The 144,179-nt window shown below is 35.7% G+C and overlaps 1 protein-coding gene across 1 annotated transcript; it reads right to left on the bottom strand.

The window, feature by feature from the left end:
- Positions 1-73,192: 73,192 nt before the first annotated feature.
- Pcdh20 (protocadherin 20) lies at positions 73,193-77,099 on the bottom strand. Its single transcript, XM_038310712.1, has 2 exons — positions 76,974-77,099; positions 73,193-75,919 (listed from the first exon to the last, which is right to left on the bottom strand). The coding sequence occupies exons 1-2, from the start codon at positions 77,097-77,099 to the stop codon at positions 73,193-73,195; spliced, it is 2,853 nt and encodes a 950-aa protein (XP_038166640.1).
- Positions 77,100-144,179: the final 67,080 nt, after the last annotated feature.

Raw genomic sequence — 144,179 nt, 5'->3', positions numbered from 1 at the left:
AATGATTGCACATTTTTACCATCCACTGCTGTTTGTGATACTTAGGCATGTGTTTAAAAAAATCTTTTTCGAGGGGCTTTATAATTGTCTTATTCTTGACTCTTTTATCAGTTCTTATCTTTCAATGTTTATTTATTAATTGCACTATGGAAAACTTCATATTCATGATTCTGATCACAACACAGGGTGAACAGAATGAGATTCTTCAAATATTGAACAGAGACCAAATATAGCCCAGACTCCCAAAGAATGCTGAGAATAATGAATTCTGGCACACCATTGGGAATGTAAATTAGAACGGTGGAAATGGGAAACAGTATGGGCACTTCAGGACCTTTCATTTGCACTATACAAAAGAATGCATTCTTAGGCTCAGAGTTTTGAAGGGGAAGGTATGTAGACAGTAGAGTGATTTTGGAGAACACCAGCTTCACCTGAGTAAATTGGTTGTAGGGTTGGCAGTAGAAGGTCAATAAGTCAGATAAAAACTGCATGGGGTATTATGGATTTAGCTTCATATCATAAGCAAATATCAGAATACATTGTTCAACTAGACATCCATGATCGCTGATGGTTAAACATTTATAACAACTTTATAAGCTATTTGTTCTTGGTGTTTGGTGTTTTTTTTCTAGACAGGGTCTTTCTGTGTAGCCCAGGCTGTACTGGAATGCTCTTTGTAGACTAGATTGTCCTGAACTCAGAGATCTGCCTCCTTAGTGCTGGGATTCAAAGAGTACAACCACTGCAAGCCTAACTTTATAAGTTATATCATTCATGATGAGTATATCTTTAAAAATTCATGGATGATTATGATTTACTCTAGTTTGTTTTTTTCTATTTCACAAATAAATGATAATAATAATAATAACTTCTGTTTCATTTGAAGGATTAAGCTTTAAAGTCTTATATTCCATTTACAGAGAAATTAGGAAATTATCTCATTTTTTCCCTTACACTAGGCATGATGAACAAAATCTCCTCAAACCATTACACTGAATAGTCTAATAAAAATATGATTGACAATTATCCTTGGTAGTAAAGTACTACTCTTAGCTAAGCTTGATTACATTTTACATAAGCAATTGCTAAATCCAAGATGTATTATAAATTTGCTCCATTCTAAATGACCTAGTCATAAATTATTAAAAGAATAGAAAGCACTTAAAGATACAAATGTTTAAACAGTTCCATATTCTAATAGGCACCTTATCCTAGACTGCCTAAGTGAATAGACTTCCTGTCACATTTTAATATATTTATTTTCTCTTTTCTTTAAAGAAGTGATCTTTTAACAGCAAATGTCGAGTCCCCAAACTGGGACACTTTCTTGAAATTGTTCAGTATTGGGGTTCATGGAGAGTATTTCCTTTAAAAAAAACCCTGGGGGGATTTGAGAACTATCTATTCCCATAACTAACTCGGAAATAGACTTGAGACCCATGAATATAGAACAGTGGTTCTCAGCCTTCCTATTGCTGAGTGCCTATAAAACAGTTCCACATGTTGTGGTGACCCTAAGTATAAAGTTATTTTCTTTGCTACTTCAGAACTGTAGCTTTGCTACTGCTATGAACCATGAGATAAATCTCTGATATACAGGAGATCTGATACGTGACTCCTGTGAGAGGGTCATTGGACCCCCAAAGGGATAGAGGCCCACAGGTTGAGACTTGCTGCTCTGGAGCTTTCTTATGTTTCCGCTTAGTTTTGTTTCATTTAATTCTTTGTTGTGTCACATGTCTGTGATAATCCCCAAAACCACTATGAGTTGAAGTTTTGATGCATTTCTTCATGCCTTGCTTGCTCTCATTTGGATTTGAGGGTGTTTGAAAGGTAGAAATCATATTAACTCCTGATTGGATATTCAGCACTTGCCAATCACTGGACTGAATCACAATTTTTGAGCTTCAAAGGATGCAATGAATGGATGTCTATGAGAGCTCATTGGTGAGGAGTGGGGTTAGTGCTGAGACAGTCTCATACACTGCTTCAGCTTCTATCTTTAGGTAGATAGGCACTGTCTTGATTTTACTAGTGATGCATTTGGTTTTTAACTTAGTCAAATTTGCCACAGAGAAATCAGGACAACAGCCTTATCATTTATTCTTCATGTAGCATTGAGATTATGTCATTATTTCGAATCTTTCCTTACTCAGAAAGAGTTAATAGGCATTCAGGTAAAGAGCTCACTTTGTCCTCTCAATTAACTGCTATTATTAGAAAAATAATTTTCAAAAGGGATTAGTTGATAAGCTTTATACTCTCGTCTATTCTCAGAATAACTGCAATGTAATTGAAGACCAATGAAATAAAATCATAATCCTAAACAGAGAAGACTCTTTGATGCCTCTCAAAGAGCTGCCATAAATGATTTACTCCTGGTCTTGTCCTAGTGGAAAAGGTCTCTGAGGATCAGAACAGTTAAGAAGTAATGATGACTCTCTTACTATGAGTGACTGATGAAGGGGTAGCATCAAAACTATAAATCTATCTCCTTATTACATATTTTATTTTTCTTTTTCAGGAACTGAAAATACACATCTTACTACTGTGTTAGATATGCATAAGTCTCAAGACATTAGACCAAAATAATAAATAAAAGGTGAGTCACAGGAAATCAGCATATCTATGGTGTTCTCTGTTATGCTTCCATGCCTTATGAAAAATAATATAAAAATTGAAAAAGGAATCTGAAAGCAATACAATATAACATTCATGTGTGCCTAAGGCATGTAGTCTTTGTTTACTGAGGTATGAAGGATAAAATGAAATACAGAACTTAGGTGATGATATCCCTTACAATATCTTATCAAGAGTAGGTGATCTGTATGACTCACTAGTTGAGCTCCAGGTTGAAGTCAGTAAGATAATTATTAAAAACAGATGAATTCAATATCGACTCAAAAGTACCATTATTGCAATGCACTTTTGGAAGTCTGTAAATTGTGGAGTGACAGAGATAAACTATTTCTCTTTAACATTGGTATCAACAGGCATTGTTATCTCGAAAACAAAACAAAACAAAACATGTACTTTAAATTCTAGAGCAAAACACAGTACATATGAAGCACCCAAAAGGCTGGTCCTATGAAGAATAGTGGGACTCTACACATGAATCAGAATCTTTATAGTACAGGCCATTGAGATAGTTCAGGAAGTAGAGAACTTTATACCAACCTGATAATCTGAGTTTAATTCCTGGAAGTCACACTGTAGAAAGAGAGAACTGAGTACCATGAGTTGTCCTGTGACCTCCACATATATTCACTGGTTTGCACACACACACACACACACACACACACACACACACACACACACATCCTATTAAATAAAATGCAGCAAGTCTCTTTATCAGTGGAACTTGGCAGTCCACATTTGAGCAACTCCCACTGTACTATTCATCAATATTGAAAGCTATCCTACTAACTATAATAGGGTACTCAATAAAATTTTAGAACAGTAAGTAGAAGGTGTGGATTTTCATATCCAGGTCTAATTCATCCCATAAATAAATTCCTTGTAATGCAAATTCTGTCACAATTGTTTGTTACTTCTACTCATTACTTGCAAAGAGTATTTAGCAAAGTTAGCTTAAGTTAGCCAAACATTTGCTATACTGATTACTACTTAGATGTTCTTTTTCGGAGTTAAATGATTTCCACGAATCTTTCAGTTATAACATATCATGGTCCTAGCTCTTTCTACATAGAAAGAGTAGATTTTAATATCAGTAATAACAGGAACAGTCTCTTGGCTCTGATGTTGTGAAAGCCCTTAGACTAATGCTGGAGAGTTTTCAATATGTTCCTCAAAGCTCACAGAATTGGAGGAAAGCTTCATTAGACTCACAACTACAAAGTTAATGAGTAAAGACAAATGATTTAAAGATGACCCAATAGATGGTGGTACTTACCTGCACCTCCAACGTGCAGTGAGAGAAAGAACGCATAAAGATTACTTTTGCTTCTAGTGGAATAGATAACCTAGTTCAGATGATGGATAATAACTGTGATTCATAAGTAAAACAAATTAGCCTTCAGACTCCTAACAAACCAAAAACAGCTGAATTAAGCCACTTTAATTACACGTATCAAGTAAAATTTACCTGGCCCTTCCAATCTTTTTGATATGGAAGTTCAGAAGTAGGGTAGGTAAGAAAGAATAAAGCTATCATATTGCTCATTCTCTCAGGCACTGGTCTAAAACAGATTCAGTCACAGAAGAAAAGATTTGCCTAATGAAGTTAGAAAATTTGAATATTATGTGGAAGTGGAGGTTTTAGTTACTGCATTTGATTGCTTTAGGGATTAAAAAGACTAGAGAATTGATTATATGTTTTAAACCACTTAAAGGAGAAAAATGAAAAATTTCTGAGTGAACTGAATAGTGATAAAGAAAAGTAATCATGATTGTTCTTAAAGGGCTACTACTTTATAGTCTGAATTCTGCATTGTAGTATAATTGCATGCTGGTCTGGGAGGTCCTTCTGTCCATGTGCAGCTTTCATTGGCTAATGAATGAAGAAACTACCTCAGCCTGTTGATCGGGCAGAACTTAGGTAGGTGGGGAAGAAGGAACTGAATTCTGGGAGGAAGAAAGCAGAGTGGTGGAGATGCCATGGATCCTCTGCCAGAGTAGGACATGTTGCCAAAACTTAGCCGGTAAGCCACTGCCACGTGGTGATACACAGATTAACAGAAATGGGTTAAACTAAGATATAAGTGTTAGCCAATAAGAAGTTAGAGCTAACGGACCAAGCAGTGATTTAATTAATACAGTTTCTGTGTGGTTATTTTGGGGCTAAGCTAGCCGGGCAGCCAGGATGAACAAGCAGGCCCTCCTCCTACAGCATGTTATATGTGTTGCACATTAACATATGAAGATAGTTTAGGGACTTGTAAATTATAAAATATATGTGGCAGTTTCTCAAATTTTGGTGAGGTTCCTTCCTTTATTTTCAGTACTGCTATTATCCATAGGATCAATCAGTAATTAATCAGCCTCATTGCACAAGGACAGCCCACCAGATCTAGTAAGGGAAAGCACAAGTTTCTTATTAGCACTTGGCTCAACCATAAAAAGTACACGATAATCTTGCAGAGAACTAGAGTTTAGGTTTTAGCATCCACAGCTAGTGGCTCATAAGCACATAAAATATTATCTCCAGGGGATTCAAAGCACCCTTCTAGTGTCTTTGGACACCTTCACATACATAAATATAGATACACACACATATACAGAAATTACTTTTTTAATTAATAATTTTAATTTTTTTAACAATATATGGGGTACACACTGTTAATCTAGAATGTAAACTTGCATGAATGTTTTCATTAAAATAGGTTTTAATTATATCTTTATTAAAATTTTGATCAATGTATTTTGATGATTTCTCCTTTCATCAACTACTGTCAGATACTTCCTATCTCCCTACCCACTTAATTTTATGGTCTCTATATATCTCTCGGTAAAAAATGAAAGCAAAATGAAACAAAAAAAATCCCAAAATTAAAAATCAAAACCAACAAACAAGACAAAAATTTCTAAAACAAAACAAAATAAAATAAAATGTCTACAAAATAAACCATGAAGTTTGTTTTTTGGTCAATTTCACCTGGTCAAGAAGCTTGCCCTTCATTAAGTATTTTTTTTATTTAATCCAATAGTTATGTGCTCCATAATGTGTCACACTCTTCTGCTATCCTTGTTTTTCCTTTGTGTTTATTTGAACTTGCAGAATCTTATACCAAGATTGCTAAGGACTCCTAAAATGAAGTCAAAACAAGGATATTGGGAATGTATTTTTAAGAACTCCAAAGTTTCTCTTTTATCTTCATTTTCTATCAGGGACAAGTAATTTTTCTTTATCTTTTTCAAGCTATTATTTATGTGTAGAAAATTTACAAAACATCTGGCAAGGATGAAGCCATAAGTTGAAAATACAGTCTACCTAATATATGTGGCCTAGTTTTTGCCCAATAAATGACATATATGAATATGGGGTGCTTCATAAAAACTTCTTCCAATGATGTATCAATAGGCTCATATAGCAGAAGTCAAAAGAAGAATTAAAATAGATATAAACTGTAAAAAAATGAAAGATTCCACACATATATCCATGTTTACATATTATTGAGCATATGTTCCTTTGCAGTGTGTCCCCTTTTACACTATATATGAGAAAATTTATAAAAAGTTATATCATTCATCCTTTCATAAAAATAATCTACTAGCATTCTCTATTAATATCATTTAAATTTATTTTATTTTATTTTTTTTATTTTTTTTTCCTCATGGTTTATTTTTTTTATATTTAAAAAATTTCCATCTCCTTCCCTCCTCCTCCCCCCTCCCTCCCCTCCTCCTCCCCCTTCCCTCCCCTCCTTCTCCCCCTTCCCTCCCCTTCCCTCCACCCATACCTCCCCTCCCTCCCTCTCAAGGCCAAGGAGCCATCAGGGTTCCCCACTCTATGCTAAGACCAAGGTCCTCCCAACTCCCCCCAGGTCCAGGAAGGTGATCGACCAAGCTGAGAAGGCTCCCACAGAGCCCGTCCATGAAGAACAATCAGAGCCCAGAGCCATTGTCCTTTGCTTCTCAGTCAGCCCCCGCTGTTGGCCACATTCAGAGAGACGGGTTTGGTCGCATGATCCATCAGTCCCATTCCAACTGGAGTTGGTGATCTCCCATTAGTTCTGTCCCACCGTCTCCATGAGTGAACGCACTCCTCTCGTTCCTGACTTTCTCCCTCATGTTCTCGCTCCTTCTGCTCCTCATCAGGACCTTGGGAGCTCAGTCCAGTGCTCCAATGTGGGGCTCAGTCACCTTCCCCATCTGTCGCCAGCTGGAGGTTCCCTCACGGTCCTGACTTTCTTTCTCATGTTCTCTCTCCTTCTGCTCCTCATCAGGACCTTGGGAGCTCAGTCCGGTGCTCCAATGTGGGGCTCTGTCATTTTCTTCATCTATCATCAGGTGGAGGTTCTATGGAGCCATACTGATGAATTTCTTTAATATCATTTAAATTTAAAACTTATCTCCTCCTGTCACCCTTCACCACTCCTTTAATGTTTCCATATAGACTTTGATTAAAGATATCTCACTTTGGCTTCTTAAATATACAGCTTTAAAAATTTTTGTACATCAATATTTGAATAGAAATCTTTTCTTACAAGAAGAAAGCACTACAATACAGAATGTTTAGAATTCTACTAGGGAATGCAATTGCTAAGATTTAAAGAGAATGCACATCTGTTTAAATATTTGTTTTTACTTTTGTGTATGTGAATGTTTGTCATGTTTATGAAAGTTCCCAAGAAGGTACAAAGGCAGCATCAAATATTCCTCATTCTGGAGATACAGGTGACTGTAGCATTCACATGTGGGGACTGGAACCTGAACTCTGGTTCTCTGGAAACTGAAGACAAACAACATATTAAGACCCAACAAGAAATTAGATTCTATATTTGAATAAGAATGTCATTTGCAGTTAATCTGACTTTACTGAAAATAATGGACGTTATCAATGATCATGATCATACTTGAAACAATCTCAAGGGAATACCTGAGAGATAATGCTCTTTGGAAAACAGCATCAGAAGGTAGGTTAAGTATCCTGAAGGCTGAGATGTTCATGGTTCTGTCAAATTCTTAGTACTTGCCTTTTTTCTTTAATATATATTAAATATAAATTATATATATATATAATATAAATTATATATATATATATAATTTCCAACAATATACCAGCCAAGCAAATTAATTGTTGTGCACATATATGCATTTTTTAGCTCTACACATTAGATTTTTTTTCATTCGTATTTAAACTCAACTCTCAGTTTGTTACTACAATGTCACTATTTTCTGTCTTGTTCTCTGTCATGGGTAGTGGATGCAATAAATAGACACAAGTATCTAATAAACTGAAATAAGTAATTAGTAAGTAGCTTGGAAAATTCCATGAATTTATTGAGTAGGGCATGGTGGAAATCTGTGTAAAATGTTTTTCTCAGTAGAATAGTTATGAAAAGGAATGCGATGAGCAAGAGCTCTGTAAAGTCAGGTTTGATATAACTTTTTAAGGACTGAAGTTTAACTGAATAGATAAAGTATTTAAACTACATATTTATCTTTTAATATATATTTTAAAGAAAATCTGAGTATTGCTTTATTTAAGGATGAATAAAGAAAGGACTGATTTTTCATACCATTCCCACTTGGAATTACTAGATTTTAGACTTTTTCCCTATTTAAATATTGATTATAATATACTTTTAAATTTAGCTTTATTTATAACAATAAGGAGAAAAATCAAAGAATAGAAATATGTTCAAACGAGAAACTGTCTGCTGATGTCATGTTACTAAAGCACATTTCATTTAGAATGACTTTCATTTACATACATTATCCATTTTACTGTTTTAAAAGTCATTATATTTTGTTATTATTAAGATTGTTTTCTAAATTCTACATAAAGGAAACATTAAATTGAAATTTTTGTAGTTAAAAATTATATATTTGTGCATGAAGAAAACATTCAACACATTTTAAAATAATATTTAGATAATAGTTTTTATTCAAGGTAAATTACATCTTTTTCTATTTATGTTTTTAGAAAACCTCTTATTATACATTATAGCACAACAAATTGCAGGCATTAAACTGATAGAAAATGAAACTTTAATTAAAATACAAGGTAGATAAATAAGCAAAAAATACCGCTCATATAGTTTTTAAAATATTTTTATACAGGGTTCAAGAGCACAATTTTCTCAAATGTCAAATTTTTCAAGCACAACGTTGTAGTCTGGGTATAAGAAGATAAGTTTAGACTTATATTAAATTTGCAAAGCTATTAATATGAATATTTTAGGTATGTAGTTTGCATGAAAATTTATTCTTTTCTGCTCAGGTGACCACAGTTATAGCAAAGTTTACCTCTGGTTTGTTAAAACCCTGAAGCTCTCAATCTTTTGCAGGACTGCGCTGATGTATCACTAAATTTAATGCTGATGTAGAATAAACATAGGGATAAGAATGCTGTTAACAACCACGTTTATAAGTCACCTCCTGTTTTGTTTTGCTTCATTGCCAAGTAGTAGGCTATACTATCGGCTATTTGGGTACATATAGTTTAACATACAATAACTGTGATGGTCTCAAATTTTCATGTACGATTGTGAAATTTACTATTAGCTACATTTATTCTCTCTATCCATATTTAGTAATTTTTGAAGTAGATATTTTAGGTAAAGAAGAAAATACTAGGACAGCAGACTGTCTCGTATTGGTTACATTCAAGTTGGTGAAAACTGCTGAGTGATGACGTGATGCTTTAACACTGAGAGACCTTGGTATCCTAAATTTCCCAGTGCTCGGGCAGTTACACACAGGGATGCTTTAACACTGAGAGACCTTGGTATCCTAAATTTCCCAGTGCTCGGGCAGTTACACACAGGGATGCTTTAACACTGAGAGACCTTGGTATCCTAAATTTCCCAGTGCTCGGGCAGTTACACACAGGGATGCTTTAACACTGAGAGACCTTGGTATCCTAAATTTCCCAGTGCTCGGGCAGTTACACACAGGGATGCTTTAACACTGAGAGACCTTGGTATCCTAAATTTCCCAGTGCTCGGGCAGTTACACACAGGGATGCTTTAACACTGAGAGACCTTGGTATCCTAAATTTCCCAGTGCTCGGGCAGTTACACACAGGGATGCTTTAACACTGAGAGACCTTGGTATCCTAAATTTTCCAGTGCTCGGGCAGTTACACACAGGGATGCTTTAACACTGAGAGACCTTGGTATCCTAAATTTCCCAGTGCTCGGGCAGTTACACACAGGGATGCTTTAACACTGAGAGACCTTGGTATCCTAAATTTCCCAGTGCTCGGGCAGTTACACACAGGGATGCTTTAACACTGAGAGACCTTGGTATCCTAAATTTTCCAGTGCTCGGGCAGTTACACACAGGGATGCTTTAACACTGAGAGACCTTGGTATCCTAAATTTCCCAGTGCTCGGGCAGTTACACACAGGGATGCTTTAACACTGAGAGACCTTGGTATCCTAAATTTCCCAGTGCTCGGGCAGTTACACACAGGGATGCTTTAACACTGAGAGACCTTGGTATCCTAAATTTCCCAGTGCTCGGGCTGTTACACACAGGGATGCTTTAACACTGAGAGACCTTGGTATCCTAAATTTTCCAGTGCTCGGGCAGTTACACACAGGGATGCTTTAACACTGAGAGACCTTGGTATCCTAAATTTTCCAGTGCTCGGGCAGTTACACACATATACTCTGTTGGGATGTATCTATAAATTGCATATGGTAAGATACAGCTGACATTTTGAGAAGGATTTTTTGACATCCACAGAAGAATGGCATTTCACTTAGTGTGGTACGTAGATCAGCACATATTTCTTCACTGTTACACGTCCTGAGTTCTGTCTCTATATGATCTTGTACAAGGTTTTTTTTTTTTTAAATTATTTCTCTTTTCATTTACTCCTTCTAAATGGCTGCCAGTGTAACTTGTGGTTCCCCTGATTTCTAGTCAAGTCAAATGCAATTCTTGATCTGCAGTTCATAGTAGAATATAGTGTCACAAATGTGAGTTCTGAGTTTCCAGTAAATTACTTATTTTGATGCAATAATAAGTTATATTCTATGCCTGGACCTCTCTTTTGTATGTGTGTGTGCATGTGGGCTTGTGAGTGTTTGTTGTGTGTGTTAGATAAAAAGGTTTTCCTCATGTTTAATGCTAACTGTTCACAAGCTACTCCTCTTCCTCTGCTCCATATGTCATTTCATTTCTGAGTCCAGATTACAGGAGAAGCTCCCATCTGGGATTGCCATTTGCATGGCATACAAAAGAGGAAGAGGCTTGGCAGAACCACACAATGGCTCCCCATGCCTTGACTTGGATGACGATCATTCATTTCCTCTTGTCAGAGCAAGTTACATGGCTTGACACTACATCAATTAGGCATGGATTTTCACTTGTCCAGTAGAAGTTGCAGCCAGCGACATCACAAAGAACCAGCAATGCATTATTAGTTCACAGGATGGTACATATTTATTTTAGAATAAATATTTGTTAACCATACACACTTTAGATGCTGGAGCTTTAATTCATTTTACATTAAATGTCTGTGTATCCCAGGTGAAGAATTTTCAGTGCATCAAACAGATAAATTTAAAAACAACTCTGTAAAAGAAGATGCAGATTACATTCAGAATCTCCAAAAGAACTACAGGGGAAATGAACTTTAAGCAGTATAATAGAAGACATTTGCCAAACGCAAGCAATGAATCTAAGCATTAAGGTAAACCACGGAAAATAACACAAGGTGTGCATAGAGGACGATATCAGCTGCTCATTTTATTTATGTCAGGTTAATGAGGATTAGGCTTTAAAACCAGGAATATTATATTATACTAGTTTCACCTGCCTTTACTCACCCTGAGTTTACTTTCATGGGAGATGACAGTTTTCTTCACTCTTTAGATTCTCATCACCTGTCCAGACACAAAGAACTTTATTCATTTTTCTCACATTACACATTACTTGGTCCCTATTCTAAACTCTGTGGATTTTCCTTTACTTTTTATTATGTAAGCAGGCTATTAATCCACCCTCTGAATTTCCTTCCTTTTCATTCATATCTTTTGTCTTAGCAGTTATCACTCTTGGTTTTGTATTCTGTATTTTCATATCATCAACTCTAGTCCACAGAAGAGCGCTTTATATAGGGCTAATAAAACAGTTTAGTGGGTAAAAACAACTACCATGAAGGAAAAAAAAACTGAATTTTGTCCAGGTGACAAACTAGAAGTTAGAACTAGAAGTTCACTCCATGAACTGCCTGGAAGATTCCGGAGTTTGGAAATTGAATCTCTGTCGACAATATGCCAATCTTTTATTGCTCCAGAAGTAGGGGCTTACTATACAAGTTCTTAACTAATTTTCCTAAGGTGATTTACTATAAAAGAAAGATTATCCATAAAAAATAAGTAAAGCAAGCAAGGAAGCAAGCAAGCAAGCAAGCAAACAAGCAAGCAAGAAAGAAAGAGAAATTGATGCCTTGGTTATGAAACCTATGAAAAAATTTCCACAGAGAGCTTATCTCCTTTTAATTCTAGGAGACTACATATCATTCCATGATGCAAAATTAAGTATTTGTGCCTCAGAACATATACTTAGAATAGGATAAAATAAAGTATTTGGAATATTTTGTCATATTTATTACTACTCTCACTAAGATGGGAATTATTATCCTACAGACAAAATAATAAATTTCCATCTCACATTCAGATCTATTGTCTGGATGCAAAAGTATAAGTTACCTAACCATGAAGTTTTATAACTCAAAAAAAATGACCAACTAGACAGTTTGTAGTAACTTTAACATGGATGATGTTAAAGGTGAGGACATTGAAGGAGAATCATCTTCAGTTTTAAAGAGTAACATCTTGCCAGGCTACATTTTGTAGTTCAATGTGAGTTTTCTGTTCTGAGTTCATTTCTTCTAATTGGAAAAGGTCACCATGTCAATAGCTGTGCTTTCATAAAGCTGCCCTTGTTGAAAATTGATCTCTCTCAATGGTCACTAGACATTTTATTAAATGAACACATAGAATTTTTTTCAATTTATTTTTATTGTTGTTGTAAAGATGCCGAGTGTGTGGAATTATTCATTAAGTCTAACTTTTCCCTCCTCCAATTTTATGAGTGGTACTGACAAAGGTTTTAGTACTAGCTCACCAGTGAGTCTGGAAATACAAAATCTGACCTTCATCCTAATGTGATCAGCATGTGCTGTCATCATTCATGATATGACATAACAGCTGTTTTATAACTGACTGCAATCAATCTTTTGCACTTGCCTGATTCAGCAGGCTGATCGCTTTGAGGTATTTCGATCAGAGACAATTGATTGCATTCTGGGAACTGATAGGTAATGGTTGTCTTATGCTGTATCACCTTTTGGGATTCAGGCAGAATTGCTAATAATGCAAAATAATGTATATTCAAGCCTTATTTAAATATATGCATCCTCAAAAATATATTCTAAAAGAAAATTAAAATTGAAGGATTTGGTATTAGCTACTTACCATAAACTGTTTAGCTGGCAAGGGGCTCATACTTATTAACATGCTCTCATATTACTGAGGCAGTAGGATAGTGAGTTAGAGGCTAACTTGGGCTACATAGTATGTTCTGTGCCTGACTAACAAAATAAGATTCTTTGGGGAAAAAAGAGGGAAAAAGAAAAAATCAGTAATGTATAAGCTAGAAGTACAGAGAATAAAATAATGTCATTTTGCACACTTATTTAGATTCAAATATTGGTCTTATTAAGCATATATTAAAATTGAATAACAGTAGGAAATAATGTTTCCTAAGACATGAAATTACAGCAAAGATTTGTATGGTATTGTTTGAGTTCATTTAATTTTCTTTGCCTTTGGCTCTAGAGACAATAATGTAGAGTAGTATGACACTCTCACATTTAATTATGCCATTGACAAATGTTTTATGCACTTGGAAAATAGAAATACAGATATCAAAATGATAATTTTGCATTAATGACAGTACCAATGTAAAGTTTTTGGTCAGTGAACACCCATAAAGTAGGATTGTGGTCCAGACAGGTACTTACTCATAGCTAAGTCAGATGTTTGTCTGAAAGCCTCCAAGAACCATTTCTACCCAGGTCCAAACATAGATATGTTGAGCAGTCCACTAGGTGGTGCCATAAATGGCTTGCATATCTTAAATAGAAACCATCGAAATATTTTATGAATGATCTTATTAATAAATTTTGTTCTTTGACATTTCACACATGTGTTGTTATAAGGCCACTTTTTTGCTACCTGACCGCCTGGCAGCTCCAAAATAATCACATAGAAATCACATTATTTAAATCACTGCTTGGTCCATTAGCTCTAGCTTCTTGTTGGCTAACACTTACATCTTAGTTTAACCCATTTCTATTAATCTGTATATCACCACATGGCTATGGCTTTCTGGCTAAAGTTCCAGCGTCTGTCTCTGGAGGGGATACATAGCTTCTCCTTGACCCTGTCCTTCTTTCTACCAGCACTTAGTTTAGTTTTCTCCACCTAGCTCCGTTCTACCCTATCAGGCCAAGTCAGTTTTCTTTGTTCATTAATTGTATTCACAGCATACAGAGGGGAATTCCATATCACTTTCCCTTTTCTGTTTATATAAAAATGAGGGTTTTAACTTTAACACAGAACAATTACATATAACAAAACAGGCATCAAGCAAGAATTATAATTACAATATTTATAACTACTTTATCTTTTATCATAAATATGGAAAACTATAACTATCAATTCTTCAACTCCATCAAAGACTCCAGAAGAATATAACATTACCTAAGTAAACAGGAAGTGCATATAAGCAACTTCCAAAACAATAGAAATGATAGAGATATCTCACTGCCTGGACAGTCACCCAAAATTTTCCTGTATATTTGGGGCATCCATCTTCAGCCTACAGACCCATAGTATCCAGCAGACTTTTCCACTAAGCAGGAAATTTCAAAGACAGCTCTGCCTATATTGACAGTTTGTCAGTTACTTTCTTCTGTGTCATGAAGAATGTCTGGCAGACTATTTCATGAAGCAGGAACCCCGAAGGACTGTCTCATCTTCTGGCAACTTCAGCAGTCAGTTTACCATGAGTCCTGCATGTTCTGTTCACACAGCATAACATCAAGCAGTTCAGGAAAGAGCAGTTTCTTACCCAAATGGCTAACAAACACCATAAGGAACCTTGTCAATGCCCATCTTCCTCTTAAGTAGATTGGTGCTGCCAGGAACAGATGAGTCTTATTGTCATGAAAAGTCCTAACTCCTTAAACATTTTAAGTACTATATTCTGAAGGTTTCTGAAATATTTGAAGAATACCTAACTGAAATATATTTCTATAAATATAGAAAACTTAATTAACATGTCTATAAGCTTACTATTATAGACGATTATCTATTAACTTATATTTTATATTAACTTATATTTATATATTAACTTATATTTCTTAATTATATATTACATTTTTTTCTTTTTTTATCTTTTTTTATTAAAAATTTCTGCTTCCTCCCCACCTCCCATTTACCTCCCCCTCCTCCTCCACTCCCCCTCCCTTTCCTGTCCGAAGAGTAGTCAGGGTTCCCTGCTCTGTGAGAAGTCCACGGTCCTCCCCCCTCCATCCAGGTCTAGGAAGGTGAGCATCCAAACAGGCTAGGCCCCACCAAAGCCAGTATGTGGAGTAGGATCCAAATCCAGTGCCATTGTCCTTGGCTTCTCAACAGCCCTCATTGCCTCATTGTCTGCCATGTTCAGGGAGTCCGGTTTTATCCCGTGCTTTTTCAGTCCCAGTCCAGCTGGCCTTCGTGAACTCCGATTAGATCAGCCGTTAAAGGCTAGGCTCACAGCCAAAAATATACATTACATTTTTAAATGAGCTGCAAGAACACAATACCTTAATCAAGAGTGAATATATATATATATATATATATATATATATATATATCATATCCACTTTTAAATGTAAAGAAACATTTATAAACAATATTTTGAAATAGAGGAACCAGGAAATTAGTGGAATTGGAGTGCATGATATGAAATTCCTAAATAATCGACAAATTTATGATTATTTTAATTGTAATTAAACAAAAGTGACTGTGTACTCAAAATTCAGGCCAGTAGAACTTTGTAAGATGTCATATTGATAGTCATAAATTATTGTGCTTTTTCCATTTTATTGACTAGGAATTCTATCACCATTTACCCTTTAGTACTATACCCGGACAACAAATTTTCTCCGAAGGATACATGCAGTTAGTTTCTCTTTAATTCTCAGGTTCAGGCTAATTTCTGTTACCAAATATCAAATTTCAATGTTGACACTGTTCTGTGCACGTTGTAACTTTTATTGTAATGTGACTCAGAGGATGTCTTAGAGAAGAAACAAAAAATATTTTCCATTCCTTCCCTATCAGTGTAAATTAAATAGTGTCAGTGTGTTCTCTGGAAAGCAGAGGCAAGGGTTAATTTATTTGTACTTAGTTTAACCTCTTCAGGCTGTTATCACTAGAACTGGCTAATCACAAACTGTTAAGAACTATTAAATTCTCATTAGTGGTGCCTCTAGGTTACAGCCATGTGGCACAAGTCATCATTTAGTAGTAAATATTAAAGAATATTTATGAAAAGAAGAGAAAGTCAGCCTGCATTATTCAGGAGAAAATACAAGGTTAGAACTTAATTGGTATCAAAAGCAGGTCAGGGACTAATTATGATTTCAGTTCATTGTAACTTTACCTTCTCAATTTGAGACCTCTAATTGTTTCTGGCAATGCCATGGATAGGAGCATAAAGTGTTTCCAGAAATGTGAGCAGCTCAGACTCATTATTAAACTCAGGCTGTCTACACAATTAATAATTTAGTGTAATTTTATCTGCAGTGGTTTTCAGAAGAGTTTGTTATGAGATAAGGAATATTAATCTATCTGCAAGGGACAGTCTATATAAAAGAATCAAACGTATATATCAATCAGTTCTAATTTGGAAGTCTATATATGAACTTAAGTGTGACATTCCAGTTATTTATGATTTAATTTCTGTGTTTTATGCCATTTATACTTTAAAGAATAAGAAAATAAGGATAACAGCACAAATTGGTCCCATTGCAAAGCTCTCTCAACTTTTATGCAAAAAGTTGTTTCTAACTCAATATATCAGGACAGGCTTCATGAGACTAGCATGATTCCTTATGAATTTTTGTATTTATATATTAAAATTTTTAAAAGGAACAGATAATTTTATTGTATCACTAAAACTGTCAATAGCATAGGTCAACATTAAATAGCCTTTTGTTCCACTTATGACCTAGCTCAATTTTGTTAGCTGTCTCTCTTATTTTTTGTCTTACAGAAATTATTTGCTTAGACTTCTAAAACAAAATTAATTTATTACTTTTAAGTTTGACATTTGTCTTTTATTTGTATGAAAATCTTTTTTAAATTTTTGCTCATGCCTGGCTTATATGTGAAGGGATCATATCTTATTCTGTGAAGGGGTCATAATTATTATATATTATGTATAAGTTACTATAATTTATATACAGGCATATAAGCATATATATATATATACATCTATGCCCAACTAAATAGCTATTCAAGAACTGAAAAATTGGAACAAATGCTGAAGAATTTAAAGCTGTGATGATCAAAGTAAATTTTCAGAATTTTTATTAGCATCACAATTGTTTTGGGAAAGAATGGATTTACAAACTGTTTAGACATTAGTTTAAAAAAATAGATTTGATATTAGTTTTTAAACTGTTTTGTGTCCATTTGTATAACAATATATCTACATATTTTAATCTCATCACCAGTAAAGTCTACTTCACTGGTCTGTACTAATGATAAAACCAGTGCATTATTGTGAAGTGCCCCGTCTTGGTATTAAAACATTAAAATCCTACTAACATCAGAAGAGCCACATATTTTTCTTGATTATTTTTCTTCACCATAAAGTATATTGAGACAGTTAAACTTTGCCAAGAAAATGGCACACAGGAGGCGTTCAGCTCGTGAATTTATTACTTTTTATCTTCTTATGTGGGGCTATATAGGAGGAATTTGTGAGATTGATAATCATTATGATGCTCAATGCACACTGCTTTTGACAAACACATTATAAAAACTAAATTATGAACATATTTATAAGAAAGCATATAATTAACCTATATCTATTAAATCAAACTGATGAATGAAATTAAACTTTAAGATTAAAGATTACTCTTTCAATCTTTTGACCTATGTCAATATCCTCATTTTGTGAGTGAATTTCTAGTACCTATACTAGAAATTGATATCTTTTTTCTCCCTCAGAGTTCTATAATTCGTAAACATAAACTTCTCCATGTCATTTTTTGTGAGCATATTAAGAATATTCAGACCCCACATGTCTAAAATCTCAATTTGAAATAGTAATTCCACATATAATCCTTGAATATCCTGAACCTAAGCATCAGCAGACCTCTGCCTCCAGCTCCAGTGCTGTTTGAGCGCTGAACAAAGCAGTGTACAGAGCTCGAGGGACTGGGAGGGTCCTTACTCCAACAGGAGGCAGAGAGTTTTATTCTGGAAATGTACAGCTTAATGAACAAAAAACATTAAGAGCAAGGCTATCTAGTAAATACTCCAAACATGGAAACAGATATCCAATATTTGATGGTAAATCTAAGATGTCTGTGTATGTAGTCTTCCAGCTTGTTAATTGTATACTAGATGAGCATGTGGAATAATGCATGTTATTCTTCATGTATGTCATTATAGTAAAAGTTATAGAATCTCAGATTTAGGAGATACAGTAGTAGTTTTTACTTTCACCACTGCCCACTTTCAAATATCACAAAGCCGATTTATTGCGTGAATCTTCCTGGGCTGAAATAAGGAATTCAATGTTGATAGTTCTTTTGCTTGTTTATTGATTCCATGTTTTCAAATACGACATGAATATATATGTATTCTTTGAATCATTTGGTTCAATTTAGATTGACAGTTTATAAGAGCAACTGTGTAGGACACATGACAGCTGGCTTTCTGGCAACACCCCAATTAACAAATGAATGATTGGCAACCTGTGCTCTGCTCATTGTTAAAATAATAATTAATAATAACACTTTGTTTCATCCTATTTCTGATTTATTCACATATATTTAATATTTAGATGCCTTTGTTTAAAACATACCATTAGAATACACCATAAGGATAAAAATGGAGACCAAATCTAAAATCTTATTTTTCTTAAATGTTCTCTCGGGATATTTTTGTATTAAGCACAAAGTGACAGCAGACAGATTTTGGAAGGTAAAAGGGATTAATTTTCTCTGTGTCTCTTTACCAGAGGAAACAACAATAACCACCATGTGGGTTTTAAAAGAATTTCAATAATTCCTATTGTTTTTAGAGTCTATGATGTCTTTATCCAAAAATTTTAAAAAGAAATACTCAATAGACTTGAATTGCAAATTTCCCAATTGTCTAAGGTGAGAAACAGACAATAAGATGATGATCATGCCTCTGTATTTTCTTTCAATAATAAAAAAACAATAAATTTTGATTTTGGTTTTGTCTATTTTCTTTGGATGTTTTTCATATAATTTTAAGGTATTTTTAAAGGCATAGATTATCAATGATAGACAATACTTATTTAAGGTTGAAGGACCCAAAAAGGAATTCCTTCAGGGAACTTTGACTGTTCTAAACTTTAATGATAACATTGTCTTGAGACATTACTGTAGATTTAACTAAATGTAAAAATAATATTGTCATATAATAGCAGACACTTTTTAAATGTTGCAGATTACAATATTTAATTTACTGGAATTATTAGCAAGAATTCATGTCCATATACACTTTTCCATATGCAGAAGGTGGTTTGAAGGAGGAATGTTAACCGCAGGCTGATATACTTGAACGACTGGTCCATAGTTGATGGTGTCATTTGGAAGAAGATATGAGATTTTCAAACTATGAAACTCTGCAGGAGACTTTATTTCTAGGTGAGGGTTTTGAGAGATCCACTTCCAGTCACAATTTGTTTTCTGAAAATGGTTGATCTCTCTGTTCCTACTTCAGGAACCCCTATGTACTCCTCTGTAATCTTAAGCCCAAATAAACTCTTTCTTCATAAATCACATTTAATCATGTGCTGTGCAAAATAGAATGGAGAAAGGGCAGACCCACAGATGTAGGCATGGTAAAACTGGTAGTCTGCTAACACCACACCTTGAATATCATAGTTTTTATTAGATACAGCACAGGGGAAGTGGTTAGATAGTCTTGGTAGGATGTCTCTGTAGTCAAGCATTGTAAGACTGAGAAGGTTCCAGAGAAGGAAGCTGCACTTGCTACTCTTTGCACACACTAACAAATCATTCATAAACACTCACACCAAGACCCTCCACCCCAGAAAGCTTTTCCACACCTCTTGAGTCTAGCCCATAATGGGGAAACTGAGAGACAATGGCCTTGCAAATTTTCCATGGGTTCAAGACCTTGATCTCTTTGACATGGCCATTCCCATGCTAGCAATACCCATTAGCTCAGGAATTAAATCATGTGGGCTTTCTCTCTTCCCTATCATTGTGGTATTTGTTTCACAGTAAGAAAAAAATAAATAGCTAATAAAATACAAAAAATATCTATGTACACTTGATACACAAAATCTGGATATTTAAAGTCAACACCTCTTTTTCAAGGAGGTTGTTATTAGATGTCTTCAGATTTTGGTCGTTTGGGGATGTGGACATTTTCTATATACAGAATGAGTTATATTGAGGGTATTGTTCAAGTAAAAGGAGAAAGATTTATGCTATCTGAGGAGAAACCAGAGTATGATACAGTATAAAATTCACTTGCATTTTATGTATACCTCATGTACACATTGAGGGAGAATCCCAACACTCAATATATTAAATACCATCAGTTTTTTTCCACTGTTTCAGTCTTCAACTTTCCATAATTTCCCCAATTACAAACTCCACAATAACAGTTGTTTAGATCATATTGGCAACCAAGATTATCTCTGAAATCCTTCTTTATGGTAAAATTTGTCATTATATAACCCATTCTACATGACAGACCATATATTCCTAACCAAACCAGAATGGCACAATTTTCAAGGAATCAAGAGAAATTCATTTTGTAGGAAACATTATTGAAAAACAAATTGTTTAAAAATTTAAACACACACATATACATATATACAAACCTGTATAGATGTACCTATATGTGTGAATATATGTTCATACATGTGTTTATGGATAATTTGACTCAACTATGTAGTAGATGGATCCATAAAAATATGATAATTATGCTTTTTAATGCCTAGGAACTTGGCTCTGATTTTAACTAGTATTCTGGATTCTTCATTCGGTTTTAAGAGATCCCATTAGTTTAAATTTATTTATTTATTTTACATCCTTGCTTATTCATCTCCATCCTCTTCTCCCAGTGCCTCCCCCTCCACTGTGTCCTTTGTTCTTATTCAATAATCAACTCCTTCTCCATTTCTGTTTAGAAAAGGACAGGTCTCCCATGACTATAAACAAAACATGACCTATCAAGTTGCAGTAAGACTAAACACTTCCCCATGTATCGATGCTGAATAAGGTGAGCCAGTATAAGGTGTAGGGTCTCCAAAGCTAGGAAAAGAGTCAGACACAGATTCTGTTCCCAGCAGTTCCATAAGAGGACCAACTCTACAACTGTAGTATATATGCAGAGTGCCTAGGTCAGTCTCATGCAGGCACCTTAGTTGTCAGTTCAGTCTCTCTGAGACCCTCTGAGCCCTGGTAAGTTGATTATGTGAGCCTTCCCATGATGTTCTTGAACCTGCTGTTTCGTACATTCTTTTCTCCCCATCTTCTGTAGGATTCTCTGAACTCAACTTATGGTTTGACTGTGGGTCTGCATCTGTTTCCACCATTTCTGGATAAAGCCTCTCTGATGATAATTGGGCTAGGCACATATATGGCCATAGTAGATGACCAGTTCCATTCAGGAACTGTCTATATTAGTGCTTGCACTATCGGTGTTCTATTAAGAAAGTTGTCAGTTATCTTCTTTGTTAATGCATTCAAGGCTACTGTCCATTTTCTCTTCTATCAGGTTCAAAATATTAGGGTATCTGGTGTGTGTGTGTGTGCGTGTGTGTGTGTGTGTGTGTGTGTGTAGGGGTGCATTTTTGTACATAACATTTTTTCTCAGTTTTTAAAACATTTTTAATTTAATTCATTTACTTTTTATTCTAACAGCAATTTCTCCTCCCTTCTCTCCTCCATTCCATCCCTACCAATCCATTCTTCCCACTTTCTTTTCAGAAAGGGGCAGGCTTCCCACGGGTAGCATGGCGTATCAAGTTGCAGTAAAACTAAGCATTGCCCACTTTTTATTCAGGCTGGGCAAGGCAATCCAGTATGAGAAATAGTTTTCCAAAAGCAAGCCAAAGTATCAGGGTCAGTGTTTAGGTCTTTGATCCACTTTGACTTTAGTTTTGTACAGGGATGATAGATATGGCTCTATTTGTATTCTTCTACAATCTAACAATCCAGTAGACCAGCACCATTTGTTGAAGATGGTTTCTTTTTTGCATTGTATGATTCTGGCTTTTTTTTAAATCAAAAATAAGGTGAACACAGGTGGGTGTATTTATATTTGGGTATTTGATTTGATTCCATGGATCAACCTGTCTGTTTTTAATGACAAAAAACAAGTCATTTTTATTATTATACCTCTGTAGTAGAGCTTGATATGAGGGATGGTGATTCCTCTGTAAGTTCTTTTATCTTACAGGATAATTTTAACTACACTGGATTTTTTTCCACATGAAGTTTAGTATTGTTCAGGCAAAGGACACCATCAATAGGACAAAATAACAGCCAACGAAATGAGAAAAGATTTTCACCAACTCCCCTTCTGACAGAAACCTGATTTCCAAAATATAAAATGAGATCAAGAAACTAGATATCATGGGTGGTGATGTGGGGAGTTAGGTAGAGGGAAGGGGATGAAGTGGGGAGTGGAAACTGGGATTGGTAAGTAAAATAAAAAAGGATTGTTTTCTTTTTAAAATAAAGAAAAAACTAGTCATCAACAAATCAAATAATCCAATTAAAAATGAGGTACAGATCTAAACAGAGAATTCTCAGAAAAAGAATCTCAAATGGTGGGGAAACATTTAAAGAAATGTTCAACATCCTTATCAAGGACAGAAATGCAAATTGAAATGTCCCTGAGGTTCCATCTTACAACTGTCAAAATGGCTAAGAGTAAAAACACAAGTGACAGCCCATGTTAGCAAGGATGTGGAGCAAAGAGAACAGGATGTGGAGCAAAGAGAACCCTCCTCCATTGCCTGTGGGAATGCAGACTTGTACAGCCACTATGGAAATCAATGTGGTGCTTCCTCAGAAAATTGCAAGTCTACCCACTTCAAGAACCAACTTTACCACTCCTAGGCATATACCCAAAGGATGCTCAATCATAGCACAAAGACACTTGGTCAACTTTATTCATAATATCCAGAAACTAGGAACAATCTAGATGTCCCTCAAGAAAAGAATGGATGAAGAAATATGTTACCTTTATGCAATGGTTTATTTCTCAGCTGCTAAGAAAAATCATAAAATTTACAGATAAATAGATGGAATCCATGAGAGGAATCCTAGGGAAAACTCCTAGTAATAGGAGCCTATATTTGTCATTTTCTGAAACCAGACAAGTTTTTCAGTAGAGGATTTGAACAACAGAGCAATAAAACCTTACACCTACAATTTGTTCTGCCCACAAGATGTGCTGGAATAAATGTGGCACAGATCTTGTGGAAATGGCCAGACAATGACTAATTCAACCAGAAACCCATGCCATGAGAGGAAGCTCAAGGATGACATTGCCTGGAGGCCAGGAACCTGAGTATGGATAGCCTAGGATAGACTCAAATATGGCTGGGGAACAAAACAATCATGAAATGATTCTTAATGGTACTATGCTATGCTCTTAGACTTGAGTCTAGCATATTTTTCATCAGAGAGGCTTCATCTGGCAGTTGATGTGAACCCATGCATAAATTCACAGCCAACAATTGGATGGAGCTCAGGGAATCCTGCAGAAAAGGGTCAAGAACACCACAAACAAATGGTCCACGGAATTACTAACCAAGACTCATATAAAGGATCAAAGAAACTGAACATGAGGAATCCTTCATCAGTCTGTAGTAGGTTCTGTGCATATATGATATGATTGTGAAGCACTGTGTTCTTGTGGTACTCCTAAAAGTGGGAGCAGAGGCTGTCTCTATTTTGTCTGCTCTTGGGACTGTCTTCTTTCTACTGGGTTGCCATGTTCGACCAGACCATAGAAGTGGGGATGTGCCTAGTCTTATTATAACTTGATATGCCATGTTTAGTTGATATCAGTAGGAAATCTGTCCTTTTCTGATGGGAATTCAGGAAGAGTGGATCTGGGTGAGAGGGGATCTGGGTGAGAGGGGAGATGGGGAAGAGGGATTGGGAAGAGAGGAGAGAGTTGAAATTGCTGGTGGGATGTACTATATGAGAGAAGAATAAATTTTAAAAAAAGAAAAGAAAGAAGAAATGTTTTCAAATTGAGTGCATCAAGAGGCCATGATTCAATCCTATCCGTACCGTAAATCTGGGTATAGAAACTATTTGGCAATGCAGACATAGGACTTACTCATAATGGAAAATAACAATCATACCTTTTCTCAGCAGAATATTCCAAGAATTCGAGGTCAATGTTATTCTTCATAATTTTTTAATGATTTCTGCAGTACACCATTATCCCAGTTTCCATTGCAACAGGGACTCCTTTCCATTGCCCTAGTTCTATGCTCTTCCTATTTAAATTGCTTTGTTTTGCTATTTAAGTTTATAAGCTAAATAAAACTATTGCCAATAAATAATTTTGTATTTGACTGTGAGAATACTTAAGGATGATATTTCATATGTGCCTGATTATTATTCTATATATAGTAATCAACCTTTGGTATACAATAATGCTTCAAGATTTTGAAATGATTAAACCAGTCACAGCAAAAAACTATTTTGTTTTAGAAATCTCTGTTAAATTTATATAAATTTATTAATAATCATTAAAGTATGTTCAACCCTAACTTTTCATGGTTTTAATAATTTTTATATTTTTGAAATAATACTATTTATGATGGCTATAACAGTGAGGATCAGGATAATTTTAATTATCCTTTAATATTTGAAAACCATCAAGACAAATATCCATTTACCAACATATTCTAAGGAGTAATAATTTTGTGGATGGTCAAAGTCAAGGATGAATGAAATTTCACCAATGTATTAACTGATTGTTTTTTAAAAAACTTTTATTTATCTAATTTTGATCTTTGCTTCTTATTGTCTTACATTGTGATTCTCATGGGAGCACTTTTCATTCATGTAAGCCTTTCAATCACTATTTTAATGCATTAATTATCAAGCTATCATGAAATATTGGAATATGTGATTATAATAAAATATTTGTATACCAAGGTACCTCTAGTAGTTCATCATAAAATATTGGAGTTACAATTGATGTATATCCTATTATTGTTTTTCAAAAATTAAAAATATGAGCATATGATTTGTTTTATGTATAAATATTTTTTCTTTATAATAAATGTCAAATATTTGTAAAGTGGTGATAATTAAGAATAACATCCTAAACCTCGTTTTAAGAGAATTAAAAATGCAAAACAAAGTATCATAATCTAAGATTCTAAAACAGTCATTTCTTTTTTTCTTCTTCTCCTCCTTCTCCTCCTTCTCCTCCTCCTCCTCCTCCTCCTCCTCCTCCTCCTCCTCCTTCTTCTTCTTCTTCTTCTTCTAACAAAATAGTAACTTGAACTGACCAGAGATGATTAAATAACATGCTACATAAGATAATTTTGGTTGGGTCTTATTTCTGAAAAGATTATAGTCAGCTCAGGGAATAAATATAATAATACTTTCTCTACAAAATACACATGCACAGAATCCACAGAGTTTACGTGGTTCTTTTTTATTTTATTGTATTATAATAACATTGATAGCTTACTTTAAAATTCATATTTCCTCAGAGCTAAAACATATTGTTTAACTTTCTTTAGAATTAACCATAGTTCCAGAGATACATTGTAAACATGACAGCAGGACCATATTTGTTTCTTAGAAAGTGTTAGAGATGAAACTTTCTGAATGTCTTTTTAGGACTATAATTTCCATGTTTAATTGCTTAATTGGTTCTAAATATACTGTTGTTTAGATATATCAAAATTATCTAAAATTTATTTTTAAAACCTGGAGAATTGACATTTCAAAAATGTCAAATATTCAAAAAATGTTCTTACTATAATCTAACAAATATCCTCCCATAGTTTCACAGATGGAGTATAGAGAGGGAGATACAAGATTTTTGGCTCACAAATAAAGATTTGTTTACTGCTGACAACAATGAAAAGAGAGAGGACTTTTATCATTTTCCAAAACTGCAATTCCCATAGAACAAGAAGAAAACACCAAAGGACACAAGGACATGAATTTCTTGTGCTACAAACAAGTAACTATAAACTCAGGCACTAAATCTAAGCCTGCTCTACAATGTGGGGTACTATGCCAAGTAGGACTCCATAAAAGTGAACCCAACACTGTATGTAAATATACAAGGAGGTACTTTCTGTGGTAATTGGCTTCCCTGATCAAGATGACTCCATGTAAATTGCCTACAATCTCCAGAATAAAGTTGATGATGTCAGTAAAAGCTCAAAAGTCTCAGACATGCACAGCTGCTGCTGTAAATCCAAGACTCAAGCACCAAAAGTTTTTATGTATGGACAGAGAGCCAAGTGTCCTAGCTAAAAGGAGAGGGAATATTTTGCTACATTGGAACCCTCAAGTGTTTAGAGAATGCTTACTGACATTGGTAAAATGGGGTCATCTGAGTTAACAAAATTAAGTTAATTTCTCAGGCAGCACTCATACAGATAACTAGAAATATTGCTTTGGGAGATATTTGGGAATACTTTGGCAGGCCAAGCTGACTCATAAAACTGAGTATCAAAGTAATATTACTGATATTACTCTGAATAATAAATGTGACCTTCCTGTACTTTGGAAAAAAGGAAATTTTATCTTACAAAGCATTTTGGTTTTCTGAGTAGAGATTTATGTTCTAATTTATTAACATATTTTCATGTGTCTGTGTGTTACACATCTGTGTGTAAGTGTTTGTGCAGGACTGAATTGGGTATCAAATTCCCTGGAGCTGAAATTATAGAAAGTCATGAGCTGCCAGATAGACATTGTTGCTGGCAAACAAAGTTGGTACTCTGAAAAATAGTAAATGTTGACAGTGGTTTCTGTTCCCCCTGGTCCCACAGCTGTTCAGTCACAAAGAAAGGAACAGAGGTTTACATTAATTATAAACTGGTTGGCTTCTTAGCTCAGGATTATTAACTTTTACATCTTAAATTAGCCCATCATTCTTGTCTGTGTTAGCCACATGGCTTGGTACCTTTTATCAGTGAGGCATTCTCATCTTGCCTCCTCTGAGTCTGGGTGATGACTGCAGACTGTGTCTTTCCTTTTCCCAGAATTCTCCTGTTTTCATTGCCCCGCCTATATTTCCTACCTGGCTACTGGCCAATCAGCATTTTATTAAAATGCAAGCAACAAATCTTTACAGGGTACCATACCATTGTCCCACAGTGGGAAATATCCATTTTGTTTTTGCCTTTAACTTCTTTCTTTCCTCTCAAACCCTCCCCAACTCCCACTTTGTTCCCAACGCCAATCCATTCCTCCTCTATTTCTGTTCAGAAATAGACAGGCCTACCGTGGATGTCAATAGAATGTGTCATGTCAAATTCAAATAAGACTAAGCTCTACCCCTTGTATTAAGACTGTGCAAAGCAATTCACTATGAAGAATAGGTTTACAAAAGCAAGCTAAAGAAATCAGGATCACACCTGCTCCTATTGTTAGGTGTTTCACAGAAGGCCCTGTTACACAACTGTTCATAGTTTTATTTGTAATAACCAGAACATGGAAATAACCTAAATGCCCCTCAACTGAAGAATGGATAAAGAAAGTGTGGTACAATGTTGTATTATTACTAGGCTGTTGAAAACAATGGCATATTGAAATTTGAAGGCAAATGGATGGAACTAGAAAAAGATCATCCTTGTATGAGGCAATTCTGGCCCAGAAAGACAAATACGTAATATACTCACTTATAAGTGGATATAACAGATAACATATACCATACTACAATCAGACAACCATTCTACAATCCACAAACGCAGACAGGAAGTATTTTTAACTTCTGAATTCTCTCTCCAGCCCATATATAAGACTTCAAACCAAGACTACCTTTACCAAAGAAAGAGAAATTTTTCTTCCCATTAGTGTTCTTTCTCTTACAGACATCTATAGGCTGATAATATAAAGCCAAAATGAATAAGTAGGTCCTTACTAAATTATATGCATAAATATACATATCAACAGAAAATTGAATCTCAGAAGTTTATTTCACAAACTAAGTCTGCCAAACAAGTGCAAGATAGAAATAAATATCAGTGTTATAGAAAAGTTAATGTTCATTCATAATGCTTCAACTGATTTACAAAGCATGAAATTCCTTTTAAAGATTCTTGGCTACAAGACTTAAATCATAAGGATTAGGTAAACAATATAGTAGTTTTAATTTTTTTACAGAGTTGAAAACCTGAGTACTGTGTGTCTCATTGTTTGTTTAGGCTTGGTGTTACAGAAATAACAAAAATTTACATTCTTTGAAATTCTTCAGTTTCTCTGGGGAAAATATAAGATCTCCATAAACAACTAGAGAAAAGCTGATGAGAGTATAAATTGAAAAGCTGAATGAGTTTAAAATCAATACCCTGTTTTTCTAGTTATAAGCCATTTTAATGTCCATTGCTTTGTTTTGTGTGTGTGCCTCATTTATAATACACTATTCTACTGATTTTACAATTTAAAAATCTTATCACTGATATAGCCATGGCTCTTAACAGGTGATAGTGTATTAGAGGTAAAATATGATGTGATATTACACTATTAATCATACCAAATATTTCATTTTCATTGGAGAAGAAAATAAAGCTCAAAAATGTGCAGTTTGTTTCCCAGGACAAGAAACTCAGGCATTGTTCATGTAAAAGTTAAGCTTATATTTCTAAGCTCTGTTCTAGCAGGCTGTATTCTAGTTGCAAATGCTTTCTGCCTTATGACTTAGCACACCTCACTCCTCTATTACTGAGGAACTGGAGAGATTCAAAAGAAGCAGCACTCACTCAGATTGCTTCCTGAGAAGAGGACCATTTGTTTTGTTCCCAGGAACAATTCTTTCCAGAAGTTAAAATGTTAAATGTAATACAAGTAATTGAAAAAAGTAAAGCAAAATATTGTTTTTCTCTGTACCTTCTGGCATACCATTTAAAATACATGTTCTTTCTGTACCAATCATTCATTGTTAGTTATCAAAATATTTTTCAGTTTGTAGCTTGTCTTTTGATTTTAAATTTTTTCACTGAGAGGAAAAAAAATATTTTCCAAATTTTAGATTGTCTGAAATGACTACAAAACATGTTTGTTATTGTGTATACGTTTCTTCTATCTAAATTTTATTTTTATTATTGATCCTGATCTTTTGTTACTTGTTTCTCTTTTTGTTCATTTACTCTAATTAGACTGTGTTTTTTTTTTCACCCACAATTCTTGGATGATCTATTAGTCTGGCTAACCTAGAAGAAACCATAAACTGGATGGCCTATGGATAGACTATAGCACAATTCAGTAGAGAACTCATGGATTAATTGAACTCAGCCAGGGCAGTTGCTTGAAAATTTACAGGTCATTATTGGAAATAAAAAATTTTTTGAAATGAAACATTAGAATCTAAGGATATCTTGCATTGCCAGGACCTGGTCCTTTCTTCTTCCTCTTGCACATGCTCTTAATTTTGTCATTAACTGTGCATGCAGAGATAGGACTAGCTTGAAAGAAAATTCGTCATTAACATTCGTAAGTGGAAACTGAGGCAGCTATTTCCCTACATTGCCTGCACCTTATGCACAAATTCTACATCACTGCAATGAGTAATTATACATATAGTGCTTACAAATCTCATACTGCTAGAGATTTTTATCTCTGCCACATTAGTGTTCTTCCACAGTAGAATGCCATGGAGAAGTTAATTACAGGCTTCTACTTAGAGAAACATCTCTGAGTATAAACAAATCAAAGATATGCTGCCTATTTTTGGATTTCCTGGGGCCTGATGACTCATCAGAGTAAAGAGGTACATTTTATTTCTCTGGCTTCCCAGGTAACTCACAGTACATTTGCTTTTCTAAATAGAAACTAATTGAAATTCTATTTTTGTACCATTAGGTACTAAAACCTAGAGATTTTAACATTATTTTTTTGGTTTTTATATTTTATTTTTAATTTGTTTGTCTAACTTTTTGTTTTGTTAGAAAAACAGAACTCAATTTATATCATCTGCATACTACGTTTAAAAATACACACTATCTTTCCCTTTACTTTAATCACTCCTTCACAGCATTGTCTGAGGTGAATCCATGGCTTTTTCTATCTCCCAAAAGGCAACAAATGTTCTTTGGATGTGTAAACTTCATGCTACTATGTGGGTTTGTTTTAATAATAGAGTATGAAATAAAAAGACAACATTCTTGGACTACCTAATTGTAAGTTCACATATAGATAGAATTGCACAGGGCATTTATTAAAAGACCTGAAGCAGATTGTGAAGCATCCAGGGAAATAGAAAGTATAGGCTACCTAGTTATATTAGGTTTTATATTAGTGCCATTGCTGGTCTCAAAATCAAACTATTAAAATAACGTATTTTCTAATATTAAAAATATTTTTCTCAACAGCCATATTTATAGCAATTCCAATATTTATTTATTATCATTACTTATTTTTATTAGCAAAACATTTTACATTCTCAAGAGAGTGTTGAAGTAACTTCTAGAGAAAGGGGGAGTGGCAGAAGGCTCTGGATTGTTCTTGGCTTGACCCATTTGGGGAGATGGCTCAGTGGGGAAGGTGCTTGTTCTGGAGGTATGGGAAACTGGGATCAGATCCCTAGCCAGGAGTGGTAATAAAGACCTGTAATCCCCAGTGCTAGGGACAAGAAGGGCTTTAAGATCTTCAGGAAGTACACAACCAGTGAATCTAGCTGAGTCAGTGAGCTTCATGTTCAGACTGTTAAGAGGCAATGAGGTTGCCTCTCATCCCCCTCTGCTTTTACATTCACAGGCATTCCCATACCACACAGACCATAAGCAATCTATCAATAAGCATCTCCTCTCTAAAACACTGCTGGAGCAATGCACCTGTTCTCATTACATTCTGTTTCTCTGACAAAAGATTGACCAAGTCAGGCAGTGGTGGTGCACGCCTTTAATCCCAATACCCAGGAGGCAGAGACAGGTGGATCCCTGTGAGTTCAAGGCCAGCCTGGTCTACTCTACAGTGTGAATTCCAAAAAAAGCCAAGGCAGTTACCCAATGAAACACTGTTTCAAAAAGAAATAAAAGGGTAGGAACCAATGAAGAAACCAATAAGGATTCATGCTTTCCTGGTTCACTCTCGGGCTTGCTTCCTGACTCATGCTTGACTTGCTTTCTTACACTGCACAGGCCCACCTCCCTAAGGATGGTGTCATGCACAGTAACCTGGACCTTTCTTATCAATCATCAATCAAGACAGCATTTCTCAGACGTTGCCAGGGCCCAATCTAGTCAAATTAAATCTTCAACTGAGGTTCCCTCTTTCCAGAAAACTTTTAAGTCACATCTAGTTGACAATAAAAGTAACCAGGTGAGTAGAGATCTTGGATTATTAATACGAATTTTACCAAGAAATATTTTAATGTTTTTGTGTATATGGTTTCAGTTATGACCATTTTGTACTGAAAGGCCAGTTTGAGGGCTTTTCCCTGAGACGGGCTAATTATTCCTCTCTCAATAGTCATATTTTACCTATAAATCTACATCCAGAGGTACTATACTATGAGGCTTTCCTCTTCTTTGTTTGCATGTTTCTTTTTTTACCATTGTTCTTACCTTTTAATGCAAATAAATAACAAAAACATACTCAGATATCTTACTTGTATATTTATGCACAGATAAATATATATGTAACAATAATAAAGAACAAGAGTCATTCAACTTGTGTGCAGAAGGACATGACAAGGCTTGAAGGAAGGGGACTTTGGAGGAGCTGCTGGATGGAAAGGGAGCTCGGAATGGATATAGTTATATTTTATTTAAAACGTTTAAAAATGTAAAACACGAATAAAGTTTCTTAAATACCAGTACAAGAGCAGTGATGATATTACAAAGTGTTAACCAAAGAATTTTTGTGTTGTGTTGTGTTGTGTTTCTTTTTTGTTTTGAAGACAGAGTTTCTCCGTGTAGCTTTGGAGACTGTCCTAGAACTCACTTTGTAGACCAGGTTGGCCTCAAACTCACAGAGATCCACCTGCTTCTGCCTTCCAAGTGCTGGGAATGAAGGAGGTACCACCACCGCCTGGCTAAACAGTGAATTTTTAAAAACCGAAAGTTATTACTATGTTTGAAATTTATCATACTATTTACACAACTATTGGGGAATTGCTTTATAGTTTGGAAGTTGGGCCTTATGGTTGAGGTTTTTTTTCCCATCAACTTGACACAAAGTAGAGCTATCTGGAGGGAAGAGAAATCTCATGTCAGAAAATGTCTCCATCTGTTTGGCCAGTAAGGCAGTTTGTGAGCCATTTTCTTCCTTAGTGGTTGATTAAGCATGGTTAATAGAATCTTAGAGAGACAAACTGGGATTCAACCTGAAGGTCAGAAAAGCAAAATAGTCAGTCATCGGCTCTTATCTCGGCCTCAGTCCAAAAATGACTCCAGGAAACCTCACAATGAGACTCAAACTGAGAGATGTTTCCTCCTATTTAATAATCCTCTCTAGGGTTGGGATTAATGGCGTGCACTATTGGGATTAAAGGCATGCACCACCCGGTTTCTATAGCAAACTACGGTGACTACTGGGAATAAAGGTGTGTATTACTATTGCCTTGTCTGTAAGACTGACCAGTGGGGCTGCTTTACTGTTTGATCTTCAGGCAAGCTTTATTAAAATACAAAAGAAATGCCACTAAAGGTTGATATGGGATGGCCCACTCACTATGGGCAGTTCCACCCCTGGGTAGGTGTTACTGCATAGCCTAGGAAAGCAGGCTGAGCATTCGTGTAAAATCCAGTAAGCAGCATCACTCCATTGCTTATGCTTCAGTTCCTGCCTCCAGATTCTTTTCTTGAGTTCTGGGTTTGGCTTCACTTGATGATGAACTGTAGTCCATAAGCAAAATATATTCTTTTCTTCCCCAAGTTTCTTTTGGTCATTGTGCTTTTCACAGAAGACTAACTAGAAGAAATAATGAGTTTGTCACATTAAAATAACCTCACAATATCGTGCTGGTCTTCAAATGTGCCGTAACTTTCAGCGGTACTCATATATGTGAAACTGCATTTTTGTACTCACTTCCCTGCTTTTATGAATAGATTAGCTAAGCTTGTTTCCATAACCAGATGAGGACGGTTGTCCTGCTTTTGTTATTTTGGGTGATAACATTAACATTATCTTTTATATACGAGATTTTTTATATATTTTTTATTTCAAAATTCTTGCGTTCAAGTTAGAACCTAACAATATATCATATCTCTCCTAGCATTCTCCCTAGTTACAGTGGTTTGAATAATCATCAGTTTTTATTATATTTATTTCTGTACCCTGTGAACACGTGTATTACTTCCACAGCCTGCAATGGAAGGTTGAGATCAGTTTCCCTGGGTGACTCTAACCTTCTGCCTTGTTGTGATAGGATCCCTCTTGTTTTGCTGAGCCTAGTAGTCTAGCCTAGCTGGCCTGCCAACTCCCAAATGTTTCTCTTGTTTTGCCTGCTTTCACCATATATGAGGTCTAGGATTATAGTTTTTTGGGGTCTGTATATTTTTGTATGCGTTAAAAAAGAAGGGGAAAAGAATTTCATTTTCATCGCTCATATTCTCACTCCTCCCACTCTTCACCTGGAATTTGGAAGCTCAGTCCAGTGCTTGGATGCAGGTCCCTGCCCCTGTTTCTATCAGTTGCCAGATGAAGATTCTATGGTGATATTTAAGACATTCAGCAGTCTGACTACAGGGCAAAGCCAGTTCATGTACCCTCTCCTATATTACATAGGGTCTTACCTGGGGTCATTCTTGTGGTTTCTTGGGAATTTCCCTAGAGCCAGGTTTCTTGCTAGCCCCATAATGACTCCCTCAATCAAGATATCTCTTTCCTTGCTCTCATCTCTGTCTTTCCTCCATCTTGACTATGGGTATACCCATTGAAACAGTGTACCTGAGCAAATGGGTACTCACCAACTCCAGCTGGAATGGGATGGAACAAGCATAAGGCCAAACTAGTCCCTCTGAATGTGGTTGACAGTTGCATGGCCACTAGCAGTGTCACCAGGATTTATCCCTACTGCTTGTACTGGCTTTTTGGGAATCTATTGTCTTTCGATAGATATCTTTCTCAGCTTAGATATAGTAGGAAGGGCCTTGGATCTTCTCCAAAGCAGTGTGCCTTACCCTCTCTGAGGAGTGGATGGGGAGTGGGGGTGGGGGTAAGTGAAGGAAATGGCAGGAGAGGAGGGAGTGAGAACTTGGATTGGTATGTATAATGAAAAAAGATAGCTTGTTTTCTTTTTAAAAACTAAAAATTAAAAAATTGTTCATACAAATTTTTGGCAGGTTTAGAGATTAATCTTTTGGCCTAGTGTATGACAGGCAAGTCATTTACATTCCAAGTACAGTAGTCTTGATAATAAGCTCTATGTTTATACAGTTTTCTTTAGCCTGTTCACTTACTTTTCTCCCAGCATCTTAAGGCTTTTATCTCTTACTTTCAACTGTATCCATCTGGAATTTATTTTGGAATAATTAATTTTTGGCCTCCTAATCCTAGACTTGAACATAACAAAAATATGTTTAAAACAGTCACCATTATACTCACACAAAGAATTTGGTTCTTGTTCCTACACAGCTTGTACTTTTACTGAATGATCCACCATCCTTGCCCTGGATCATCTTTATGCCAATCAGCTCATTTAAAAACAAAATTTTATTGTTTAGTAAAAGCAAGAAAAGAAAGGAAAGGGAAAAGATGTAAAGGAAGAAAAATAACATAGGAGATGAATAAATATAAAGAAAAATCCTACTTTTTGACTTGCAATGAGGAATGGCATTTCCAAAACTTATTATGTGACCATTTGTAATTGCCTAAGTCTTCATAGGGCCAACACTCTGGGACCTGTGTAGGCTCAGAGGTTGCTCTATGAACAATGCTTAGTTCATACTAAGGAGAGCATGTTTCTTTACACAATGGGTTAAACAGTTGCTCAAAAGTAACACAATGCATTGGCCAAAGAAATCTGCAGAGTGTCAGTGTCATGATGTATCAAATGATCTGTGAGGCTATCAAATATAACAGTTCCCTTTGATCTCCCTCACCCACAGCTCTCAGTGCTTTGTCAATACTATTCTACTTAATTTTTCTTTTTGAGTACTTATACTGTTTGATCTTTGTGCTACAATTTTATAATAATATAATATATAATATAATATAATAATTGATTTGTTTTCCTTTTTCCTTTTTCAACTTTTTTTTTTTGGTTTTTCGAGACAGGGTTTCTCTGTAGCTTTGGAGCCTGTCCTGGAACTAGCTCTTGTAGACCAGGCTGGTCTCGAACTCACAGAGATCCGCCTGCCTCTGCCTCCCGAGTGCTGGGATTAAAAGCGTGTGCCACAACCACCCGGCCCCTTTTTTAACTTTTTGAGACAGATTCTTATTCCATTAAGTATCAACATTCTCATTTTCAACTTGTACATATAATGATAGATTTCCATTTTTATATATTACTTGTTATTAATATGCTCTACATATATTAACATTATTTTCATGAACATTTACAAAACATTTTAAGCTTTGTGATGAGTTCTTAATCATTGGTTTACTAATTTCAGAGTTGCATAAAGATTTTTAAACAATATGAAGTCTTGATTAATTGATACTAAAACATTTTGCATTATTTATTTCCAATGAAATCTTGTGCCAAACATAGACAAGTGGTAAATGTTTGTTAATATAATAAGGTATATTTTACTTAGTAGTGGCGGCTATAAACTCTTATTGCTTACTCTTCAATTTACTAATCTTTTAGGTATTTCTCACTGTATTTAGCAACTAAAACTGTCTTTTCTGGAAAAGTGGAGACTTTCTCACTTCTGAGGTAATCGTATCCTAGTAGTCATAAGTCGAAGTCAGCCAAATTGACCAAATGTACACCATAAGTCAGCATACAGTTGAAATCTGGGATTTTTACTCTCAGGAACCAGGTAGATTAAATTCTGCGGCACAATTTTCGCTACAAGTTTATTCATATGTCTGATATGGCATCAGATCTGAGTACAGAAATCACTGCGGTTTCATTTATGATGAGATGCTTGTAATTTTCTTTCAGACTCTCCTAATATTTGCTTTAAAACTGTGTAGCTATGAGCTCTAAAGTGTTATATGCAGAATTGATTGTTTTATACTATGTAACCTTTATTCTTCATCTCTAGTGATACATTGTGCTTTGATGTCTCCTTTGAAATGACAATTATAGAAGAATTTAGTTGCTTATGTTAGAGCATTTATGGAAGAAACCTTTTCATCTGTGTCTCCACCCACTTATACATTCATCTTGTAAATAAAATCTAATTAAAGATTTATCCAAACAACTCTATTATTATCATTGAAAAATTTAATTTGTTTGCATCTGAAAATATTACACATATCTGTTATAAATTGATTTCCTTAGTTTAATATTCACTCTCATTCCTTCTCTGTGTGTCATCTAGTATATCATATTGTTCATCTTTTTCTTTTATTCTAAATGTTTTCTTTAATATTCATTCTCAAGAATACTAGTATAAACACAATCATTTGCTGATATGACAAGAATAGTGGAGGACCTACAAATAAAACCTGGATAATGATGTTTACATCATGTCTTACAGTTTATAGTTTAAAATTTTAACTGAGAACTTCATAGTGTCCTTAGGCCAATTTCAATTTATTGTTGTTTATTTGGTTTCTAATTTTGAATTTTGATAATACATCTATTCAAATTTTTATTTCTTTTTATTTTCTAAAGAAATCTTTTTTTGCTGTGACCTGGTAAATTTTTCGAAGGACACTATTTGTTCTTCTTTGCCAGTCCTCAGTCCCAGTTATCAATGGCGGATTGTAAACTGATTTGAAATTGAACTAATTCGCTTTCATTTCTTGTACATATTTATTCCTAATACGCATGAATTAATAGTTAAACTAAAAACAAGAAGTCTATCTTGCTTTTACAGATACAGAGTCTCCTCAGAGTTTACCCATTCACTCTTTTTTAATTTATGTTTTTTTTTAATTTTTTTATATTAGCCCCAGTTTCTTCTCCCTCTTTATTCTCTCCCTCCCCTAACCAACCATCCACTTCTCAGAGGGGCATGAACTGGCTTTCTGGAGCCTTTCCCAAACATGGGATACTTTGCTCAGCCTTGATAGAGGGGGTAGGGCTTGGTCCTGCCTCAACTTGCTATTCCATTCACGCTTAAGATTGGTACCCTGTGAAGATATCCCTTAGTGTTAGAGCATTGCATCTTATTAGAATAGAGTGCAAATACTTCTTTCATTTGAAGAATCTTTCTGTCTATATTCTTTTGAAATCAATCTTGAACAGACATTATACAAAAATCAATTATTTCAATTTTATTATGAAATAGTTAAGGCATGGGATCTAAAGAAAAAAAGATTTTTTTCACATATTCCATTAAGATGGACAACTGCAGAGAAACTTAACAATTTCAGATCTTTCTAAATTCCATTCATACTTAAGACATGGAAATGTTGTGAACCTTAAATTACACTGATTTTGTCCTTGTTGTTTTGCTTTGGTGTTTTAATAATATTTTTGTATTTATTATTGTATGAACAAGTATACTATTATGCTTAACACTATACTTGGATACATGACAATTTATCATAAAATAGTTTCTAACCTCCCAGAAAAAATATTAAGTTATAACAAGATTTAAATCTTTAAGAAATAGCTTTCATTGAATAATACATTTACAATCTAAATAAAAGCAGAGATATGCAGGATAAATTGTTGATAATGGACTTCAGGGAGAGTAATGATGGGGATGTGAGCAAAATTACCCTTGTGTGGGAAGAAGGCAAGCAGACCATTGTAGCTCAGCTAAGTATACGCCTTCAAGGCACTAACTGATTCCTTTTACTCCTTTCTAATAGCATGGATCACAATCCCAGCTACAAAATAAAGTGAGTGAAAAGACCTTTGATTCTATCCACCAGATGGTTGCCTTTAACATTATTAAAGGGGATATCAGATGGCTTAACTGGTAATGTGCTGTCAGCTCATGCACAAGGACCTGAGTTGGGATCACCAGTGCCCATGTAAAAAGGGAGGTGTGACTGTGTGAGCCAGTAATCATGGCACTGAGAGATTCCACAGGAGTGAAATTTTGGAGGCTCACTGGCCAGCCAATAGGAACTCCATGTCCACAGAGCTGCCTTTTCTCAAACCATAAACAGGGAGCAACAGACGAGAAGATAACCAATGATAACTCTGGCCTCCAAACACTAGTGCACAACCTGCATGCTTGCACACACAAATATCCACAAAATGAAATGTTAATAGAAGAACAGTGTGCATTCTCAAGATGCCTGTCTCATTAAGAGAGAAGTGCTTGGCATATAACACAAACGTGACAAATTTTTGCCAAAATAAATGTGACTGAGTCGAAGTGGACCTCATTAATAGACAATGCCCATTCTTCTCCACGGCTCTTCTGTTATAACTGGAATTCTTCAACATATGTTTTGGCATTAATAATGTTTTATCACGAAAATCTGTATAAAAATAGCTTCAATTTCTTACATAAAGTGACTAGATATCTGCTTATATAAAGTACAATACGAAAACATGTTCATATTGATTTATAAGAACATATTTCCTTTGAAAGTATATGACAAAGATTGACATTTTAATGTAGCTGAGGGTAAAATTTACTTTCCAGCAATAAGAAAAGTACGTTTTGCAATTTTATCAACTTTTGGATCCAATTTGGCGCACGCTGCCCACCAAAGGTCTTTTCTTTTTCTTCACAATATGCATTCTCATAACTCCGGAGTAGAACTCTACTTATCTGCATAGCAGATGTTTATCTGAATTAAATCAAGAAATATATCTGCTCCTGTCTAAAAGTCAAACAACAGAAAACCAAACAAAACAAAACATAAAAAACCTGTGTGGTGACTGAACCTAATCTGGGTGGACTCAAAAGGCTGTATATACAACCAACTTATATGGCTTGGAAAACACTACACATACCTACACATACCTCAAACAATCAGTTGAAAGTAGGCACATAAAGGAAAAAGATGCATGGTCTGAATCTCTGTGAAGGTCATTCATCTTGTAGAACATGACACGTTCCTCCCGATAATATGACTGGTTATGCCAGTTTCCATGAATTTATCCTGTCATATTTTATTTGAGAAAATTCACTAATAAAACAGTCCTAGGTGGTGGCGCACGCCTTTAATCCCAGCACTCGGGAGGCAGAGGCAGGCGGATCTCTGTGAGTTCGAGACCAGCCTGGTCTACAAGAGCTAGCTCCAGAACAGGCTCTAAAGCCGCAGAGAAACCCTGTCTCGAAAAAACAAAAACAAAAACAAAAAACAAAAAACAAAAAAACAAAAAAAAAAAAAACAAAACAAAAAAAAAAAACAGTCCTAGGGAAGACATCTCTGATAGGAGAAATAAGAAGTCACCTTGTCATTTGTTTCCCTTACTCTGGGATCTGTCCTGTTTCTTACAGGGAACCTGACATGGTTGTCAAACTGATATTACAAAGATTACAAGGAGTGGTCTCTTGGGGCTGGGAAATATAACCACATACTAGTTATGTAGTGTGAGAGAAGCTAGGGGAATTGCTGCTTTTGATCCAATTCCATAAAGAAGGTAATTGCCAAGTTGCCTGTGTTGTGCTGTTATAGAAATGTCAGTACAGTGTTAAGGTTTTATACAGCCCATGGGTTTTACACTTCAATTGGATCCTGCAAGAATAGAAAAGATTTAAAGTCAACCCTGGAAACAGTCATTTAGTGTGGTAATCAAGAAGAATTTTTCTAAAACCAGCAGTCTGAAAAACGCTTCTGTCATTTCCACTTTAGTGACTAACCAATAACTCACAGAAGGAACCTACTAAAATTAAATACATTATACACTTAATGGAATTTTTTTCCTGAATATTCTGATGGATGGTGGGTTTTACTCTTCTTGCTGATTTTTACATTCTCAACACAGGGTATTTGAGATTTTTATGGTCAAGGTAGGAATTGCATACAATGGCCAAGATTGCTCTGTGGTTGACCTAAACATATATTAACCTGTTTTCCTTTCTAATGAGAAAACTCATGTATAACTCACACTGCATATGTAAAAACTGTGTCAAGAAGAAGAAATAATTATTAATACTTAGCAATTAAAACTCAGTACTTGGGCTGATGAACTAGCTCAGTGAAGTGCTTCCATAGCATGAGGCTCTGGGCTTAATCTGCAGCATCAAAATAAACTCAAAGAACAAATCAGAATTCTATTTGAATACTACACTTATGCTCTGTGTGTATGCATCATGTTAGAATTTGAGGAGATAGGCTAATTCAATATAGTTTATCATTTATTTTATTACACATTTTCTTAATCAAGGTGCATGGATATGAGTTGATTTATAACCATATGGACCTCAGAACACTGAGCACAGTTTCTTTTAATTCACAACTTTTTGGCTGTTTAAGGAGACACTGCCCCTCCCCATGTAGCCAGCTGATAATCTGTAGGGTAATGTTATCCTTAAATTATTACACAGCAGTTTCCAAAGAAAAGGGTGAAAAAGTACCATTGCATAGGATCACTCTTTTTTAATCTTTCTTTTTTCCTAATTCCTTCCTTTTTTTCCTTTCTTCCTTCCTTTTTTTCTCTTCTTTTGCTCTGGATCATTTATATTTAACTTGTAAAGAAAACACATTATATGCCTATAGAAATTAACTCCATATAATTAAGGCATCGTCAACTAAAAGTCAACGGTGATCATAAACAGACTGTGTCACCATTGAGCCTTCTGCTTTGTTCACCATAAAGGTCTGATTTGTGGGAAAGGTTCATTCATTTGAATGAAGCATAGTATAATGACTATAGGGATAAAAATAATTTTTAATTTTAACATTATATGTATTTCCGTGAAAACCTTGAGAGTTGGCAAACAGTAAAGATCAGGGCACAGTTTACACAAACTATAGCAATTATGAGAACTTTGAAAATTCAACAGTGCTCAAGTACCTGAATGAAAAGTCCCAGGGAGGCCTGAGCACCAGTCTTTTTCAAATTCTCAGCTGACTGATTTACAGAGCGTTGGGGATTACTCTGAAACTATTTCGATGAACAATACTTAATTATATCATTCAAGCAGTACTGCATTCAAGTGTAATTTTACTTAATTTATTCTGACAGACTCACAATTCCTTCATTCATTATTCATTAACTATGCATTTATAGAATGCCTGCTGACAGGTGAGTGGTATGTATATTGTTGACAATTTCTGATAAATGTTTTAGTTTTATCCTCCAAAACCTTAGAGACATAAAAGTAAAAAGATTATTCTACTTGGATTCAATTATTCACAGATTGTTGCATAAGTACTTATGAGAGAAAAGCAATATCCTTTTAATTCTTTGTGGTTTGATATATTTGATTTTTTTCTCTCTTAATGACTCTGAAGATGCTTTTCCTTATAATTTTCTTTGTTCATTTTATCCAACTGCCAAACACTTTGCATACTTTTGTCATGATCTCTAAATAGCTAAATTCAAGTGGAGTGGAATCCTAACTTAGGTAATTCTATTCTCTTCAATTGCCTAACCCCCAAAGCTATTTAAGTACTTGGTAGACTTCAGAAATTCTACTATAACTATCTGGTAAATAGCTTTTAAATTATATACCAGATTGAAATTGTAAAAGAGCTTAACTGTGTTCTAAACATCAATATACAAAAATCAATTGAGCTTCTTTTCATGGACAATGAATAATATAACAGAGAAATTAATAAAGCAATTCCCAATAAATAATACTAACGTGATGAACTATTTCAGTCTTAATTTAAAAATAAGGTTAAAAAAAACTATACACTTCCTAAAATAAATATTTTGGAATAAAAGAAGACACAAATAAATGAAAGGACATCATGTATTTAAGAATCCAAATGTGGTGATTTAAAGACTACTATTTACTTAGAGCCAACTGAATTCTTTGCAGAAATTAACTACTAGAAACAGTATAAAAATTTAAAGGGTCTAAAGTAGTCAATCTTTAAAAAGATCACAGTTCTACAAATCAAACTTCTGTATTTGAAATCGTACTCTAAATTATAGTTGTTCAGTCACTAATTCATGAGACCCAGGTTATCTATGAATGCATGCAACCAGATATGGGAACTTTTCTTAGTGAAGCTTTTTTTTATTAAATAACTATATAATTCTAGCTGTAGATAATAATAGTATATCATTATGAATCAGATAATAAACATATCCAATCTCTCTGTTTGTATCACATGAGTTTCGCGGTGCTGTGAGACCAGTCACAAATAGTCAAACTTACACCGTCAGATATTAAAAAGTACTTTGACAAAAAAAAAACACAACAATATCAGTAGTATTTTAACTCAACATTGCAGATACAGGCTTTTAAAGTTTAGAGGATAACTAAGTGTACCATATGTGTACCCTATTTTGCCAATATATTCACACGCATATAGATTAATATATCATAGATTAAGTGTTATATAATAATAGTAATTAATGATACAATAAAGAGATACATAGTATTATTATATTCTTATAACATTTGTAACGTAGCGCTTATCTTGTTTGTTTCTTTTTGCTATGATAAAACACACTGACCAAAACAACTTAAAGGGGAAAATAGATTAATTAGTTTATAGTTCTTCTCCAAGTTAGTCTATTGTTATAAAAAAAAATAAAGGCGATAAAAAGTTGAAGCAGCCAGTCACACCCACAGTCAATATTAGTACTAATGAATGTGTGTTTGTATTTATCCCACTTTTTCCACTTTTATAAAGTTCAGAGTCATCCTTCTAGGGAATGATGCCACTAACTGGTGTGGGACAATGACCTGTATTCTGTCAATTATATTTTAAATAAATGCTGATTGGCCAGTAGCCAGGCAGGAAGTATAGGCTGGAAAACCAGACAGGAAGTAGAGGTGGGTCAATGAGAACAGGAGAATTCTTGGAAGAATGAAGTTCTATTCTGAAGTTCTGACCCAGACACAGAGCAATCAGGATATAACTGCCTCACTGAAAAAGGTACCAAGCCACATAGCTAACATAGACAAGAATAATGGGCTAATGTAAGTTATAAGGATTAATAAGAAGCCTGAGCTAATGGGCCAAACAGTTTATAGTTAATGTAGACTGCTGTATGAATTCTTTTGGACTTAAAGATTGCAGGAACCAGGCAGGACAGAAACCCGAGCAACAACTGACAGTGGTGGATCTTGCTTCTTCAATTACTGTAATCAAGATACACTGCTATAGATGTGCCTACAGATGAACCTGATAGAGACAACCCCTTTTTAGGACTCTTTATCTGGGTGACTCAGGATTGTATCAGGTTGAAAATTAAAACTAAAGACTACAAGGCCATTATTAAATAATAGATATTTGAAATGAGCCCTGTAATATAGAGACTTGTTAAGAAACTAGCAACTTCATAGACCGATGTCTATATAATGTAAATACATAAAACAAATAAATGCTCTTCAATGCTAATGGAATTTCATGCAATTTGAATTTATTGCTTGTTTCTGGAGTTTCCCACTTAATATGTTCAGATTGTGCTGACTATAAATGACACAAAACAGCCAGAAAACTACAAGGAAGAGCTGTTTTTAAAAAATACATTTTCATTATTCAGATATTCTTCATTTCCTTTTCCTACTGAATATAATTATAGCTAGTAACTTTCATATTAAATTGCATTATTTATAACCATACTTATAATAAAGACTAAAATCTTATCATGGCTTGTATTACCCTGGTTCATCCAACTAGTGTGAGCTTCAAAAGTTATCATGCTGTTTTTTTTTCTTTTTGTCTTCACAACCATCATTTCTTCAGGACGCTGGGTTTAGATGCAATAATGTTCTAAGACCTTAGAGCCTTCCAAGCTTTCAGTGTGTTTATTTTATTTTATTCTTGGAGAATTTGATTCCTGTATAAAGCGAAATAAGGTAGTTTTCCACCTTCTTTTCCCCTCCAGCTCCTACTCAAACACACCAACACCAGCTTCATGTCTTCATCTTCATCTTCTCTAACTTTTCTTTAATTTTGTAAAAGTCAACCTGGTAAATTCAATTAATGTTGCTAAATTGTGCATGAGTATGGGTTTATCCTTGGAGCATGGAAAAATATCTGCCAGTGGCCACACCCTCAAATAAGAATGATTATCGCATTCCCAGAAGTTCTCAACTGCCTATGGCAAGGTGTAAGTTTAATAAGGAGTGCTATAGTAAGGGGTGAACAATGGAGAACACTTCTCCATCTATGGGGGAAGTTTGTAAGCTTGAATGACTTGGTCTTATGCAAGTAAGGAAAGGTACTGTGAACTTACGTGTTGTGAGCCACAACATGTTAAAAAAATAACCAGATTTTAAAGACAACACTTATGTCCATCCTCCAAATTCTACATTATGTCTCAAATCTTCTCCCACAATGGTCCCTGAGCTCTGGCAGGTTGGGTAGGTAATAAAAATGTCACATTTATGGATAAGCATTCACAGTCTCTTATTCTCAGCACCTAGACCTGTTTGTTATATGCCTCTGCATTGACTGTTGACCAATAGAAGAAGAAACTTCGCTGAAAAAGTTTGAGAGCAGTGCAGGTGTATGGGTATAAAGATGTATATTTGAAAAATAGTTTGACAGTGTGACCATTTAACCTAACATTAATAATAGGTTTTACCCTAAAGCCAAAATCAATGGACTGTTGACAAGAATTAGACTATCAGCCATGGAATTCCCTTTTGTAGAATAGGCTGCAAATGTAAAATAATGCAGCTAGTAACACCCTAACAATTATGTCACTATTATGCCAGTGGACAAAGCTTACAACGCAGGTTAGTATTGTAGCATACAAGATCAAGTACACACAACCATCTATAATTTCAGTTCTAGGAGATCCATTGCCTTCTTATGGTCTCAGAAGCACCAAGCATGCATGTAGTACATGTTTATGAGCAGGCAATGCACTCAAAGACATTTTTAAAAAGATAAATCTATTTTAAAGCCAACTCTAGTAAATGTCGCTCTCACAGAACCCCACTTCTTTTACATATTGAGTAACTATTTCACTTCCTTTCAGTGGACAGAAGTGCATGTCACAATCTTAATTGTTTAACAACTTAAATTTTTTGTCATATATCTTTAAGAAATACATTTAATATTCACAACATTTCCAGTTTAATAATAACAACGAATTCACTTTAGTGTTTATTTTACTTTTCTTTTATATATTTTTCACAACTAGTTTTAGAATAGGTGAGCTGAAGCTGCTAATGCCATAATTTGGTACCTAACAAACAGAAAAGCAGAAAGCCGTCCACTTTACAGTACAAGGTTTTCACAAGATACCTAACTCTTAAAGCAGTCACCAATATGGGCTTAATGGTCAATTTTCATAAACCCATTTGCATAAATTCCTAAATATGATTTACTTTTATTGCCAACAGAGCTGTACTTCCTCTATGATACGTTTTTTTTTTTAAATACGGCATATGTTGCTTTTTATGTTCAGTCTTAAGAAAGAATACATGGATAAGTCTCTAACTTAATTTTATTTACCAAGTACCAGATGCCCAGTAAAAGCGATTTCTCTGTTATTTAAATATTTTAATTAATTTCTATTTCACTCTTCATGATTCATGTTTACTTTCTATGTTACTTAACAATCCAGAAAAATTAGCTAGGCATAAATTTTTAAGTAGAGACTTATTCTCACAAAATAATAATAAACTGTATTCTTTAAGGAGTGAACAGAATTAACCATTCATTTCATTTTGGATATGAGTCTCAATAAGTTGGACCAGCTAATCTCAAAATTCACATATTAAACACCATGTGCTCTGAGCCTCACCTGAATTTTTTTTAGGCAGTTGTAAAAATGAGGAAAAAGGCTTCATATCTGTTAAGTCATAGTATGAGAAAGACAAGGATAAAGCTGAAATCCAAATTTCAGAAATTATCAAAAGATAGAGTGGTTTCAACAATGGACATAGAGAGCTAATTTGTAAAGGTAATTATAAAAATGTAGATTATTAAAGGTTTCTTGTTTTATTATATGTCATTATCTAACTCAAGTACTTATTGTAAGACTGTGTTATAAATACTGAGAGACACTGTTTCAAATATGTTCGATGTCACTTACTGACCCTCAGTCCTGATACGGAGATTTTCAAAGTGCTTTCAAAAACAAACACTTTAAGCCATGAAGATATTCTTTGCCATCGAGATACTCTGTTGCTTTTCCTGCCAGGAACACAAAGTACTAAAGAGGCTCAGAGGAAATGAACAATGTTTACCTTGAACACAAACTGCTGTTTCTATGAAAACGTTTGATTGTGCCTTTTCCAGGAAAATACCTCCACATTTTAAAGCTAAAGTGGAAATTCCTGAAATATTTATCTATTATTTAAATCTTTTGTCAAGTGACTCTTTTATTGAAGATTAAAGTAAATGACTAGTTACTTGAAGATTGATGTGATAAATGGTACTAGAATAATTAAAATATACATTTCTGAAATGGTCAAATTAAGCATTAAGTATGAATATAATAGTTTAATAACAAGTCATAGTTATAAGTATACAAACTTGAAACAATTTGATATTATCTAGACTTCCTGCCATTTCATTTAGACAAATTACATAATCATTAGTAAAATATTTTCATCAGTTTTGTATAGAAAATATTATGCTACTGTAAAAAAAGAAATTGGAATGATCTCACCGAATGTGCAATCTATGATTATTGGGAGAGAGGTAAGGAAATGCACAGTGACCTCAGTGTGATGTAAATTGAGTTACAGAGTGTGGAGATTTCTCTCTAGACTTTGCTGGGGGTAGAAGAAATGCTAAGTCGGCCTGTGGACCTAGGTCTGGGGCACCTTTATTTCAGGGAGACATCAGGCCCCTAAATATGTTGAAGCAAAATCCTTCTGTGTACACAGCCCAGGTAGATAATAGACAAACATCCTACTTGGTCATCTGCCTGCATAGCACGCACATCTTCTGTGTGAAGAGACTGTAAAGAGAACTTCTATAAAATAACCTTTGATAATCCAGACGGGGAGCCTACTGAGGAATTGTTCTAGAGAATCAAATCAGTCTTTCAAGGAGCATAAGCCAACCGCAACGCTGTGATACTGAACAAGCATAGATTTCCTTCAGAGAACATGAACGGCAGCGAGCACGTCTTTATAAAAGCATGTGGCGGTTACAACATGTGTGGCAACCGATTCTCCGGAGACTCAGCAGCATTCTTCTTCAAAATAAAATCACCGCAGCGTAGAAGAAACACCATGAGCTTTCATCACCGTGTGATCGAGGAAAGCAAGTCATTCACACTGGGAGATTCCTTGGAACAGCCTGTGCAGCTTTATTTTATTTCAATTTAAATTTTTATGCTACTTAGTTGCTGCCAGGTACTTTTGGTAAGCAGGGGATGCTTAGTTAGGTATGAGAATAAGCCTTGGAAGAAATGACTGTTTTTAGTCCATTTTCTACATCTTATAATCAAAAGAGGCATATTGAGCAATTGTAGAATCAGTGATTGGGGCAGGACCAAGTCCCTCCCCACTGCGTTAAGGCTAATCATAGCATTCCATCATAGGGAATAGGTTCCAATAAGCTCATGCACCAGGGATAAATCCTGGTTCTACTGCCAGGTTCACCTCAGATAGCCCAAGCTTTACCACTGCCTCCCACATATAGAGGGTCTAGTTCGGGCCAGTGGAGGCTTCCCAGCTGTTGGTCTAGAGTTCATGAGTTTCCTTGAACTTGGTTCAACTGTCCTTGTAGACTTTTCCATCATAATCTTGGCCTCTCTTGTTCATATATTCCCTCCTCTCACTGGATTCCTGGAGCTTGGCCTGGTGCTTGACTGTGGATCTCTGCATCTGGTTCCATCAGTTATTGGATGAAGGCTCTGTGATGATAGCAGGGTATCCACTAATCTGATTACAGGGGAAGGCCAGTTCCAGCACCCTTTCCTCTATTGCTAGGAATTTTAGCGAAGGTCATTCTTATGGATTCCTATGATATTTCCCTAGATCCCACTTTCTCCATAACCCCATAGTGGCTTTCTCTCTCAAGATATCTTTGTCATTCCTCTCCCATTCTTTCCCTCTCCTCTCAACCATTCCTGTGCTAGACTTTGTTGACTCCCCTTTGAGGACCTTTCCCATTGGGAGGAGAGGATGGAAGGTGGACCGAAGGGGGTAGAGGCAAGGAATCAGCAGAGGTGTGAGGGGGAGCTATGGTTGGAATGTGAAAATGAAATTTAAAGAATAGTAAATAAAATTTTTAAAAAATGAGTGATTGTGATGATTGGGATGATTCAAATTGGTTGTCAGCTCAGAAGTATCTATAATTACCAAGAGAGTATATGTGATGGATTATCTAGATTGGCATTATGGAGGAATGTGTGCCAAGTCTACTAATATGCCACACCATTGGCTGGGATCATGTAACGCAGAAAGTGAGCTGAGCAATAGCCTTCTCTTCCCACTCTTCCTGACTGCAGATATGATGTATCATCTACTTCAAGCTCCTCAGTCATCAATCTGCTACATTGATGGCCATGCACTGGGGCTGGGAGGCATAATCCTTGCTTCCTTAAGTTGCTTTAGTAAGGGTGTTTTGTGAAAACAACAATAGAAATAACAAATACAGGAGGTTGGCACCAGAAAGTGGGGTACTATTTTGATAAATTGAACCATGTAGTTCTTAGTCTTTGGAAGACATTTTCTTTTTTCTTTTTTTTTTTCTTTCTCATGGTTTATTTTTTTTTATATTTAAAAATTTCCATCTCCTTCCCTCCTCCTCCCCCTCCCTCCGCTCCTCCTCCCCCTTCCCGCCCCTCCTTTTCCCCCTTCCCTCCCCTTCCCTCCACCCATACCTCCCCTCCCTCCCTCTCAAGGCCAAGGAGCCATCAGGGTTCCCCACTCTATGCTAAGTCCAAGGTCCTCCCAACTCCCCCCAGGTCCAGGAAGGTGATCGACCAAGCTGAGAAGGCTCCCACAGAGCCCGTCCATGCAGAAGAGTCAGAGCCCAGCGCCAATGTCCTTTGCTTCTCAGTCACCCCCCGCTGTTGGCCACATTCAGAGAGACGGGTTTGGTCGCATGATCCATCAGTCCCATTCCAACTGGAGTTGGTGATCTCCCTTTAGTTCTGTCCCACCGTCTCCATGAGTGAGGGGTGCGTTCACTCATGGAGACGGTGGGACAGAACTAAATGGAAGACATTTTCTGAAGGAATGTGTAAAAGTTTAGAATTTTGTGTTAGAAAAATTCTTGAATACTGCAAACAGAAGTTAGCGAGCCATTATCTGGCAGCTTGGAAGATGCAGTGGAAACTTTAAAAACAAAAGCACTAAAAAGATAAAATGAAAAGTACAGAAAGTGGATTCCTGACTCATAAAGATTAAAAGGATTCAAAAACTTCACTGGGAATTGGACTTGGACCCATTCATATGATATGCTGGCAAAACAAAAAACAAAAAAAAAATAACCTTGCATTCGGTCTTTCTGCTGAAACTTGAGAACTAGGTAAATGTAAGGGCAATGGACTAATTTATTTCACATTAGAAATTTCAAGATAGGATACCATTTAGGCTGTGTTATAGCTACTACTAAAGTTCTCATCTAGACCTAAAATAAGACAGATAAACAGATGGCATACACATGTATAGAAAATGTGCATGTTTATGGAGAATAAAGAGCTTGATGAAGACCAGAGTCATGGTAAAATGCTGAAAAAGTGAACACAATTGATAAAGCAAACGCTCCTGGTTTTCACTGAGGCAAGAAAAGGGATCTGTTATTATGGAACTGTTCATAATTTCCTGTCTATCAAAGGCCCCAACTTGTGATATGCAAATTTATTTGAAACGAGAGCACCTAAATGGAGGATGCTACTACGGAGGGTTCCATGGTCCCCAATACTGGCCCAGGGCTCAGCATAGAGAAGTTGCTGCAACTGTTGTCCAAGGGGACAAGGTTCATTCCAAGACATTAGTAAAAGATGGTGGCGTCATCCATAAGGTGGTGGTTTTGTATATATGACAAATGTAAGTTTGAAGGAGTCATGGAATATTGAACCAAAGATCTACCAAAGTCAAGCAATGTGTTGGGATCCCTACAAAGAGGGCAAATTTTGTTATTGTTTAAAATTCTAGCCAATTTTAACTAAAATTGTCATGCTAATACTAAAGTGTTATGTATGAGGTATATGCTGCTTCATTTAATATTAACAACATTTTAACATAGTGAAAATTTTGTTTGAGTCAAGATTGGCATATGCCTTTTAAGGCTGACTATTCGCATACAGACTTTTGTAAGCATGTCATCTTTCATGGACACATGCAGATCTGTGTCTAGGAAACCTGGGGTTTGAAGACTGGAAAGAACGGGACAAACTACAGTCTAATGTTATATGCAGCCTTACCATGGTTTCAGTGTACTTTTGTAGCAAATGTAAGAAAAAAGCAATGATCCAAAGAAGGTTGAGTTAAGAAAAACACGATCAGAAAACATGTAAATAAATGTCAGTAAGTACGGAATAAATATTAACAGAGCAGCCCTTTCCCAGAACTTCCTCAAGACAGACAAATTTAAACACAATTGAATGGCACATACAATAGACTGTATGTAGGAAAGCATTAAAGCAAGGCAGAAGGCCATATCCAGATTCAGGGTACACTGACCAGCTTGGGTTTGATAGCTGTGTTCTGACATCCAACAAGAATAAACATGTCTTCTAAATTTAATGTAAATGTTTGTTACAGAAGGTATGAAATCATGTCCAAGAACAACCTAGGGAACAAAACATTAGAAGAAATGGGATTCCCAGAAAAGGTGACACCTCAGGTAAAACTTTAAGAAATGCAAACACTTTTCAGAGAAATAAGAGAAAACAGTGCTAAGTGAACAGGTAAGCAAGGACAACCTGCAGAGACTGGGATGTCATGGAGAGTGTGGGAATCCAGAACCTGCTTTAATGAAGCACAAGTTAAAACTTCTAAAAAATATAGTCAACAGGGAAGCTGTTTTTAAATTCTTGGGAGGGAATGAAACAGTTTGGAGAAATAAGGACAGCAGGGTGCGTTGACTGTCCCAGTGGTGCAGCATGCCTGGGAGGCAGCTCTCAGCACAGATGGAGCTGGTGGTTTCAAAGATGTTGTGAGTTCTGTTTTGATTCTGTCTCCTTCCTATTTCCCAATCCCTCTTCCTTCTTCCTCTTTTCTTCCTTTCTTTATTCCACATTTTTCTTTGTGTTTCGTGTGACGCACAGACAGGTGCTTACTGTAAAGGAATAATGATAGAACGTAACAGACCTAGGCCAAGTGCAACTAACATGGCTAGATTTTATATCTGCATAGATTTTAGAATAAAACCTACATAATATTCAAAATGTTTGATTATATGCAATTTATTCACCTATCTGAAGCTAGTTTGTTCTAGATTGATGGGGCATATTTCTCAGAGGTATAAGTTAATGTGAAATAAATAAGAGAGCATATTGTTACAGAAGTAATACAGAGCAGTGAGAAGTTGTTAGGTGTGTTGTGATTTGGATATGGTATTTAAAGTCAGAGAAGATTTTTCTATAGTTTATTTTGTGAACGTACATTAATTTACTCAACCAATTATGAATTGCTGGAAATTGAATAAGCTTTTTTCATTACTCATCAGTCTGCAGGAAGCTTATATAGACAAGTCAGATATTTCTTATATTTTCATTATTCGTGTTTTATCTCTCACTTTAGAAGTGGAAGTGCAAAAGTAGAGGATTATGTCTGCTTTTAAATGTAAATACACTGATTAAAGAAATTTAATCTAATTTTGATTTATCTGCTTTTATATTAATTATGTAGCAGCTTGGGCTCTCTGAAATTATGGATCGGTATAATGTTCAAGGTAGTTGTAAACGTCTATTAGAAGATGTCTTTACTTACATTTTCACAAGATGGGATCTATCCATACTTGATTTTTGTGTCCATTGCCAGGTTTTCACTATCTTAAAATTATTTTTCTGCGTCATAAACATTTACGAGTCTACCTGAAGCAGTTTGACAGGTGTGAGACTTAATGGATAAATCCTATAGTTTTGCAAATCTCAATAGGTTAGCAGTACAAATAAGAAAGGGAGAAGCCAGAATGAAGATGGCATGGTTTGCTGGCAGTACTCCTCAAATGAAATGGCCAGGAAAACAAATGAGGGAGCCATTTGGATGTAATTAGAGAGCAGGAGGCAGAGAAAAGAAAAGAAAAGTCTGGGAAATAAGGCACAGATGATGCTTCTGTCCTCCCTTGTCCCCAGACCTCTCAGTCTGCATTTCCTGTCTGTTCTTCGGTGACAATACATGTGGACACCCACTGAAATGTACTCAGCCTTGAGATTATTAATAATTTCAAAATTGAAAGCAGCTGCACACAAAATATTGTAAACCAAATGCTCGAATCAATTCTCGTGGTTCTATTCATCTCCTATTAATACAGTTATCTCACGAAGCTGCAGTTTTATTGCAGTGTCCTTAAGTAAACTGTGAAGGCCAAGAAGTTGTTTCACTTGTGTATTTTAAACACAACTCTCTGTGGGGCAGTTGCAAATTAATTAAATTATGAATTGATTTCATATCTTGATGCAGTGTTTTGCATGTCTACTAAAAACAAATGACACCTGAAATAATACTCATTGCCTGTATTTATTCACTCAATAAACATTTGGTGCTAACTTCTTATATGTTTGGTTGTGAGCCTAGCCCTTAATGGATGAACCATCCCTCCAAGCCTTGATGCTAACTTCTTAAGGTACAAAACATAAGGCCTTGGAATGTCTATGCTCCTGAGGACTTTACTCTCTGTCTTTAAGTGTAGGATAGAACAGACAAAAGAGAAATTAAAAGGTGACTGATATTTATATGATATGAGCATAAATTACTGCGCTTTTAAACAGCATTTTATATACTGCTGGATATTTTCCCAGACTCATCCTTTGTGGAAATTTGGGAGAAATGGAGAAATGTGGCTAATAGATAATTGTGAAGAATTTTTCAAATTTTCATACCAGCATTCATAAGATTTAGCTTGTGAACACAGACTTGTTTTCCTTGATGGTTAGGCCCAATCATTTCCTTTTATTTTTAATTACTGCTATTGTAGTGTGTGTGTGTGTGTGTGTGTGTGCCCAAGTGCAACTGTGTATGTATATCATGTACCACAGGATGTATTTGGATGTCAGAGATCAACTCTGTGAAGTAACTTACATCCTTCCATTTTTCCCGTGTACCAGGATCAAACTCAGGTCACCTGGTTGTGTAACAGGTGCCCTCAATCCAGTGAAACACCTCACAGACCCAATGAGTTCAGTCTTCATCAAGTTGAGCAGAAATTTTCATTTAAGTTATGTAAAATAAATCATGTAAGTAGTAAGATTCTTAATAGTTATAATGATTCTTTGATAGTAATTCTATTTTAGTTTACTTCAGGCTTATGCCTAGAATTCATTATTTTACATCATTTTATCTATTTAAATATTATTTTATTATTAGTAGTAATACTAGAAAGATGAATAAAATTGTATTTATTATTTTATTTTTTCCTTCTTTTTATTTTTGTTTCTTTTTTGTATTTTATTTTTTCTATTAAAAAACTATCTTTTTTTCAATTTTCATACCAATCTCAGGTCCCACTCCCTCCCCTTCCTTGTTCCCTCCACCTTTCCCTCCCCATAACCCATCCCCCATCCACTTCTCAGAGAGTGTAAGGCACATTGCTTTGAGGAAAGACCAAAGCCCTCCTTACTATGTCTAGGCTGAGCAAGATATCCCTCCAAAGATAATGGGTTCCAAAAAGCCAGTGCATGCAGTAGGGGTAAATCCTGGTCCCACTGCCAGTGTCCTTGGAGTCTGCCCCAGCCATACAACTGTCACCCAAGTTTCAAGGGCCTAATTTAGTCTTATGCTGAACACCTTATCCCCTCTCCCTCCCCTTCCACTCTCCCTTTTTCCCCCACCCCCATGCTCCCAATTTTCTCAGGAGAGCTTGTCTATTTCCACTTTCCAGGAAGATCTATTTGTACTTCTCTTAGTGTTCTCTTTGTTATATAACTTCTCTGGAGTCATGGTCTGTAGGCTTATTATACTTTGCTTTACTGCTAGTATCCACTTATGAGTGAATACTTATCATAGTCATCTTTCTGGGTCTTGGTTAACTCACACAGGATGTTTTTTTTTCTAGTTCCATCCATTTGTATGCAAATTTCAAGATGTCATTTTTTATCTACTGAGTTGTACTCCATTATGTAAATGTACCACATTTTCTTTATCCATTCCTCAGTTGAGGGGCATCTAGGTTGTTTCCAGGTTCTGGCTATTACACATAATGATGCTTTGAACATAGTTGAACAAATGTCCTTGTAGTATGATTAAGTACCCTTTGGGTATATGCCCAAGAGAGTTATTGCTGGGTCCTGAGGTAGGTTGATTTTCAATTTTCTGATATAATACCATACTGATTTCGAGAGTGGTTGTACAAGTGTGTATTCTAACCAACAATGGATGAGTGTTCCCCTTACTCCACATCCTCTCCAGCATAAGCTATCATTGGTGTTTCTGATCTTAGCCATTCTGACAGGTGTGAGATGGCATTTCAGAATCAGTCAGTTCGATTTGCATTTCCATGATGGGTAAGGATGTTGAACATTTCTTTACATGTCTTTCAATCATTTGAGATTCTTCTGTTGAGAATTTTCTGTGTAGATCTGTACTCCAATTTTTAATTGGATTATTTCATATTTTGGTGTCTAATTTCTTGAGTTTTTTATATATTTTGAAGATCAGGCTTCTCTGTCTGATCTGGGTGTTGGTGTTGGTGTCTTTCACATCATGTGTCTCTATCCCATTTATTTCTCCATCCCATAGTATTCACCTTCTGCCCTAGCAACCTCCTCCACAAAATAAAATAAAAGTTAGGAGAAAAAAGAAGAAAATAATAGAGAAGTAAAAAACAAATCTCTTCATGGAAGCTGTAGTGTGACACTGTGAGTCATGCTGTAAACCCTTTTATCCATATATCTTTGCTTAAAGGTGTTCATTGCAGAGTCATTAGTCTGGCTTGAGGACTATGGTTTCTGTTATGGTAACAGTGTAGGCTATCACTGTAACTCCTGTTTGTTATTACCCTATTGCTCTGTGTTGTTAATATTCTGCATCTTTGAGTTTTCAAGACGGATCCCTTGACATGCTCCAGCAGATCACAGATGTGGTAGATGTTGGCGTGAGGCAACACATATCCCTGGTTCTCTGCCTGAGTGGTTCTAGAATTGGTCAGCATGCTAGCTCTCACTGGTGTGGGAGGTCCTTCTGACTATGTGTTGTTTTTATTGGTTAATGCATAAATGAACTTCCTTGGCCTGTAAATTGGGCACAGTAGAGCTAGGCATGGTGCGGGGAGGGAACTAAAGTAAATGCTGGGAGAAAGAAGGTGGAGTCAGGATAAGCCATGTAGCCCCCACTGGAGACAGACACTGGATGGAATTTTGTTCAGTAAGCCACAGCCACGTGGCAATACACAGATTAATGGAGATGGGTTAGTTTAGGATATGAGTTAGCCAGAAATATGCTTAAGCTATTGGCCAAACAGTATTGCAAATAATATGGTTTTAGTGTGATTATTTGGGTCTAGGCAGCCAAAAACAAATGAGTAGCCTCCTACTACATCTCTCCACCAAAATGAGCTCCCTTGCATTGCTCTGGCAAGTTGACTCCTTACAGTGATGAAAAGGGCCAGGACCAGTTCTTGTGCTTTCATGTCCTCAGAGTCAGATTTCTCATACCTACACCTTCAGAGTCAGCTCTACTCTGTTGCCCAGGCATGATCTTGGGGCTACTCTCCCAAAGGCTGCAGCTAATGAAGGGCAGGACCAGTTCTCCTGCTCTAATGACCTCAGGGCTAATTCTCCCACCTCCCTCAAGTAAAGATAGGTGGGAGGGTGGTGGTGGGGGGCGACTTTCCTCCATCCATGCTGCCACATAACAGATGGCTAATTGGAAAGTTCTCTTATGCGCACAACTTTGGAACTGGCTCACCCACACCTCTGCCAATGGGGTTGGCTCTATTGTGTTTGTCCAGGAGCAGTGCAGGGTAAGTGTTGCAGCTGGTGGCACGTATGGGCAGCTCTCCCACCATTCTGACCTCGGGGTCAGTGCTTCCACCTGACTCAGGCATTGATGGGCAGGGAGGCATCTCTCCCCGACCCGTCCCATCATACAATAATGGGGACCGCTATCCCATGTTCACAACTTTAGAGCTGTCTCACCCACATCTCTGTCAATGGGGTTGGATCTATTGTGCTGATCATGTGAGGTGCAGGACCTGCTCTGCAGGATGTTGCAGCTGGTGTCAGGCAGGGGCAGCTCTCCTGTCTTTCTGACCTCAGGGCCAGGTCTCCCACCTGCCTCAGGCATTGATGCCAGAGGAGGCATCTGTCCCCAAACCATTCTGCAAGTTTATGCCTAGAATTAAATTTTACATTGTTTTAAAATAATACTTTCTTCTTCCTTTATTTTATATTTTATATTCTTCTTTGCCAGACAATTCAGTTGGTAAGTGAAATAGTTTACAACTGTGGAAAATTACAGCCTCCTAAAAGTTCTATCCTTTGCTTCTGGAGCTACAAGTGTGACTTGTCTGCCTCTCACTTGTACCTCTGGCCTATGTCTTGTTCTCTACTGTAATACTAAACATATATTAAATTTATTAAATGACAACACAGGTCCAACCTATTCTTACTGTAGATCTTCCTCAGAATAGCATGTGCAGATTCAGTGCCCAGCTACTGTGACATTTCCTTCAAAGGTCAAGACACCAGAGTTATATATTACACAACCACTCTAGTTTATGAGTTAGAACTCTCTGCTACTTCCCTAATTACTCATTTGTTCCACATGTAGTTCTCTTGTATTTACTTTGTGATTCAGACACTATGCCAGGTTTCTGAGATTACTGCAATAAGGAGAAGAAGGTAGAGACAATGTGGAGAATTGAAGAAGGAGCCAGTTGGAGTGGAAAGAAGACAATAGAATTATGATGCTTGCTGGGCTTACATTTCAGCATATCTCTGTCCTAGCAGAAAATATCCAGATTATAGGAACAGATATTGTAGTTAGTATGTTTACTCTTCATGATGGTTACACTAACATTGTGGTAATGATGGTGGTGGTGGTGGTAGTGGTAACCAGTGACATGAAATATATATATATGTATATATATATGTATATATATGTATATATATAATATATGTATATATATGTTATATATATATATAATTAATGCTAACTGCTTTAAGACACTTCATAGTCTTTTTTTGGTGTTCTGTTTCATAATAAATTTGTTGTGCATGTCAGATTAGCTACACATTACCATACTGAGAAAAATGACCAAGTATGAGAGCAAGACTATAAACTACAAAGTCTCAAAGCTTTCTGTGTATTAAATCACCTTGGGAGCTTTTTAAAATCTCTGATGAATGGGCTGGAGAGATTTCTCAGTGGTTGAGAGCAATGCTGTTCTTTCATAGGATCTCAGTTCAGTTTCAGAACCGCTATCTATCCAGTGGCTTACAGTTGTAACTCCAGTTCCAGGGAATTTGATGCCCTCTTTGGCCTCCACTAGCATTGTATGAACATGGTGCACCTGAAGACATTTAGGGATATATATATATATATATATATATATATATATATATATGCATGAAATAAATAAGGAAACACATTTTAAAAAATAACCTGATTCTCATTTTTCATATCACATGAATGAAATGGAAACTCTGGGAGAATCCAGGCATTATTTTGTTGTTCTTTATTTCTCTTAAAATTGCTCTGAGTTATTTTACATACAAACTTGAGAATCTATGTTACAACCATGTTTATTTTCTTAACTTGAGTTAAGTGTCTGGAGAAATCATCCAAGAATATTGCTAAGTTCCTAATTCAGAAAGTCTGGGGATGACTGTAGATTGTTGATGTTGAAAATGTTTCTAGGTGATATATCCGCTGATATGTATGTCACATATTGTGAAACAAGGTGCTAACCAACATTTATCTCCTTGTCAAGATGCTTTAAAACTCTAGTGCTTTTAAAGTGGCGGTTCACTGTCAGACCAATTCAGAATTGTGAAACTCATCAGTGCTCCAATCCCAGGAAGCTTGAAAGCATTCAGAGAAGAGATTCTAATGTTCTTGTTTGCTCAATTTGCAAACTCTCCATTCTTTGGTGTAAAGATTTCTTTCCTATAAACATACATGTTTCATTCTTTCAGGTAGTAAGAGCTTTGGGAAAGTGATGCTGTTCCGGAAACAGAACTGTCACAGTTGAGGCTAGTATTCATTCTCACACATGAGGACCCAGCTGGAAGGAAGCATGTATGAGAAAGCAGGGCCCTAGCATTCTGAAACTAGGAGCATGTGCTCTTCCACTTCTTGCTTTCAGATCTGTAAGAAGCAAGTTTTCTTATTCTTTAACCATCTAATTGATGGCGTAGCTAAGACTCATTCCTATTCCAATATGACTTCCAGAGCATGCACACCTAGGGAAACTGGTCTTTACATCCATCAGGAGGCACTATCAGCACATTCCTCACTCATGCAAAATCAACACTTAAACCTCACAGGAAAGAAAAGGCTAGAGGTAGCAGAGTTTTATAAAATATAGCATCTTCATAGCCTAAACTCTTTTTTATAAGAAAGTATTCTCACAAGACCTTGTTCCTCTGTCTAGTGATTAATACACAGATTATGAGAAAGGCTTACTCCATTTGTCTCTGTCTTTATCTGTTTCTGTGCCTGTCCCTCTGTCCTTCTGTCTCTCCTTGCGTCTGTCTCTGTGTATGTATCTGTCTCCCTCTGTCTGTCTCTGTCTTTCTGTATCTGTGTGTATTAGTGTGTGTGTATGTATGAAAGAGAAAGAGAGAGAGAGACAGAGAGAGAGAAATTAGAATTCAATTATTTAGCTCCAGAGATAATTATCCAATTTATTTTTGAAATGTGTCAAAACTATCTCTTAGGTCCTCTCTGCTTCCCTGTCCCAGTTCTTCCTTTTTTCACTCTGTAGGCATTTTATTCTTGAAATATATTTTCTTCAGTATGCATTTTATATTTATCTGAACCAGTGTCCCCATTTTTGCTCTATATCAAGATTTATGAAAAAGCGCCTTTCAGTTATCAAAAATGACAAAGGAAATGAGAAAGAATATGCAAGTTTAAGAAAGAATTCTGCATTCCTCTTAAATGAGGAAAAAACTACTGATTTGTGTTTAGTTTTTCAGGGAAAAGAAGTCTCATCTCATTCCAGATGCATTGGCCTATATTTGTTGTGTGATATCATTTATTAGCACAGAATATGTTGTGTAATACGTGTTAGGTTTGTGAAGAGTGGCAATAAATGTCTTCTATACACTACTTGCAATCTAAAACAATGAACTAATAATAATAATAATAAATAATAATAATAAACTAATGAACTTCATCTTCTATTCATGTATTGTATATAATGTGGAACATTTCAATTGGAAATAGGACAGATAAAAAGTGGAGTAAAAAGTCTTTTGGAGAAAATATTCCAAGACGATTGGGTATTTTTTTGTAATTAGAGATTATAAATTATTTTTCACAGTTAAGCAGACTCATTTGCTAGAATAGAGACAGGTATCTTTTTGCAATGGTATAAAAAGACACACATTTAACATACAGCTTTTCCTTAATTCCAGCAGTTTCTTATATGTGCAATCTCTTCATGCCCACCCATCTTATCTCGATTACAAACATTAGACATTGAGTTTATCTCATTCTAATTGTGTTTGAGCTGGATTCTCAAACCCAATGTTATTCATGTCAGGTCTAATTAACTAGCAAGAACTTTCACACACACAAAACAAAACAAAACAAAAAATCTGCAGTTCTCTATGTAATCCTGTGACTTCATTAACTAATGTGAATATGTTTATCCATCAGTGCTACTATTCTCTATTTCCCATCTCTGTTTGTGTACTTATTCTAAGATTTGTTTAATTTTCTGCACTTAGCAAATAATTCAGCATGTATTTAATGCTTTTATTTTAGAGAGAACATTTCAAATATCTACTGTAATGTTTATTCAGATATAAAGCTTTGGGTTTCTATATGAGTCAGCTAAACTTTCTCATTTATAGACTGTTCTTGTACTTTTTGCCGGATAATGTATTATTTTCGGTGAGCACTGTCTCTACAACTAGCCATAGTGTTTTATTGAAGCAACAGAAAGGAATAGCTGGAACAGTTGTTATCACTGCTAGGAAATTTTTTGCGCTACATATAGCAGAAAAATCTTTCTCTATCAATTGTATTGTGATGTAAATCTACTTTTTAAATGTACTTTGTCATATAATACAGCATATTTTAGGATACATGGATTAAGGCATCTGCAACTTTGTGGGAATAGTCTACTTACTGATTAGAAAAATAAATAGGTTATTAGATATTTTTCTTACTGTGAGGAATAACAGCATGATATCTGAGTACTCTCAAGAAAGCTCAAAGTGGAAAAAATAAAATGCAATATATTTTAGAATTCCTCCTGGCTCTAAGAAACAGTTTGCATATTTTTTGAGATTTTACCATTTTTCCATTATATAAATTCATTAGTATAGTTTTTTTTTAGAAATCCTCTTCAATTGAGCTGATGGATTCTTCCACAGATATTTTCAGTATAAACTTTGATATGCCATAGAAATTTGAAGAGCAATTCCTGAGTCAAACAAAGAAAAATAAAGGTTACTTCACCCAAGTTCTATTAGACTAATATTCAAAGGTATTATATAGGCCAACTTATTCAGCTATTCTTGACAGAAATTTGTTCAGTCGGACATGGAGTACATTGATAAAAGACATGGGTATATACTACAGTTCATTTTGTGGGGAAATAGTCTTTTGAAAGATCAGTTTGAGAAATCAAGCATATGCAGGATACTTGCTTTTGCTCAGTTTGAGCTCATCATCCAATGTAAATATTTTAGAAAAGGTCAAATACAGGTTACAGAGGTCTTGCACTGAATATTTCAACTGCTACCTATAAGAAAAATCTACAAAATTAAAATTTTACTTATTTTTTTCATACAATATATTTTGATGTTTTCCCTTCCTGATCTCCTGTATACCTCCCTACCTATCCAACTTCTCCCCTCCACTGATAAAACAAAAAACGCTTCATTAACAAAACAGGCAAACTTAAGAAAATAATAAACAAAAAAGTACCCAAGCAAGGAAACAAAAACAAAATAATAAGTGCAGGAAAATATGGAGTTCATTCTATGTTGATCAACCACTACATGGCAAATAATTTCTCTGGAATCGCATTGATATATCCAGTGGCACTCAGTTGGAGAAAATGGACCTTCTTTATCCCAACTATAAATAACTTCTTAATTAGAATTGAGACTTCACTGGGTAATCTGAAGAGAGTGCGTAACTTTGGAGCACTCGGTTTAAAATTGGGATATATTCATCAAACCACTCCCATCAAGGCTCAGGGATCTATGGAAAAGAGGTAAGGAAGGATTATTATAATTTTTTTATTTTTAAACCAGGGGTGGAATATATCTCCAAAGAAAGTGTGTCTTCCGCACACAACAGGATGGATGTGGATGGATGCAGATGTGTATAAGAACTCGTAGAGACTGGCAATACATACAAGAACTACACTGGTTCAAACCAGAAAAAAAAATCCCAACATGGAGAAGGGGAGGTGGACATAACATAGAACTTCTAAACTGATTCAAACAAAAGACTCAAAGCGTGATAAATGAAGACCTGTTTGAGACAATGTCTTCTACATAGCCCTGCCTAGTCTGTGCCTATGTACATCAAGCTGACCTTGAATCTGTGGTAAATTTGTTGTCTCTGCCTCCAGGGTACTGGGCTTAGAGGTCTCCACTACCACCATAGCCATACTTGAGTTGCTATCAGCACATGGCTTAGAATTAGTGCTGTCAGCATTTGAGTTTGAAAACTTTAAAAGTCTATAATTCTAAGGAAATAGCATTAGAGAAACTAAGTCCCCATATATAAAGCAGTGGATTAAGGAAATAACATGGATAGATCATTTTCTAAGAGGAAAAGAGCATTAGATATTGTATCCATTTTCAGAATTCAGTTTTTGACAGTAATAATGGTTAAACCCAAGGTCCCAGACATGCTAGGCAAATGTTCTACATTAGCTAAAGTCACAGCTCTTCCATTTATAATTTTAAAGCTTGTATTCAATGATTGTCTTCCTGGGCTTATTTTACTTTTCATTTAGTTTCAGTACTTTTTCTTTGCCTTATCTATAGTTGTTTCCTCTGCAGAAATTTTTGTTTAGAGTGAATGCAAATGCAATGATTGTATTAATTATTATTATCAATATTATTAATTGCATTATTATTAATATTTCTCATCATATTTCACCAGATACATTAGCATTAGAATAATATTATATAGCATTATTTCAAAGACTTTACACAACAGTTCCCAAGGTCTGTTTTATACTTCAGTAAATTAGAAGCTCACATTGCCAGGAAAACACATTAAGAAAACACAAAGTCTAACTTGCAATGAAAAAAAGTATATTTGCACAATGTAAATCAGTACGTTCACCTTGGATCATAGAGCTGGGTTAATTTTTACACAGCCTAGGCCATTTACCATAATACTTGTATTTTACTTTTGCCGAAATACAGATTAAAATCTTCCTGAGAAGATTGTCTGGTTCACAGTATCCAGGACATATATTTGTTACTTATTTAAGAAAGATTGGTCTTAGAAATTATAAAGAATTCAGTTTTCCTAAAGAACACCAGAAATTAACATTATAAAATATTTAAAATTTTTATGTCCATGGAAAGTACGCACTATTTATTTTGTAATTCATATATTACAAATACTGTACAATTAAATAATTTTTTAATGTGTAGTACCTACCTCTTGATAGCATCCTATCTGCCAGGTAGTCTTTACCTGTTTGGAGTAGAGGTTTTCATAGAGTCACGGTGGAAAGTGGTTACAAGAGTTGCAAATTCCACCTTATGTGCAAAGAGTTTAACTGTTTTTTTTTTAACTAAAGAATAATTCTTAAGAAAATGGAAAGGAGTTTACTTCTATGCTCAGCAAAACAGTCTATTTTTAAAGGCACAGACTGAACACATTGGCTACATTAATGACTAATGTGTAATATATATCACATTTAGCTTTGTTAAAGTATTGTACTCTAAACTGCAAAGAGAAAAATTGTGACCCTTCACCTGATATCCCCAAAACTTTATCTGTTTGCTTTTTATATTATTATTATTTATAGGTGATTTTTATTTCTTATGTAATAAATAAGTTGACAATAACAAATCAATTCCTTTTTTCTTTCTGCTCTTTTGCTTCTATTCCTTTGACTAAAATGTCAACCTTTTCATTTTAAAATTAATTTAAAAAATTACAGTGTTATCACCCTATAACTACACTTTTATAAATCTGATATGCAATATTTGAAGTACAATATTTACCCTTTATTACAAGTCAATTTTATTACTTCTAGTTTTTTTCAGGGCTTACAAGGCTTTGCTTGATTATACTCACTTGTTCTTTAGTTGAATCTTTTGTTATAGTTTGCTGACAATAAGTTCGCCAAACACTTGATTTTATATTTCCCATATATTTATTTCTATTTAAAAAGTACAAGAAGTTTCATTTTTTAAATTATGACATCTCATTTAATAATTTATATTGATTGACTAATTAGATGACATTTTGTCTCTGAGAATTTAACACCAAGTCTATTGTCTTTGTAAGCATCATAATGGTTACCTTAACAATGAGGGCAAAATCAGAGGGGTCATCTTACAACACTGAAAACAGAAGTCATCAACAGCATTGAAAGGACATCTACGTTAACCTTTCCTTTTCAATTTCTAAAAAAATATCTTGACAGTTTTATACAGTTACATAATGACTGCTAGTATTCAGTCAGCTGCCAATAGTCCCTCAGGGAGGAGTCTCGTCTCATGTACCTCTCTTGGAGCCATGAAGTGTTTACAGTCCCAGCCTTGTACAGTGCTGGTGCAAATATTCACAGTTGCTGTGAGCTCATGAATATACCATCTATGTCTTGTATTGAGGGAATATTTTTTTCTATATACCCCCTCATCCACTTTTGCATTTTATTTCCTCTCCAGCTTATGTATGGGCTGTATACCTAATCCATTTAGATTACACCAAAACTTAGTCTTTGAACTTTGACTAGTGATGAGTTTTTGCATTAACTGTTTACTGACTGTTACAATAATAAGCTCCTCCTCTGATGCCTATATGCAACACTAATCTATGCATATAAGCATGAGTATTGGATGGCAGTTTGACACCATGAGGATTTAGCAAAACAATAATAGTATTTTTATTCCTAGGATCATGACCTCCCTAGCAACGCATTCTTGACCAGGTTTTTGGAACAAAATATGGATTCTATAATATTCTATAATAGTTGCCCCAAATCCAATCCAAAGTTTATGATAATTGTGGTGGTTCAGGAGAATGGCCCATGGGATCATGTATTTGAATGCCTGGTTCCCCAGATAGTTGAATTGTTTGGGAAGGAATGGGGTGTGTGGCCTTGTTCGAGGTGGTATCTCATTAGGGGCAGGCTTTGAAGTATGAAAAGCTCACATTCTTCTGAGTTACTCCCTTCCTCTCTTCTCTCTGCCACCTCCCTGTGGATCACAGTGTAAGCACTCAGCTACTACTGTTCCAGTGCCCTGCTTGCCTGCCTTCTGCCATGCTCCACCAAGATGATCACGGACCCAAACCCTCTTGAACCTGAAGTCAAAATAAACTCTATTTTAAGTTGCCTTGGTCACGGTCCTGGTATCTCTTTTAAATTCAGGATTATTGTCCTCTCATTAATATCCTCAGCTTTCTCTTAGTTATTTTTCTATTACCCCAACAAAACACCATGACCAAGGCAATTTATAAAAGACAGAGAATAATTTGGTGCTCACAGTTCCGTATGATTCCATGAGCATCATAGTGAGGAAAATGGCAGGAAATAGTCGGACATGATGCTGGAGCAATAGCTGAGAGCTTCCATCCTGGTTTACAACAGGAAACAGAGAAAGACACTGAGAATGGTGTTGACTTTTAAATCTTCAAAGCCAAAGCCCTTCCCCAGTGACACATCTGATCCAAAGAGCTACACTACTTAATCCTTCTTGAACAATCTTATTAACCTAGGGCCAAGAATTCAAACATATATGCCTCTGGGGCCATTCTTCTTCAAACTACCACATTTTACTCCCCAGTATCTATAGGCAACAGGCCTTATATCAAGCAAAATAAATTGAGTTCAACTGCAAAGTTTGCCACAGTCTTTCAGTCGCAATTCAGGGTAAAAGTCAGAACTTCTCAGAAACAAGGCAATGTCTTAATTGTAACCCAGGTAAAATTAAAAGCAAAATTATGTACATACAATGTACACAGAATATATGTTACCAACATAAAATAGGACAGAATATGTTTTGCCTTTCCAAAATATAAAAGAGGATTTAGATAGGAAATGTGACACCAAAGCGAAAAGCAAAGCCAGCAGGGGAATTTCCAAATGCTGTCACTCTATGTCGGATACCAAGGGGTTCAGATGACTCTGTCCTAACTTTGCTGACTAAAGCACACTTCTCTTCTGGTCTGGCTCCACTCTCCACACATAATTCTTCTTCAAAAATATTCCCCAGACTATGGTTATGCTTAAGTTACTGGTCCCCAAATGAATTCACAGAAGCCAGGTTTCTGATGCAAATTACATGACTGTCTTTAATATACAAACATGAGTTTGAACCACACTTCCAGCGCAACAATTTAGTGGATGTGAAACGTGCGGCGGTGAGCCTGGGGAGCAGAGAACTTTATAAGAGAAACACCATAATCAGGGCAGTTCATGCCCTGTTGTCTTGGGATTGGGTAAGGAGGGCATAGGGCTAGGTAGTTTCTAAAACTACTGATCAGTTTTTGGGCACGAAAACTAACCAAAAGTCGTTAATAACTGACAAGGTATCTTCAAGGACAGCATGTCACCTAGGAACAGCTGGACCTTGTTAAATTGTATGGCCCTCCTCCCTAGTTACTTAATTGACTATTTTCAGGATATCCGTTCAAATGTTCAGCTGCTTATTTCTGGAGCTGAGATCAGAAAACTGGATTAAGATGAAAACCCCTCCTTAAAATGTAGTTTGCAAAGTCTGGTCCTCACACTGTCACCTCTAACATTTGGGAAACTCCAACACAATTCATGCTTTGATTTCACAGCCCTTCTCAATGGTATTTGAAAACTTCTATGAAGGAATCCCCAGTCACAGGCTAGGTCTTAGCGGCTTTCCTTAACCAGAGAGGAAGTTTCTACAGGCTCTTTAATCCAGGATCCTTCATTACCCTGAAGCCAGAGCTAAGTTTCTAATGCTACCAAGTCTGGCTACCTGCTGGGGCGGTATTTGGCCACCCCTTTAATCAAATTTTCACAACCTTTGACTTTTTTGTTGCTCTTTAGGACAGACAATTTTTTAGGCCTTTTCACAAGATGCATGGTTAGCTGGGTGGATTCTTGATCTGAGGGCACCACTCCCTTCATTCCGTTACATTTTAGGCCTCTATTTTCTCTTTCAACAAAAGCCTTGAGTTAAATTTCCTGGTGCTCATTTTTCTCTCCAAACTGTACATTTTGTCTTTCTTTTTTTGTCTTGCTTGCTTTTTTCATTGAAACTTGCTGAAAAATAATTGCTAATAACAATGTGACAACTTAGTATTAGGATCTCTTGAAATATTTTCTGCCAATGACATTGTTATTCTAAAATTCCTTAACTAATCTCAGACAGGTTTTATAGGACTAATGCAAAAAGCAGCCACATTCTTTACCAAAATATCACAAGTATGGTCTCTAGTCCAGTTGCTAATATTGTTAGCTTCCAAAACCTCTTGAACCCCCATAGTTCACATTGTTCTCAGCACCATTGGCTTCCAAATTCTTACTTGAATGGCCCAACAAGCGCCACTTATAGCATTCAATGCATTTCAAAGTCAAAGACACAAAATTTTGTTTAATTTCAAAATGGCCTGGAGAGGGAGGGGCGGTATGGGTAGAGGGGAGGGGAGGGAAGGGGGAGGAGGAGGGGAGGAGATGGAAATTTTTAAATATAAAAAAAAAAGCTGCAGAGAAACCCTGTCTCGAAAAAACAAAACAAAAAAACAAACAAAAAAAAAACAAAAACAAAAACAAAACAAAACAAAAAAAAGAGAGTGGGGAATTTTTGATACTGTTTCCTGGGTGTCTAGAAGTTGTAAATAAAATTAAATTCGTCTTCAGAATAAAAAAAACGGCTTCCAAATTAAGCCACAGTCGTGCCTTTCATAGCCATAGTCTTCTCCCTGGTGCCCACTTCCGACTGCTTTGGTGAAACACCATGCACCATGGCCAAAGCAACTTATAAAAGAAAGGGTTTAAGTTTGGGCTTATGTTTCCAGAGGATTAGAGTACATGTCCTTCTTGACAGGGAACATGGCAGCTAGCCGTCAGGCATGTCGTAGAAGCAGTAGCTGCATGCTTACATCCAGATTCACAAACAAAAAGCAAAGAGAGGGACCCTGGGTCTGGTTCTGCCTTTGAAACCTCAAAGCCCCACACCTAGTGAAGCACCTCCTCAACAAGACCACACGTACTTTACTTCATGGCACACTTTTAATTTCAATAACAACAATAACTAATATCATAGAATACTTCATTTGTGGAAAATAATAGTTACAAAATATCTCATTAAATTTTCAAAGTCCTACTTATTATAAGATATGTTAATAATTTTCACATAGGAGGATATTAGAAATTGAAATTATATGGGAAGAAGCCAGGACTGTATATGATATTGGTTTGAATCAAATGCATCCTTGCTCAACTGTGTTTAGAGGACTTGTTACTGACTATTAAGTACAGATAAATAGTTCAAAATAAAACAACAAAACAACATAGAGAATAGCATGGCTAAATTATTTATGTTATTGAAAATAGATATTGAATCCCAGAGCCTGGATCCCTTAGGCTCTTATTTCCTAGTTTTTGAGGTCATGTTTTCTAGATTTTTCCCTAAATTACTAAATTTATCATAGTTCTTTTTTGTTTTCAGAACAACACTGGCTAGTATATTTATCCTGAATATTATCTATTTTCCTCTTACTACATTTTCCCAGTTTTTCAGCATGAAAATTTGTCTATGTGCATTTTTATAGTTTTTGAAACAAAATAGAGTAGCAAATGCTTAGCATAAAACATATTTGGTGACGTTACACTCATAATGAAATATCTACCACATGGACACACAATAACATTTGCTAAATTAAATAGAATTGACAGTCATAAAGATAAAATGAACTGGGTAAATTAGTGCCTTTGTAATTCCATCTGTCATAAAACTGAACATTAGAGATGGAAGTTATTGCCTCAAATCACTCATTGCTGGTTTACTCTAAATATGATCACTTTTTATTTTTAAAATATGTGGAAAGAATAGGCTCAAAACAAATTATAGAAACTATTTTCTTGCTGTTTTTATATGCAAATGATTATAGTATCACTAGTTTTGCCCATTATACTTTATTTATATCTTATATAAAATCCTATATGTTCCATATGCATAGTATAAGACTCTTACTAAGTTAAATTGTCACTAAAACTTTTATTCAATCTGTATTTACTCCTCAATCAAATTCATAGACATGGTCATGGTGGTTTCTTAAATACAGATATTTCTTGATTAAAAAATTAAGAGAACACTATCTTTCCTCCCAAAACTACTTTTTAATTTCATTTTATTGTGGCAGCCGGGAAGACCTGGAAGGCTGGTAGTTCTGCAAGCACACATGCTCACAATTTTGTACCTTGCATATAATCCTCTCATTTTCAGATACCTTTATCTCCTTGTATAACTCTTTGCCTCAGGTTTTTCCTTTGGATGCTATTAGAAATCTTTGAGGGTAGCACAGAATAGAAATTAATTCCATTGTGAGGGGTTTTAGGAGTTTCTAGGATCAAAGTACGTTCTGTTTCCATGACATACATGAAATAGCTCTTCTTATCATGCAGAGCATTTTGAATTTTGTTTCCCTATTGACCTTCCACACCATATTACAAATTTGTAAGGAACCCTGTCTTCCTGACTGATAATTTTGCATAGAAAATATATGTAAAATGAGAAGCTGAATGTGTTTAATTAGCACAATGTTCTTACTTTGTGCATTGTTAGGTTTCCATGATGCTCGTTTACTTTGTGTGATGTCCTTAAGGGAGGGCAATTCCGGGACTGGTGAGGTGGCTCAGTGGATAAAGGAGCTTGATGCCAAGTCTCACAACCTGAGTTTTATCACTGGAACTGACTGCTCCAAGTTGTCCTCTGACTTGTAGACATAGGTACACTGTGGCCCCACTAAAAATTACCTAAAGTAAATGTACAGGAAAACATTTCCAGTTTAAAAGTAATAATTTAAAATATTATATGTAAATAAGAGACATTTGAAGATTATTAAGGATTTTAAGGATGTGTATTTCTATCTGAAAATTTACATGGTAATTTCTTATCTGATATAATAATTAGGAAATAGAGGATGGGTCTCCATTGAACAGTAATTAGGAACGGATTGAATTAATAATTTTTTATGCTTTTTTGGACAACTGTTGGCTGTTTTTGTCAATATCAATTACTACTTCTATGTAAGCACACCGTGACAAGCAGGGTATGTATGTCAGGAATATGGAATTTTGTGACAGCAAGCTGCTTTACTCTTGAGTGTGCATATCCAGCTTGGAGTGAAACCGTCTCAGAATCTGTGTTTCATGTCTCTAGGAACTGAGGCTTCCCCATGGAGCTGAAGACCACCCCTTTTGCACTGCTGCATTTTGACGACATTTTTCCCTTTGCTGCCAAAGATCAATATTTTGAAATGTGTCTTCACGGAGAATTGCTTGATTTCTCCGTTTACAGTTTTCAATTTAGGCATCTTCTAGTAATGCAAATTAGGATCTTTGTGAGACTTCTTCATGCAATCAAGCCAACTTCACACACCATCCTTACTGCTTCTTTTACTGATGTTACTTCATAGTACAATCAAGCCTGCTATTTTCAAAAACACTAGTACAGCCTTCAAAACATTAGGGATTAGGGTTTTCTAATGTACCAATTCTTCAGGATTGTTTTAAAAGAAGTGTGTGTGTGTGTGTGTGTGTGTGTGTGTTACTTTTGAACTCTTCTTGATAAAAGTGCATCTGCCAGAAAAAAAAAATAGCTTTGAAAAAACTATATTCTGTAATCAGATAATGAGAAAAATAATGTAAGGTATTTCCCCCCTCTAGCAGAAATTACTATATTGGTATTGTATTTCCCAGTTTCAAATTAATGTACCCTTTTCTCTAGGATCTATTTGGCAGGACAAATATCAGAGCCATCCCTTCATCATTAAATTGTGCAAAGGGAGCTCACTGGTTCTCAAACTGTTAAATGGATATTAGAGCTTTTAATGAATGGGACAGTTATCTTTGTGCCAGCTTAACTAACCACACTGACATGATTAGCATACATTTTGGCAACTGTTCTAGCACAGGGTCTTAGGAAAAAGAAGCTTTTATCTTTAAGCTTAACTTAGTTTAGCTTCCTCTTAGCTTTCTGTTTTTAATCTGAATAAAATACTGTGTAAAGGAAATCCTCCAACAAAAATATTTAAAATGCACAATTTTATTAAGGTTATAGATACTTCTCATGCAAGAAATGAAGTGCAATAGCCATCCCACAACACATGAGCCATGTTCAAACTCAGAAATAAAGAAAATATTTATTTTTATCTTTATGATGATGGCAAAAGTCATGGAGCTGGTGGAGAACTTATTTTTTATTAGTGTTGCTACTTGTCTTTATGTAGTTCTTCCTTTGATAAAAGAAACTAAGTAAAATATGACTAGAATGGATGTTTTCCTCTTTTGTTACATAAGAGTTGTGAATGAACAGTTTACGAGCTTAAATGGCCTCATAAGTCTCTGAATACAAGTGCCTAACATAAAGAAGAAACTTTCATGAAAATATAGTGATTTTTGTCTCAAACTCTGATGCTTTACATACTTATTTATCCAGATTACCAAGGAGAAGGAAACAATACGTAATTGATATAAATCTGATAAGCCCTGTGTTTGTGTTTAAGTTTTTTCTTCATGTTGTGTTATTACCTTAAAAAGCATGGCACACTAATGATACACAGCAAATAAGAAGTTTGTGGAAATGTGAGAAAAAGTTATACTGATAGTAAATCTGTAATTAGTTAATATGAATATACACATGCATGGGTGCAAGTTATCATAAGAACTTAAACATACAGGCATAGTCTCTTCTATATATGCTGCAATTATACACACCCTTAATAATTTACCCAATGCTTAATTAAGTCATGAATTAGTTTAATATAAACTTTAGCATAGCAGAATACTACAATTTCTCACATTTAATCCTAAAAACAAACAGACACCAATAGCAGGCACTTCAGTGAAAGAACAAGCCCATGTTCAGATATAAAATGGTAAAAACAATCAGGAAATTATGAAAATATATACCTTTAATTTGCAGACATATAAACAATTTGGTACGATACAGAACATGATGCTGATAAGTAAGTAAAGTGACCCATTTGAAGCTAACACATTTCTTGTTTACACTGACAGCTTTGCTATAGTTCTTACATAAAATGAAATTCCCATCTCATGCAAAGACAGAAAAGTTAGAAATCACTGTCAAACCAGGTTTCTTCATTGCAAAAGAGTCAGTCAAAACTAAATTATCAAAGGAATCTGTTTACAAATAAACTGTTGGAGGTTTTCCAAAACCAAATAAAGAAGCCAGAATGGTAGCCAATGGAGCTAAACAACTAGAAAAATGTATAACTTTCACATAAAATGCCAACTAAAACAATCACTAGTGTACACCAGCTTTTAGAGGAGTTCAATTTGAATGTGACCTTTCTTTGTCTCATGTGGCAGATGAATAGAATTATACACAACTTAACACATAACCAAGAACAAACCGCTGCTCACAAGCTGAGAACACGCGGACACCGTAAACACCAAGCAAGCAAGTTGAGATTGAGATATGGATACGCTTGCTCTTACTGAGTGCAATGTCTAGTTACATTTCACAAAAGGAAGAATACACAGATGATGCCCACCTCCTCTATTTCTAGCAAGTAAGCACACTTGCAAAGCATACAGACAGCAGGTGGACCTGCAAAAAGTAGTGCACTCTTGAGCAGATCAAATGTGGAACACATTGCAGTGTTTTGACGTTTGCCCAACGTGAATTGCACTTCTTTTTAAATGCCTTCTCTTTCAAACTATAATTGATGTACTCATGAGGTAATGAATTTTGTTTACAAGTGGATTTCTCTTCATTCTTATTATATACTTAAGTAGGCAAATTCAATTTACTTTAATTTTATATTTAATGTGAAAAACAATATATTTAAAATATATTCTCTCAATTTCATGTACAACAACTAGCATGTACAATACTGCAGTTCCCTGCAAAGGGGCAGCTGGTGCCCTCTTGTGGTGAAAAGACATTTTAGAACAACAAAAACGTACTTTTCTTACCTTAGTCTTGAGATTTTTCAGTCATCTGCTTGGTGTATGAGAGCTGCCAACTATGTCCAGAGTTTTATATATATACTTTATATATAAATAACAATGATATAGATGTTAGTACTAATTTTCATTTAAAAATTCTGTACACATTTTATAACCTCTGAATTTGAATTAAAAACCTGTAAACAAGTATTTACAATATGTTACAAGTTATAAATTAGTTGTCTTTCAGTGGACCCTCCTTAGCACAGCATTGTTTGCGTTGACAAAGACTACTCATGGCAGTTAAAAGATCCCTCTGTGTTATTCCACAATGAAACATCAAATATTAGAAATATCCACTGGTTTTCTCTCTCTCATACACAAGTCAATTTTTCCTTTCAGTGGAATTTGTACTTCCAAATTTTCATCTTCCCTGTGATGATTTTTACCTTTCCGTAAGCAGATATATATTCCCATCCCTGTTACTAGTGTGATGGAACCCAAGCTTATGACAGACAGAGCAACTAATGTGGGCATACAGGACGCAGATTCTACCTTCCTATGAGTTGGTTCTATTGAGATTTGTGGTTCTTTCTCTTCTATATTAATTTCTGGTTCTTTTCTTAAAAGGCTCTCAATATAGCTCTCGTTACTGACAGTGTCATTGACAAATAAGTTCACCATAACAGTGGAATGGAGCGGTTCAGGGTAGCCATGGTCACTCACTTTCACCAGCAAGCGATGCAGTCCATAATCTGTCTGCAGCAAAGCTTCTTCCAGAGTTATGTTGCCAGTTTTCGGGTCAATCCTGAAGGACTCGGGCCTGGGACCTCTTCTCCCTATGATACTATAAGCTATGACAGCGTTCATGCCCGTGTCTTTGTCAACAGCGTAGACCTCTGTAATTGGTGAGCCAGGGAGAGTGGAGGGTAGGACCAACAAATAAGACATATTAGATTGAGGAAATAAGACAAGAGGAGGGTTATCATTGATGTCCAGAAGTAGAATTGTGATTTTTGTGGTGGAAGAAAGGGCCGGCTCACCCCCATCAACAGCTTCGACCCACAGAGTATAAGAGCTTTGTTGCTCTCTGTCTAAAGAGACCTTAGCTCTCAGCATGCCCTTGCCTGTGTCTATGACAAAAATGTCAGTCTGGTTTACCACCGAGAGGGCTACCCATCCATTCTTCCCAGCATCGGCATCCGTTACACTAATAACTCCAATTTCGCCATATCCTGGAAAGTTTTCTGGAACAAAGAAGCTGAAGTCCTTGTTGATGAACCTAGGACTGTTGTCATTTTTATCCAACACAGTGAGTGCCACTGTAGCCACTGATTCCCTGGGTGGCTTCCCACAGTCCACAGCACGGACAGTGTACCTGTACTTTTCTTTCTCTTCTCTGTCCAGCTGAGTAGAAACAGTCAGAATCCCCGTGACACTGTCTAAGGAAAAATACGATGGTGCATCTGGTCCCAGGAAATAGGACACTTGCCCCCTCTCTCCACTGTCAGCATCGGTAGCAGAGAGCTTCGTCAGAAAGGCGTTGGGTGCATTGTTTTCTTCAATGGTCAGTTCTATCAAAGGTTGAGGGAAAACAGGAGCATTGTCATTGTCATCTAAAAGCTGCACTTTTATGACCCTCTTGGCATGAAACCCTTCTGAGTTCCAGGCCACTACAGCTATTTCGTAGAACTGCTGCAGCTCATAGTCCATAGGTTTTGTGGTCTCCAACAAATATTCGTTGTTGTACGGCTTGTAGGGTACTAGCCTAAATGGCCCTTCACCATTCAGGTAGCAGTTAATCTTGTATTTGCCTTCTGGATCTCTAATGGTGAAAAATGCAATGGGAGTGTTCACAGGCTCCAGTTCTTTCAGATACACAACCCCATCCACTTCATTGGCAATATAACGTGGGACAATTTCTGGGGGTCTGAAAATAACTTTGATGATGGACACAAGAGCAGTGATCACTGCAGGGATACAGCCGGGCCCATTAGCAAGGATGGTGAGCTTGTGTGTCTGTAGAACACTCCCATCAATCTTATTGAAAAGTTTAATGACTCCAGTCGTCTCATCCAGGTGGAACAAATCCTTGGATTCTTGTGGAACTTTCTGGCTGTAACTGTAAGTGATCTGTGCATTGGTCCCCAAGTCTCTATCGACAGCCTCGACAGCTGCAATGGGGGTGCCTACTGTAGCATTTCCATAAACGGTGACATTAAGTTGTGAGTCTATAAAGAGAGGGCAATTGTCATTAATGTCACTTATGCCAATGGTGAGGGTGGCACTGCCCAGTAGTGGTGGAGACCCACCATCCTCAGCTATGATGATGCTCACATACTGGTCCTGGGTTTCTCTGTCCAAAGCACCCATGACAATCAAGTAAGGGGTTCGCTCCCCATTCTCATTCTCCTCCACGTCGAGGGTAAACATGCCATGGTAGTCCAGTAAGCGATAGGTTTGCACTCCATTAATGCCTACATCAGGGTCCACAGCTGGGTGCTCTATTGCCAATCGGGTGTTTACAGGTGAATTTTCTGGGACCCAAACAGAGATTTCAGAAAGTGGGAACTGTGGAGCATTGTCATTGATATCCCTGATGGCAATTTTCACCTTCACAAACCTAAAATATTCCTGAGGCAGGACCAGCACATCCAGAAGCAAAAGGCAAGAGTCAGAGGAAGGAGAGGAGGCAATGGAGGTGCTGCCGCCCCAGGCAGCCCCTCCGCCCCCTTCGAGACACAGTGCTTCTCTGTCGATCTCCTGTGCCGAAGTGTGCAGCTCTCCGGAGCGGTTGTCTAGGGTCACATACTGGCCACTCAGTCCTCCAGAGGCCAAGCTGAAAGAGAGAGGGGGGCTCCCTTCAGTTCCAGTGCGCTCTGGATGCAGCAACTGCTGGTTCTGCCTCCCGGAGGTCCGGGGTAGCAGCCTTAGGTCTTCAGCCAGGCTGCCTATGAGCACCCCTGCCGGCAGCCCCTCGTTTAGGCTGTACAGAAGCTCGGTGGCACGGCTGTAACTCGCGAGGCAGTTGAAGGGTCCCACGAAGAGAAAAAGCAGAAAAACATGCTGGAGTGAAGTGAGGGGAGAAAGTGGTTACACACTTCCGGAAGCAGAGATGGGAGTTAGTAAAGAGTGACCCCCGCCCGGGGCAATGCTTATCCTCATTCCTACTTCACAAACAAAACCTCTCATCTCGAGCGAAGTACAAACTTGCTGCCAGGCTGGGAGGTCTGTGGAGCAAAGGTGTCTCTGAAACTTACTCCTTTCTCTTCATCTTATATTCTCCCCACTCCCACCCGGTACGGTCACTAGCCTCGTTTAGCTAACAGTTAGAATCCCAAATTGTCAGACACTGGATCCCTACAAACCCAGAACAGAGAAGGCTTCCTCTCAAAAAGGCTGCGCAACGCGACAGGAAACCTGCTTAGGTTATGGGGAAAGAAGAGGATGGTGGCGGAAAGCATTGAGCGGTGGACGATTTACTTCTCATTGAAATGATTCTGCCATTAAGGTCCCAGAACATCTAATGTGTTACATCCGTTTTCTCTGAAGCCACTGTAAACAATAGCATCCACACTTATAATAATAACAGCAGTAATATGAAAAATAGAGCCATACTCCCTACCTACTCCCCACCCCCCTTAGATTAAAGGGGGTAAAGTGAATTTTTCCCCCATTTTTGTTCGTACATCAAATCAAACGATCTGGGTCGCTGCCTCTTATGCGCTCTACCTCCTGCCAAGCCTAGTATCCAGTAAAGTAAACGCAGATAATTATTATGCAAAAGCATTTGTCAGTTGCAAGCATTTGTCAGTTGCAGTAGACAGACAGTTCCAAGCTGACATCGGCTACAGGAATTAATCTTTTCACCCCTGAATATAAAGCAGATTGAGGACACCTTTGGCCCTCAACCTCGTCCAACATTTCTGCTTCAGAAACTTCCTTTCTCGACCTGGGGGACGAAGCTATCTGCTAAATACCATAGGCACTGTATCCAAAACTCCCTTTTCCCCCCTCCCATCATCTTGGGAAGTTTGCATTATGGGAAAACACTGTCAAGGAGTAGGAACATCTGGAGAGCATTGCAACTTCTGGGGGACCGGGATTCCTGCATCCTTACCGGCAGGTTTCTGGTGCTGCTCCTGGGACGATGTAGATGCCCCATATCCAGGCACGGGTGCCAGGTCGCCGGGCGCAAGCTCACTGCCTGGACCAGCGAGCTGCGCGCGTTCCCTCGGCCGCGCATTCCCTAGGAGGCTGCAGTCAGCGCGCTCCAGAAGGGAGGGCGGCGGAGGACACTCCCTCCCAGTTCATGCAAATCGCTGGGGACCTTCAGCCAATAGTCACTGGCCTGTCAATTAACAACAGGAACTCGGATGGTCTGAAAAGCCCTGGGCCAAAAGGGGACATTTGCAGTGTCCACTCTTGGACATGATATGTCCACAGCCCGCCAAAGAAGCCAGAATGAGGTCTGGTTCTCCAAGGCTGCTAGGGGATGTCACCAGGTCCGGCACCAGAGCGCCTGTCAACCAGCCCTGTTCTTTACGGCACCAGTTAAATCCCAAGTCCACAGGTTGCTAGCAAGAGAGGGAGAATTAAAATAAATATAAACAAGAACACACTGGTATCCGAATGCACAAAAGCGGTCCCACAAAATCCTGCTTTGCCAATCCGTTCCTCCTAGTCATACGGACCCAGCAGTGCTTTCTACAGAGCAAGAAAATACACTTTTCTCAAATAACAGTAGTCTCAACTTCTTTGTGCCAAGATGAGAGCCAGAAAAGCAAATCTGTGAAATCCATAAATGTTCCCGATGTCTTCATTTTAAGCTTCGCTGTTGGTGATGGCAAAGATGATAGTTTTCAGGGCGCAAGTGTCTCTGGGTGTCTGGTGGAGGTTTGATTTTAGAGACAGCCGCAGTTTCTAGCTGAAAGACTGAAAGGAAGTGCTCTCTCTCTCTCTCTCTCTCTCTCTCTCTCTCTCTCTCTCTCTCTCTCTCTCTCTCTCTCTCTCTCTCTCTCTCTGTGTGTGTGTGTGTGTGTGTGCACTGCAAGCAGTATCACCTGTCTTCCTGGAAGAGGAACATTTAAAGGAGAGAGGGCAGTTTCCAAAGCTTAAATAAAACACTGGTTACTTTTCAAATCACTGTTTTCTCGTCTCTTTTTACTCGGCTATTCTAAATGCCTATTGGAGAAATGCTCCCTTAGAAACAGGTCTGGGAGCAGGGTCCGAAATGTTTTGCTATTTTTTTTTTTTTTACTCCGATTCTCAACAGTTTGTGACCTGTAATCTTTGATGAAATCAGAGCTGGTGGGAAAATCCGGTGCGTTCAGCCTGTGAAGCTGCCTGATCTGGAGGATGTCACATAAGCAATGGCCTAGGCCATTTAGCCTCACTTCTAGTCTAGACTCTCTGCACGAGGCTTCCAAATTTCCCCTTTCCTGGCCTAAACAAAATGTCTTATTTGCTGTGGGATCAGTGACTGAGTTTAGCGCAGAAAAATCTCTTCTTCTGGCAACAGGAATAGCAATTTTCTGTGCTTTCCAAAGGAAAGTTAATTTAGTTTCTTTCTACCTTGTACTAACTAACATAGAAATTGTTTGTCTAGGCTAATTGTTCAGCTTATGGCTGTATTTTCCCCTCGTTTTCAGCAATCCTAGGTCCACAGTAAACATTGACCAAGTGCCCACTAGAACATCTGGTCTGCGGCAGCTTGTCAGTACAGAAGCGGTGCTGTCCATACAACAGACACAACCCTCTATACAACCTGTCTGACTTATAATATGATCATAGCTCTTTACAGTGCTATGGGGGAGTAGATGAAGCGGCAAACCCATGCCCATGGTGCCCATGGACACACATCTGGCCATGTTCTTCTGGTAGAGGATATTATACATCTGGAAAGCAGACCACATCCAGGGAGGCATGTTTGCCTCTTCTGTCTTACTACTTCATCTGCTGGTTCTGGTCATCAGCTGAACTTTTACCATCTTGGGTAAATATTTATCTTGGAGTCTTTAGTTAACATGCTAGCAGATTCTAAAAATCAGCACCACGATCCATCTAAGTTGTGTTTATGTCTTCATGCAATATCTTTGGGCTCATGAAGTCAGGAGAGATGCCTAGAGTTAGACAATCTTCCAATGGTCATAAAACCCAGAAAATGCAGTAATTCGATTGCCACTTAGATCGTAAATGTGTTGGACTGTATATGCTGACACATTTCATGCCCTCTTCTTTTGATTAAGGTCTTGGTCCCCCCCACCCCGTCTTTCTGTGTAGGTGTGTGTTTCTTTAACTTTTATTTGTTTACAAGAACATTGCCGTGGAATTGTTTATAAATGCAATCTAACTGGAGAACAGCTCTTCATGGTTATACTCACAACTGGCTTTCCTTTCCTCTGGCATCTTTCCCTTCTTTACTATAAATCTACTTTTTAAAGGTATCCCTACCACCCCATCACAGCAAACATTTTTTTACCCCACTATATTATCCAACTGTTTTTATAGAAAACTATGAGTGTTCGAAATCTTTGTTAAGCCGAATGGAAATTCAATCTTCCTTTTAGACTATAATTTGTCTACCGTGTTTCTAAAAAGATTGGATATGAGACTATAGCAAAATCCATTCAAGTGTGGAAAGACAGGCATTGAACAGGGTCTGAAGTACTATTTGTACTTTATATGAAACAGTTTTGTTTTTACGTTACTATGGCAGTTGTTGAGTCTCTCCCTGAATAGTTATTTGTCATAAAAACTTGGAGCCTTGGCAAAAAACTAGGTGGCATGTTATATGTCACAAGCATAGTGTCAAAAGAACTAAATGAACTATCTGTTATCATCTCTCTTTGAGGATCTAAGCAGAGGTTTCATGCAGAGTTTTGTTTTTCAATTGGGTTTTTAAAAAGGCAAAACCAAATGAGCTTCCACAATTCTATGCACCATTTTTCTGGGCATTGTAAAAACATCCTCAGACTCTTGTTCCTTCTGGAGAGAGCCTTGTGACCTACCATCTGGTGCCACAGATTTCTTTTTAAAAATGATTTAGAGAGCTTCCACGCTATTAGTCCCTTGAAAATAATACTCATGAGCTTCTCAGATGTCTCAATCGCTCTGGGCCTGCTTCCCAGGTGTTTTGTAAAAATTGGTCTAGAAGAATAGCTAGATTATATGCCTCCCGAGCCTATTTCTGCTGTAGACAAAGGAGCAGCATGAACTAATGGCTGGTATTTGGAACCGAGCTGGGGATTTGGATTCTAGTTTCTGGTTGTTCCTTATATCCTGTGTGACTCGTTACACCTCTGCTTCGGTTTCCGTCTGAACATCTTCATATACCACACGTACATATATGCATGAACTGGCTTAATTGTTTCTGTCAGCAACAGATACTACCAGATAAAACACAGATTGGTAGATTATTCACTCAGTTATATAACTAAATGGTAGTGATGGTTTTCAGTTGCTACATGCCTTCTCTCCCTACTGGTTTTCCTTTTTTTAATGGAGCGAGCATATTTCTGTGTCTACCAAGAGACCAGCTTTAAAAATTGTACGTTAATAAGCACATTTTTGAAATATTTCAATTCTTAAAATACTATGTAAGTTATTGCTTATGTCTGTAATTACTTATTTTAAATTTAAAAGTTATTTTAATAGTAGCATGTTATTCAAAAAGGTTCTCTTAATTAACCCATTAATATTACTCTTTAATGTATTTTGAAATACAGCCCAATGTTTGTTACATATAATTCAAAACTGTAAAATAATAAGAATTATATTACCTTATTTTAAGATAGTTTGCTTATATTATTAGTATCTTATAAAACTTTAAGTATGTTTATTTAGAATCTATGTTAAGTATAAGTGTATGCAGTATATTAATATATAAGATTATTTATAGTATAATCCACGTGTTATGCAATACAAAAGTTTTCTAATTGATTAAAGAATGTTAATGGTTGTTGCATTTATAGAATAAAGAAAATTTTTGAAATGTTAATATAATTTACCAGTATTTATTGTCTGAACATGAAGTCAGTTAAGTTGTTTGTTATTTTATTAACCATTGTGATGGTTTTATAATACAATTTATAAGATAAAAATTTTACATTGTTACATGTTATCTGATGTGCTTATTGGACTCTGATCTGTGACATAAACTATATATGATTTTCTCTTCTAGTATACCCTTCTTCCATGAATTGATGGATCAAATCATCAATTAATTAATCAATCAATTTACCTACCTATCATCTAAATGTGGTAAATTCAGCCAACATACTGATTACCGCAGGAACATTGTTAGAGACATGTATTTGTGACAGTACTAGTTTTTAAAACTTCTTTAACCCTTTACTACTGTCCATACACACAGCTTAACTCTCTAATTTGTAGACTTCAAATAAATTGCATATATATATTTAGAAACATAAATAATCTTCTTTCAATATGTGTGTACGTGATTTGTGTGTGGAGGGGGCATGTATGTCATGGATCAAATATGGAGGTTAGAGTAAAATTTTGTTGAGTCAGTACTCTCTTTCCACCTTCTTGCTCTCAGGGTTTAAAGCAAATTGCCTGTCTTATGGGGCAAGTATGTTACAGGCTAAGCCATATCAATAGCCTTTAAGTAATTTTTTTTTTTATGTTTTGCTTTTTGTTGTTTGCTTTTTGAGACAGGGTTTTTCTGTGTAGCTTTGGTGCCTGTCTTGGAAATACCTCTAGTAGATCAAGCTGGCCATAAACTCAAAGAGATTTGCCTGCCTCTGCCTCCCAATTGCTGAGATTAACGGCATACACCACCATTGCCCGGCGACTCTTAAGTAATCTTAAGAACCACAGGATCACATAGTGGTTTTTGCTTGTTTGTCTTACTTATTAACTGAAAGTGGGAGAGACAAATGAGCAATTAAAATTCTCAAAATTCTCTCATTTTTGAAAAATTCACTAGATTTTAATATCAAGATTTTCTAATATTAGAAGATAACTTAAGAAGAGAGTATCCTTACTTATGTTCTAATTTTATGATCAAATCCTGATTTCAAGTATCACACTAAGCCTTGATTCCTTTCTTTTAAATTATTTATTAGTTTTCAAATATGCAATTTTTAAAAGAAGCTAGTCATTTTGTTAACATACAAGTGTAGTAGGAAAGCTAAAATATACTGTTTTATTTTTTCTAATACTTTAGAAATTAAAATATGAGGTCAGTAGGGAATCAGCATAGTTGTTCTTTGTTGAAAAGCTAGATATTTAATCTAATACATTAAAGTACATTTATATGTTTATATCAAGAACATGTAGACAGCCTAAATTATTATAATAACAATTTCTATTCTAAAACATGTTCTGGCATTCTGTGCAATTCATAAATAGGAGTCTTGTGGATATTATTCTTAACCAATTAGTATCTTTTATAGTTCATAAAATGTTGTGCAAATATGTTTTACATATCTTATTATATATTGGAAGAAGAAAGGTAATCGGATTGTATGGTCTTTTTCTTTTCAGAACTTGATATTACTTAACAAAGATAAATATAGCTGGGTAAAGTCACTAGAAAAGCCCAGGATTAATTATATCTAACATTTTCAACTTTCTCTCCTTACACTCAAAATAAATTTTAAAAGCCATTTTCGACTCATTTGAATTTCACATTCTCCCTTCTCACTTCTGGCAGAGGTGATAATGAGCAGAAAGAGCATCAGAAGAAAGGTGGGGGGACTGAGGAAGAAAAGAAACGAAGGGTACAAAGAGTCCACAACATGAACCAGCAACTGCTGACTGGAAAGGGGTTTACAGAATGCAATTTACTGGTGATGCATGTGTCTCACTCCTAGGAGTCGATACCTCGGAGTCTTGAAAGAGGGAGACATACAGGCTGTGCGCAGAATAAAGCAGTTGCAAACCCTATAAATTAGCATAGAAATTAGGTCATGGCCATAACAAATCTTTTGGAGGACGGAAAGAATTTTAAGTTCATCTTAAGGTGTAGATCCTTTCTTTCTTCTGATGTCTATTCTTCTTTCTCGCAAACTGAAGTGTTTCATGTAGAAAAAATTAATGAAAATTTGTGTTAAAGCAGATCTAAACCTAGCTTGATAAAATCTCTTTCTATTTGTACAAATCTAAGGTGAGGTGCTAAACACTGTAAAGCATTTCTGACCTGTGTGTGTGGTGCATAAAAGCAGCAAAGCAGTATCGTAGGGTCAGTGATAACCACGATACGTTGTCCACATTTTCATGTTGGGATGGGATTATGAGCTACCTCTTCTTGGGATCTCTTTTTTGGTAGAATTACAGGCTTTTGATGTTGACTTCATTTACTGCTAAAGCTGTATAACTTATTAGGGCTATCCTGAAAGGATATTGTCAGTAAATGTTTTGAATCATATTTCATTTAAACATTTGCTTGATTAAAAGCAAAGTTCACACTGATGATAGGTCTGTATCACACAATCCTAACAATTCTTAATCCTAGATATATTAGAAATCATAAAAATGATATTAACATTACTAAATATGCAGCAATGATTATATTTTATGGCTATTCACTACTGTGAGTAATAGCAATTTATATTTAATTTAAAGGTAGTTGATGTCTACTGGCAAAACCTTATTACTTTATTTATTTAAATAGTTTGTTTTGTTTCAGAATTTTAAATTAGTCAAATAAACAGATAAATATTATAAAGTAACATATGTTACTGACATTTATTTAAATATTGTATAATTCAACACATGTAAACAAACTGAAAAAGCAAGCTAAAAACATTTTTTGTGTTTTCTCATTTGTTATTTTATTTTATTTTGCTTTGCTTTTTATTTTGTTCTGGTCTGTTTTCTTTGTTTCCTTATTTTTTTCTAAAGAGAGAAAATTTGGAGTTCAGTGAGTACGAGTGAGACAAGGAGGATCTGGGAGATTTGGGAAATTAAACTATTCAGAATATATCTATAAAGCAATTAGGTTCAAAATAAGAGAGAGGTTTATAAAAGAAAATTAAGAAAGAAGATTGGAAACTGTTCGAGGCAGTATTTCCATGGGATTTTTTGTCAAGTGGAAAGAATTAAAATTCCTTGAGTAATATATTTACTGTAGGGTGGGGAAGAATCTGGGAGGAATTGGAGAAGTGGAAAACCATGAAAAAATTATTTTCAATAAAAAAGTTTAAAGGAAAAAAACCACCATATCTTTAAAGAAAACCTTACAATTCAAAATATAAATGCATAGAACATATTTTTTAAGTACAGAGAAAATATTAAAGCTCATTTGCTGATTTCTGTATTCCAATACCTCTTGTGAAGAATGGAAAAAGGAAATTTTTCAACTCTATCAAAAGATGGCTAGAGCGTGTTGATCCATTTAGCAATGACCATAAAAGGTGTTTTACTTATAGCATATGCCATTCATAAATCCCTACTGCCTGTCTGCTAGAGCTCTGTGGGGTTGCTGGATAAAGTCTGATTTCAGATAATGTATTCACACCCATTATCTAGTACATGTAGATATTTTGTTTGCTTTATCATCAAATGCTTTAGAAGGTGTGATGGTTTGAATGAAAATGGGCCACATAGGATTATAGGAAATGGCATTATTTGAAATGACCTTCTCAGAGTAGGAGTGGCCTTGTTGGAAGTGGGCTTTGAGGTTTCAGATGCTCAAGCCAGGCCCAGTATCTTTCTTCCTGCGGATTCACATTTAGATCTCTGGTGTCTCTGCATTACAATGTCTGTCAACTTGTCAACATGCTTCCCATTGTGATGACAATGGACAAAACCTCTGAACTTGTAGTCCAGCCACAAAATAAATGCTTTTTTTTTTGTAATTAAGAGTTGTGGTCTACATGGTGCCTCTTCACAACCATAGAAACCCTAAAGCAGGAGGAGATAACAAACAGCCTACATTTAACTTCCTGAATAACATAGTCAAATCATCAAGATAATAATTTAGTATTTAAATAAAATATTAGCTACCCAGAATGACATTTATATATTTCTTTCAGTTAAATGCGACATTGATAGTAATTTTCAGAAGGTGAAGAAAGCTAGTAACCACAGTGATTTCCAGGTCCGTGGTGTTTGTGGCTTTTCTTATGAGTCCTTTACACACACATAATCTACTTACCCGCCTGCTGTGACATCACATTTAATGGAATCTGTTAACTTTTTATTTTTTCTCTATTTTGCCTTTCCTGGATAATTCTTTTTCCTGTTTTCAGCTTTTAATTGTAGTTCATCCCAAAGGACTCCTGTTTACTCTCTGGAGAGCACTTCTATTATATAATCCTAGATTCTATTTCCAGACAAAGGCCTTGCAAATCCCCTCCTTTAGGTCTTTAACTTCTATGTAGCTTCCATTTTCTTGTGATTATGCAATGCCAGAAACTCATAAGTGGATATTAAATATAAAGTAAAGGATAACCAGCCTACAGTCCATGACCCCAGAGAAGCTAGGTAACAAGGAAACACTAAGAGAAGCATTCATGCAACCCCTTGGAAGGGTAAATAGATGCAAGATCTCCTGAAAAAAATTGGGAGCATGAGGGGGTAGAGGGAAAAAAAACGCAGAATAGTAGAACTGAAAAAGGCAAGGGGGGGATCATGAGGGAACAGGATGGTGAAGATGGAGAAATCACAGGGAGGGAGAGCAAGGAAAGAGATACCTTGATTAAGGGAGCCATTATAGAGCTAGTGAGAAATATGCACTAAGGAAATTCCCAGGAATCCACAAGGATGACAGCAGCTAAAACCCTAAACGATAGTGAAAGGGATGCCTGAACTGGCCTTCCCCTGTAATCAGATTGATGACTACCTTAATTGTCATCACAGAACCTTCATCCAGCAACTGATGGAAGCAGATGCAGAGATCCACAGTGAATCACTGGGCTGAGCTCCCAAAGTCTGGCAAAAGAGAGGGAGGAGCAAGGAGGTCAAGACCATGATGGAGACACCCACTGAAAGCTTGGCTGAGTTCAATGACTCCAAAGTGACAGAGGGGGAACCCACATAGGACCAAAGTAGGTCCACTGATTGTGTGTGATGGTTGTATGATTGGAGCAGTCTGTGGAGACCACTGGCAATGGGACCAGGATTGATCCCTACTGCTTGAACAGACATTTTGGAGCCCATTCTCTTTGGCAGGATACCTTGCTCAGCCTAGATATAGGGGAGGGGACTTGGTCCTGCCTCAAAGTGATGTGCCAGACTTTGTTGACTTCACCTGGAAGGCTTACCCTCTCTGAGGAGTAAATAGGGAGTGGGGTGGGGGAAGGTGGAGGGAGTAGAAGGAGGGGAGAGAGTGGGAACTGGGATTGGCATGTAAAACAAGAAAACAGATTGTTTCTAAAAATCAAATACTTTTATTTTTTTTAAGAAAAGAGTTTTCTTCTCAGGAGATGCTTAAAATGAAGGAGTTTGTCTGTTCCCTTCCAGACAACCCACACACGGAAGTGTGTCTCTTACAAGACAAAAACACTGATACTCACAAGCACATTGTCTGTTAAAATGTAGTTCATCAGGATTATTCTAACATTCATTTATGAATGTAACTGATTGTGCCATCTGTTGGTGGAAGGCTGAATTGAGGTTCATGGCTTTGGTCTTCCTATATTAATACACACAAAACTGCCTGTTCTAAGAACAAACATAAAGCTGGTAAAATTTTGATGAAAACACAAGGTGGAATAGGGCATTGCTATGTAGGGAAAGTCAGTTACCCACCTCATAAAAGTCTCAGAGAGTGGCATTAAATAGATTGATCAGAAAATAGCAACAATTAGCATGTAGTGAGCATTTGTAAGGCTAGCCTGTATGCCTATGTGCTTGTGTGTGTGTGTGCATGTGAGCACGCATGTGCACATGCATGTGTGTGTGGTGTGTGTGCATGTGTGTGTGTGTGTGTGTGTGTGTGTGTGTGTGTGTGTAATTCCCCACAGTAGCCCTACCAGGCAATTTTTCCCGTTTTGAAATAATTATTTTAAAATTTAAAATTCCATAGTTTTACTGCTACAATTTAAATCACACAGTACAGTTATTCTGATGTTATTACCCAGAGTACACTTGGCTATAAGGTCCAACAGGCTGAAGAGTATATTTTGGAAAAAGAAAGAATGAAGAGTCTCAAACCCCAGGTTTTAGCTCATTCTCCTTGCCTAATGAGGACACACTGATTTTCTAGGACAATCTGTTTTAACTTGCTTTCTTATGACATTAATAATTCTCTATTACATATGTAATATATAGTCTTTCAGATAATAAATATGTTAATAAATATATTAAGCACATTTAGAATTTTGATGCATATAATCAACACATAATAAAAGATAATAAATGATATTAAGAGTCATATAATAGAAGATAAGCCAAGTACAGATTTCCACACTCATGTGGCATATAAATGCATTTTTTTTCCTTTCTGATGGTGGAAATGGAAAGTAAAAGAGGAACTGGGGGCATCAAACTCTAAAATGAGCTAAGTGTTTATTTACAATGACTGAACCTGTTACGATCTACCCCATAGAATCCCTAATAGATTTTTGACTCTCATTCCTTTTGTATTTCTCTGTGCTTCACAAATCACCCCTCTGAGATGGTATTTTTATATTAACACTGGCCAGTTCCTATGCAGGAGCACATAATTTTCTTCAAAGCAAAGGACCTGGGGATGTCCTGGGACCATTCTCTTTTATCAAAGCACACTTTCATGATAGTATATCAAATGAGGCACAGGAAGTGTCCCCTTTCTTCCAGCAAAACACATGGCATTTCAATGTCAACTGCAAGAACAGATGGACAAAGAAAGACATCTTGATTATGAGACTAGATACTGGATTAAAAGACAATCTAGATTCGAATCCTTATGCTTCACTAGTGAGACTGTCTCGAATTCATTACTTAGAATCTTGACTCTGTATTTCCATTCCATAGAGGGACCTGAAAATTTTCAGCATTTATTTTCCAAACCACATGCATCATACTTATTTTAAAATGTAACTTTTATAACAATCATATGAGCTGGGAACAGTTATCATCATTATTTTTAATATGACACATTAAGGAAGCTATGTAGCTTGTAATAGATGACCAAGTCGGTCATGGGGAAACCAGAGATAGGAAGTGAGGCATCTGCCTTCAGCTCCCTCTCTTATTCATTACCCTGTATTTGTCCTGTAAAACAGGATGATGAGTAAGAAACCATCTTGTGATGTATTGATGCATACTTAAGAAAATTTGTTTAAATTGCTTGCAACAATTTCTGAACACAGTAAAGCTCAACAAATGGCACCTATAATAAAATCATTTCAATTCTCATTCTTCCTTTCCTCCTATCTTTTTATTTCTGTATAATTATTACTATTTTTCATACTTCCCAGCACATTTTTTCTTTTTTATATACCAGATGATATAGAATTGACTTTATTATTTATTGTTACAAAATAAAATTAGAAATAAATATCATCACACATACATAGCACACATTGAATCCCATATGGGCCTGAGAGTTCCTCTAGCCCAAAGTAATATAGAAATTGATCAATTATTGATTGAAAATGTGCTGAACACCTCAGAATTTCATAGAAAACATCCTGTCAAATGGCAAAGGTTTTAAAAAAGATTTTTAACATCTTGTGGAAGCAAGCCAAGGAAATATTAAGGATAAGTCTTAATTACTCTTTTATGTTATTTTTGTTTTGGTTTTATTTTTGTCTATTTCTTTAAATATTTTTTTAAAGAGAAAACAATCTTTTTTCATTATACATACCAATTCAAGTTCCTACTCCCTCCCTTTTACCATTTCCTCCACATACTTCCCCACCCCCACCCCATTCACTCTCAGGGCAAACAAAGCACATTGCTTTGGGGAAGGTCGAAGGCCCTCCCTACTATATCCAGGCTGAGCAAGGTATCCATCCAAAAACAATAGGTTCCCCGAAACAGTACAAGCAGTAGAGGTGATTCCTGGTGCCACTGCCAGTGGCTCCTCAGTCTGCCCCAGATATGCAGCTGTCACCCACATTCAGAGGGACTAGTGTGGACCTATGCTTGTTCCTTCCTGGTCTGGTTGGGGCTGGTGAGCTCCCATTAGCTCAGGTAGACTGTTTCAGTGGGTGTACCCATCATGGTCTTGACCTCTTTGCTCTTATTCTCATTTCTTCTAATCTTCAAATGGACTTTGGAAGCGCAGTCCAGTGCTCTGATGTGGGTCTGTGCCTCTGTTTCCATCAGTTGCTATATGAAGGTTTCATGGTGATGTTTAAGATATTCTTCAGTAAGATTACAGGGCAAGGCCAGTTTGGGCACCCTCTCCTATATTGCTTAGGGTCTTAGCTGGGGTATTCCTTGTGGATTCTTGGAAATTTCTCTAGAGCCAAGTTTCTTGCTAACCCATAATGGTTCCCTCATTCAAGATATCTCTTTCCTTGCTCTCATCTCTGTCCTTCTTCCATCAGGACTATCCCATTCCATCAAGTTCTCCTCACCCCTCCTCTTCTCCCCTCTTTTTTCCCTTCTACCCTCCCTTCTCCCCCTACCCCTATATTGCCAATTTTGTCAGGTGATCTTGTTTATTTTGACATTCCAGGTGGAGATATATATATATATATATATATATATATATATATATATATATATATATATATATATTCTTAGGGTTCACCTTGTTACTTAGCTTCTCTAGGATTATGAACTATAGGATCAATATCCTTTGTTTATGACTAGTATTCACATATGAGTAAATACATACCATATTCATATTTTTGGATCTGTGTTATCTCACTCAGGATGGTGTTTTCTAGTTCCATCCATGCAAAATTCAAGATGTCGTTGCTTTTAGTGCTGAGTAGTACTCTAATGTGTAAATGTGCTACATTATCTTTATCCATTCTTCAGTTGAGGGGCATCTAGGTTGTTTCCATGTTCTGGATATTACAAATAATGCTGCCTTGAACATAGTTGAACAAATGTCCTTGTTGTATGACTGAACATTCTTTGGATATATGCCCCAAAGTGGTATTTCTGGGTCCTGAATTTGGTTGATTCCCAATTTCTGAGAAACCACCATACTTATTTCCAAAGTGGTTGTACAAGTTAGCATTCCCACCAGTAATGAAGGAGAGTTCCCCTTACTACACATCCTCTCCAGCATAAACTATTATTGCTGCTTTTGATCTTAGCCATTCTGACATGTGTAAGATGGTATCTCAGAGTTGCTTGATTTGCATTTTCTTGATGGCTAAGGATATTGAACATTTCCGTAAGTATCTTTTGGCCATTTGAGATTCTCCTGTTGAGAATTTTCTGTTTAGTTCAGTATACCATTTTATTTGGGTTATTTGAAATTTTGATGTCTAATTTCTTGAGTTCTTTACATATTTTGGAGATCAGTCCTTTGCTGTGGGGTTGGGGAAGATCTTTTTCTATTCAGTAGGCTGCCTTTTTGTCTTATTGACTGTGTCCTTTCCATTGCAGAAGCTTCTCAGTTTCAGGAGGTCCCATTTATTTATTGTTGCTTTCAGTGTCTGTGTTACTGGGGTTATATTTAGGAAGTGGTCTCCTCTGCCCATGCATTGAAGGTTACTTTGCACTTTCTCTTCTATCAGGTTCAGTGTGGTTGAATTGATATTGAGGTCTTTAATCCAGTTGGACTTGAGTTTTGTACATGGGGATAGATATGGTTCTATTTTCATTCATCTACATTTTTCCATTAACTTTTTTTTTATTAAATTATATAATTTTACAAATTTTCACCTCCTCCCCTCCTCCCATTTCCCTTCCCCTCCCTCCGTCCCCCCTTCCCCTCCCTCTCCAGTCCAAGGAGCAGTCAGGGTTCCCTGCCCTGTGGGAAGTCCAAGTTCCTCCCCCATATTCATCTACATTTTGACATCCAGCACTATTTGTTGAAAATACTTTCTTTTTCCATTGTAAAATTTTATCTTCTTTGTCAAAAATCAGGTGTTCATAGATGTGTGGATTAATATCCAGTTCTTCAGTTTGATTCCATTGATCAACCTCTTTGTTTTTATGCCAGTTCTAAGCTGTTTTAATTACTGCAGCTCTGTAATATAGTTTGATGTCAAGGATGGTAATGCCTCTGGAAGTTACTTTATTGTACCAGATTGTATTGGCTATCACAGGCTTTCTGTTTTTCCATATGAAGTTGATTATTGTTCTTTCAATGGCTGTTAAGAATTGTGTTGGGATTGTGATGAGGATTGCATTGAATCTATAGATCGCTTTTTGGTAGGGTTGCTATTTTTATTACGTTGATCCTACCTATCTAAGAGCATGGGAGATCTTTCCATTTTCTAGTATCTTCTTCAATTTCTTTCTTCAAAGACCTAAAGTTCTTGTTGAATATGTCTTTCACATCTTTGGTTAGTGTTACCCCAAGATATTTTATGTTATTTTTAGCTACTGTGAAAGGTGATTTTTCTCTGATTTCTTTCTCAGTTTATCATTTGTATAAAGAAGGGCTACTGATTTTTTTTTTTTTTTACTTTAGTTACTCTTGATCCTGCCATAATACTGAAGGTATTTATCAGTTGTGAGAGTTGTCTGGTAGAGTTTTTGGGGTCACTTAGATATACTATCATATCATTTGCAAATAACAAAAGTTTGACTTCTTCCTTTCCAATTTGAATCTCCTTGATCTCGTATTGTTGTCTTAAGCCACAGCTGAACTACAAGAACTATGTTGAAGAGATATGGAGACAGTGGACAAATTTGCCTTCTTTCTGATTTTAGTGGAATCATTTTGAGTTTCTCTCCATTTAATTTTCTTCTGCTTCTTCTGGGTTGGAATGATCAAGTCTTCCTGTTGTGTGACCACTGGGTCCTGGTGTTACCATGTTGCTTTTTAGGTTGTTGGATGAATTCTTGCATTGGCAACCTACCCATCTCTTCTTTCAGATGAGGCCAGCAGCGTCTTTGTGTCTTAATCCAGTCCTTGCAGTGGCTGAGTCTTTGGGAATTGTTCTTTGTCTGCTCTGTAATGTCCTTGTTTCAGCGACTCACTGAGTTCTCTCTAAACCTGCTTTCTTGGTCTTATCTCTTGGTTCGCTCTCTTAGTCCTCTCTCTTGGTCCCCTCAGTATTGCAGCAAGTTGTGTTTCAGAGTTTTACCAAGGTTGCAGGCAGATAGGCAAGTTTGGGGACAGGATGTGTCTAGTTGCTTCCAGAGTTCGATGGATAGGGGTGGGTATTGGGGCAGTCTACCTGCAGGATACTCTCCTGCTGCCTGGCTTGAGAAGCTCAGGCAGTTGGGGAGGGGGCCCAGAGTTTTGTCCCACAATGGAGGTCCTAGAGAGTGGAGTGTCCCTTCCGTATTGTACCAAGCTGTGTTTCCGAGTTCTACTGACATTGCAGGATAGATGAGTTTGCCAGGACATTTGTCTACAACTGAAATTTTTCTACATTACCTGCCTAGAATCTTCCAAAGTATGATAATCATTTCATAGTATATTTTGTGTGACTTACTCTAATTCAGTTTTATCTAGTACCTTCTTCCTATGAATTTGAATTCCTAAGAGTTTTTATTTAGTTTGAAGATTTTCAGAGTATTTAATTTCACATTTATACTTTCCGCTTATTTTATATACTTTCATGATATATTATTTCTGAAATTTCTGGTATATATTAGCCAAACATACATGAATATTTTACCTGTTTCAATATTTAATCCAAATAGATTTTAATTTATGCTTAATATCTTTGCTCATATTTATTATTAGTAGTATAAATTACTAAGAATTTAATGTATGCTTCAATGGGTGGGATATTTAAGATTTTCTGAATGTTTAAATAAATGAAATTCTGAAAGTTTTTAATAATTTACAATAATACAGGTTTATTAGTATGTCTTAATAAATGCCAATAATTCATAGATTTTAGACTTATTTTTAAATATGAATATTTATTATTAATTCTAAGATAGAAGTCATTTTGAAAATGAAAGCTGTGTTCCATAATTTTCTTTTGATTAATTGATGGTATTTCTTATTGATATGTAAAGTGCATTGAAGAATTCTGAAGTAACATTTTACCTTTCAATTTTGGTATTTAATATAGATGTATTTTTGACATATATCCATAATGTTACTTTATTTTAATTTGCTCAAAAATATCAAACTATTTATGGATATATTAAATACAGAGCATGTGGGTAGTCAGTATCCTCCTTATAACTTTTAAATCACTACGAGTATTAATATCTTTAAATATTTATGAAATATTCTTAGAGTACTTTTAAGTTTCACTAGTAGTATAGACACTAAGTCCCTGGATGCACAGAACTCTGTAGTTTAGGTATTGTGTGCCAAACTACCACTTCTAATCATCATAATAACTTGTATTTACCTAATAGGTTTTGTTTCTAATGTGTTGTATATAGTCTTCAAATCCAGCTATGGATAATTTCATATTGCTGTACCCAAGTTAATCCATAATTTAGGTAATATTAATATAGCTCACAGAAAAAAATGAAATTCTTTTATTTTAAATAAAGGATATTGAAAGCATTATCTTCTCTTTTTTATATTTCAGTTCCATGAACAGCCAGTCCTGCCCTATGATATATGTAAGTTCATTTCTTTTTAATATAATAAATTCTTCCTAGACTTCAACAAATGACAATGTTGAGATTCTTTCCTTCTCTAAGGGGGAAATATTGTTGTTTGAAAAACTTGATGCTTCCCAAATGCTTGACTGTAGTTTTAATTTTGTAGCTTTGCAATGGAGAATCTATGCCAACAATGAGATGCTGTGGTACAGTTGTACATGTGTTCCTTACTCTAAAAGGAGGGGAATGATACAAGCATACAGGTGGTATTTACCAGAAAGGAACAAGAACAAATTATGCTGATTTATGATTGGTTTTAAAAGAAGCATAACTAGGTTTTCTAGTCTTCCCCTAATTTTTTGTTTTGTTTTGTTTATTAATTTTTGGTTTCTCTAGAAAAGGTATCCCAGTAGCTATGGAGCCAGTCCTGGAACTCACTCTGTAGACCAGGCTGGCTTCAGACTCACAGAGATCCACCTCCCTCTGTGCTGTGGGACAAGGCTCTTGTATACTATAAAGATTTGTTACTCATATTGGTTTAATAAAACTCTAATTGACCAGTAGTCAAACAAGAATTACAGGCAGGGAAATCAGAATAAGAGAATTCTGGGAAGATGAAAGACAGAGAGTCAGTCATCAGCTAGAAACAGAGGAAACAGGATGAGAATGCTACACTGATAAAAGGTACCAAACCACATGGCTAAATGTAGACAAGAATTATGGATTAAATTACGTTATAAGAGCTAGATAATAATAAGCCTGAGCTAATAAGACAAGCAGTTTATAATTAATATAAGCCTCTGTGTGTTATATTCTTTGACTGAATGTCTGTGGGACTGGGTGGGGCAGAGACTTCTGCTTACACTTTTGCCTCCTTAGTTCTGGGATTAAAGGCATATGCTACCACCACCTTACTATTATTCCCCTATCTTTAAATGCCATGCTACATCTATTATTTTATCAGATTACTAGCCATTCAAAGATATAAACATACAGACTTCAAAGCAGAATTAGTATTTCACTATTTCTAAGTATAAACACACACCTTGTGTAATGTCTTAAGTAGGCTCTACACAGATTTTATATTTTCTACACTGTAATTTATATACATTTTTGAAAAGCTCATGATGCATCTTTGTTTCTCCAACTTACCTATTTATACCAGAACAAAATGTGTTACACAAAATCTGTTCTTTTATTTCTTACAGTGTTAATATTTTAAAAGTTTAATAAAACATGCTAATAAGATGAATTGGAATTTGACTTGTATAATTTTATGCTAGAATTATCAGTTGAAATTATAACTATCTAGAGAAATCTAATTCCTTAGTGCGTATTGGTATCTAAGCCAACTTATTTCCAGAGATATTAGGCTTTCATAAATTAAAATCTTTCCATCCATCAAGTAATGAATAGAAAAAAAATTCAGTTGTGTTCTATTATATTGTATGTTATATATTTTGTGTAAGTTTCATGGAATTATTGTAATAGAGATCTTCAGTCTTAGGTACCATGTTCTTATTGTGGCCATGTATAAATATACCTACCAGAAATTTTTAAATTTCAGAGTCTGAACAAAAAACCATCCTGAAATGATGTAAAAATATATTTTATAGGACTTTTTAAATATGGTTCCTGATATTAACTTAGAAAATTTAGTTGTGACTTTAGGAGGTTCGGTTTCCACTAAAGAATTGTTGATCCAAAGATTATAATACAGTTTTAATCAACTTAAAAAATAGTGACTATAGCCGGGCAGTGGTGGCACACGCCTTTAATCCCAGCACTCGGGAGGCAGAGGCAGACGGATCTCTGTGAGTTCGAAGCCAGCCTGGTCTACAAGAGCTAGTTCCAGGACAGGCTCCAAAGCCACAGAGAAACCCTGTCTCGAAAAACAAAAAAAAACAAAAAAAAAAACAAAAAAAAAAATAGTGACTATCTGTAAACTATTTTTTGTTGATTTGTATAAATTCATTTTTTTGTTTCTGTTCTTTGGAGACTGGATCTTGGCATGGAGCTAAAGGTAGCCTTGAATTCTTATCCTCCTGATATGGGATTCAATTCCCCTCTGTATGCTGTGAATACCATTGGTTGATAAAAGACTGCTTTTGACCTATAGCACGGCAGAACTTAGATAGGTGGGAAAAACTAAACTGAATGCTGGAAGAAAGGAGGCAGAGTTAAGGAGAAGCCATGTAGCCCTTCCAGAGACAGACACTGGATGCTGGACAAAACTTTACCCAGTAAATCACAACCATGTGAGAATACACAGATCAACAGACATGGGTTAAATTAATATGTAAGAGCTAGCCAATAAGAAGCTAGAGTTAACGGGCCAAGCTTTGATTTAAATAATATATTTTTTGTATGATTATTTTGGGTCTGAGCTGCCAGGCAGCTAGGAAACTGGCAAACTCCTCACAACAAATTGGTGCCAACATGGTTGACTAAATTCATGTAAAACCTAAGAGAGCTTGGAAAGAAACTCTAGACAAAGAAAAAGAAAGTTTAGCCACTTTATTTTCTCAGCTGGTGGCATGCTATGGCTTCTTTAAGAGAAGTCTTCACTGATTCAGCAATAGCAGAAAAAAAGCCATGCCATTTTGAAATACCAGCTTTCTTGGAGAACAGGTGGGTTTTCTTTTAATCAAGAAAAAAGGTAAATTGTTTTTGCTTAGATTTATGTCATTTTGAAACAAGGTAGAATTATTTTCACAGAGATATGTTCAATTGAGAAAATGCCTCAACAAGATGTTCTTGTTTGCAAACCAATAGCGCATTTTATTTATTAATAATTTAAATATATATTTCTGGCTAACTTTGGACAGTGCCAGACCTCTGTAGGTGATCCCAGATTGCATAAAAATGCAGGTTGAGCAAATAACAGGTAGCAAAACAATAAGAAGCACTCCTCCATGACTTCTGTTTAGTTCCTGCTTTCAGGTTCCTGTCTTGAATTTCTACCATTACTCCCCTCAACAATAAACCATAATCTGCTTGAAAAACAAATTTTTTTCATTCCCAAGTTTCTTTTGATCATGATGTTTTACTGAAGCAATAGAAACCCTAACAAGGCAAAAATATTAGTAGCATCATGGATTATTGTTGTGACATATAATTTTCAGGAGACTTGGGCAGTATTTTGGTGATTTAGGGCTATAAAAACCACTGAAAGCTCAGAGTATAATGAACTTAGAAGATAATGCTGAGAGCATGCAGGTGGTGGAGGCGTGTCTCATGAAGTTTCAGAGATAGGAAGGCTTTTAGTATTATTTTGTATAAAGGTTTTGTGGTATCTGATTAGCCAGAGATGGAGAACTGTCTGTGATTAATAAAAGACCAATCTCACAGAAGTGAAATATTACCTTTTCTGGGATAATTGATATCGACCTGGTGAGCCTAAAAATAAGCTGTGATTAAGAAAAAATAAATAATATTGGGGTAAAATGTTTTGGGAAGCACTTCTTCAAGGTAAGCAAACAAAGTTTGGTCCAAAATGGCTAAAATCAGACAACCAAACTTAGTAATGGATAAGAGTTTCCCATATTGTAGTGGTTTTGAAATCATGAAGAGCTTATGGATGGTAGATATAGCTTGTCACCATGAAGGGGCAGGAGAAGCAATTGGTGAAGGTTTACCTTCATTATCAATAGAAGTTTCAAGGCTGAAGATTTCATAGAAATAAGTCCAGGCCTGGGAACATGTAGCAGGGTTAAAATCACCATGAGAAGCTATGGTGAAGATACATTTGCATTGAAGAACCTGCCTTTTGGGAGATGTCAGATCATAGGATAACCACTAAGAACAGCAGAAACCATGGAATCGATACGGATGAGATGAGGAGATAAGCTGTGTATGCTTCAGATGGTAGAAAAGGAAAAAAAATGAAACTAACTGGTTAGGTCTTTTGGAGCCTTGAGGCTCCTGAATGAATTCTAGATGTCATGTACTATAGTTTTTATACTATTGACTTTTTGTTTGGTTTTGATTTAGTTTTTTCGATGCCCCCAGGTCTTCTATTTTCCATATATATTTTCAAGATGTGTGTATTGGGGAGGGAGGCTGTATGGGAAGTTTTTCTGTATATGTATTACTTTTATTGGTTAATAAATAAAGAAGCTCCTTCGGCCTGTGATAGGGCAGAATAGAGCTATGCAGAAAAACTAGACTGAATGCTGGGAGAAAGAAGGCAGAGTCAAGAAGAAGCCATATAGCCACATAAGGAGACAGACACCTTTGCTGGAGCCTAACTGAACCTTTTTAGTAAGCCACAGCCACGAGGCAATACTCAGATTAATAGAAATTTGTTAATTCAAGATATGAGTAAGCCAGAAATATGCTTAAGCTAATGGCCAATCAATATTGTACTTAATACAGATTTATCTGTAATTATTTTGGGAGTCTGGGCAGCCTGGAAACAAACGAGAAGCCTCGGCCAATTTGTGTGTGTGTGTGTATGTGTGTGTGTGTGTGTGTGTGTGTGTAACAGACTTGTATAGGATTTGGTTTTAAAGACTGATGATTTAATAAGTTGGAATGCTTTATTTTGTGATATATATATATATATATATATATATATATATATATATATATATATATATATATATGTTTCTCAAGACAGAGTTTCTCTGTAGCTTTTGAGCCTGTCCTGGAAACTAGCTCTTGTAGACCAACTTGGCCTTGAACTCACAGAGATCAGTTGGCTTCTGCCTCCCTAAGTGCTGGGATTAAAGGCTTGTGTCACCACTGCCTGGCCTTGTTCGTTTTATATCAACTTTAGATAAGTCACATCATTTGGCGAGAGGGACTCTTATTGGAAAAAATGTCTAAATAAGATGTGCCTATAAGCAAGTCTGTAGTGCATTTTATTGACTAATATTTGATGTGGGTAGGTCCAGCTCATTGCAGACAATGCTGCCCCTGGGCTGTTGGTTTTGATGTGGAAGAAAGCAGGCTAAACAAGTCATGGAAAACAAGCCAGTAAGCAACACTCCTTCATGTCCTATGCCTTAGTTCCTGCCTTCAAGCTTTTCCCTTGAATTCCTGCCCTAACTCTTTTCAATACAACTGACCAGGTGAAATAAATCCTTCCTACCAATATTGCTTTGCTCATGCTATTTTTGTCACACAGCTTTGTTGGTGATTAGCAATACTGAATTTTGGACTTCATTGTTGTGGTTTCTATTTGTTCAGTTAGCCCAAATTAGGAAGCTTCATGATGTCAATTTTGAGTAGACAAGGGATGAGAGAAATTGTTAAAAAGTGCTCATTTCTGGTATTATAATAATCCATCATTCCTCTTCCTTAACAATCTTTGCTCTATTTTTTAATTTCTTTATTTGAAGGAGGAAACTGTGAAAACAAAACTTAGTTATAAAGACCTTCTGTCTCATCTAAAAAGAAGGAAAACTGTTAATATTTTTAACCTAGTACTTAAACTGAGGAGTAAATTGCCATTATTTTTGTTCTGTGTTTATTTTTTAATGTCACTTTTTGTTGCATTTAATTTTATATGATAAAGGCAATGACAAGCTTTTGTGGGACATATGTATGTTTTTCCCAAGTTTGTTCTTAGCAACAACTTTCTAAGTTTTATTTAAAAACTGAATTTGTAAGCCAAAACACTGCTAACAAAAATAAATCATTAAGTAAATCTGTATTTAAGAAATCAGAATAGACTGTGAACTTATTAATATTCATATGCCTTTACTAGAAACAGAGAAACAACAAATGGTATAACACCATGCCTTGTGAGAAGCACAAAATGTTTGTGTCAACTTGAGAAAAACCTCTAATTAGTGCTGTGGGATTTAAGGACAAGAAGAAACAAGAGTACCCTAACATTAAAAAAAAATTGAGTATAGGAGACTGAAAGAGGAAATAACAACATTGGCAAAGAGGTAAAGCAAAGCATTTTTGAGAGATTGAATAGACAAGGATAAGATTCTATGAGGTACCATGGGATCCAGGTTAACCATGGAGAAGAAAGCCATATATAAGGCATATGCCTCAGCTGCTGTTATGTCTGATGACAGCACACATTCTTAATAATACTCAGTGCCAGAATAGAAACAAAATAGTGTAGCACAAATAATAAAAACCCAGAGACAGATATTGAGGTTCAACCTGAAGATTAGAAAGGCAAAACAGCCAGTCTCTGGTTCTTAACTCTACCTCAGTCTGAAATGGTGATCCTGCATATAGGAGTCTCAGAATGAGACTGTGTCTAAGAGCTGTCTCCTCCCATCTTATATTCCTCTCCAGCGCTGGGAATAAAGGTGTGCACCACTACCACCAGGTTTCTATGGCAAACTAGTGTGGCTACTGGGATTAAATGTATAAGTCACCACTGCCTGATCTGTAAGGGTGACCAGTGGGACTTTTTACTCTTTGATCTTCAGGCAAGCTTTATTTATTAAAATACAAATAACTACAAACTAGTACTGTACAAAATGTATTCAAAAGAAAATTGTTATAAATAAAATTTATAGAAAAATATGTAGATTTTGTTATTAGTAAAAACAAACTTCAGTACATTAGAAAGAATCTGCTAGAGTATAAGGAATTTGGGGGAATATCTTATAAAATGTCATTTGAACTAAAGATCATTTCACTGTTACTTCTTTTTTTGTATATGGTGAAAATAACTATTATAATCAACGTGAAAGGGTAAATATTTGATTAGATCTCAGTTTTAGAGTGACTCATCGATGATTGCACTTCATTAGCACACAGCGGAGGTAAAATGAACAAGTGGGAGAGGGAATTGTTAACTTTATAGGGCACAGGAAGTAGAAAACACTCAAGGAAGGAACCTTGGGTAAAATCTAGTCCCCAGCAAGGCCCATAAGACCTTCTTTCTCTAGACAATACAATCATCCAATGTTTCCACAACCTTTAAAAAGACTGGACACAAAGCACTCAACATCTGAGCCTCTGGATAATATTTCATATCAAAACTGGAAAAGAAGATTGCAAGGAATTTAGAAGACAAATATAATTGGTATCAATAAACTGTCTAGTGTGTTGAACTTAGCAAAAACGGACAAACTCATTCATTATTCAATATTAATAATATTACAATACCAGTTTTTCATCATAAAAATGTAAATTTTTATATAAATTTGTTTACTAGAAGTGCTACACATGAAATATTTTATGGTAAATCATTTGTAATAGGAAGTCAAACAAAAATAGCATAACATTTACTGTCTCTTAATATATGACTTGTTCAATTCAACTGTGAGGAGTTGAATGAATAGGACCTAGATTGCAATAGGCTAAATAATAAAAGAGAAATATTCTAATAAAGGTAACAAATGTAGATGAATTTTCTAAATATTTGGCACTTTTATGGTACTATATGACATTTAAGACAGAGAAATTTATGGAAAAGTGGTGGAGGCTGCTGTTTCGTTTCTCGGTCACCCAGTCCCGAAATAATCTCACAGAGACTGCAATAATTATAATACTCTTTGGCCAATAACGTAAGCATATTTCAAGATAGCTATTACATTTTAATTTAACCCATTTTATTATTTTATATTTTACCATGTATCATGGTTTACTGTTGCCGATGTGTGGTTGTCTTTCTCCTCCATGCGACTATATGGCATCTCCCTGACTCTGCCTTCTTTCCTCCACTATCTGCTTGGAATTCCAGCTTTGCTCTATTCGTAAGCCACTGGCCAAAACAGCTTTATTCATTAACCAATAAAAACAACACGTATACTGAAGGACTTCCCACATCAGAGGAGAGTGTTGAAGGAGATCTCCTATGACAAAGCAGAAATCTCAGAAAGTGGTTGGACTTGTGAGATTGGCCTGAGTATTTGTTTTCCTATTTTTTTTTTTTTGAGCTCCTTGAAAGCTAAAGAATGGGTGCCTTTTAGTGAAAGTGATGTTAGTTCAGGTTTCAGACCCATTATGACCCAATTTACTTCTTATCACTGAGTAGTCATTTGACTACAAGTCAGTCATCGTCCCAGAAGCAACTTTGTGTTCTATCTTTGCTAAATATAATAAAGGCTATTTACAGCAAGCCGACAGCTAACATCAAATTAAATGGAGAGAAACTCAAGGCCATCCCATTAAATTCAGGAACACGAAAAGGCTGTCCACTCTCTCCTCATCTCTTCAATATAGTGCTTGAAGTTCTAGCAATAGCAATAAGACAACACAAGGGGATCAAGGGGTTTCGAATTGGAAAGGAAGAAGTTAAACTTTCGTTATTTGCAGATGATATGATAGTGTACATAAGCGACCCGAAAAACGCCACCAAAGAACTCCTACAGCTGATAAACTCCTTTAGTATCGTGGCCGGATACAAGATCAACTCCAAAAAATCAGTTGCCATACTCATGAATATCTTGCATACCACCATAGAACCTTCACCTGGCATTGGATGGAGAAAATGACAGAGCCCCACATAGGAGCACCGGACTGAGCTCCCAAGGTCCTGATGAGGAGCAAAAGGAGGAAGATCATGAACAAGGAAGTCAGGACCTTGAGGGGTGCATTCACCCATTGAGACGGTGCTACAGAACTAACGGGAGACCACCAAGTCCAGTTGGAATGGGACTGATGGAACAGGGGACCAAACCGGACTCTCTCAATGTGGCTGACGGTGGAGGAGGACTGAGAAACCAAGGACAACGGCGATGGGCTTGGACTCTACAGCATGGATGGGCTCACTCTGAGCCTTGTCAGTTTGGTTGCTCACCTTCCTGGACTTAGAGGGAGTTGGGAGGACCTTGGACTTAACATAGTGAAGGGAACCCTGATGGCTCATTGGCCTGGAGAGGGAGGGAGTGGGGGTATGGATGGAAAGGAGGGGAGGGAAGGGGGAGGAGGAGGGGAGAAGATGGAAATTTTTAATAAAAAATGAGAAAAAAATTACAAAAATCTTTCCATATTAATTTATATAAGTAGTTACAAAGAAAATATCCTGCCTCTGTGAGCTCTGTTGTATTTTCTTCCAAGCTAATATTGTGCATATCAATAGTAGGTATTTCCTTTCCTCTTTTCCTGTCTTTTTCCTGAATTCCTCATTTGCTGAGCTCTTCCCCTAAATGATCTTTACTTGTAAGATATCTGTATTCTCTGTTCCTTATTTTTTTTTCCTTTTGCAGCTTAATACCAAAATGAAAATTGGTTCAGACAGAAATGACACAGGAACATGGCATTTTTTTCAAGCAGAAAATAATGAAGATAAATACCATAAACAATAATAGGTGCAACATATTTTGTAAATATGCAATACTGAAAATAACCAAGTAAGAGAGCATCTACTTTTATGTTTTTGTGTGTGTACACCTAAGATCCTTTTCAGAAAAAAGTGGATATTAAGAATGTAGATAAAGATACGTTTCATCCATTAAATTAAAATGTTTAGACATTTAAAATCATGCATAATCAATAAACTGTATTTATAAACAAATTAAAACAAAGAAACAAAAATAAAATGTGGAGATGATGGCAAGACTTCCAGCTAAGAAAGAGGTTGAGGCAGGAGGAGAACAGAGTCCATGCATGTCTGGGATATGCAACAAGTACAAGTCGAGTTTTGGCAACTTGCTGAAACCTGCCTCATCAAAGTGCAAGGCTAGCTGTGTGGTAGAGGACTGGACTGGAATATTAAAGTTCTAGGTTAAACCCATCTCAAGAAAAGGAAAGGATCATGTCTACACAAAACAGAAAAAAGATTGTTCACAGAAACTGGTTATAGGTTAAACTGGAAATTTTTTTTTAAATTTTAGCTCTAGGAGACTATCAATGGTTCAATGTCTGCATGATCACTCATGAATTTTTAAAAATATTCCCTATGTCTGGCACTGTCAAGGTAGAAAAAATTATATTAAAGACCAAAGTGAAACTAAAAATTACTGTTACCCCAACATTGGAAGAAAATGGCAAGCACAAACTTTTCGTTCTTTTAATTGTAACTACACTATTATGACATCTTTAATAAAGTCAGCATTTTGGTAGGTAGTCTATCTCCTCATGCAGCGCACTTGGATGCAACTTCAATTATGGCTACTATTCTAAGGTGAGTTTTCACACATTCTTTTCAGCATATGTGTTTAAATATATTTTAGAGAATTTTGCATGTACATATTAAATACCCACATTTAATGAGCTTTTAATTTAAAATTTATTGAAAAGAGCTCTCTAGCTGAAGATATGGCCTAGCAGTTAAGAGCACTGACTGATCTTTCAGAGGGAGATAATTCTATATGAAGCATCCACATAAAAAGTAGCAACCACCTGCACCTCCAGTACCAGGGGATTTATTGCAAATAAAAAAAAAACATATAAACTAAAATTAACCAGTACCATAATCTTTATATCTTGATGAAGGTGTATATAGTTAGAATTGATGTTGTTAAGCTGTGGAGCTTCATATGAGACTTTACACTCATTTCACACTCAAATATATTGCAAAACCTGAAAAATCCATTGCAAAGTTGAAACTAGAAAAATAAGTATTTTTATGTCTCTTTTCATGACTCAAATGTCATTAGATAATGATGAGGACCTAATGATCAAATGTTTTATTTAAAATATTCCTCACTTAGCTAGAGGATAAAATAGCCATTTCTCATGTTGGTATTTTTGTAGGTCATTAAAAATAGAAGACAGAAATATTTATGTCATTCTCATATGTACATTATGAACATTATGCCTGCACAGCCACATTCATACATGCTTACACTCATGCATGAGCACGCTCGCATGCATGCATGCACACACACACACCCACACACCCAGCACCCCTCCACACACTCTAAACATATTTATGTAGATATACTCACATTTATGCCTATAGATAGTGTTTTTTTAAGGAGTGAGAAGTGATATGATTTTTTACAAGATCATTTCATTATGTTAACATAAGATGCATGTAACCTCAATGTTTTTATTCAAATATTGATAAGAAAAATGTTTAAAAGATATATGATTTCAAAATAAAAATGTATAAATCCAAATGCTTTTACATTTCCATGGAAATATAAATGCAGCCTACAGAATGGGAAAAGATCTTCACCAACCCCATATCAGACAGAGGGCTGATCTCCAAAACATACAAAGAACTCAAGAAATTGGTCATCAAAAGAACAAGTAATCCAATAATAAATGATTCTAGTTCTCATGTTGTATACTCAAAATATGAATTGTAGCTGACAGTGGTACCTTTTTATGATTTATATGGTAATATTTACTCTTTTAGTCAATAAAGTTTCAATCATGGTCTCATAGTAGCTTTGGTTAAATCCACAAGTCTTACAAATGATTGGGCCCATGAACATGTCATCAAAGATGGGGGAAGGACACATGAGGCTCTACACCTCCCAAAAAAGTACTGCAGAAAATTAAGTCTGATTGGGGAGAAGTAAGCTTTCTTCGATGGTGCAGCCATACATAAACTACTCTTACTCCATGACCTTGCTTCCCATCCACTCTCAAGCAAATATCTCAAACACGGTGCATCTCTCTCTCTCTCTCTCTCTCTCTATCTCTCTCTCTCTCTCTCTCTCTCACACACACAACACACACACACACACACATAAAAATGAAGATATGAAAGGATAAGTAGAACTTGTTGAAAAGGATGGTGTCAATAAGAGGAATGAGAGGTGAAAATTACTAGCATTCATAGTAAGAATATATAAACATATCAAACATAGAGCAATGTATTGAAATTAATGTTTCTATATCATAAAGACAGAAAATATATAGAAATATAAGACACAATGGTTTCACACAATGCTTTTGGCTACCATATAACAGAATGACTGGCTCTTATGCCTAAAAATTATGGCTTAGATAAAGCAAAACTTGTATTAAGACATGAAATAATGAAATATATGATTTTATAACATGAAAATGTCTTATGGATATGTAATAGTAGAGGATAAAATTTTAAAGATTAGACCTGAAGAAATTTATTGTATAACCAAATAAAGCATAAAAATTGAAAAATCAATATAAATTTCCTAACATACCTGTAAAATAATTTCTCCTGTTACATTTATAAGTTATTATTTGCAAGTCATTAACACACAGCACATCTTGATTTAAGGAGGATAAATTCTCTTTGTGTAGCAGTTTTAAAATGACAGTGATCATAATTTTAACTTCTATCATGTTTTTCTAGAATATGAAAATTCAAGTTCCTGCATAATTCAGAACATCCAGATGCAACACAGATCTCTGTTTGAATAATAAAAACATAGTTTCCACCAGCAGCCAGCACTTCCTCAATAAGTTACTATCTGACTTGTTTTACATACTCAAAATTTGCCTACATAATAGGCCAACATTTTAAAAGATAAACTGCATATTATGAGCTTCAAATAGCTAGCAACAAGACTGAAATGCATGTGTACTTTTCAGCATATGAACCTTAAGATACAGTCCAAATGGAGAGCAAATCTAATTTCATTGGATACATTAGAACTGTAGTTCATAAAATTGTTAACTTTGTGGGCCTTTATCCTCTGGGTTGGAATTTTCATCAGGACAATTAGCTATTTTTTTCATTTTTTATTAAAAATTTCCATCTCCTCCCCTTCTCCCACTACCCTCCCCTCCCCTCCACCCATACTCCCACTCCCACCCTCTCCAGGCCAAAGAGCCATCATGGTTCCCTACACTACATTAAGTCCAAGGTCCTCCCAACTCCCCTCAGGTCCAGGAAGGTAAGCATCCAAACTGACAAGGCTCACAGTGAGCCCGTCCATGCCATAGAATCAAAGCCCAGCGCCATTGTCCTTGGCTTCTCTTTCCTATAGCCACACTGATGATTATCTTCCATAGAAGTTTCATCTGGTGATGGATGGAGATAGAGACAGAGACCCACATTGGAGCACTGGACTGAGCTCCCAAGGTCCTGATGAGGAGCAGAAGGAGGGAGAACATGAGCAAGAAAGTCAGGACTATGAGGGGTGCGTTCTCCCACTGAGACGGTGGGACAGAACTAACGGGAGACCACCAAGACCAGTTGGATTGGGACTGATGGAACATGCGATCAAACCGGACTCTTTGAATGTGGCTGATGGTGGAGGCTGACAATTAGCTATTTTAAGGAGGAACAATATCTTTGTGGATATTAATATATTTTAACAATAGCAACTTTATGTGTAATTAAATGAGCATAATAGAGATCTCCATTATTTACTTGTATGTGCAGAATGACTTAGTGTCTCCCGTTTTTACAATTGTCATAGACTCATTTTATTTTAATAGGTGAGGACCTATATAATTTCACCAGACTAGGGTTTCAAAAGTAATAATCACATGAAACCAGTGTTTCATTACTCCATTTTTATTTACACAAAATTATATAAGTTCAATTGATATTATTTCTAAAACCTCTTGCAGAAATACTAACAAATTACTGTGTATTATTCTGTCTAAATTATAATAAAGAAAATGATTTAGACATTCAAAACCAATGCTTAAAAGCTCTTTTACTTTGCTTGGCTGTTTATTTTGTTTTGTTTTGACTGTAGACCCTTTTTGTACAACAGCTGAAAATTGTGTTTTAGGAAACTTCTAGTAAAAAACAGATAAGAAATTAGTCCCAGAAACTTCACAATGTAATCTTCAAACCTTCCCAAATTAGGTTGGAATTTGGCTGAGCTACAATTTTCTGATACAAATAACCTAGAATGACCTGATTTTATCCTTAGTAGTGATTTAGGCTTATCATTTGAGTGAAGGACTGACTGTTACATAGAAAAAAAAAACCAGAAAAAATTGTTTTCTAGAATTTATAGGCTTCTGACTAAAATTAATGAAATTTCTCACTGAGAAAGCTTTCTAAGATTTTGAAACAGTGATGTCCAAGTAAAAGCCATGTGATCTTGAAATCAAACTTAAGTTGAAGACTAAAGAGAAACAAAACTGAAAGTATTTGTGCAAAACAAGAATCTGTGAAATGTAATGTAAAAATAGGTAAAATAATAAAATAGAAATTCTAGAAGTGAAAAAGTCAGTAATTAAAATTATTGATGACCTGATCAGACAGCAGCAAATGAGTGCCACTGTGAACTAGAGAAGACAGTGAAACCAATATTTTATTTAAAACCTGGACTCCTATTTCAAAAACAAAGCTACATTTTTAAAATAGGAAAACCTAACAGTTAAGTACATATGAAGTAGATATATTTCAGTGTAAAGAAAAATGACCTTAAATAGAACTCTTAAAGGAGTAAAAGTAAGGAAAAACAAGAACAACAGGATAATATAGTCAAGTTACCCATACTCATAATGCCAACATTCAGATGAGAAGATGCAGGAGTACTGTTAATTAAATATAACCATGTGTGATGAACAAATTCTATCATAAAACAAAAGAAAAAAATAAAAACATGATGAATATATGGAAAAATAGAAAGCTTACATTAAATAATCAAAGCAAGTGAACAAATACATTGCTTTTTATTATCCATAATAAATGTTATATATATATCTATATCTATATATATAGATATATATACAGACAGGAAGTAGATTTTCAGTGGTGTTTTGAACAAGAGAAAAAAGTATTGATTGAAATTAGACATGGATCTTTTACATAAGTGGGTGCTTTTATATTGGGGACATAGATATTCAGGATTGAGACTTCATTCTGATGGATTTTTCCTGTTATGAGTATAAAATGTCCCTTTCTATCTCTTCTGATTGATTTTAGTTTGAAGTCAACCTTGTTAGAAATTAGAATGGCCACACCTGCTTGTTTCTTAGGTCCGTTTGCTTGATAAACCTTTTCCCAACCCTTTACTCTGAGTAGATGTCTGTCTTTGTGGTTGAGGTATATTTCTTGTAAACAGCAGAATGTTGGATCCTGTTTTTGTATCCAATCTCTTAGCCTGTGCCTTTTTATAGGTGAATTGTGTCCATTGATATTAAGAGATATTAATGGCCAGTAGATGTTAACTCCGGTCGTCATTTTTGTTTTTTGTTTTTTTGTTTTTTGTAGTAGAGATTGCGTGTCTCCCTTCTTTGAGTTGTGCTAGATGTCTGAGTTATTGTGGGCATTGTTGGACTCCTTGGTTTGTGATTTTCCTTCTATTACTTTCTGTAAAGCTGGAATTGTGGCTACATATTGTTTAAATTTGTTTTTATCCTGAAAAATTGACAATAACCCTGAGAGAGAAGAACTCTCTGATCTAAATCTAGGTGGGACCTTTTTTCTATGTAGAACTTTAAAGGAACTAGAGGTAAGTTACAACTCTCTGATCTTCGGTCAATAGGAAATAGGCTCGGTTTCCACATAATATGTACTCACACAGAAGTGACTTAAAGACATAAAATGATGAAAAACTGACCTACAGTCTACAACCCCAGACAACCTAGACAACAAAGAGGACCCTTAGAGAAATATATATGATCTACATAGGAAGGAGAAAGAGACAAGACATCCTGAGTAAATCAAGAGCAAGGACATCATGGTAGAGTATAGAAGGGAAGGGGGAAGGTGGGAGGGGAAAGGAAAATAAGTTTAGTTCAATAAAAACAATAAAAAATAAATTATAATAATGATAGTCTATTGAAAATTTTATTTCACATCTGTGTATCTATTCTAAGGAAATACATATAACATGCTGATATTTTAGTCACTAAATTATTGTACTGGTATTTACATAGAGCAAAAAATATATGCATATTTGCATAATGGGAAATATGTGGTGTCACTCATCTTGAAGAAGTATTGTGCAGAGATGCTAATGAAGCCTATGGATGTGGAAAATGAATCATACATTCAATGTCACAGGACAAAGGCAAACTTCTCAAGGCAGCCATATTCTCTTTACTCAGAATTAAATTTTATTTTCATTATAGAAAAAAATTAAATATGCAATAGTTACAGATATTTTTATTTTATCCTGGACAAAAACATCTAACTGCTTTCATCTGTTATATTTCAAGTAAAAATTTATCAGCTTCTCTTAGTTCTGATGCAACATTTCTTGCAATTACAATGTGCTTTTTAATAACTTGTTTAATTCCCAGAGTCAAGTCTAGTCATAAAACAGTGATGGTAGTGTCACCATGTTGAAAAGATTATTATGAAAACTGTTATATTCTTTGTCCTAGACGAAATTTGTGAATTATTTGTATTGTTGAAATAGTAATGTACATAAATACACTCAAATAACTGCTGTGGACTAAACCTTTTGAACACTGAAAAAAGAAAGAGGAGAAAAAAAAGGCAAAAGTTCTTTATTCCCAGGAAGTAGGGTACCATCTAGGTGCTAGCCTTAGGACTTGTTAAAAGACTTTATTCAGAAAGTAGAGTGAATAATGACAGAAGATGAACTGACCAGAGCAGTTGACACAAACACAAGGTGTCCCACGGTCCTTTTTCCTTTTCAGTCACATCATTACGTATAGCTCTAGACAAGTGCACACGGTCACAAAGAACTCTCTTCCTTGTCTTTAGAAGGACATTCTCAGAACTGTTGCTTTGGGACTCTTACCCTATCTAATCAGTTTCTTTCTCCTGTTTCCATAAGTGGTGTCTGCTTTGCTTCTTTTATAGCAGGGCCTCTTTTTGCCACTCTGGGACAGTTATAAATATACCAAATAATCTAAAAATCCTGAAATAATTTCAACCACATAGAATATATATTAGAATAGAAATCATTAATAATAAGTAACGAAGTAGCACTCTGGTGAGAACTCTGAAATAAGAATCTAAATGGTATATCTTAAAGTAGTTTCTGAAACCTGAGAACTCGTGCTGGGAACAGAGATAAGGGAGGAAAATTAAATAAAATCCAGTGTAATTTAAAGAAAATGAAATAACTACACACACACATACAAATGAGAGCCAAGATGGCAAGATGGCACAGATTGTTTTAAATACATGTGTTTTTTTCAGTGAACTAAGTATGAAAAATTTCATAAAATTTACCCCCTATTCTGTCTTCCTTAATGAGATACTAGGATATAATTTATAAAAAGCCAGTTTGGTGCACAAGTTAATACCTGGATTTAAAGAAATGGCATAATTGTTTGAACAAGTAGGGACAAGAACAAAATTGGCAATATCTGATTAAATTAAGTAAGGTGAGCGGATGAATAAAATGATGAAGGTGCCAATTAATTAATTATAGTTTAGAAAATAACACCTCAGTATCAGATCAATGGTTTAAGAGATACATTCCTATGGTCTAGTTTTCAATATGAGTTATGCTGAAAGAGCATCACAGTTACATAGAAACAGATGGTATGACCACTGTTGTCCCTAGTGTGGGCAGGTGTTGGGACTGCTCTCAGAATTTTGAGTTTTGAGGAGTTATAGGTAGCTTGCTATGTGACTAAGCCAATAAGCAGACAAAGCAGGCAATGTGAAGCCCTGACACAAATTACTCACTAGATATAAGGCTCTGTGTCCTAAAGAAATAGGACTGAGAAATTGAGGAGACCATTGTCTCACATCAAATCAGTGCATCAGCTCTTTTTGCATTTTCTCTGTGCTGGTGTTCCTTCCTGAAGCATTGTGTATTAATAACTGTTTCATTTTTACTATTCTCTTGAACTTTTAAAAACCTCATTTCCAGCAAGTTGTGATCAGTTATAACTGCTTTTCACATTCATATCATCCAAGGGACATTGAGATAGTAACCACACTCGCCACAGTTAAAGATAGTCCTAATTAACAACTCTGAGTCACCTTGTTACGTGGCCTTTTGGGTTCGGAAAGTGGAAATGATTCCTGAGCAATAATAATAATAATAATAATAATAATAATAATAATAATAATAATAATAATATGTTCTCCATCATTTTAGGATTATTATCACTAGTGGCCATTAATTTTAGTCTGTTATCAGAAGAAACTACTCCTATTTTGTAGATTTCCTTTATCTTTCTGCTATGTCCTTTTCCTCTCCTACTATAGAAAGTCAAATAATATTATATTATATATTGTTTGAATCTCTAAGTATTCAAATGGGTATTATTGTATATTACATATTTTATTAAGGAAAACTTGATTGGATGGTGCATCTCACTCTGTTCTTTACTTTTTCCCTTAGTGCTGTTATAAGGTCACTCTGTTTCTGTCTGTGCATACCCATTCAGTTGTTCCTGTGTGATGCACTATTTGCATGGATCAACAGGAATTATTTGCATTACAGCTTTCCTGTTGATCTTCCATGGCCTCACTGTTTCTGATTCTGTATGGAAGGTCTTCTAAGGATAGGGGCCTTGGGGATGCATGGGCCTTTCTGTCCTTGTGATCTTTCATTTGGCTTTATTCATGTCACATTGACTCTTGGTTCTCAGAGGATCAAAGCAAAAACTATAATTACTCTGACGGCCTCTCCTAGGAAGTAAAAGAATGTCATTTCTTTCATTTCTCATCAATCTGAAAAAAAAAAAAAAAAAGAAAAGTCAAAGTCCAGGCCAGATTCAATAGTCAGGGAAACTCACCCAGTCTTCCAAGAAAACTGAGAGCAAATAAACGACATTACTTAGATAAAGAAAAACATTCTTGGGCTGCAGCCATAGCTCAGGACTCCAGCACTTGCCTAGAATTCATAAGGATCTGAGTTTGACATCAAGTATTGCAATAAAGAAAAAGAAAGGCATGCTTCATCGTGACTGTCATTATAAACATCAGCCAAGGAAGTAAAACAAATAAATAATAAATGAAGGAAAAATAGCTTTGTGAATTGAACCATCATGGACAGCGACTTCCCTCCAAATGTGAATATTATTTAACAATCTCTGTTGTGTTATCAAACCGAGAATGTCAAACATTCAAAAGATTGTTTATAAATTCTATAAATTAAGGAAAAATAGTAAATTATATATATGAATATAAGAATGAATAAATTTAATAAATATATCAGAATATATGTATGCATATAAACTTAAGACCCAAACAAAACAAAACAACAGAAAAAAAAAGTCTAACAAGGTTATTTGAAATCTCAAATAATTTACTTGAAAATTTGAGAGCTGTTGTCTGTGAGGAGGCTAATTTGTTGACTGGACAAAGAAGTGTCAGGAGTTTCTTTTCATTCTGTGCTTTTTGTCACTTTTTAAAGTGTGCACTAGAGCTATGTGATTTTACTTTAAAATATCACAGTCAAAACTCACAAGAATAAAACAATTAGAATGCAGTTTAAAATAGTGTTGAATTAGCCTTGTACAAATAAATGATGACACCTAATTAAACCATTTAGGAAGACAGAATAACAGCAAATTCAGCAAGCCATAAAGGGAAGTCTGAAGTCTGCTTCAGTGTCACAGGAGGAAATGTTATCAGCTACAAGGTCAAAGTATATACCTTCTGTAAAGGAATATGTCATGCTTTTTTAATGTTGCTCCTCTTTTTTAAGTCTACACCCTGCTTCAAAATTTGAGTACACTCAAATTCAACCTGAAAGCTTAAAGCAGACATGATGCCTACCTCCTATATTACACAGAAGGGGAGAAGCCAAAGCTAGACTAAGTGTCTTCTTAGACCAACTAAAGGCAATAACGAAGGCAGGAAATGTTTATAATCTTCAGGGTACTCTGCTATGGCAGAATTTAGGATCATCAGCTGTGATTTTACCTTTGAAAAAGACTCTTTGTAAAGACATCACCTTAAGTGGATCCAAGAGAGGAACAAAAGCTCTAGTAACAGTCGAAATGGTTTTTTTTTTTTGCATATATTTTTGCATTTAGTTTGTATGTAATTGTGTATGATGATTTTGTTTTCTTATGAATCCCTGCCTCTTTGAAAGTCTGCAAACTATGCATGCACAAAAGCCTATCCTATTTCAATCTAGGAAAGCAATAGGGAAAGAAAGTCTGCGTGAAATGGCTTTCAGAGAGGAGCTATTGAAAGTTTTTGAACAAGCTGTAGAAGAAAGGAGTAATTTTAGGTTAAATATATATCTAATATATATGCATATATTGTAAAATGTGAAATAATGAATTAAATTTCACGAATTATTTTAATCACGTGTATTCTGAATATAGAAGATAAAATATAAGAATAAATGAATAATGTTAAGATGAGCATATTTGAGTTGCAAAATTCTGGATTTTGCTACTCTATTTTGACTTTCTATAGTTGATCACACACTGACTTTACTGTAAAAGTTAAATGTCAACTAAAACAAAAGAACGAACAGACAAACCAAAAGAAACCCGAGCAAATAGTGACAATAAAAACAGTTTGTATCCTTGGAGAAAATAAGGAAAGAAGCCTTAAGAAAAAAAATAGATGCAACTAAACAGCAGAATGACTGTATTTGATAGCAAAAGTAAAAAGAATATCCAATAGTCATGCAGCCAACTATCAAAGTCACTTTATGGTCTTTCTTTTTACTCTTCTACCTTTCTGGGAAAAATGGGTGTACCTATGTGCACTTACTTTAAAATTTTGGATCATTTTACCTCTCAATATGGATAGTAAATATGAAATTTACCTGTATACCTTTACTTGTCAATAACACTCTGTGTAAGCAAGATGTTGAAGGTAGGTGACATGACCTCATTAAATCCTATAAAATGACTTGTTCAATAGAATATAATTATTTCAAGTACCCTTCAGAGCCTATCTTACAGTAATAATGTTATTGAACTATGTATATTTATATATTTAAAAATGTATTCATTTAGCAGTTTTGTGTGACAATAATGATCCAGTTTTTTCCTGCTTCTTGACAATAGGGTAGACACTATGATTTATTTGGCCAATGAAATATTGACAGGTAGACAGAAAACAGAGCTGGAACTGTGCTTGTAGAGTGTTTGTTTCTGTACCCCAACTCATACCATAAAAAGAATGCATTAAGGCAAGTACACTAGTCCGAGGAGCATGAAAAATACATGAAGCAGAATAGCCCTGATGAACCCTGTCTCAATCAATCAACCCATCAGGCATGTGACCAATAATAAATTACTGTTATTTCAAGCCACTGAACTTGTGTATGCATTACTACACCTTCAAATAAAATGGGTAAGTGGTACACTGTCAAATTAATCATTGTATATTTTAATACTCTCTAAGATAAATATGATTAATAAGGCAGAATTTTATATAAAGCTCTCCACATTTTAGTTATTAAATACATAATATATAAGACAAAGATTCTTAAAATGACACCTATTAGTAACAAACTGTGTTTATAGTATATTTCAGTTTCTTTAATACATCGTGTAATCTAAACATGAAAAAATGTGTTTCTCTGGTGTTTTGGTTATTGTTATATTGCTGCGAATAAACACCACAATCGAGGAAAATATCATAAAAGAAAGCATTTAATTGGGCTCTTGTTTACTATTTTAGAGACTTACTCATGATCGTCATGGCAGGAAGCTAGCAGTCACGGCACTGAAGCCGGCGCTGAGAACTTTACATACTGATCCACAGTCAGCAGGCAGAGAGAGAAAAAGAGAGGGAGAGAGAAACAGAGAGAGACAGAGACAGACGGAGACTGATAGAGATAGAAAAACAGAGACAGACAGAGAAAATAGAGGGAGAAAGACTGGGCCTAGCATGGGATTTTGGAACTGCAGTGCCAACCCTAAGTGGCACACTTCTCACAAGGCTACACCTACTCAAACAAGGGCAGTCCTCCTAATCTTTCAGAGACAGTAACTAATCATTCAAACACATGTCTATGAGGGCCACACTCATTTAAACTTCCATACCTGTTTTCCTTAAAAGCTATTTAATTACATGTCAGAAATAAACTTAGATTTTATTTCGAGATATAGTGAATAAAAATTGTTTTGTTTTCCTAAACAAGAAAAAATTCCTTATCTTTTCACTATTATGATACATATTGGAGGATAAATCCAAGCAACAAGTTGAGTACTCAGTTGAGTCTACATATCATGGGATTAACAGAGCATTTTTCATACACTGTCATATAAATAAAAAGGCAAAGTGATAGGAATGAAATGCCAAATATTAGAAATATGAATTTACACATAAACATAATTCTAAAATTTCACTAAAAGATTAAAAAGATGGAATGATTTCAACCCAGGGTAATTTTCTGAGGTTCTCAGATAGTTGATATATTTTATCAAAATTAAGCACTCTGAATTCAAGCTACTCACTTTTTTATATGCTGAACACATTATAATCACTTTTACTCTAGGAAGTAAATTTTAACCCTGGACACTAAAAGTAGAATTCAGTGCTAATTATGCAAACATGCCATCCAGTCAGGGAACAGTTCTTGTTAACTCCTGAAAATTGTTGCACTTTTAAATAACAATCTGAGAGGACGCTATGCTTCCATGGGGCTTAACCCTGCCTTAAGTCTTGAAGACTGCGTTCTGGGAAATGAATGTGTGACTCTGCACAGTCACTGTCTGCTCTTCATTTTGTACAGCCGGAACTCTGGATCCTCTGTACGAGAACATTTCATGCTTTCAATCTTAGCCCCCGATGGTCACCATTCCGCTTCTGGCATTTTCGTGAAATCTGACTACTTTAAAAGCTTCGGGCAAGGAAAGCCATGGCAAATTAATTTTATGTGACTAATCTTATTTTATCTTGCTTAAAGCATTTACTGTAAAATATTTAATTTCTCCTGTTTTAAAGAAAAAAGTATCTCATTACTAATTCTTTGTATTTTCTTTGTTTGTGCATCAATGGACATTAGTTGTTTGCTCATCCTGCCAGATTTGAATGATTCTACACCAAACGTGGGAGTGCACATATCTGTTTGAAATTTTCATTTCCTTTAAGTATACACACAAAATTAATTTTCTGGGTCCTGGGAAGTTTTTATGTTATTTCTCAAGAGATTATCTTTGACAATTAATGTTTATTATCAACTTCACTAGATCTGTAAGGAGACAAGACATGGGCCTCTGGAAGGATTTCTTGTGGGCATTTCTTGAGAGGATTAGTTGAACAAAAAGAGCCACCTCCAGCCCAGGCAGTGTCTTCTAAAAAGGGGCCTAGTTACAAAAAAACAAGTTGCTTGCACATCTGGCTCATCTCCCCACCCCCACAGCTTGACAACATCTATCCTGTTGTCACACTGTCCTCATTCTCATCATCTGACATCAGACTGCTGACTAGTTGGCCTTTCAATGTGGAATGAAACCAGCAGAACTGCAGAAATTTTCCTGCCTTACACACTAGACTGGGACTGCTCAGGCATCTACTTCCCAGACTAGGAATCTCCTGGTCCTCAGCTTCTCCAAGTTGCAGACAACTAAGTTTTGACTAATCAGCTTCTATTAGTTGTACCCAGTTTCAGTACATCCATTTTTGTGTGTGTCTATAGATACATATATACATTGATATATATTACCTAAACATATACAAGGTAAAGGCCAAATTTCTTTCTTTTACCATAGAATGCCTATTTTTCTCAATACCACCTGTTGCAGACTACGGCTTCCCAATGGGTAGTTTTGGTATCCATGTTTTAAGCTCAATTGACCACATATAAATTCATTGCAAGCTTTCAATTTTGACATATTTGTCTATTTTTATACATGCAGCATACTGTATAATTACTTTATGTATTATAATTTTAAATTAGAAAATGTCTTTAGTTTTCTCAAAGTTACATTGTTCAATCAAAATCTTTCCTTTTTGTATAATTTTTGATTTTTCATATTTCTACAAACACAAAAATGCCAGTCATATTTTGGCAGCAATTTCATTGGCTTTATGGAAAGATAAATGGTGCTAACTACTATAAATCATGAAAACAGGATGAATCTCCCCCTAAAATAGCCTATAGTTAAAAAATAAATGTTCTTTTGTTTGTCATTCTTCTAAAAGCCATTCTTGCTTTATAGAATGATTTTGGAAATAATTGATTTTCTATTGTTTGGAAGAATGAGTATAATCATAACATGGTTTGGTAGAATTTACTCATGAAACTGGGCTTATTATAGAAATGTATTTGCATTAACAATTGAATTTCAATATTATGCAAAACTCTTCTATTTCCCTGTATACCTTGTTTTATAATAGAACAAATCACATCTTCAATATAATGTATTCACTGTTATTTTTACATGTTTACCTTTCATCTTGTATGCTAAAAGGAAAGGCAATTGCTATGCAATGGCTGCAAAATCGGAGTATCACATATTTCTGTATACACTTGCCTTTATTAGTGAGTTTTACAAGTCAATGTGCCTTCACTATAGTTTTGATACATGTCATTTCAAAGAATTCCGTTTAGCTGATCGTATTTAGCAGTCATGGGATGTCAGTTTTAGAGTACTAATCCTAGCACTTTTTTTAAAAAATCTTTTTTTTGGTGGGGGGGGGGGGACCTACTGCTCTCTTCTTAATTTTTTGAGGGATTCTCTTTTCTTGATGCCAGGGTCTGTGGGGGTGTAGAGGGTCTAGGATGCCTACATCTACCCTCTTCCTTATGTATTTCAGGTGATGCATCTTATAAAATCTTAGGATAATCTGATTTGAACACAGCTGAGAAATCCAAATGGCATAGTGTGAGGGATTGGTGGAATTGTAGATACTTCTGCTGATAGGTTTGGAATGATAAGGGCTCTCAAATTACAATGTAGGAGAGCTTGTCAGCAGACTGTGTGTCACCTGGGAGAATAAAGAGCACATGCCCAGGAGAAGGTCTAGCATGTCCTTGACACTTTCTGCTTCCCAGCTTTTCCCTCTACATTTTCCTTCTTGTGTAATTCTTTTCTGTTACATTTTTTTCCCTCCTCATCATTTTGAAGGAGCTTAACTATCTTCTCACAACCTGTGCATTGCATTTTCCTCAAGCAGAATCCGTGGGTCTTTTTCCTTCTTTCCTCTGTGCATCGTTTATTTCTGGTCCGTGACTCATTATTGACTTCTTTTTTAGTGTTCTCATTTTATTTCATTTTTATTACTTTATAAATAATACCAATCAAAATTTCCACTTCCTCCCCTCCTCCCACTTCCCTCTTGCTCCTCCCCATATCTTTCCCCCTCCCCCTCCAGACCTAAGAGAGGGCAAGGTACCCTGCCCTGTGGGAAGTTCAAGGCCCTCCCCACTCCATCCAGGCTTAGGAAGGTATGCATCCAAATAGAATAAGATCCCAAAATGCCAGTACATGCAGTAGAGACAAATCTCAGTGCCATTATTATTGGCTTCTCAGTCTGCCCCAATTGTGAGCCACCTTCCGAGCGTCCAGTTTGATCCCTTGCTCATTCAGTCCCAGTCCATCCTGAGCTACCATTAGCTCAGGCACACTGTCTCAGTGGGTGGACCAACTCCTCACAGTCCTGACTTTCTTGTTCGTATTTCTCCCTCCTTCTGCTCTTTTACTGGACCTTGGGAACTCAGTCCAGTGCTCCAATGTGGGTCTCTGTCTCTATCTTCATCCATCGCCAGATGAAGGTTCTATGGTTATATGCAAGATAATCATCAGTGTGGCTATAGTAAAGGGCCAGTTCAGGCCCCCTCTCCTCAACTGCTCAAGGAGCAAGCTGGAGACATTACCTTGGACACCTGGGAACCCCTCTAGAGTCCAATCTCTTGCCTACCTTCAAATGGCTCCCTTAATTAAGACATATACTTCTCTGATTCCATATCCACTCTTCCTCCATCCCAACTGTCCCATTCCCCCAATCTCTCCCCATCCTCCCCTTCTCACTTCTCTCTCCCCATCTCTCCTTACACTAATCATACCCCCACCCCCAAGCTCTCAATTTTTGCCTGGAAATCTTGTCTACTTCCAATATCCAGGAGGATAACTTCATGTTTTTCTTTGGGTTCACCTTCCTATCTAGCTTCTCTAGGATCATGAAATATAGGCTCAATTCTATGGCTAGAATCCACTAATGATGAAGTCTCAATACTGAACATCTATGCCCCAAGTACAAGAGCAAAAATTTGGGATCTTGGGGGTGGGGGTGGGGTGGCGGTAAGGAGTGATGGGGAGAGGTGGATAGAAAAAGGAGGAGGGGAGAATGGGGAGACCAGCTGGGCTGGTCTAATGGGAGCTCACCAAGGCCAGCGCGACCTGGACTGAAAAAACATGGGATCAAACCGGATTCTCTGAACCTGGCAGACAATGAAGGCTGACTGAGAAGCCAAGAACAATGGCAATGGGTTTTGATCCTACCGCATGTACTGGCTTTTGGGGAGCCTAGTCTGTTTAGATGCGAACCTTCCTGGTCCTAGATGGTGTGGGTTAGACCTTGGACTTTCCGCAGGGCAGGGAACCCTGACTGTTCCTTGGACTGGAAACGGAGGGGGAGGGGAGTAGAGGGAGGGGGAAGGAAATGGGAGGTAGGGAGGAGGCAGAAATTTTTAATAATATAATAATAATAATAATAATAATAATAATAATAGAAAAAGAGCACGATTAAAGTGAAAATATTTAAAGATAGAGAAAAGTGAAGCCTAAAGCATCCTCTGGTTACTTTCATGAAGGACCTCACACGTTTGTCTGTGAAAAGCATGTGTCTCCTAACTGAGCAGTCATGTTTCAACTCTTAACACCATGCTTGTGTTAAAAATCTTTGTAAAATGCATCCAAACTACTACCTTCCAGAGGATTTTCTTTTCTCATGCTGAATGTAGAACTTTTATATTTAGAAGCACAAACTCTTTCCTAATTATATACAGCCTACTGTTCTAAATTCTGCATTCCACTTTGCAGTTGAGTGCTGTGCACTTTTCTTGGTACCAATTTTGGCATCAGAAATTTGACATTTAGATTGCATTTGTAAACCAATGGCAGGCCGGGCGGTGGTGGCGCACGCCTTTAATCCCAGCCCTCGGGAGGCAGAGGCAGGCGGATCTCTGAGTTCGAGGCTAGCCTGGTCTACAAGAGCTAGTTCCAGGACAGGCTCTAGAAACTACAGGGAAACCCTGTCTCGAAAAAACAAAACAAAAACAAAAAAAAAAAAAAAAAAAAAAAAAGTAAACCAATGGCAAAGTGGAATTCACACTGAATAAACCTTGCCTTTGTTTCCTGGCTTCTTTTTAACTGCTTTTTCATTACGATGGTCTACCCTAAGTGTTATGATGGTAGTGCAAATACTAATCTGAATTTGTAAATAAGAGGAAATGTTTATAATCTTCAGTGGGATAATATTTATAATCAATTTCCTCCATACAAGAAGAGCTAGAATGTTATTTTCATAGTTCATTAAACATCTATAAATGACTCAAATATCTTATCACTATATAAGATAAAATAGTATGAATATTGGTATAGTAGGGGAGTTTGATATTAGCTAGCTGTCATGATTTTATTTTTTTTAATTTTTTAAATTTATTTTCCATTCAAAAATTTATGCTTCCTCCTCTCCTCCCATTCCCCCTCCGCTCCCCCACTCTCTCTCCTCCCTCCCCCTCCCTTCTTAAGAGATGGCAGGGAACCTGCCCTGTGGAAAGTCCAAGACCCTCCCCACTATATCCAGGCCTCGGAATCTTTGCATCCAAATAGACAAGGGTCCCCAAAAGCCAGTACATGCAGTAAAAACAAATCCCAGTGCCTTTATCAGTGGCTTCTCAGTCAGCCCCCATTTTCAGCCACATTCAGAGAGTCCAGTTTGATCACATACTCATTCAGAACCGGTCCAGCTGGATTTGGTGAGCTCCCATTAGAACAGGCACACTGTCTCAGTAGGTGGACCAACCCCTTGTGGTCCTGACTTCCTTGCTCATCTTCTCCCTGCTTCTGCTCTTCAACTGGACCTTAGGGGCTCAGTTCGTTGCTTTGATGAGGGACTATCTTTATCTTAATCCGTTGCAGGTTGAAGACTATGGTGATATTCGAGATAATCATCAGTGTGAAAGTGGGGCAAGGCCAGTTCAGGCTCCCTCTCCTCTGCTGCCCAAGGACCTAGCTGGGGTCATCCCTGTGGACAGCTGGGATCCCCTCTAGAGCCAAGTCTCTTGCCAACCCTAAAATGGCTCCCTTAATGTAGATATTTTCTTCCCTGCTCCTATATCTGCCCTTCCTCCATCTCCACCCTCCCACTCTCCCAAGCTCTCTCCAGTCTTTCCCTTCTCCCTTCTATCTCCCCATTTCCCCTTCCCCCAACCCCACTCCCACTCTTACCCTCACCCCCAAGCTCCCAACTTTTGCCCAGCAATCTTGTTTGCTTCCAATTTCCAGGAGGACTCCCATTGGCTAATAAAGAAACTGCCTGGCCCATTTGATTGGCCAGCCCTTAGGTGGGCGGAGTAGACAGAACAGGAAGAAGGAAGTGCGGTAGATGGCTCAGTCAGATGCCACGCTTCTCCTAAGTTAGTCAGACTGCCATGCCTCTCCTCAGGGAGAGAGATGCGATGGAGCCAGCCGCCAGTTCAGACATGCTGAATCTATCCCTGTAAGACACCATTCATGGTGTTACAAAGATTATTAGATATGGGTTAGTCAAGATGTGAGTAAGAGGCTGGAACTAATGAGCCAGGCAGTATTTAAAAGAATACAGTTTCCGTGTAATTATTTCGGGTGTAAAGCTAGCCATGCAGGAGCCAGGCAGCCATGAGCCGGGCGGAGGGAAGTGGCTCGCAGCTCTTACTACAAAGGTACTTTGAAGAAGGACAAACTCTTTGTGAATATTTTTTACCTGTGAAATTATTATGTTTATAGTTTGGCTTTCAAGTATTTTTCCCTTTCATTGTAAAATAAAAGCAGCTGGTTGTAGACCCAAATGTTAGCCAAACACCGAAAATTCACTTACAGCTTTTGGTTGTTTGAATTTATCTTCACTAACTGTAAAAGAGACAAAATAAGAACTTCCCTTGGCATATGGGCTTCAGAAATGAGAACAATATCACTGGTACATTTTGTGGTATATTTATGAAATTTATCTATAAAATGTATTTGAATCTTATTGATATTAATCTTATTTTCCATGAACTTTATATTCTCTCACATGAAATTTTCTTTTGTTCATCACAAAAAAATACATCATGAAACTGAGAAGAAAGTTGGGAGGAAAAGAGACAAACTGTGAGTGGCATGTGATGTTTCTAAAAATTTAATAAATAGATAAATAAAAATAAAAATAAATAAATAAGGCTGATAAGAAGCTCTCAGAAAACACCAGCTTACCCAAATCAGCGCAATAAAGAATTCCTGGGTGCTTTCTCTCTCTCTCTCTCTCTCTCTCTCTCTCTCTCTCTCTCTCTCTCTCTTTTCTTTTTTTTCTTGTTTATTTTTTTATATTTAAAAATTTCCATCTCCTCCCCTCCTCCTCCTCCTCCTCCTCCTCCTCCCCCTTCCCTTCCCTCCCCTCCATCCATACCCCCCTCCCTCCCTCTCCAGGCCAAGGAGCCATCAGGGTTCCCTACTGTATGTTAAGACCAAGGTCCTCGGTGGGGGCTGACTGAGAAGCCAAGGACAATGGGTCTGTAGTATTTTTTGTGTGAACTTTCCTTCCTCTAGTCTGGCATGTTTCTCAGTGCCCTGCTTGTTGATTTTGGTAGTCATTTTGGTGAGATTTTATGTGTTCAGCTTTTAAGTTACTAGGGGATACAATCTCAGAGCTAAATCTTTGATCCTTTAGCTCTGAAAATATTTTCCCCTTTTCTTCAATATTGCCTGAGTCTGTTACGTAGGAGTGTTTTGTAGGTGTACCCATTGGGACTGCCATACAAAACTCCACATTTAGATTGGTTTTGGTTTTATTGTACCAGACTCCATCTGTTGCAAAAAGAAGTTTCTTTCATGAAGGTTGAAGACTACAGTTGAAACAGTCAGCCCTTGAAATATAATTATAAGCATAATTATATAGATTCAGCAGGTACAATGAAGAAGATATATGTTTATATGAATACAAACACAAGAATTGATGAAAGGCTAGGATTTTAATGGAGAGTGGGGAAGGGTATATGAAAGAGTATGTAGGTAATAAAGGGAAGCAAGAAATGTAATTAAAATACAATAGCAAAATAAAAACAAAGAAGTGCTTACACAATAAAAACATAAATTATAATAGCATTTTAAGGTTTTTTAATGGTACCATGTAGTAAAATCTTAACCAGTCTGAAGTTTATTTTCTAATATACAAACTCCAGATGAACATCTGTCACTCACAAACAGTTACAGCTTTGGCAGTTAACTTATATGGGCTCTCTTCTCTTGCTCCTGTTTTTAAATCAGAACAAATAATTAATATAACTTCTTTTTAGTACAACTGATTATATATATGTGTGTGTGTGTGTGTGTGTGTGTGTATTCATATATAGAGAACAAATTAGCATTTATAATATTTGCAAATCAAACCTTAAATTACTAATTTTACTTTCAATTACAGTGTAATACAAATATTAGTAATATTAGTAAATAGTTCCTTTGATCTTCAAATGTGAAATGTCATAATCATCTCTTCTTTAATGAGTTGAAAATGTGTTTGTTCAAAATAAAGACAATTTTTAAAGAAAACTCTTTAATGAATAAAATAACTAAAACTCTTTTATTATTATTATTATTATTATTATTATTATTATTACAAATTTTCACCTCCTCCCCTCCTCCCATTTCCCTCCCCCTCTCTCCACTCACCTCCCCTCCCTCTCCAATCCAAAGAGCAGTCAGGATTCCCTGCCCTGTGGGAAATTCAAGGTCCTCCCCCTTCCATCCAGGTCTAGGAAGGTGAGCATCCAAACAGGCTAGCCCCCACTCAAAGCCAGTACATGCAGTAGAATCAAAACCCAGTGCCATTGTCCTTGGCTTCTCAGTCAGCCTTCCTTGTCAGCCACGTTCAGAGAGTCCGGTTTGATCACATGCTCCATCAGTCCCAGTCCAGTTGGCCTTGGTGAGTTCCTATTAAAATAGCCCCACCGTCACAGTGGGTGGGCTCATGTTCTCTCTCCTTCTGCTCCTCATTTGGACCTTGGGAGCTCAGTCCAATGCTCCAATGTGGGTCTCTGTCTCTATCTCTATCCATCGCCAGATGAAGGTTCTATGGTGATATGCAAGATATTCATTAGTTCAGGTGCCCTCTTCTCAGCTGCTCAAGGAACACTCATCCATTGCTGGTGGGAATGCAAACTTATGCAACCATTTTGGAAATCAGTGTGGCGATTTCTCAGGAAATTTGGGATAAACCTACCCCAGGATCCAGCAATACCACTCCTGGGAATATACCCAAGAGATGCCCTATCATACTACAAAAGCATTTGTTCAACTATGGTCATAGCAGCGTTATTTGTAATAGCCAGAACCTGGAAATATCCTAGATGTCCCTCAATGGAAGAATGGATAAAGAAGGTGTGGAATATATATGCATTAGAGTACTACTCAGCGGTTAAAAAAAAAAAAAAAACAAAAACAAAACAAAACAAAAAAAAAAAACGACATCTTGAATTTTGCATGCAAATGGATGGAAATAGAACACACTATCCTGAGTGAGGTAACACAGACCCAAAAAGATGAATATGGTATGTACTCACTCATCAGTGAATTCTAGCCATAAATAATGGACATTGAGCCTATAATTCATGATCCTAGAGAAGCTAAATAGGAAGGTGAACCCAAAGAAAAACATGTAGTTATCCTCCTGGATACTGGAAGTAGACAAGATTGCCAGGCAAAAATTGAGAGCTTGGGAGTGAGGGTGGGATGGGGTTAAGGGGAGAGGGGGAGAGAGAAGTGAGAAGGGGAGGATGGGGAGAGCTTGGGGGATTGGGACAGCTGGGATGGAGGAAGAGTGGATATGGAATCAGAGAAGTATATATCTTAATTAAGGGAGCCATTTGAGGGTTGGCAAGAGACTGGACTCTAGAGGGGTTCCCAGGTGTCCAATGAGATGTCCCCAGCCTATAACTAAAACTCTTAACAATATGAGACAGAAGTAGAAAATAATGGGCAGAATTCTCTATTCATGCTTTGGAATAATTCTATCACATATTGAGCCTCCAGGATAAATTCTTATCTATTAAAGCCAAATTGAAAGTTCTCTATTTTGCAATTGTAATGAAATCCAGGTGCAAATAATTTATATCATAACATGTTGATTTTTATGGTTTCAACACTGTTTAAATGTGCTATATTCCAAGCAATCTTCTGTACATTGAGATATACCACCAAAATATATACATTTTACATACATTAAATCTTAAAAATTGCTTTTTTTGTTTTCCTACTGAATTTTACAAATTCGGTATGCACTATCATCTTATACTATCTCCTAGCTTTGAGATTTTTGACAACCTCCTGTTTCATTAAATACCATGTTCTTTTACATGTTCCAAACTGGACTTTCACAAATTTTCTTATAGTTCTTTCCCATGTATTGTAGGAATACTTTTTTAGTTATTATTATCACAGGATTGTGTTCTTTTTATTCTTTTCTTTGTACTGTTTTTTTGTGTCTCATCATGATACTAATCATCCACTGATTAAATTGAATAATAAATATACAATGTAGAACCTGTCCCTGTTTTAAATATGTATATGCCACTATTTACTTGAAATGTTACATGAATATTTCAATTGGGATCATATTTAATATTTTCTGGCATCGATCCCACTCTGTTTCCATATTTATTTCTTCCATTTCTTTTCACAGGTAAGGTACTTGTCATCCATTGTGCAGACATAGGAGCCTCAATGCTATTCTAGTTCATTACCTAAAAGATATTTCTCAGAGTAGTTAGTTAACAGTATGTCAAGCTTTCTGAATACCACCTACACTTACTTCAATTGATTTAACTACTCACAGAGATTTACCTTAGCATGTATTCTTATGATTATTATTCTTGTCACTAGGTCTTTCTCATGTACTGTACTTTTAGATAATGTGAGGATTCTTATGATATTTAAATAATTTTTTATTGAAAGTATATTTTTTGTCATAAAATATATTCTGATTGTCGTTTGCTCTAACTGAACCTCTCCCGGGCTCACATTGTCCTGCCACCACCCAAATCCACATCTTTTCTTGCCTTCTTTCATTAGAAGACAAGCAGGCACACATATACAAACACACAGACACACACACACACACAATCACACACACACACACACTCATACTGAAAACAAGCAAGCAAAGAAAGAAAGAAAAGAAAAAAGAAAGAAGGAAAGAAAGTAAATAAAAAAATAAACTAATAGGAGAAAAACAGTAAACGAACAGAAAAATAGCCAAACAAGGAACAACAAACATATAGATGCAGAGATACAAATTATAGAAATCCCATAATAACAAAACACATTCACCGCATACAGAGGGAAACCCTACATAAGGATTTGAGGGGATGGAGACATTGCTGTATCACTGATCATGAAATAAGTTCCCTGTTTTGGGTTAAGTCTGAGTGTAATAAAGTATTCAAATGTGGGGGATTTCAGGGTTATTTTTAGCTTTACAGATTGTGTTCTCTTTTCTTCAAACAGCAAACATTTCAATAAATGACTTCACTTTGATTATGCATCTGAAAGAAAGAATAAATTCTGAGATTTGTCACTTACAAATTAAAATTTAGTAGAATACTATATTTGCTCTTTGCTATAGTCTAAAAATATCAATAATGAGAGCACTTCTCACTTTTAAAGAACATGAAATTTCTCAGTTTTTTATCAGTCTCACCTGTTTTCTATATTTAGTGCTCTGAGTTTTTCTACAAGAAGTCACATAAACATAACAACAGTCCATATGTGGATAACAGCTTATATAGAAAAGTCCAAAGAATTAAAAATAAAATAAACTAGTATTGACTATGTACAGGAACCATGAATTTAAAAAAGAACAAATTGGTATTGACTATGTACAGGAAACTTGTTCAGAGATATTTTAAGCTTCTTTATTCATTTTCACTTGCATTGACCTTCTCATGTTATTTGTTTAACGTTGTATACACATAGGGGCTAGAGGAATAGCTTACCTTTGAAAAGCATGTCCTTCTCTTGAAGAAGGCCTGTGCTTAGTTCCTACGATCTGCAGTGAGCGTTCACAACTGCTTATAATTCCAGTTCCAGTGGATTTTTCCCCTCTAACCTCCAAAGTCACTCAAATACCCACATGCATATTCACATGTATATACATGGTTAAATGTTTTTTTTTTAAAAAAAATAAGCCTTAAAATAAGGTCTAAGTTTTGCTTAAGTTTTGGTTAACCTACATCTACTAAACCAGATAAAAGAAATTTCAGGACTTTATATTTGATAAAAACAGTTTCAAAATCCAAAATGTAAAAGCTGAGTCATTCTTTTCACAGATATTTGGCAGGGTAGATAAGATCTAATTAAGTAAATTTAAAGCGATGTTCTATATTTTCTCTAGCTGTGACAGAAGGAGACTAAAATACAGTTTACCTTGTAACACCATAAATGTGCAATTTGTTGATTTTCTGTGGATCTAATCTGACATAACAGAGCTTTCCGTAATTCAATAAAACTTTCTATTTCTTGAGCTGGATGTTTTCCATCCAAACTCCTCCACAGCAAATGCTGAGTAAGTGAATCCAGGTATTCACTTTTTGTTGTACAATATGGTTAGTGTCTATTCTTTATAGCCTAGCATCGTCTGCTCTACAGTAGCTCTTACCATGATGCTCTTTGTTGCTGGGTGTTTTTTTTTTTTATAAGATATTAGCTGTACTCTGTCTTGATGTTCCATGTGCTCAAAACACATCTACAGAATAGGTTAACCTCTCGTACTCAACTGCATGAAAGCATATTAAATCATTTCATCATGACAATCCTCTATTATTATTATTTCTTTCTTCTGGAGCAAAATGGATTTTGCTTACTTATTGTTAGCATTATAATATATTTAAAATAAGATTTGTTGTTAATAGACAGTTCATATTGTATTCATTTATGGGGTAATATATTACCTTAAAATTATATTTTCTAAATGCTATTGTTCTAATTATTCATAATTTAGTAGTATATTGTCATAATGAGACACATGTGCAAACACACAGACACATACAACAAGTAATTATCAAATCAAGAGGATTAACATTTCCATCTTCTTAAATGGTTTTAAATTTTTTGATTAACATAACTATACATATTTATGATTTTCCATTATGTTATGTCAATAAATGTTTTTCTGCTGAAATCAGTATAATTAATGTTCATGTCTTCCTAATTACTTTATAATTCAAGTCTTTGATATCCTTTTATGTTTTTATGCATAGGCATGTTATTTAGTTTTCCCCATGTAATAAAATAGTAGAAGTGTTCTGTGTTTTGATAGGAATTATCAGCTTTTTATCATGCCATCTTCTCACATCTCTGGTCCTCTATATTGTATATTCTATGTTCAAGGTGACTTTGGTAATGTACATGATGCACAGACATCAGAACTGGACTCAACTGGGACCAGACAAGCTCACATTTCTTGATGAAGCAGCACATTATTAGAAAAAACAGACTGAAAATATGAAATAGTATATGTCTATTATCACTTCTCATTTTTATTCCTTAGTGCTAACAACAGAAATTTCAAGTGTCTGTGGGTCAGATTGAAAAGTTGAATAACCTGTTAACTGTTAATTAACTGCTTAGAAACTGTATCAACTAATTGATACATATAGGCAGATGAGGAAAAATCTTAGAACCTAAGAGAAATATGAGTTAAAAAGGGAGCCAATGAAAGAGGTAATAAAAGTAGTAAAGGTAATATTTGAATTATGAGACAATTAGATTTTAGAGAATAGAAAATATGAACAGAAGTTCTGAGTGCTCTTGATATCGTAATTTTCATAGGAAGGCATGAAAAAAATTAGCTAATGACAGAAAAGATTTTTGTTACCTAACTATTGTACAATGTGACTGAAGCATAAGAGTGGTTTTTTATTTATTAGTGTATTATATTATTAAGACAAAATTATTTTTGCTTTTTCAAGACAGTGTTTCTCTGTAGCTTTGGCGCCTGTACTAAAACTAGCTCTTAAATACTAGGCTGGCCTCGAACTCATAGATATCCACCTACTTTTGCTTTCAATTTTCTGAAAATTTTCAAACTATGGGTTTTGATTATAAACATTACCCTGACTGAGGCCTCCCAGATCTTCCCTAGCTCTCTACTCACTCTTCTTTATGTTCTTTTTCTTTTAAAAAGCAACATATATACAAAAATAAAACAGGTGAAGATTAAAAATCTAAGCAAAGATGAAACATTAAAAAAACAAAAAATGAGATATAAATATGCACACATATGCACATATTCCACAATCATTACTACCACCACTATCATCAAAAGCAATAACAACAAACCAACAAACACAAATGGGTTCATTTTATGTTACTCAATACTCGTAAGCATTAGGCCTGCGCTGGAGTATAACTGATATATCATTACACTGCACACTCCTGTAGAAATTAAAATCCCATGTTTTCCTCTCCTGGCACTTATTGATTGTAAATATTGTAAATAACTTCTTGGTTAGGAATGGGGTTTGTGTTACTCCCTTCTATATGTTGGAATTTTTGTCTGACTTAAATTTGTCTTGTGCTTGCCATATGTCTCTGTGAGTCCTTACGTCAGCCCATTTTTGTCTAGAATATATGGTTTCCTTTCAATATTTCTGCCTACTTTTCCACACAGATCACTGAACTTTGAAAGGATGGTTTGGAAAAAGATATTCCTTTTAGGGCTTAGTGCTCCATACTCTCTCACTTTCTGCACAATATAGTGTGATTTGGGGGGGGGGGTTGTCACCCACTCTAAGAAAAAAACTTTTCTGTTGAGAGTTGAATGCTGCATGGATCTATGGATTTACCAAGCTGTCATTAGAAGTTATTTAAATTCTGTGTCCATTTAATAGAATGGTAATAGGTTTTTCCCAAGGACCATGACGTATTGAGTTTCAGATTCTTGGCTTTTTTAATATTGTCAAGTGTGTGTTACATTCCACAAATGTCATACAGAATTAAAAAAGAATATAATGAGCTGCAAAGGAAAAAGGCCAAGTAACATATAAAGGCAGACCTATCAGAATTACAACTGACTTTTCAATGGAGACAATGAAAGCCAGAAAGTTTTAGTCAAGTGTTATGCAGACATTAAGAGACCATGGATGCCAGCCCAGACTACTATACCAAGCAAAGCTTTGATTCACCATAGGAGGAAAACAAGATATTCCATGACAAAACAAGGTTTAATCAATACCTATATACAAACCCAGCCTTGCACAAAGTACTATAAGGAAAATTCCAACCCAAGGAAGTTGGCTACATCAACAAAAACACAGAAAATTAATGATCTCACAGCAGCAAATCTCAAAGAAGGGGAAAACACACAAATTAATATCACCAACAATGAAAACTAAATTAACAGGAGATAGCAATCACTAGTCATTAATATCCCTTAATATAAATGGACTCAACTCACCTATAAAAAGACACAGGCTAACAGATTGGATACAAAAACAGAATCCATTCTTGTGCTGCATACAGGAAACACACCTTAAACTCAATAACAGACATTGACTCAGAGTAAAGGGTTGGGAAACAATTTTACATTCAAAATAAATTGTCCACTAGAAATAATTTAGCAATAGTATTATAAAATTATATAATATAATTATTTCATTTAGCAATTCAACACCATTACGGAGAGCAATCCCATTTTTCTTTATTAGTTCAATCATATTACTTTTGGGCTGTATGCTGTTCCTTAATGGTTGGCAAAACTTCCTAAGCTATTTCAGATATCATGTTACAAGGAGTTTAAATCTGAGAAAGAAACATTCATATTGATAACTTACTTTTAAAATAGAGTTATTTTTCTACACAAGTGTCCTATCAGGTCAGTTTTAATGTTTCATTGAATTCAATGTCAAGAATGCGATTCAATTTTGTTTAGTAGTAGAGACAGCAGAATTGCTTCAGTCTACTTAACATTTACTCTCTCTAGGGTCTGAAGAAATGAATTTAAGTTAACAGGCATTCAGAAAGCAGGAGGCTGTTGGTGGGAGAAGCCACTGCTTCTACCTTCCTCTGGGACAGACAAAATCCAGAGAATGTGTCAGCAGGAAAAACAGGAGAAGGAAAAAGAAATTGTGAAATATAATGTATGGCTGATGGGAGAAAAGAACTCTCTGGTACATTCTGAAAAAATTCAAATTTGTGTTTTTAAATTAATTTATTTAATTTATGAAATTGTTCAGATAAAATCCTACTTTTCTTTCTTTTCTTTTGCACTTCTTTTCACTCCATCTCTCATATCTTACGTTTTTCTATTACTCTTTGAAAATGTATGTTTAGGTAAATTAAAAGCAAGAAAAATGACTAATGTGAAAAATGGGAAATTCAGGACTCAAATGGAAACCAAAAAGCTTAGGGGAAACACACAAATTAATATCACCAACAATGAAAACTAAATTAACAGGAGATAGCAATCACTAGTCATTAGTATCCCTTAGTATAAATGGAAATAATATAATGTGGAAGATTGTTAATCTAGAATTTCAAAGTACTTTGAGAAACAATACCTATAATTTTATGAGTTGTCCATATACTACCAAAAATTTTAACATTGAGAAATGTATAGCTTACAAACTGATACTTCATAAAATTATAGAAAATGCATTATTATAATTGTTCTATTGTATTTATGTTGCTTCATTCATAAAAATAATCATGATATTATTTTACTCTTGTCAGCCTGACATTTCACCTGTTTTATGAGGTGAAATTCTGAGTTAGTGGTGAGAAATTTCCCTATGTCTTTGCAATGGATAAATAATATGCTTTCATTTGACACTTTGAGAACTATTGATAGATGTTACTTTCTTGCATGTAAAAATAATATCTTAGAGAAAGAATTATAACACTTATGAATACAGCAATAATTTTTTTTTTGGTATTTTTCGAGACGGTTTCTCTGTAGCTTTGGAGCCTGTCCTGGAACTAGCTCTTGTAGACCAGGTTGGTCTCGAACTCACAGAGATCCGCCTGCCTCTGCCTCCCGAGTGCTGGGATTAAAGGCGTGCCCACCACCGCCCGGCTTACAGCAATAATTTTTGGCAGTTGAATTACACGTAAAGAACGTTTAACATTGTAAAGATTTTTCTCCACTATTCTTGTTGAACATATTTGAATATAGAGAAGACTCAAATGTTTTTGATATTAAGAAATGAATTTTATTTTATGTTATATTACTAATATCACCATAAAGAGTTAACCAGTTTTTCTTAATCCACTCTGAGCTACTTATGTCCTATAACACATTATTCACTCAACATTTTGGCAAATCTAAATTGTATAGACAGGGTATTTCAACTTCTATGAGGCTTAGTTCTGGTTCATCATTTTTGTCTCTCAATATCTCCAGCTTGTAATGTAAGAAGTAGGTCCAGCTTTTTTTCACAAGAAGTATAAGCATCTGTTGAGTTTATTTCAAAAAGTGAATGAATAAAAGTTAACAAAAATAAAACTATGACATAAAAAGGCATATTTTGATTAGAGAGTCAATAACACACTAGTTCTGTCTAAATAAAGATTTTTAAAAGACGTTTAGATTTACAGTCCCAGATGAGTCACATTTTATGTCTTCTCAATCCCTGAATTTTCTAGATTCACTAGAAAACTTGTGATGGAAAATTTAACAAAATATCAGGATTCATGCAAGCATCACACTGATCTTCTGAGAATAATATGTTGAAAAGTGACACAAATTGAAGCTAAAATTAGACACAAAGATTCTCTTTTACTAAACATGTATGTGGACATTCAGCATTTGCACGATGAGGTATTTATTAAAAGATGCTTGTGATAAACATGTTCCATTTAAAGCTAGTGTTCTGATTCATCTATGGTACTATGGGTTTGACTGTAACATTCCAATGAAGCTAGTAAATGTTTAATAAAGACTTCGCAGTTGAAAAGCATATCTCACAGACATGATGTTTGTTTTCTATTCTTAGAGTAGCATATTATTTATCCATTCCAAAAGTCTATGCTTTTTGGAGTGAGATGAGATCAGCAGAGTGTGTCTAAACGGCTTCATAGTGAGGACTTTTTGCTTTATGCTAATCGGCGTACATTTCATAATTAAATGGAAGAACCTCAATCATTCCACAAATATTTAATTGTCATAGAAAGTCAAAGTCAGCTTTGTTCAATTCCCTAAAATAAACCTTGAATCACTGCGTGAAAGACTCAGAGGAGACAGCACATTGCTGTTGCTGCATGGTTCAGTTATAACATTTAAACTAATTTAAATAAACTAGCTTATGTGTATTTCTTGTAATTCAAATAAAATGAGCAGAAATCAAAAGCAAAGTGATTATGCTCTCCTTTTATAAGACCCACTTACATAACATCTTGAAATTTCTGTTCTTTGAACACATCTATTTCTTTTAGTTGACATACACCAGCTCTTTCTCCTGTCCTGGTCTTTATGCAGTATCGTAGAAGTGTGCTATAAAGACTCATATTATTTTGTTCTTTTATTTAGTGAGCACAAAATTAGCAGTCTATCATGGACCATGTCATATTTTCATGTAGAAACCATTCATTGCAACTGGGCTGTGATAAACTAGATTTGAGATTCAGGCTAACTATTTGAGTTGGGTCAGCAAAACTCTGCACAGGAAAAGCTTGCTATGCAAAGAAACAGTCAGGTATTGTTGCTGAGGACAGAGAAATGGACACTATGTCAAAGAAGAAAAAAGTTCACATTCCCCCCAAAAAAATCTGTAATATTTATTTTCAAGACTGATAAGTTAAAAAATTTGGAAACTGGATTATATTTAGTGTATTTAAATGGATGTAGGATGAATCACCTATGTAAAATATAAACTTATTAAACATATACAAACAAATATGAATGTACAAATCCTTGTCAATTTACATATTTTTTATTAACATAGGTTATACATTATATCACAAATCAGCCTAATAGTACAAAATAACCATCACTTTCAGGAAAAACAAACAAAACAGAATGAAATTTGGAGCTTAACATGTCAGTAAGCTGTAATTTGAAATATAATTAAAATATTTGTAGCAATTTTTTATAAACCTTCATTTTGAAATATTTTTTGAAAAAAACTGAGAAAGTAGAAACTTTGCTGTTTCCTAAAACTATATTAAATGACTCACTAAAACTTTGTATTTAGCTGTCTAATTTGAAGAAATTTTTTCAAAAAGGACCTTCCCTTTTTTACTGTAATTCTCACATGAGATTATTTACCAAACATTTCAACGTGTAGTTTTCCAGAAAGACTGCCAATGTAGCTAAAGAAATAAAGTAATAAATTAAGAAAGTAACTTTGACTCAGTAGCAGAATTTTCTTCACAAGTAATTTTAAAATTCAGAATTTTGTAGAACTCATTTTAAATAGAAATAAAGAAAAATAAGTGAGCCCTGAAACACTAGCCCTGGTTTCCAAGCTTGGGTGTGTCTCCACATCTCCTTTAAGAATTTTAGTGTTTTTTCTCAGCTTTTGTAATATCATTAAAAAATATCTCATTCATCCCCTTTGGTACTGAGTAAACAGTATTCTCTGAATGATATTGGCGTATACATCCAAAATTCTAGCTAAACGTTTGAGAATATATCTCAAATTCAAAGGACAACTAGGAGTTCATTTCAAGAGCAAAGACATCGTGTAACTTCCCTTTTCTTTGAGTCAGAGCAGAATAACAATGCGCGGGAGCTGCTGCTTTTCTTCACGGGAAGCCTTTCTCCACAGCCCAAGAAATGTGTGTACTTATACTGAGAGCAGAAAGTTTTAAAACACTTGTAACCACAGAAAACTGCACTGTTTATTCCAGAGCTGGGTCAAGGAGCCTTCGACAGCAAAAGCACGTATGTTTACCTGTATGGTGACAAAAGGCTATCTGTTTGGAGAAGACTAAATACATTTGTGACTGTCATCTGCTCTCATACCCACCCTGCCCAGATAATTCCTATAAAACGTAGACGTGACTCCAGCCATTTCCGTCTTCCCACAGCGCTGCACATTGTTTTCAACCTCGGTGAATTCTGAGTAAACTGATCTTTTCATTAGCATCGAGGTAAGACTTCAGCATAAGTTGTCATCAGTGTACTTTGGAGATCAGACCTCTGATTAATGTGGGGTTGGTGAAGATCTTTTCCCGTTCTGTAGACTGTCATGTTGACTTGTTTACCATGTCCTTTGCTTTACAGAAGCTTTTCAGTTTCAGGAGGTCCCATTTGTTAATTGTGTCTCTCAGTTTCTGTGCTACTGGGATTATATTTAGGAAGTGTTCTCCTGTGCCAATGCATTCAAGTCTACTTCCCACTTTGTCTTCTATTAGGTTTAATGTGGTTGGTTTTATCTTAAGTCCATTTGGCCTTGAGTTTTGTGCCTGGAGATAGATATAGATCTAACTTCATTCTTCTATATGTTGATATCCAGCACCATTTGTTCAATATTCTTTCTTTATGTCATTTTTATATTTTTTGTTTCTTAGTCAAAAATCAGGCATTCCTATGTATGGATTGATATCTATGTCTTCGATTTAGTTCCATTGGTCCTCCTGTCTGTTTTTATGCCAATACTAGGCTTTTGTCAGAACGGTACCTCTGTAGTAGAGTTTGAAGTTGGAGAGTGAGATGTCTTCAAAAGTTCCTTTATTGTACATAATTTTTTTTGATTGTCTTGTATTGTTCTTTGAGGTCTGTGAAACATTTTGATGGGATTTGCATTTGATCTGTAGATTGCTATTTTTATTATGTTAATTCTGCCTATCCAAGAGCAAGGGATATCTTTCCACTTTCTTGTGTCTTCCTCAATTTCTTTCTTCAAAGATTTACAGTTCTTGCAATACAGGTCTTCCACTTGTTTTGTTAGAGTTACTGTAAGGTGTTTTTTGTTATTTGTGGTTAATGTGAAGAATGATGTTTCCTGATTTCTTTCTCAGCCCATTTATCATCTGTGCAAATGAGAGCTTCTAATTATTTGAGTTAATCTTGTATAGTGCAACATTACTGAAGGTGGTGCAATGTCTTTAATCCCAGTGCTTGGAAAGCATTGGCTGGTGGATATCTGTGAGTTTGAGGCCAGCCTGGCCTACAAGAGCTAGTTTTAGGTTAGGCCCCACAGTAACATAGAAACATTTTTTTTTCTCAAAAATAAATAAATAAATAAATGTGGCAGAACTTCCACCACGAGGACTAAACTCTTTACTGAGGTCCTAGTTAAACACACTTGACAGATTCAAGGAGATGATAGGCACCTAGAATGCTGTGTACACAATAAAGACTGCTGGAATGGCTCACACCATAATCACTGAGTATCCACATTCTTCCCACCACCTTCTACCTCCCACCACCCTCTTACTCTGCTCCCACAGCCCGTTATCCATTATCCTTCGTATTCATTGACACTCAACTTCACCCTTCTTACACTGTAATCTTCATACCCCAGCTGCACATAGCTCCTATCTCTCCATCCTCCTATGTCTCTCTTTCCACTTCTAATTACCCTCTCACCTCTCGTTATCCCCCGCAATCCCAGCATCACCTTATTTTCTACTAATAGACACACAAAACAATAACAAAGGAATTAAAAAGAGCAATTTTGTTTCCTAAGCCTTAGAAAAGTTATTTGTTAAAAGCTACTATTAGTACCAAAATTCAGATTTAACTGGCAAAAAAATCTATCAATATCAGAATATTCCTAAATTGAAATGAGGTTTTACTTTTGATAGTTAGTAATGACTTAGAAAACTGTAATTCAATTCAAATATCTCCATTACAGAAATGAATATCTCCCTTCATTGTCAATGTTGCTTGACATTTTCTGTCATCTACAAATCCAGATGGCATGATATATGTTTGGATAGGCAATGTAGAAATACTGAAAATTGAATATTAAAGGAGAAGACCACTTCCCTTTGCTTATTCTCCACAACTTGGAATTAGAAAACTTTAGGTATAGCAACCATCTTGCAGCCCAAAAGATGAAGATATGAGTTAGAAAACTAAGAGTGGTCTAATCTTAATGACTTAAAAGCAAGAGTCTGCCAAACTTCTAAATAGTTCTGCTACAAAAATATGTCCTTCATGTTGAGGCAATTATTTGAGGCTTCTGTTATATGCTACCAAATCTTATCTTAATTTGCAAACTCATCTAGAAATAGAAAACCACTATTTTTTCTAAGTGTGGCTACATAAGTTTCTCAGAGTGAATTAACATTAATGAAATGTTAATAATATATATTATTATATCTCCAATTAAGTGTGAATGTCTAAAAGTTGAGAGGGTTATTAAAAGGTTATTTTAATTTTGTTTTGTTTTAAGTAACAATTATCTCCAATGAAAACTCGTTCATACAATAAATTAACTGAGTAAATAAAAAAAAGAAACCTATAGAGACACAAATGTCATAACATGGAGCCAGCCAATCATCAAAAATTCTCAATAAAAATTTTGCTAGTAAAAATTTGCTCTTATTTTTTTTTTGTTTTTTTTTTGTTTTTTTTTCTTCCTCATGGTTTATTTTTTTTATATTTAAAAATTTCCATCTCCTTCCCTCCTCCTCCCCCCTCCCTCCCCTCCTACTCCCCCTTCCCTCCCCTCCTTCTCCCCCTTCCCTCCCCTCCCCTCCACCCATACCTCAGCTTGGTCGTTCACCTTCCTGGACCTGGGGGGAGTTGGGAGGACCTTGGTCTTAGCAAAAATTTGCTCTTATTAAGATTTGATGAAATAAGTGTCTCTTTTTTCTTTAAAATATATAGCATTGGGGTATAGAGTCTGCAGTTGTCATCACACATGTCTGAGTGTGATGGTGCTGTGAGCGATGATCCATTTTCTGAGTGAGATGATTAAATGTGCCACTCTTCCACAATTCTGAGTTTATTCGTGGTTAGATGTAACTATCATGTGAGTGGGGCAGACTGTGGCTTCCTATAGAAGTCCTCTTAAGTAATTGCAAATGGTTTTATTGTCAGTTATACCATTTTATATCGGAGAACATCTAAAACACCATACATGAAATTATGATATTAACAATAGAAAAAGTAGATATGAGAATACTTTAACAAATACAAGGCCTAATGTATTTTTTGAGAATTGCATGCATGAGTATAGTATTTACATCATTTCTGCACCTCCTTCTTCCTGCTCCATTTTTTTCTATGCTCTATATACTCCCATACAAATGTATGACCTTTTTCTTCTTTAGCTATTATTGTTGCACATATACATATATGCATGTAAAATACAGTCTGTTGAGTCCATTTAATGTTGTTTATATATGTATGTATTCAGGACTGACTGGGATTTCATGTTTATCAGGGAGCTTGTCCTTTGAGAAGACTGCTACTCGCCTTCTCAGGAACTATTAACTTCATATAATACTTCATGGAGGGGAAGGGTTTTGTGAGATACCTGCCATCAACATATCAATCATCTGGTTGTCATTGAACAGATATTGTTTAGGTCACCAGATTGTTAAGGTTCATGGGTGCAGCTTCTCTATTATATAGAGGACACTATTACAAAGAAGAGTCTCAGTATTCTGGCTCTTGTAATATTTCTGTCCCTTGTTCTACAAGGTTCCTTGAGCCCTGATTGTAGGACTTGTATTAAGAAGGTATCAATTGTCATTGGACTCTGTTCTGCTCCTTTTTCTCTACATGTTTGTCTATTGTGAATTTCTGTAACAGTTTCTGTCTGCTACAATAATCACCTTATTTGATGTGGGCTAGAGAGCTACATTCATTTCTGAGAATAAGGATACTTATTTAGAATGTGGTTAGAAATTTCATTGGTTTGGTGGAATTCATTAGTAATATTAGTTCCTATAAGTAACTTCAAGAGCCATAGTTAATTGGCTGAATTTATAGGACTACATACTAATTCCCTCCTCCTGAATAGAATTTAAGTTTAATTAGAGAGCTTTTGGTATAAATCCAATGTATAAACATCACCATTGCATCTTTGGTTTATTTTGTCCTGCTGTACATTGGTTTTGTGTTCATAGATTTTTACAACTGGTTAGGACAATTGATTGTTTTTCTTTCTTTTCAACTTACATAGTATCTTTTGATAGTATGAGAGACAAACTTCAGAGAAAAGTCATCCAAGTCAATTTCAACACTCTTCCTCTAACTCCTGGGTGTGATTTCTTGAGAAATAGAGTTTTACCTTCATGTTCTGTGAGGAATATAAAAGGAATGGAAATAGTTTATATTATTTTGAGTCTATTATGTTGTTTTCTGACAATGTTAGAAAAAGTTGTTCCCCATCCTAGCACTAGGGGCTATTAGACCATTTATGGCTCTTTAAGATATCATGCCTACTCCAAATACTGTAAATTTATTCACACTAGATATAGGTGTATAGATAAATACACATTTTGAGTAAATTATTTTTCCTCATGATTTTTCAAGCTTGTGTATTGTTATAAAAAATGCAAATTTAAAGATACTCTTAACTCACAATGCTCCCTAGGATGGTAACATTAAATGCTTTATTGTCTTTGAATACCTTATCTAATTCTCTTTACTCCAAAATTACCAAGCTCCTAGTATTCTTTTAATTACAACAATTATAAGTTATGTAAATGATTCTAGAAGATATCTTAATTTTGGATTATATGAGACATATGAAAAATTATATTTATCTCACAAAACTTTTACTATAGAAAACTAAAAATTGGAGATACTACATACTTATTAAAGCAAAAAACTGCCAAGATGATATTGCAATTATAAACATATATGCATCAAACAAAAAAAATCATATATTGTCTCTCACACAGTGATAGTGTTTTTTTGTATGTTTCAACACATATTCTCATGTTTTTGTGGCAATCAACTTACCAAGTAAGCAATTTTTCCCCAAGCTCCAAATCCTAATATTTGTACAGAAACACAAAAGATTATTATATTTGACTTAGTTACTTTTGAGTTATTGTGAATAGATATCAAAACCAAGGCAATTTGTATGGACTACAGCTCATACAGGTGGGCTCTGGAGCAGTAGCAGTGAGCTACATCATGTAGACAAAAAAAGAGAGATTGTACCTGCCATGTACTTTTGAGATGTCAAAGCCCTGCCTCAGAGACACACTTCCTCCAACAAGAACTACTACCCCAATAAGCCTACGTTCCCAATCCTTCTACTCCTATCAAAGAGTTCCATTCCCTGGTGACTAAACTTTCAAACCTATGAATCTATTTTGGGGGATTATTCTTATTCAAATTTCTACACTATTGTTTAAATCAGAAAACTGTTATTTTATTTTTATTGTAATTAAACAAAAATATTGATATAACCTAAATTAATTCTTAAAAACAATAGACAAATAAATAAATGTCAGCAAATTGAACCATAATGCAACTGAAACATTTTAAGGAATGAATACAGAACAACTATCATTTCAGGGAACTGTATATAGTTTCAAGGGAAAAGTCAGTTAAATAAAGTTCATTGAAAGTCCTCAAATAGCAGGCAAGTTCAAATGGGTAAATGACATGGATTTTAAGGTAAGATAAGTCTATAATATAGCATGGGGATATAAGAATAGTATATGAAAATAGAAAAGAAGGTGTCATTTCTAGAATCCTTAAAGTAAAAAATAAAGGATCAAAAGAAATTTTGAGGAGGCAGCAACTAAGAATTAAAGGAATATATAACTTTTTACATTGAATTGCTGATTTCGAAAAGCAAACAATACAGTAAAATACATGACTGAGCACATTGCCTTAAACTGGGAGCATGAACTGAAAGGTAGAGAAGACAAATTAATCATAAAATACCAAATGTTATAGCTGTGAGATTTAAGTCAGCAAGTAAAACCTAGAAGACAATAGGATGGTAACTTCTGGGAAACTATGTGCCATAATCATATTTCATTTTATATTAAAGTCCTTTTTGGAATGAGAGTTAAGAAAGAATATTTTCAGGACAACCCATTCTGAGGGGCCAATTTCTTCTGTACAAAGATGACTTAAGTCCCTACTTGCTGGACCTCACATCAGTCTGCTTATTGACTTGGTACTAATTATATGACTGCCTTCTCTTTCCATATTCTTCTTTTAGAATCTATTTTGTACTGACATAATAAAGCAAACACACTACTTAAAATAATTAAACAACTATAGGCAACTAGTAAATACTGAGTATAGAAGAAATTATTTCCTCAGGAAGAACTACCCAACAGGCTATTCAATAGCAAGTAGTTGACCCCCAAATCATATACATGCAAGTATATTATATTAACTGAGAAAGCTGCGTGTTCAAATTTAGGGATGTGTGTATGCATGTTAGTGTTTGTGGGACATATACATGTGCAACCATGAATTTACAAGGGAACAAACAAGCCTTGAGCTTGAGAGAGACCATGTCACTACATTGGTAAATGTTGCGGGAGGAAAAAAGGGAAATGTTAAAATTACATTTTAATTTCAAAAACTGCAAAAACAATGAAAATGTCATTAAATTTATATCAATTACTTTGTGAGTAATCATGATTTCTCCCAGTACAAAAGATTTCTAAGGTTTGCTTGTAAACTTCAGTAATCGTCTTTCTCCATCTTTTCCATACTTATTTCCAGCATGCTGCATTTCAATTCAGGCAGTGCTTTCTCTTGTCTCAATATTCTTACACTTGTATGCTCGGCTTCCAATCACTCTCCTTTGTAGAAAATTTTTCTTTGAGTCTGTATTAAATTCTAATATCCATTTCTGCATATGGTTTGCATATGCAGAATACACACACACACACACACACACACACACACACACACACTCTTTCTATTCCCTGAAAATGCATTTATCATAGACAATTTTTTAAAACTGCTTTAAAGACTTCTGTATCCTGCATTTGACTCACGGGCTAAAGCTATAGCTAATAGATCTCAGAGAGCCCTACAAAGCAGTGTATGAGTACAGAGAGCAGAGGGGAGTAGTAAAGAATTCAGTGACAGTCTGATTGGTTTAACACACACAGTCTCTATCTTTGAGATTTAGAGAGAGCTATGCTAAATGATGGTATTGCAGCTTGAGAGACTAGGAAGCCTGCTAAAATAGAACTCATGGAAACTAAAGAAACTATAAAGCCTGTGGACTTTAGAAGGTGTTTTTTCTTCAGAGGATGAACACAGGGGCAAGTGTGCAAAGAGCATGACACCAGTGATTCATTTATGTTTTCAACCTCCAAGGTTCAGTAGCATAACTGCTAAGGACTCTTTCTAATTGTGGCCTTAGGGAGAATGAGCAGTAGATAATAAATTAAAGAACGCTGCCTGCTGAAATTTACATGAGAAATTGCAAGAAGTTAAGTCTTGCCTATTAATTACTGACCTGAACAGAGAAAGAGTGGTGGTGTGTTAACATCTCCATAGTAAACCAAAGTAGCTACAAATATTAACAAGTCAATGCAACAATTCTAGTATAAAATAACAATAAACACACAATTTGTGAAATTACAATTCTCATAACTTTATTTCAAACAAAAAACAAAAAAAATTATTTCTGTGATGGGTAAGTCTTTTTTTCTCTCCTATTCCTATTGCATCATTGCGTCTAACATTCAAAGATAAGTTTTAAATGTCCCAGTCTCTGAGTTGGAGTAAAAATTTTTATGCCATTACTCCTCGTTTTCTGAAGAGGGAAGAGGGACTTTAGACACACACTCCATAATAGTGTTCCATTGCCCTAACAAGTCTCTTTCAACAAGAAGGGAAACTTTTGAGGTCACAGTTCTCAAGTCCTTTATTTCAACAGCATATTGAGCACCATACTGGCAAACTTAATTTCTGGACCCCAAGATATTTTGTAGATAAATAGATGCCACCCCAATGTGGGACCCCAAAACATAATATAACAAAGATGATCTTTGGAACATGCAAGTTCTTGAGAAACGTCCATGTGAGGCAATGGCCAAGGGACCTAGCTACCTCATTTTCTGAGATGGTGAGAAAGCCTAACAGTAGTTTCAAGGATGTTTAGTAAAAAAGGGTTGTCTGACCACCAGTACCTCAAGCTACCATGACACAGCTGCAACTGACTTCACTCATTGGCTGCCTAACTAACCAGAAGCTTCAGGTTCTAAGACACATCATTTTTCCTGATCACCTTACATCTAAAGCTGTACATTCTGTCTGTGAAGGTCCACAGTAAAAGTCAAAGGAAAATACCTTGTGTTGCATTGTTTATAAGGTTATATCTAAAATTCACTGGAAATAACAATGAACTTTCTTTTCTACAGAGTCATGTGATCCAAACAAGTCTGCATTCTTGGGGTTATGATTTTTGAGAATCAGATTAAAACTAATCTTCTAAATTTGTAGAGGACAGAGAATACTTAAATTTACATATTTCTCTCAAAATATTTCTTCCCTATTATAACACAGCAGATATTTTGTAGAAAATGAAAAATTGCAGTGTAGTATAATTTAAAATGGAAACATCTCATAATATTCACATTCATTATATTCATTTGGAGATTGGTCTTAATAATTCCTATTATTCATTATGCAATCAAATATCATTACATAATTGTGATCATTTAATAACAGTAAATCCCAAGTAGTGATTAATAATTTGTGAATAGTCAGTTAGTGGGAACTAAAAAGAAAATAGGAGATAGAATATATTACAAAAATTAAACAAATATTCCAGCCTGAACAAAAAAAATAAAAGCAATTTGAAATTGTATTTGGACATATCTTAGCATACAAATCAGACATTATTTTCAAAACTAAAAAATTAAGAGATATAAATACTGGCTAGAAATGAGAAAAGTTCTACTAGAAAAAAATTCTAAATAAAGAAACTGTTTTTTTTTTTTTTTGACAGGGGAATCAGGACTGGAATGGGTTATAACCAAGAAGCATTCTGTTTTTCATAAATCATTCAATTATGGAGTGCAATTAAAACCAAATCAAAAGAATATTGTCTTGTTAGGGACACATATTCAA

This window comes from Arvicola amphibius, chromosome 13 (assembly GCF_903992535.2).
Source record: "Arvicola amphibius chromosome 13, mArvAmp1.2, whole genome shotgun sequence".
NCBI classification, from domain to species: domain Eukaryota; kingdom Metazoa; phylum Chordata; class Mammalia; order Rodentia; family Cricetidae; genus Arvicola; species Arvicola amphibius.
The sequence above is the reverse complement of the archived record's forward strand: the minus strand, read 5'-3'. Positions and strand labels throughout refer to the sequence as shown.

Coding starts and splice junctions, on each gene's coding strand:
- Pcdh20 (XM_038310712.1), bottom strand. CDS start 77,099: ATGCGCGGCCGAGGGAACGCGCGCAGCTCGCTGGTCCAGGCAGTGAGC. Junction 75,920..76,973: donor GCAGCACCAGAAACCTGCCG/GTAAGGATGCAG, acceptor ACTTCACTCCAG/CATGTTTTTCTGCTTTTTCT.